The following is a 102,500-nucleotide window of genomic DNA, read 5'->3' as shown; positions in this document are numbered from 1 at the left end:
GAGAAGACAGAGGAGGAAGGGGCAGAGCAACTGAAATGCTGAATCCAAAGCCAACAGAACCCTCTCTTCTCAGCTCATGGCCCCAGCATCCTAGATGCCCCTCCATCCGGGGCCACATTCCATCCTCCAGGGTTTCTCGCTATTGCATCTCTCCATGTGCCTAATCCATCCCAGATCACCACTTTCTGTCACTGCCCTAGTCCAGCCCTGTCACATCTAACCAGACTTGCTGCCAAGCTCCGCAGCCGGCTTTCTGCTCTGTAACTGCCACACTGCTGCACATTTCGGAAGGTGACATTGAACTGAGATCCCACTCTAGTATTTTAATCTGTTTTTTTTTTTTCCCCTGGCCCTATCTGCTACTGATGCTCTGCATTGCCTTCCACAGTCCAGGTCACAGACTTCAGTGTCAGCTACATTTCTCTCTGTCCTTTACATCTGACATCCAGATCCCTTCATCTCCATCACCGCGCCTTTGCATGGTACTTCTTCTCCGTGTTACTTATTTACCTGGCCTCCTGGTACACATGGCCTGTCAGTCTGAGAGGTGCCCCTTCCACGAAACCTTCTTCTGTGACCTTCCTTCACTCAGTAGCTTCTCTGCCCTTTATATTGTATTGCTGATCCCCCCAACCCCATGAATGACAGACCCCTTGCCTCATTCATCACTGTCACCAAGGACTAGGTAAAGGGCCAGCTACATGCAATTCGCTCAAAGTCATGTTTGCTTAATGATTCAATGAAGCCAGGAATTGCTGAGAACTCCAAGGGGGAAAATGGAGGAAAGATAGGGGCTCAGAACTAAAACTTGGGATTTTGCTCAGTTGGTAGAATGCTTGCCTAGTGAGTATGAAGCCAGGAGCCCAAACCCCAGTAGAGAGTCAGAAATCCAAGAGCATTTTCAACCTTGGCTGCAGTGACTCTGTATTAATAAAAGAATCAGAATGAGCTGATCATGGTGGCACATATCTTATAAGAATCTTGGCATCCAAAAGGTATAGACAAGTGGATCTGTGTGAGTTCACGGCCAGCCCAGTCTACAGAGTGGAATACTGTCTCAAAAGGAGGAGGAGGAGGAGGAGACAGAAAATACAAAGGGACTGGCTGGTTGTCAGGAGTATGTCCCCTTAACTCTCTCTTTCAAGTCCTTCCTGAGAAGTTCCTGTCCTCCCCCACACCTAGGCTGTGTGCCCTGCTATCTGACCTTCACTTTCTCTGCAGCTAACTGAGACCTGCAAGCTCACAGGCCAGCCAGAGTCTCTGCCAGGAAACTAGAAGACAGAAGACAAGGAGAGTCCACGTTTTCCCTCAATCCCCATTCATCTTGAGTGGGGGCTGAGAAAACGGGTGAGTCGGCTGTGTGGTTCCCCAGGGACCCTGGCTCCCAGCCTCTGACTGCCCCTGCCCTGTCTGGCCTTCCCACCAGGGGGCAGGAGTGAATTCCTGGTCACAGTTGCCTTTTGTTGGCCTTTGCCATTCTTCTGTCTCCAGTGTGACTTATTCCTCCCTGAAATACTGTTTGAGCTTAGAATGAGTCTGCTTGCATGGCTGCCTCCTGCCAGACGCAGTGCTGTCCATCCCTCCATCATCACCCAGCTCAGTGCCCAGATGACTCGTCCTCATCTGAAGTGGCTTAGGTTCTGCCACTTACTAGAACAAAAACTCCACAAGGGCAGAAGACTGGTCGTTTCCCACTCGGACCCTTGCGTGCTCAGCGCGTCACACTGAGCAGTATGGGAGACAGGAGCTGAGACAAGGGCATTTAACAGGAAGCCAAATTAGCAGGTGTTCACAGAGAGGGGAGGTAGGCTCAACCATCCTGCAGGGAGTTCGTGCAAACGGAAGACACTGGGAAACAGCATACAGGAGAGTTAGGATGATGGGGAAGGCGTTTTGCTGGTTAGTCAGTTTTAGGCTGGGGGCTTGGTTGCATTCATGGGTTGAAAGGAAGATGCTAAAGGGGAAAGATATTTCATGGCAGGTGATGCTGAGGTGCTGGCTGTGGTATGATATGATAATAAGTGACCTCCCATGATGATTAATGCCACCAGAAGAGTCAGGGGTAGTACGGATTTTTTTTTTTTTTTTTTTTTTTTTTTTTTGAGACAGTATCTCATGTTCCTCTGCTGGCCTTGATCTCCACATAGAGTTGAGAATGCCACCTGGAACTTCTGATCTCCTTGCCTCTACTTCCTGAGTGCTGAGATCACAGGCCCTGCCATTATTCCCGACTTATATGGCACTCGTGCTGGGGACTGAGCCCAGCAGTTCACGACCAGTGGGCAAGCACTCTACCAACTGAGTCACACCTTCAGATGCTATGGAAACTGGGGTAGAGAAGTGAGTTAGGAGGTGACAACTAATCGAGAACTGAGAACAGGTGCCAAGCCAGGACGCCCTTCGCTGGCACCAAAGTTGGCAGGGAGGTCTCAGAAAGGTATGCCCAGACCTGATCCTCGTGAAGTCATCTTTGTCCAATGCCCCATTTGGACAGCTCCACCCTTTGCCAAGGCCGGAACCTCTTCTTCCTCTCATCCTGACACTTCTCTCTCTCCTCCCAGTTCTGTAGTTTATGTGGTCCCTTCCATCACCCCGGCAGATCTTATGCGATAAGATGGGCCAGCTGGTAGAGACCGGCAGGAGCAGGCTGCTGTGTGCTGGGAAATATTGAACAATGAGTTTGGATGGGGAGGGTACTCAGGTTTATGCTATTTGCTTAACCCCCATTTAAGCTGCCAAAATGAGGTCATAGTCATCCCTGTATCTATCTGTTTCCTCTGCTGCTTCCCCATCCCCACCTAGATGTCTGGGGCAGGTCCAAACTGGGACCAGCCCTAACACCAGCTCCTGTAGGCCCCTAGTGGGAGGAAGCAAACCGTCTCCTCCAGGAATGTCTGCCCCTAGGCCTAAGTCCTCTCTCACGTCATCCTCACACCAGCCCTCACCTGAACTCAAGATTTCACAGGAATGTGGGCCCAAGATCCATAGGCACTCACATGCTTCAGCCATACCTTCTTACTAGACATGGCCTCATGGGGTAAATGTGCTAAGGCCAGAAGACAATGTTCCTTCTCCAGGGCAAGAAGGAAAGGACAAATGACTTCTAAAACAGCCTTGTCTCACCACTGCACCCAACTCCACACAACTGATAGGGGTCCTTGGCTCCTTGAACCCCAAAGTCTCTGTGGAATCCTGCCTGCAGGGGGTGTGAAGGACTACTTGAATCGTGGGTCTTCTGGTACAGCACAGTGACCCTGGGCGAGTCACTTCTTTTCCAGGCTTCAGTTTGCTCTTCTGTGGGATGAAGACAGTAGTAACGCTGTAGGGGTTCTCAAGTAGGAACAGCTGCTTCTCCTAGGGATGTTCAGCAGTATCCAGAGGCTTTTGTTTTGTTTTCACCGGGGTACGGGAGAATGTTTTCCTAACCATGCAGACAGTCAGGAATACTCTTAAACCTCCCACAATGGCAGGGTTTTTAGCGGAATGTCCAATACAAAATGTCATCCTGAGGTAATTCAAGTGAGGTTACTCACAGGACATACTTAGTGTCTAACTTATGTTCTTTTTGTTTGTTGAGTGATTGAAGAGAGGGTCTTATGTAGGCCAGGCTGGCCTCAAATTCACTGTATAGGTGAAGATGGCATTGAACTCCTGATCTTCCTGCTTCCACTTCTCCAGTGCTGGGTTTACAGACATACGCCAAGGTATCCAGCAGATTTCTGTCCTTAATCTCTTAAAAGCCAGAAGCTGAGGAATGAGAGCAAGGTGTAATGACACACGGGTGTGAAGAGGTTATGATGTAACCTGCTTCTTTGCATGCTGATGTTAAGAATTAATTTTTAATAAGAAAGAAATGTAAACAAACAAGAACAGAGGCTGATCTTGGAACAGTACATGTCTGTAATCCCCAGACTGAAGAAATGATGTCGGGAAGAAGTGCGAGGCCAGTCTGGGCTAAATAGGGAATGATAGGCCACAGAGATCTTACATAGGAAAAAAAATAGGAAATTATAGACCTTACCTAGAAAAAAAAGAATAATAAATCACAATAAATAAGGAAGTATAGGCTACAGAGATTTTACTTAGAAAAGGAAAAAGAAGGAAAGATTGGACTGTAGCCCCATAGTAGATTACTTGCCTAGGAGAGACAAGGCCCTGGGTTTGGATCTTCAGGTCTACAAAACAAACAGACCCTGCTGGTTTTTTGTTTGTTTGCTTGTTTTTCAGATTGGCATAGCCTTATTCTCGTGTATCCAAACCTGAAATAGATGATCTATGAAACCCCCTGAGTACTGAGAGGCCAGCACCGCCCCAGGTATGAGTCACTCTGCAAATGCCAATTATTTTATTTAAAGCTGAGCTGAGGTTGCACAAGTGACTCAAGGGCTCAAAGCCTGCCCAGACTGTCATGACATAGAGCAGGAGGAAGTCAATTCTGCCCCAAAGCTCTCCTGGTAGGTGGGTATTTCGATATTCAGAGACACCCTAGGGCTCCCTCAGAGAGAAAAGAGGGGTGTTTGCCTGTTGCTTCACACTCTGTGGAGAAAAGTAACCGAAATCAAAAAGCGCTGCTTTCCTCTAATGCTTCCCTTGTTAATGAGTCTAGTGGTTTGTATACACACACACACCTGCAAGCTGACCCTCCTGCTGAGCTTTGAGTCAACAAGAGAGTTGACTCTGTTCTAATAACAATAACATCTGATTGAGTGTAGGCTCAAAGAGCAATCAGCTCAATGGACTAGACAACTCGAGAAAGGGACCCAGGACCAGAGGGTATCGGGGAAAGCTAGTAAGCACAGAAATGCTGGTTGTCCTTTAAAAAAAAAAAAAAAAAAAAAAAAAAAAAAAAAAAGGAGGGGTGAGAAGGAGCTGGCAAAAGTGAGCCAGTCCTGCAGGGAGCGTCTGCAGATTCTGGGCCTGTTGCCCACAGCCTTCCTGAGAAGTGCTTTGCCCAGAGGCAAACAGGTGGTGGGAGGGAAAAGACAGACACCCAAGAGACCTGATACCAACCTGTACATCTATCTGGCCCAGCTCTGCCTCTCTCTGAGTCACTGAGACACTAAACTCTAGGGGTGGAATGAACTTTTTCAGCCCCCAGCCCCTTTTTTCCCCCTTGCCTTTCCATCTCAGCCACTAGCAGAGCCAAGATATGTCCCAGAGACTGACATATTGCCTCTGTATATACTGAAGTATAGGCTCAGTGCTAGTCAAAACTAGAAACGCTTCTAGAGACAAGAGGACATGTAGACTAAGGCAACAAGGCTTATGTGCAACTGCAGGCTTTGCTCTAACGTATTTCTCGCCCAGGAGAGTGGGCAAGCCTCTCTCTCGGGTTGTAGTTTATTTGGTTTTTTTTTTTCACACAGAAATCAGGCTATGCAGCTCAGACTGGCCTCAAACTGGTCATTTTCCTGAATGCAGGCCAGGTTGTGGGGTTTCCACATTGCCTAAATGAATGGCCTTTCTTGGTGTCCAACAACAGATGTCTGCTTGACCTTGTCTCCAGAAAGAAGCTAAGTCTGAAAAGTGGTCACAAGCAGACAGTGGCCTGGCCCTGGCTCAAACCTTTCCAGACAGGCCGTTCCTTACTTCTCAACGCAGTCAAGAATTTGGCTGCCACTCCCACCAGACAGCCACAGTCCCTGCATCTGCAGATAGGATTCCTAGCAGAGTCCCTAAGGTCGCAGCGCAGCTTTCATTCTGGAAACATTCAAGAATACATATCAGTAATTTCTTATTACCAGTAAATAGAAGCTGGCAGTAGAGTAGGAGGCCCATTAGCAAAGTTAGAAAAGGGGAAAAAATAAATCCATACATTCTCTACACTCCTTCCCGCCCCCATAAAAAGGGCACTTGTAGACATCACGTTTTCAAAGACTAGGTCTTCCTGTCTCTGTAGTTTAGGATGGATCCTGTGCTCAGCACACACACCACGAAGCTTCTACAGGAGTGGAAGGAGACTGTACACATCTGCACGCAGAGCAGCGTCTCAACACCCAACCTGTCGTAATACGTAGGCCTTTGGCTCCCCACACTTCTCGAGAGCAGGCAGAGCAACCTCATCTTCACACACTTCACAACCCCAGCGTCACACTAAGTGCTCCACAAAAGTGTTTCTAGATCCACCAGGACCCCACGAAGCAGCCACGCCCTCAAGCGGAATGGAGAGAAATCCAAGACTTTGGAGCGAGAGCGCCCCGCCGTCTCCAAGGTAACCAAAGGCGAAGCTGGGAATACCCACGCATGCGTATACTCGCCCTTCCTTCCCGTAACCTCAAAAAGAATGCTACCCGAAAAAAAGATTTGCCAGAAGAGCGCATGTGTAGTTCAAGCAACACCAGGGCCTCCTTCGCCTACGGCCCGCCCATCCACCCAGCCATGGGCTCTAGATACCCTGGCCGGAAACAGTGCCCATTTTGGGGGAGGCCTCGCTAGCCAATCGCTGCTGAGGAGTGAATGGCAGGCCGGCCGGAACAAGGCGTCTTATTGGCTAACTTGTAGGAATGGGTGGGATCAAGGGTCGCGGTGCGGCCAAAGAAAGGAGGCGGGAAGCTAGCAAACTCGCAGCCACGGGGGGAGGCGTGGCCGGGGCGGGGCTAGGCACGGGGGCGTGGTCGGGGAGGGGCAGCTGAGGCCCGGAGCGACCGCTGGCCAGCGAAGCGCCACACTTGCTTGTTTGAGGAGAACGGCGCTCTGCCGGTAGGTGACTGGGCAGAACCCCGAGACCTAAAGCGGGGTGCTGAGGGAGCGGGCAAGGAAGGGGCGCCTCTTAAGCTGAGGCTGGGTTGCAGCCTGGCTGTCCACGAGGGATGGCTGGGATGGGTGGCCGGGTGACCGCAGTCTAACCCGCTCGCACGCTCAGCGCCATCAGCGCCACGCTCGAAACGCCGTGCTCGCCTGGAGCCTCCAGGCCGCGCACCCACGGATCACACGCTTGCCCCGAACGCGCGCGGGTGCTGTCTGCTTCCCTTTCCCCAACATCCGTGCCATCGAGTTCAGCCGCCCTACTGCCAGACCCGGCTCTTGGGTGTCCCCCAGGACAAGGTGATCGCTCCAGTGCACTAGCAAATGACATGGTCAGCCTTTCCCTGTGAACTGCTTGGGATCATTTGTTCTGAGAGGAGCACTGCTCTGGGCACACAGCAGGGCAGTGGTAGTCGCTGATGATATTCTCCTTCCTCGGTGGTCCTTACACTCCTTGTAATTCTGTATTCTACTCGGGACTTTTGGAGTTTGTTTATATGTACTAGTCCCATCTTGGAAACTCATCGCGGCTCTGGCAACTTTCAGCCACCTGTCACCAAGTAAAAAGAAACATTTGTCGGAGGCAGAGATTCCCACCTGCTTTGGAGCTTCATCGTGTTCATTAATTTCAGAAAAGGTCTTTTGCCTCCCCTAAATTGAGATTAAAAGATGGCTGTCAGCCCTAAAGGATGGATAGGGGCGTGCATGGGTTGTTGAGGATGAGTGGAGAGAAGTTTCAGATATCTGTGTCTTAATGACAATTTGTTCTTGTTGTTGTTGTTGTTGTTAATTGGAGACAAGAAACAATGGCGACTGGATTAAGGACGCTAAAAGAATGAAGTGAACGAGGAGTGGCACCATGACCAGTGGACTTTGGAACCCTGGCGTGTATCTAGAAACATAGTCTTTCTGAAAGATTAGAGGATCTTGTCCTAACTTCAGTTTTGCAGGGCTTTGGTTAGTAAGTTTCCTATTTAGTGGTAGGTGTGGTGAGATGCACAGACTGTTGTCCAGTTGGTAAATGAAGTACCTGAACCAGGTGTGGGGAATGACATACCTAATCTGTGGCCTCAGAGCCATGAGTTAGGGTGAGTTCTCCAGATCCCTGAATTAGAACGGTGTGATGTCACTATGGTAGAGAAAAGTGGTCGGGAGGTTTGGGGTAATCTTGCTCTGAATGTGAGAGGATGCTTTGAAGGTTCTTGACCTGCTTATGATGTGTGTCTGGATTTCCTTTCGTATTTAAGGTGATGTCAAAGGCAATTCCTTTGGACGAATGCCAGCTTTCTGAGTTTTTCAAACACCTTTAAGACATCTGGAAAATTAGGCACGGTGGCACACTCTTATATCCATCACTGGGAGGCTGGGACAAGGAGGGTTTGCTGTGACTTTGAAGCCTATCAGGGCTTCATAGCAAGGTCCTATCTCAGAACACCAGAGAGAGAGAGAGAGAGAGAGAGAGAGAGAGAGAGAGAGAGAGAGAGAGAGAGAGAGAGAGAGAGAGAGAGAGAGAAGACATCCTGATTTATTTGGAAGAGTATGATAAATTTCTCAGAACAGCTCATAATAATAGTTAATATGTCTGACTTTAATTTTAGAAATAAGTACCGAGCTACACATACCCAGAAATAGATACCAGCAGTTTGTGAGATCGAACGGTACTGCGTGATCAGGCTTCAGGTCATTTTATGATTGCTTCTGGATGGATAGAGCAGTTCTGAAGGGACTTTGATTTTTAGGTTTGGTTGTTGTTTAGGGTTCTGGGGGTTTTGTTTTTGTTTTATTATTTTTTTAGTTTTTATTGGGTCTCTGCTATAGTCTGTGGGAGTGGCACCACAGACAGAGACCCTGCCACATGAACCTTTGTCTGTTAAACAATGGCTTTGACATTCACCCTTGGCAGATAAAAGTGTGGTTCCTCATTTTGATTCTCCTGATGAACACTGATTCCTTTGTGATCTGCTTGGGGTTGAGAGGACAGGTCTCACCCTGGTTGGTTGTCTAGCCCTAGGCGACCGTGTGAGATTTTTGGTGAGTTCTAGGGTTCATCCTTAGCTAGGGGTTGGTAGGAGATTGGATGGATGTAAAATAGTTTTGTATTATCACTTGCCTGTGAAGTCACTTTTAGTTTCTTTCTTTCTTTCTTTCTTTTCTTTCTTTTTTTTTTTTTTTTTTTTTTTTTTTTGGTCTCCTTGTCTCAATGGACAGCAGATGGGCATCTTACAGGTGCTTCTCCCCTGGGAAGACCTCAGAGACTAATCCTGATTGGCTTGACAGATTTTTTTTGTCCCCTAAGGAGAAAAAGAAAACTGAAAACCAAATTCAGACTCAGTAAAAGGTCAGCGTGCTGCACATGCAGGCTGACGGTTCCTCTGATAGCACCCGTCGACTAGATGCTTTTTTTTTTTCCTGGCAAAAGGTTAAAATGCAACTAAAATTCTGCTTTCGTGATTAATAAGTCACTACCGCAGTTGTGTCTGATGCTTCCTGTTTGTCCCATTTTGGTACTTCAGTTAAACTGGAGGCTTCTGAGCACCCTGGGCACTTTTGATGGCACCAGCATGAAGTAGGTGGGGAGAGGGGTGGTTTGGAGAGTGGATAAGTCAGCCCTCCCTACACACCAGGATCCCGAATAAGGGAAAGGAATGGGCTGAGTGTCTTCATGAGTAGGGTGAGCTGTTCAAGTGTGAATACTGTTCACTTGGTAAGGCAGACTGCAAGGCTGATGGCTGTGGAACAGACAGGGAAGGCCAGGTGGAAGGCCGGCAGTGTAGGAGCGTGTTTCAGCCGCTCTGAGCAGGGTGCTGAGGTAGGGCCTGAGTTCTGAGCTTCTCTCACTGGGACTCACAGTGACAGGACGAAGGAAGCTTTCCTCAGAAGCCTGTATGTTCTTGTACTCATGCTTAAAGCGAGGTCCCCTTCCCCTCTTCTCCCTGCTGTTTCAGTCTTTAATCTTGAGCTCCCTGGTAGAAATCTTTTGGAATTGTGTACGTAGGGATTCGTTTTTGTTGATGGCCTTTCTGTTTTCTTACAGTCTAGAGAGGCAAAGATCTTTAAAATGAGGATTAAATAAAGCGGACAGTAATCCTTAGGAATTCGATGTCATGCCCAGAATCTAAAGTGACTTTTCTTCACATACACATCCTTTTTTTTTTTTTTTACAATACTCACTTGTTGAAGAATCATAAACCTACCTCCACACCCCCCAAAAATTTATTATAATCCTATTAATCCAGAGAAGCAGTTTAAAGTATCTACTTACCAAAACGATTGTTCATTGATACCTCTATGTGGTGATTGCCGATTCTAGTCATTATTAAAAGCCTTCCCTCTGAACAGGTGTGGCGATGATCATGTTCCAGATGTGGAAACTAAGAGAGGGTCAAGTGCTCTGTCCAGTGAGAGCGCCTGTCCATAGGGCCACCACATCCACTGTGGCGGTTTATGTTGTCAGACAGGCCTGTGTCAGGGCCTGTCTGCCTGTGACTGTCCGTGTGCCCTCAAGCAATCGCTTCTGGGAGCACGGAGCGCCTTGTCTGCCAGGGTCAGAAATGTTCCACGGGGCCCCTTCCAGTAGAAGAAAGGACAGGATCTGTATGCTGGGCTGAGCACGGAGGCCGCCACTGTTGTTCATTGTCGTGGTTGTTATGGTAGTAGTAGCCGCCGTCGGTTACTACATTGTGACTAGATCTGTCTTCTGTAAGATAATGTCAAGAAAAATCGAGCGCCTGACAGCTCAGTCATTTCTTCAGCCGCCCTCCGAGGACTGCTTCCCCTGCCCGGGGCAGTTAGCTGTCAAGTTTTCCCAGTCTTAAAAAAAAAAAAAAGTATTGTATTTATTCATTGTGTATGCACATGTGTATATCGTAGCACACGTGTGAAGGTCGGAGGACAGTTTGCAAGAGTCATTTCTTTACTTCCACTTTGTGGGCTCCAGAGAACAAACTCAGGTCTTCGGGCTAGGCCTCAACCATATTTACTCAATGAGCCATCTCCCTAGCCCCTGGTTCCCCCAGGCCTATTCTACATCCTGCTCTCACAATACTTCAGATAAGCCTAGAAAGACCTAGGCTCTGTCTGCTCCGAGTCTGCAGTCCTAAATAGGAGTTACCTGCAAGGCCTCCCAGGACTCTGATCCACACAGACCTGCACCTGCCTGGGAGCTCCCCCATGTCTTCCATGTGGTTAAGTGGGTCCCAGCATTAACCTGGGTGGAGAAAGAGATTGCTCATAGAATATAAGCTGCTGAGGAGTTGTCCTGTTTGGGGGACAAGGATACAACATTTGGTTCTTTGGGGAGGTACGGGCTTTCATCAGCACAGGGCACTCTACTTCTCCATTTCTCCTTCAAAACTGCCTTACCTCTCTGATCAGGTCTGAGATCCCTGGGCTCTACAGTCAAGCACTTGCAGATTCAGCTTCAGTTATCATAGATTGGGGGTGGGGTTGGGGGAGAATATTAAATTCCTTTCTCTCTCTTAATACAAAACAAAAACACTGGCTCCCACCACGCTGACATTCTTTCTAAACAGCATTTGTTTTCTCTTGGGGAAGCTGTCTTGACACACGAAGTCATTTCTAAAGCGAGCCTAGTTTTTAGAAAAAATAAATCACCGGATGTCAAGCCTCGTGTGGCGCTTGCTCAGACGAAAATGAAAGCAGCAGGGCCAGGGTGGCACTCGCCTTCAAAGCTGGAGGTGAAGGTAGAGCAGTGTCTGGACCCTGCTCAGTCACCGGTCGGTCCACAGCCCGCCTGCATTTAATAGGCGCCTTAGTCATTTTTCAAGCAACTTTGTTTAGGTGAGGGGAGTACTTTCTCTGGAAGGTGAGTCACTCGCGCAGGGGTGTAGGTGACAGGCCATTTGTTCCCCAGCCCAGCTGCAGAGGAAGCCCCGAGCAGGCGAGCAGGCTGTGTTGAAAAGTCTTCTGTAAAGATCACCCTCGTTCCAGCCCAAGGGCTGGGATTAGGAGCAGGAAGCTCATGGGAGGCTCCTGGAGCTTGCTGACTGACAGACCCATCCCCTGGTGGGTCATGTGGGCAGGGCACAGAGCCCAGGTCAGCAGTGTCACCAGTCCTGAGTCCAGCCACCTTGAGGGTGGAAAATGGCTCACTTCCAGTGACAATCAGCAGAGCGACAGGAGTGAAGCTTTGGCCCTGGGGAACTGGGAAATCCCTTGGCAGAGTTAGAGACACAAACTGCACTGGGAGATGAGAGATTTGGGGAGAACCCTTTTCACCCTTGCCTTCCTTCTCGACACCTGAGATGGAGGCTCACAGGAGCTCCAGGAGTTGGGAAGAAAATCCTATGGCTACCTGGGTTTCAGGGAGCTTGAGGGACTGCAAACTCATTGCCTTAATTGTCTCTGTTCACCAGGGTCAGCATCTGGACCCAGAAGGAAGCATCAGAGGGAAGGCCTGAGCCATCCTTCCCCCCCATACTCCAGTGGCCGAAACTTCTGCTGATTCTCATTCCAGAGAGTCTATAAGCAGTGTCCACAGACAGAGGGCCTTTCACAGTGTGTCCTTGACTAGTGTACTTAATGCCGATTGTATGGCCAGGACCATCCACAAGGTGGACCTTATTGTTCATCAGCTCAGTAGAACTGATAGTCCCTTGCAAGTGTTCTGATTCCCTGTCACAAAATCCTCCCCAGTACCCACATCCCAGTAAGCTGAGGTAACTAGCCATCCCTTTAACTTGCTTTGGATTGGTATGGCTATAAATAAATAAATAAATAAATAAATAAATAAATAAATAAATAAAATCTTAGGCCTTAACTACTCTGTCAAGAACAAGTTTTTAGAAATATAGAATAGCACTCAGGTGGAAGAGACAGGTGGATCTCTGTGAGTTCAAGGCTAGCCTGGTATACATTAGAGTTTCAGGAGAGCCAGGGCTACATAGTGAGACCCTATCTCAAGGAAACAGAAAAGGGGAGCCGAAGACCTGAGTTCAGAACCCAGCATTGTGTTTCTGTAATCCCAGTGCTGGGGCTGGAGAACAAAGATCCTGGGGGCTCCTGGGAGCTTGCTGGCCAACCAATCTAGCCAATCAGTGAGCTCCAGTTTAAATGAGGGAGGGTGAGGGAGAGAAAAACCATTGAGAAAAACACCTGACAGTCACTGTCTGGTATACACACACACATACACACATACACACACACACACACACACACACAGATGTACCTGGGGGTGGGGTGACATGGGGGGGCAGACATTTGTTAATTAGTATTTCTACCTTTTTCTGCAAAAGATTGAATAAGGCCATCCAGCCATGGGCTGGTGGATCTTGAGCTTTTTGTACTGCATCTGGTTGACACCACACCCACAATGCTGTGGTTCCCATCTGTTTCCCCACACTAAATCCATCACTCTGAGGCTCTCTTCAAGCTCTCTGAGGGCCTGGGAAGGGTGGAACCTGTGTAGCTTCTGTCCTGCGTCTAAGGAAACGTAAACAGAAAGCTGTTTATTTGACTCTCTTCTCCACCATAAGGCTGATGTGGTTGAAAGGAGGCCAAGGTTGATAAGAAAATACAGTCTAGGTATGATTACCCGGAAGTCTCAAAGGTTGTCTCCACCTTGAAGGCACTTTCTTATGCCCCCAAGCAGTGTCTCACCTAATGTAGGTCTTGAGTGACTATTGCTGAATGATCTTTGAGGTTGCAAATCACTGGGCAGCAAGAAGCATTTGCATCTTTCCTCTCTGAAGATGTGGTGTGTTGCCCATGGCTTACAGGTGGCCAGAAGAGCCTGAATAGCCAGTGTGATCCCAGTCAGACCTGCTTGGCTCCTCTCCATGAGAGGCCTTTGAGGGCAAAGCATGATGTCACGTCTGGATAATGGCCCCCTGTACATGCAAAGAGCGGTTAAAGCTGATCCTTCTGGACACTGACTTTTTTGCTTTACTGACCAGAATTATTCGTATGAGGAGTAGCTGGGAGGTGAAGAAGGAAAGTGTAGCCGGCCCCAAATGCGGGTGTGGTTGCCAGTTAATGTAATACCTGGAGTGTCTTCTCTAGGGGCGTTAGTGGGGTGAACAGCTCCCTGAGCCCAGCAGTCTTATGAGTATTATGGTCTGAGAGGCGAGGATGGCCTTATAGCACAGAAATATAAAAGAAAGTGGCCTGTACCGTCCATCTTCTCTGTAGGACAGTCCTGGTGGATATTGTGTGGATCAGAGGGCCAGAGGCTCATCTTCTCCGTCAGTTAGAAATACATGGGTCACCAGGTCAGATGGTTTCAGCATCTAGCTTTCAGACTTTCTTACTGGGATGCAATCATAAATACAGTCACTGATGTGGTCCCTTCGGCAGCCATGGGCCCCTTCCCTTTGAGCTTGCCAAGTGATTGGACAGTGTGAGCACACAGATACCAATCCTGACAAGCCCCCCACGGTCTATGGCCCTTGTCTAGTTAGTTGTTGTTTTTGCTGTTGTTGTTGTTGTTGTTTTGTGTGTGTGTGTGTGTGTGTGTGTGTGTGTGTGTGTATTTGTGTGTATGAGGGGTGGGGGGATGTGCACCACTGTTTACATGTGGCAGTCAGAGGACAAGTTTGTGAATTTGGTTCTGTCTTTCCCCCTGGATTCTAGGCCCAAACTCAAGCAAGTGCCTGTACCTGCTGAACCATCATGCTGGCCCTGTTTGGTTTGGTTTTTTTAGACAAGGTAGCCCTAGCTAGCGTGTAACTCACTGTGTAGTCCAGGCTGTCCTTGAATTTACAGTGATCGCCCTGCCTCTGCCTCTTGAATGCTAGGATTATGGGCATGTGTTACCACACCTGGCTATCCATCCATTCTTTCACTCAAGGGATGCTGGGGAAGAGTGTTAACTGCCGTGCTCTGGTAGCAAGAACATATACACATTCCCCGGTGATGGTCCAACTTACAGTTTCTGACCTTACGATGCAGAAGCAATAGACAGACACTACAAAGTTTTTCAGGTTTTTTTAATCTGATCTCTTCCCGAGCTAGTGATATGTGCTATAAGACCATAGGGATGCTGGGCAGTGGCTAAGGGCCATAGCTCCCTGTCAGTCTCAGTGTCATGAGGGAATATAGCCGAAACTAGAAAGGGCTATGTTGTTCATCTCTAATGCTCAGTAAGCCATGACATTAGACGTAGCCTGTGCGTTTTACTATGTTTTCATCTGGTTATGGTTTCATTGGATCTTATATCATTGAGCATGCACTGAAAAAACATGTGAACTTCGGTCAAAGAACTCACCCTGGAGGGAAAGTGGGTGCACAAGGAGACATGCTCCAGCTTGAGCTAATGCTGCCACACAGAGAGCTTCCTTTCAGGGGGAGCCCCCTCCCCACCTCCAGCCTGCCATGTCTAAGTTGGAATGCCTCAGCATCTCTCTCCCTGGAGCCTTGTTCTGCTCGTCAGCATGGAAAAGGAGCTTGCTAACACTCTGAAGTCTTAAGCATGTTCAAAAGTGAAGGCACCATCAGCTCACAGGTGCTCTAACAGGTCAGAGGTGTACAGTGCTTTGTGCAATGCAGACCTGAAGCATGTGCAGATGTTCAAGTCCTGACCCATGACAAGTCTTTTGACAACGAGGGTCAGTATTCCAGGGTGGCCTTTCAGGGTCAAGAACAAGAAAAGCTCTTGTTTGGCTTGGTTACCATCCTATTCTCCATTGACTAGTCCAACACTTGGAAAACGGTACCCACCGGATAGAGTAGGTATTTGTCGTAAAATAGAAGTTCAAGGTGCAAGTCTAGACTCCCGTTGGGCCCTGTTGGTCTCGCTAAGACAGTAAATAAGCCGTAGGCTTTCCCCGGTTTCCCTCCCTTCGTAGAGGAATCTGTCTGAGGTTTTCTCGAGAACATACCTTTCGTATTCGCCACCTCAGGAGAGAGCAAGATTACTGCCTTTGGTGTAAATAGGCATGTCAGATGCATCCCTGCCACTGTGTCTTCAGCTGATCACTCAGGAAAGCTTGTCAAAGACTATGTAGGCCACAGCTTCTGAAAGTAGGTCATGGTCAGGGCTGCAGAGAATGGACCATGCATCTCTTTCCCCCACCAACCCATCCCCCTACCTTGGAAGTCTTCTGCAGAAAGCCAAGTTGTTTGGGTTTCTTGTTATTCTGAAGTTCCTCAAATTAGTTCCTCAATTTCAGAACCAGTCACCAGTGACTATAATGACCTTAAAACCTCCTCCCTTACTGGGACCCAGCCTGGCTTTCCCTTATCTGTTAAGGCCTGAGGCCAGTCCCACCTGTGTAAATCATATGAGCCCAGAAAAGAAGGCAATGGAGCAGGATTAGCCATGCATAGGGAACAACTCCTCGCTATGAATCATTCCAAAAGGTTAGAGAAAGTTGTTTCACAGTTCACAACAGAATTGTTACTTATAACAGTGACCTCAAGACTTGGCAAGATCCTAAAGTGCCTTTTGATTTATCAAAGAAACTGGTTTTGAGGTGACTCACACTTGACTCCGGAGGCTAAGGCAGGAAGGTTATGAGTTCAAGGCCAGCCTGAGCTTAGCAAGACCTTGTTTCAAAAAAACCAAAACAAAACACAACTAGGAAGGGAGGGAGAGGTTGTGCTATGGCTTAGTGTGAGGCAGTGGGGTAACACAGAAATCTCTGGAAACAGAAATCTCTACTTCAACTCCTATTTCATGAGAATCGCTACTATAGGAAATGTCCCCATATGCATATGTAAAGGACACGGAAAGTGCATTTGCATAACATACATAAAATATTCTTACTGTTTATGGTCTAGAGTGAAACACACATGTAGTTGGTGTTTCCCTTGATACACTCCATGTTGATACACTGCATGTCTCACTGCATTCTGATGCCATGATGGCCGCTGTGGGTCAGAGGTGCCCTCGCTGTGCCATGCTTCCATTTGACATTGGCTTTCTTGATGCAGTTTTTGCAAGTTCCATGTAAAATGCCATCATAACACGCTTCTTTTAAGGCTTATCAAATGCCCAGTGTTGGGTTTCGCAGACTGACTGTGTGTATAGCATGGTGGCCAGTGCTCAAGGCTTTGTTAGAAACCAAATGAACAAACCAAACAGCGGCCTAGACTCCGAAAGCCTAGGACTGGACTCTATAAAGGGAACAGCCATCTTGGACCTGGTTATGGATTCATCCCAGGATGAGATCCTCATTCTCCAGCCCAGGAACACAAGCCTGCCACACCTCTAGCTTCGATTCTTTGCTGTCTGCACCTTTTTCTAAATCATAGGCTGTCTGTTCACCATTAGCCATGGAGATGCTTCCTCCTGGGGTTCTCATTAACAGATCTTTGGAATAGAACAGCTTCAGTATTCAGTGCCACCTTTACTTTTAAAGATGTATTTATTTTATATACGTAAGTACACTGTAGCTGTCTTCAGACACACCAGAAGAGGGCATCGGAACACATCACAGATGGTTGTGAGCCACCATATGGATGCTGGGAATTGAACTGGGAACCTCTGGAAGAGCAGCCAGTGCTCTTAACCACTGAGCCATCTCTCCAGCCCTCAGTGCCACCTTCTAGAGCTCAGGTATTAGAGAGAAGACTCAGTATCATGGCTAAGAGTGAGCTTTGACATAAAAGTCTCCCATGTATATTTTGTTGCTGCCTCTCCCCTGCAGTGTGACACTGCAGGTGACCTACAGACTCTCAGTTTCCTCCTCCACATAAAGGGCATTGCATAGCCAGGCATGGCCACTCTCAAGAAGCAGAGGCGGAAGAATCATATATTCCAGGCCAACTAGGATACATAGCTAGACTGTTTCAAATAAATAGCAAGTAAATAAAAACGAAGGATATAATGTTAGCGTCTTGCTCAGATGATTTGAGAACCAACACGTGCATCCCATAATCCCGAGTGAGCAGTAATAGTTGCCAGCATGAATTTCCATCAACATGGACCAGAACGTAATTCTATGTATGCAAAGGGCAACGGAAGTTGGAAACATCCAAAGATATGACAAGACAACTGAGTTCAGCCCTTCTGCCCAGGTCATCCTGTGTCACCAGGCCATTCCATCAGTCCATTCTGTGCTGAGACCTTGCCAGTAGAGACAAACTAGACAGGGGTTGCAGGGGGCTCTGATGCGGTCCCTTGGATGTGGTCCTCAATTTACTGACAGCTCTGCCTCTCTGTCCTCAGTCTTCCTCCTCCACTGAGAGTGTCTGAGACCTTCAGTCTGATGTTAGTGCTGCTGACTAACTAAGGAGATGGGTACCAGCTCCTCACAGGCAAAGCCTTTGAAACAGCTTGTGTTTCTAGTCAGGGAAAAGGCTGTTCATTTTGTGGCAGTTTTCATCTCTCTCAATTTCCATCTCTCACTAGCAATGTACCTGCTGCATGCCAGACTCTGAGCTGTGTACATTATTGTTTCTTGCAGTTAATCATTCAGTAAAAGACTGTGTGTCTTACTCAGATGTGAAAGGCCAGTGATTTGCACCTGGATCCTCAGTCCTTTCTTTTATGTGAATGGCCCTTCTCCAGCATTAATTAGTAACTAATATGTTGGGCTGCCAAAGGCCATACTGACCTAACACCATTCATGACTCATTTATCATTTAAATAAATATAGAATAAATGAAATATAATCAATCCATCCACTTTCTCTCTGGTTGGATTAGAAATACCTTAAGGACAAAAGGTAATATAGGGCTATTTAGCAAATAACTAATATCTTGAGAACCACCTGACTCCCTGAACCAGGAGATAAAGAGAGAACCCACTGACAGAGGGTCATCGGGAAATTCCAATCCCAGCAATTAGCCACTCAAGAATTATTTCCCAACTGTACAAAAAAAAATGTGAACAAGGATAGGCCTTTTTTGTGGTATGACTTCTAAATAAAAATCTGGCGACAGTTCATCCATAAAAGAATAGGTGAATAGTCTGTAGTATAAGCTCCTCTTTAGGTGTGTGTGTATGTGTGTGCGTGTCTGTCTGTCTATGTGTATTTGTGTGTGATGTGTGTAAATGTCTATGTGTCTGTCTGTCCATCTGTGTGTATGTCTATATGTGTGTTTATGTGTGTTTCTGTGTGTATGTGTGTATGTCTGTGTGTGTGCTTGTGTGCATCTGTGTCTGTGTGTGTGTGTGTGTTATGGCTATCACCTTTTACTTCCTGAGTCACTACTAATAAAACTCACAGTCCCCAGAGAGAATATAGAAGAGGGTGAAATGAAAACCAAAACCAGGAGAGAGGTGCTCTCATCTCCATCCTCCCTACCAAAACCAGGAGAGAGATGCTCTCATCTCCAGCCTCCCTCCTGTCCCTTGAGCAGCCATCGGGTTGGTATGAACCTTTGTATCTCTTTGCATGTTTGGGGTCATGCTAAATGTATCAAGTCCCACTCCCAAACATGAATAATATGCCTCTGCGATTCTTGCAAACTACAAAGAGATTCTTTTTGGCTATAGCTTCTTTTCATTATGAAAGTCATAAACTATAGAGAACTGGAAAATAACTGTGGAGGGATATGGAAGGAACAGATAATGATGATCCCCTCAGAAGAAGGCAGGAAAGATGGGAAGGACTTAAGTTTCTTATGGTAGCTCTCTCCCCCCTCCATGTGTGTGTATGTGCATGTGCGTGTGTGTATGTTGTATTTAACCACTTGAAGTTGTCTTTAAAAACTGAGACTAACTCATTGAAGAAAATGTGAGATTATTAAAATATTTTAAAATTACTGAACATAAGTCTGCCAAGGGAACCTTTGTTATATCTGCCTGTGTCTGTATTTTTTGTGTTTTTGTTTCAAGACAGAGTCTCCATATAAATGTTATAAATGTTAATGTACTATACAAAGAGCTGGAAAAATGGCTCAGTGGTTAAGAATACCAGCTACTGTGGCAGAGGACCTGGGTTAGGTTCCCAGCACCTATCTGTAGTTCAAGTTCCCGGGATCCAGCACCCTCACCTAATGTACATGCGCAAGGTAACTGAGGCACATGCAGACAAAACACCCATACACATAGTGTTTTAAAAAGCACACACATACAAGACAAGTACTATTTGGGATCAGAGTTGACGTATAATTCTTTTTTAAGATTTATCTTTATTTTGCATGCATTGGTGTTTTGCTTGCATTTATGTCTGTGTGAGGATGTTGGATCTTCTGGAACTGGAGTTACAGACAGTCATGAGCTGCCAGGTGGATGGTGGGAAGTGAACCTGAATCCTCTGGAAGAGCAGCAAGTGCTCTTAACTACTTACATCTCTCCTGTACCTATATATAATTCTATATCCCTTTTCTTTAACATTGCCTCTAATAATATTTGTTCATATTAAATTTTTATAAACATTTTAATGGATTGCTGTAATTTCATAACTAATTTCCCCCATAATTAATTTTTCTCGGTTTTTATTACTATAGAAACATTCTGACATCTTAAGTTGTGCATCTCTTTCTATATTTCTGTTTGTTTCATACTAACACTGTAATTCTATGCGATGTCTACATAGAATGCAGCTATTGTATAATGCATTACTGTTCTGGTTTTCAGCTCGTGGTCATTGCATTGGATAAGTAAAAGTGAATGAGGGTCAGAGTAAGGAGAGGAAAGAAACTGAGATGCTGTGGGCTGTCAGAGTGGCTTCCTGGAAGTGGAAGGCCTGAGCTTTGTTTCTATAGGATAAACAGGAAGTGCAGGTGGCCATGCAGGAAGAGAGCCCTCTGGGGGAGACCTGTAGAGTTCAATAGCTAGAAGGTTGTGGAGACATCTGAGCAGCCAGAGCCATTGCCTTCTGTTTAGGGAAACAGTGGTCAAAGAGAGTATAGACCACAGACTTGGGACTGGACCATAAGCACTGCAGAGCCAACAAATTTCTTTCAGCCTGAGGTTGTCTAGAGGACATGGTATTTTATGATGAGCTCAACCCAGAGGGGATGGGCCGAGGTCAGGGAGGGTATGGAAGTGGTTAAGACCTGCTCTAATGGAATGGATGCGGGTGATTACCCTGGAAGGCACCAATCAGTGTTTCCTCCGGCCCTGGGCCAGCCAGGGCTGCCAAGTGTGTGATGGGGACTGGAGGGCTATCATACACTTTATCCCACACACTTTCTTAACCCAGCCATTGACTTTGTGGAGTTGGCTGTAAGGCTGAATAGTTGTGGGCATGTGAGATTTTTTTATAAGATTTTTAATGATTAATGAACCTTCACATTTTATATCCTCGTTAATGGTAAGTGCACAAAAGAAATCTCCCTCCAGGGAGTGGGCCTGCCAGAGCCCTGTAGCATGCACCACCATAGATGTCCAGCAGCTGCTTTCTGCTCCTGCTCCCAAAAATGAGAGGGAATGGAGATTTATCTAATCCTCACTCCCCTGAGAACTGGGCCCTGGGGTATAGGAGGACCAACTTCTCACCCGCTGCATGTGCGTGTTTGTGAAGAGACCTGAGGCCTGAGTTCTGGTATTGTTCCTCAGGAGTCACCCACGTTTATTATTTTTTATTGTATTTTTATTTACTCATTCGCTTTGCATGTGTGTGGGTGTGGAGAGGCCACAGAGTGGGGAGTGGAGGTCAGAGGGCAACTTGGAGTCATTCTCCTTCTACCATCTGGCTTAGCTGCAAGCTCTTTGACCTACTGAGCCATCTCCTTATTTTCTGAGCCTCTCTCGGGAGGACAGGAGGCTCCCTGGCAGGGGTAGGCTGGCTGGTTCACACTCAAGTCCTCCCTCAGGCACATGTGGCAAGTGTCTTATCAGCTGGCACCTCCCCAAGCCCTCACATCTCCTTTCTGTTGAGCAACTTTTGAGACTCAGCCCAGGCATCAGCTGTAGGGAGCTCTCTTAACTGCCACAGATGCACTGGCTTTCTCCATGTGTCCCACCAGGTCCCCTCTGCCTGTCTCTGCCTTTGCTCTCCAATATCGTACACACTTTTCTGACTGCCAGACTGTGTCATCTTCCTCAGTGTCATCCCAGCACCAGGGCAGGGCCTGTACCTGGCAGACTTACTTCATGACTCTACAGGACAGGAAGGACATAGACCTTATTCACCAGAAACCTCCCCTGCGAAGACTCTTTTTTGGGTCCTCCGAGTGACTGCCCTGCGTGTGTGCTCTGAACTCTGCATCTGCTGATATGAAAACCATATTTTGGGATTTTGGTTGATTGGTTGGTTTGGGGTTTGGGGGAGTTTTGTTTTAGGATTGGTGTGTATATGTGTGTATGGGGGGGTTGTATATATTTTAGAGACCAAACATACACATGCACATGGATGCACATGTGCCCACATATGCTGAAGAGATGTAAATGTTTAAAAACAATTTGTCTGTTTTTAAAATGTTTATTATAATTAATTGTAATTAATAAGTTAACACTTTATATTACTTTCTAGTAATACATTAATTTTTTACGTCTGCCATCTTAACTTGCATTATTATTTTATATTTTAATATCCTGGCTTCTTTTTTCCTCCTTTTCCTTACTTTCTGTTACAGTGGCAAAGTTTTTCACCTTTATTACCCTTTGAGTTTGGAAGCTCTGGTGGCCTCTCTCTCTCTCTCTCTCTCTCTCTCTCTCTCTCTCTCTCTCTCTCTCTCCCCCCCCCCCCCCTCACCCCGGTTTTTCAAGACTGGGTTTCTCCGTGTAGTTCTGGGTGCCTTGGAACTCACTCTGTAGACCAGGCTAACCTCAAACTCAGAGATCTGCCTGCCTCTGCCCTCCAAGTGCTGGGATTAAAGAAATTCATCACCACCCGCTGGTGTCTGTTCTCATGGAACAACTTCTTCTTCTTCTCCTTCTTCTCTTTCTTCTTCTCCTCCTTCTCCTTCTTCTTCTTCAGATTCATTTATTTTATGTATGTGAGTATACTGTAGCTGTCTTCAGACACACCAGATGAGGGCATTGGATCCCATTACAGATGGTTGTAAGCCACCATGTGGTTGCTGGGAATTGAACTCAGGACCTCTAGAAGAGCAGCCAGTGCTCTTAACTGCTGGGTCATTTCTCCAACTGGAAATTTTTCTTAAACTTTAATTTTTCAATGAACTTTGTACATTTTCAAATGTAAAATTTTCCCAAAAGACAGGATTTTAATTTTTCTACTTTAGATTTAGTTCTTTTATTTTATGTGTTCGGGTGTTTTGCTTGCATCTGTCTGTGTACTGTGTATGTTCTTAGTGCCTTCGGAGATAAGAACACTGCAGCCCTTGGAACTGAACTTACAGATGCTTGTGAAGCATTGTGTGGGTGCTGGGAACTGAACCCAAGTCCTCTGGAGAAGTCGGTACTCTGAACCCCTGAGTCACCTCTCCAGCCCCTTGGGCTGTTTTCTTCTCCTCCAGCTCCTCCTCCTTCACTTAATTGTTCATTAAGTTGACAAACATTTTACATCAATTCCTACTATTATTTCCTACATTCCATGTCCCCTTTTCTGGTTTAATTTTCCCCCTTCCAAAGCATTTCCTTCAGTGGTTCTTTTGGTAAAGATAGTGTATGTTACCTGAAATTCTTTAGGTACATACATGTTGCATAGTTTTTAAGCATCTTTTAAAGGAGAATGAAGGGCCCTATTAGAACTCATCAGCTTCATAATGTAAAAACCATAGCATCCACCAGCATGTGGCAGTCCTGGATGTGGCAGATTAGACGTCTGACTTGTTTCTTGATGACTCAGCACTTACTGACAGACTGGGGACCCCCTCTCCCCATTCTTAGTTCTTAGGCTTCCTGTCTACAAGGGCTGAGATATGCTACCAAATACAAATAGAAATAGAACCAGTCTTGTAGTTAGTTAATCCCACTCAACTCCAGGATTCAAGAAGACCTGCTGATCCTTGAGTGTCAGGGAACGGGCCACGAGTATCATCGTTTGAGTCCTAGGCGCACATCAGCTTCTCTAGTTGTCTCCGCTGAGCCTCATTTGCTCCAGCAGCTGACTTATCTCTGCCTTTGTTTCTTTATCTGTCAAATGGGAATGAGGACAGCAACCTGAAGTAACTGTCGGGTGCATCCACAATACAGAAAAAGCACCTAGCACTGTGCCCATGTGCAGACGTGTGTGAACAGAATCGACTACTGTATTTCCTTATGCTGACTGGACAGTCGCTGAATGAATGCAGGAGGCAATGTAAATGGCCTCCCCTGAGGAGAAAAGGGGTAGGGCAGATCTGGATAAGTGGTCTGTAAAGAAGAGAGGAGCGGGCTGAGTAAAGGAGGAGAATGAGGCTTGCCCATGGCCACCCAACGCCACGGAGTAAAGGGGCCATTCTGGCTGACTGGGTGCCAGGGCAGGGAGAGGCAAAGAAGGCAGAGAGGGAGCCAGGATAGGGCAGGCTCGGACTGATGTACGGCACAACTGGACTGATGAGCCATTTGCAAGGGCAGCTTGCTCTCTCAGACAGTGGCCCTAGGCTCTCCCTGGCTTTACTGTCCCTCCTTTCTGTTAGGCTGAAGCCTAGCTGGGGTGACCTGAGTCCTAGACCAGCCATAGGAGAAAAGAGGAAGTGTCAGGACGTCATTGGTTTCAACCAGTATCTTATTAAGGAAGTCGAGGCACTCTGCTTCTGCTATTTGTCCTGGGCATTCAGAGAAGGGTGAGTTCTTATTTCCAGAGGACATCCAACGAGAGGGCCTTGCTCTGGCCCTTTGGTGGACATTTTCAAGATGGCCTGAAAGAGGTTTTGTTTTCCCTTTTGAAGAAGGAGTAGGGAATATGAAACGCCTCAGGTGAAATGCCTCAGGCTTCCTATGAAATCAAGGTGTGGACACCTTGTTTACACGAAGCAGAAACACAGAGGGCCCAGTGACTCACAGCCTAGTAAGGTGCAAAGGGATGAAGATGGATTTGGCATCTTTGGTTGGCCAGACCAGCTCTGGCGGGGTGTTCTCCACCTCCTCTACTCAGAGGATCCCTGACAGAGTCTGACTTCCCTCGTCCAGAGGCCAAGTTCACCACACCTCAAGCTGTGTAACCTTTTAGGCATGCTGGGAACTTTTTATTTTTCATAACTGAAAAGAAGCTTAAATAATACTAGGTGCTTAGTAAATACTAACTACTATTGTTCTGAATTGGAGTCGCCCAGCCCTCAATTAATCCTGACCTGGTGTGTTCTGGGAACTAGAAGAACCTCAGAGGCCATTGGTTTCCTAAGTTTTCATGGCGACCTGGGGTTTCTGCAGAGGTTCTGGGCTTGAGGGAAAGAAGGCCAGAGTGGGTGGGCCGCTTGCCCACCTCCATTCCCCAGGGCAGCTGTTTCTAATAGGAGCTCCATGAGGTTGCATGCTTCTAGCTTTCACAGGGTGATGCCGATGATTTGATTTGACAAAAATGGCCCTGCTGCTTTGCTTTTTTTTTTTTTTTTTTTTTTTTTTTTTTTTTTTTTTTAAATCTAGAAGCCATAGCTTCTGTTTCCCAGCCTGGCGTTCTCAGGGTAAGTGTACTTACTAAAAGAGGGAAGTGAAATAGGGTATATTTTAGAAAGTCTATTTTCTCTAAAGGCCAACATTTAAAATGTTACTGTGGTACCTTTTAACGACTCAAAAACTCGTTTAGCCTAGATCTCATTTCTGTCCCAGCATTGTGGAGATGGATGTGCTTCCCATCTGAGCTCTCCAGTGTGTACCAGAGGAACTGAATCTACATCCGATTCCATTGTAATTAAATGTAGATGATGGAAATAAAAACTGGTGGCTACTATTAAAATAGAAAGGTCAAATGGCAAACCTGGCTCCAAAAGCCAGGATGTCAGAGTACAGACTCTAGGAGGCTAGAGATGGTTTCATGACTAAAGAGCATGGGCTGCTCTTCTGGAGAATGCAGATTTGATGCCCCGTTACAGGTGGCTGTTCACAACCATCACCTCTAGTTCCAGGGAACTGGACGCCCTCCTCAGGCCTCCACAGGCACCAGACATGGTGCTCAGACATACATGGAGGCAAAACACCCATACATAAGAAATAAAAATAGGGGCTGGAGAGATGGCTCAGCAGTTAGAGCACTGACTGCTCTTCCAGAGGTCCTGGGTTCAATTCCCAGCACCCACATGGTGGCTCACAACCATCTGTAATGGGATCTGATGCCCTCTTCTGGTGTGTCTGAAGACAACCACAGTGTGCTCACATAAAATAAATGAATAAATCTTAAAAAGGGGGGGGGGAGGGGAGAAAACTAGAAGGAAAAATCCCGGGACAGGAAGATGGCTCAGCCATTGATGTGTGTGCAGGTAAAATGAATGTATTACTTACTTCCTAAAGGTTCAGATTTGTACCCAGACATGAATGGTGCATGGTAGCCGCTGTGCGGGGGGCGAAGGCAGGTAGGAGGACTTCCGAGTCAAGACCCTTGATCGTATATTAAAGTAAAATGATTTCTTTTCACAGCAGACAGTGTTGTGTGTGCGCGCAACATTGTGCAGATGTTGAGGTCAGAGGGTAACTTGTGACAATTGGTTCTCTTTCTCTACTCTGTGGGTTGCAGGGATCAAACTCAAATCTCAGGCTTGGCAGCCCCCCCAAAAAATGTTTTCCTAAAATGGTCTGGGAATGTAACATGCCTCAGAGATAGAGTGCTTTCCTGGCCTGTGTGAAGCCCTGGTTTCAGCCCCCCACACTAAGAGAAGAGCAGATTCTTGGCCTGCAGCCCAGTTACTCTTCAGTAGACCTGGCAGGAGTGCATTTTAAGAAGTCATCCAGGGCTGTAACTCTCACTCAGGTTGCAAACTCCTGCGTGGGAAAGCTCACTGTGGGAGGAATGAAAAGACAGAATAAAGCATGGAGCCCTGGCCCTGCCCTGGCACACTGGAGCAACCTCCTTTGCCATGGTAAACACTTGGGCAACCAGGTGAGCACCACAACCCTTTCCCTGGAAAAATGCAAACTGTGCCATGCTCCTGTAGCTCCTAGACTAACTTGAGCCCAAACTAAGAACCGCTCTTTCGAAAAAGAAATCATAGATACATACACACACTTAATTATTTCCATCCTGAATGCTGCTCCCTTCCAAGTGTCCCTCACAGAGGTTCTCCCCCTTTGCCTCTGAGAGGGCAGTCTCCCCCATGTTCCCCCACTGTGGGGCATCTAGTCACTGCAGGATTAAGCACATCCTCTCCCACTGAGGCCAAATAAGTCAACTCTCTGCTCCATATGTTCCAGGAGCCTTGGACCAGTCCATGTATGCTCCAAGAACTACTCCAAGACAGAGTTTATGGATGATCTGGTAGCACCCAGTCATTTCTGCCCCTAGACTCCTGCAAACTCATCAGGCACAGCAAGAGGGCATCAGGCTAGGTGTATGCATCAGGCCTGAAAGGGTGCTGAGTGAACCCCTGCCTTTTCCTTGTGTGGGCTCTGGGTGTGGCTCTTGCTGTTGCTGTCATCCTTGGCTTCCATACAACGAAGACAGCAGGCAACTGCATGCACTGGAGACTGAGGTGGAGCTGAGGAGGGGGTTGGGTTGGGTAATGAAATACAGTCTTGACCTTATTTTGTACAAACTCCCCACACACTGTAGGAAAGAGAAAAAGGACAAGTTTCAGGCTTGGGAAATAGGGATGAACCAGCACCCAAAGCCCAGGGTGCTGGGAAGAACACCTAGCTACGATCCTAGAAATGGTACTGAACTGAGTTTTGTGGGCCAGACCCACATAGAAGTAGAGAGGGAGAGAGGAAGCAGGCCTGTCTGTATTTGTGGGAGAGCTGCCATTAGGCCAGTGAACCTGGAAGCTGTCAGAGATGGCTGAGTCATGATTATGTGGCACAGGAAAGCCAACTGCAGAAGCTTTGCTGCTGCACGCTGAAACTATCTGCCTTGGGAGAGTGAGGGTCAGCCGTTCGTGGGTCCAGCTGCCATCTGCTGGGTCAGCTTCTCAGTAGGTCATCCTTGTTCTGGCTGCTGGGCTGAGGATGAGTCACTGTGGAGTACACAGGGGGCTTCAACCTCAAGTTCAGAGAGAACAGCTTGTGTTTGTCATGTTGTGTGGTGTGGGGTATGTGTGTGTGTGTGTGTGTGTGTATGTGGTGTGTGGTGTGTGTGTGTGTGTGTGTGAGAGAGAGAGAGAGAGAGAGAGAGAGAGAGTGTGTGTGTGAGTGAGTGTATGTGTGTGTTGTATGTGTATGTGGTGTGTGTTTGTGTGTTTGTGTGTATGGTGTGTGTGTGTGTGTGTGTGTGTGTGTGTGTGTGTGTATGTGCGTGCGCACGTGCGCACGCGCTGCATGGCTAGCCACCTGGAAGGTCCTGGGCTGACAGAGTGCCCCTACAGCCTCTTAAGGGAGCTGAACAGGGTGCAACTCCACCATCTTTGTAATTCATCAGCCCAGTCTCTGATATTCAGGAACATCGGCTGAAGGTCTAGGGGAGTGCCTTTTGTTGTTTAGTGTCCTTGTTTAGCCCATGTTTGACCAACATGAGCTGTCCTGAGTTCGCCTCGCTGTCCTCTATACTAAGATCTAGCCATGCACGGGGTCCCCCTCGGCTCTTAGGAGCCCTCTGACCACAGAAGACCATGAGTTTCCTTTCCGCCCATGACCTGGGAAACTGAGTGTGGGTCCAGCCTGAAGAGCCTGGGCTCTGCTACCTGCCTTTGCTCTGCCACACATAAGCAGGGACCCACTTGTGTAGGATTTGGGTTTTTCACAAGAAAAAATGAGGGGATTGAAGTAGCCCTGAGGTTCCTTAAGCATACATCTACTTCTGTTAGATTTGGGGGATTTTTCTGGTTGCTTTTTAAATTTTATTTTTCCTGATTTAAAAAAAATAAGCTAAGAAAGGTCAGGTTTTTTGTCAGCCTTAAGTCAGCTTTCAGCAGGTTGTGGGATTCAGGGAGGAGTATAGAGAAATGAAAAAGAAAAATTACAATAATAGCCTACCTGGAGGTTTTTGCTTATTTGGAAGTAGGAACTCCCATAGACTTCTTAGAGTGGACAAATGACAGATTGTCAACTCTAGCCTCCAGAATCAGGCATCCCTGCTGGAGGCTAGACCTGTCCTAAGTCCAGAGCTAGCCTGCCCTCAAGAAGTAAAAAGAGAAGAACAAAGAACAGAGCCCAGCCCACGTCTAGGTTGAGCTGACTACACTTCAGTAACCATGGGGATAAAAAAGCAGATTTGGGAAGAAGCTTGAGCCAAGTACTCCTCAGCTCCCCACTATCTCATCAACTTCCAGGCATGGCTGGGCAAAAGGCCAGGGGCCATAGAGGGTTGGCTTCATTCAGTCTGCATTTCTGCCCCAAGAGCAAATAAGTGTGAGCTGAGCGTAATGGCGCACAGCAGGAAGACAGCATCTGTGAGAGACCAGCCTGCCACCCTAGAGCAATTCCTAAAGACTGGTCTCAGGCTTCGTCTGAAGAAGTCATACCCTGCTCTTCAGCAAGTCCCAGAGTGATGGCTTAGTGTTGTTAAGTGCAATTGCCGCTCTCCCAGAAAAACCACACCACATGGTGGCTTCACAACTGTCTATAAATCCAATTCCAAGGACTCAGACATCTTTTTCTGGACTCTGAGGGTACCAGGCACACATATGGTACACAGAGATACATGTAGGCAAAACACCTATTAACATTTTTTAAGTCTTGTTTTGGCTGAGGGTATAATTCAGTGGTAGAACACATATCTAATATGTTGGAGGTCCTGGGCTCAACCCCCAGCATCACACAAGAACAGAAACATTCCTGTCTTTAAAAGTATTTCACAGGCAGGAGGTGGTGGTGCACACTTTTAGTCCCAGCACTTGGGAGGCAGGCAGATCTCTTAATTCAAGGCCAGCCTAGTCTACATAATGAGCTCTAGGACAGCCAAAGCTACACAGAGAAACTATCTCTCCAAAAAGTAATTTTTTAATGAAAGAAAGAAGGAAGGAAAGAAGAGAACAAGAGAGGGAAAAGTATCCCAATGTTAACTGGGCATGGTGACACATGCTTCTAATTCCAGTACTCAGGAGGCAGAAGGAGGCTGATATCTGAGTTTAAGGCTAACCTGGTCTACATAGTGAGCTAGCTCCAGGACAAGCTGGAGAAAGAAACACAGAGAAACTGGTCCTGGAAAAAAAGAAAGAGGAAAAAAAGTCTTCCAGTGTTGAAAAGCAGGGGTTACCCCTGTTCTTTTCATAATGACTCTAACATCTCTGCTGTGAACCTGCTATCCAGAAGCATATGGCTGGGCTCTGTTCAGTTTCCTTGGGAAGGCTCAGCATGGTCCATGTGGAACCCAGAGAAAGATGGGGTTTCATGTTTGAGACAGGATACTAGTTGGTATTAAGGTCTCCAGTATAAATGTTCCTCCTATCATTGCCTGAAAGAAAAATGTCTCCTAGAAGTTTTCAGCAAACAAGTTTTAGACATCTGAGGAGGAAGCCATTTTTCAGAACCTTCCAGAGAGCCACAGACAATTGCATCATGGGAAAGGAGCCAACTGTTCAGCACATCTTTAGGCTGAATAGCAGGCTTTGTGACATTGCCACAAACATATTCATATAAAAACATGCAATTCATGACAGTGTGTCAACCAACAATGGACTGCATGTACCACTGGCCCCAGAAGACTTTCCTCCCCCCAGTGATGTCATAATGTACTCTGTGATTCTCACACAGTCCTAACAACTTCTGGCAGCCCATTTGCAAAATGTATCCCCATCATGACATAACTGTGTATATATATCTATTCCTGCTAAGGACAAAACCAAACCTTGATTTTCTCCATTGGAGAAGAGCCACCACAGACAGAATGGATGTGCTCTCTGTGAAGGCGAGGTGTCCTTGGGGGTCTGTGAGGTGATGGTTCTGGAGGATGAGATTTACCTCCCTATCCCAGGGAAATGAAGTTTTCCACACAACAGGAAAAGTTTGGTCATTGTAGGGATAAGAAAGTCTGGTTCCATATTGCCGCGTATTCAGGGAAAGGAAAGACTGAGTCTTCTTTAAAACATATTTATTTGCTCTTTGATGATTTTGTACAGGCGTATAAGGTATTTTTATAATATCCACTCTCTTATCTTCTTTTTTTTAATTATCTATTTTTAGGCCAGGTGATGGTATCACACACCTTTGATCCCAGTACTCAGGAAGCAGAAACAGGCAGATCTTTGAGTTCGAGGTTAGCCTGGTCTACAGACTGAGATCCAAGACAGCGGGGATATACCTGTATCAAAAAGCCAAAAATGTATAACAATTTAAAATAATTTAAATGTGTACCTAGTGGTTTACCCTTATGTATGATGTACAGCACATATGTGCAGGCATTGAATTCCTGGAACTGGAGTTATAGATGGCTGTGAGCTGCCATGTGGGTACGAGGAACCTAATCCATGTTCTCTGCATAAAGAGCCAGAGCTCTAACTACTGGGCCATCTGTTTCCTCTTATCTCCTTCCCATTCCCCTTCCTATGTGCCTTTCGGTGTATGTGCACATGTGTTGTGTGTGCACATGTGTGCGTGTACAAGTGCATGTATTATATTGCATTTAACCATGGTCATTTGCAAGAGTACAGTTGTGGGGTTAGTTACTGGAGCATGAACAGTTTACCAGTGGCTACACCACTGAAGAAAATGACTCCTGTCTCTCTGAAGGCCCAGCCAAAGAATCCATTTTTAAAAAATGATTATTTTATTTTATGCACACTGATGTTTTGCCTCCATGTATGTGTATAAGGGTGTCAGATCCCCTGGAACTGAATTATAGACAGTTGTGAGCCACCAAGTGGGTGCTGGGAATTTAACCTGGGTCCTCTGGAAAAGTAGCAGTGCTTTTAACTACTGAGCCATCTCTCCAGCCCCAAGAAGAGTCCATTTATACTACAGTGCCAGTTGACCAGGGCTCCCACAAATGAAATGTCTGTAAATGTTTCAAGGTTGGCGTCCTTACTTCTCAGGGTGTCTAGAGGATGAGCACCTTTGACATAAAAAACTAAGAACCTCTCACGTGACCCTCATACGTGTGTGTGTGTGTGTGTGTGTGTGTGTGTTTCTGCTCCAAGCATGCTTAACCTGTGCTGACCACACAGGGTCTGGGATTTGACTGAGTCTGTGTTTGGCCCCGTTAGGGTGAGCACGAACCTAGGAGATGGCCGTGATGGAAGTGGCCTGCCCAGGCACTCCTGGGTCAGCAGTCGGGCAGCAGAAGGAGCTCACCAAAGCCAAGGAGAAGACACAGTCACTAGGGAAGAAGCAGAGCTACGTCTTCAAGCTTGAGGCTGTGGAGAAGAGCCCTGTGTTCTGTGGGAAGTGGGAGATCCTGAACGATGTGATCACCAAAGGCACAGCCAAGGAAGGCTCCGAGGGCGGGCCACCTGCCATCTCCATCATCGCCCAGGCTGAATGTAAGGACCTGGGGTTGCTGTGGACAGTGGCAAGTGGGCTCGAGATGGGTGGCTGGGCACAAGAGGCCAGCCATGGAGTCCCCGTGGGAGAGCAAGGCCAGAGTGACTGCTCTAGAAGCATCCCTCCAGACACAATTGAGGGTCTAGCCCAAACTGTGTAAGTGGGAACTGTAAACATGCTAGGGTGGATCATGGGGGACACAGAGAGACTGTGCCATTGTGACCGGAACAGGGAACAGCCAAGAGTCAAGACTGCTTAAGGATTCTACAGGAACATCAGACTGGCCCTTAACCTTCTGTGGAGAGGCCCAGACAGGAAAGGTCAAGTCTCCTAGAAAGCTCCTTTGTCCTACAGAGACATACCCAGCTCTTAGGCCTGCTGTGCCAGTCTCTGAGCTGCTAGCTTCAGCAGGAGGCCAGGTCTGGCTTTCTCCACTTCTACTCCTGTTGCCTCCAGATGATAGATATTGGTAGCTGCCTAGAAAACAGGAACTCCCAGGGCGCTCGGTAGCACCAGAGCCCCCTTCCCTCCATCAGCACCACCCTCCAGTCCAGATCTGGGCTAGAACCCAGAGAACCTGGCATTTCTCCATGTATACCCATCCTCTGCTTCACTTCCTGAGGCCTCCCTCTTGGCCTCTGAGAAGAAACGAGAAAACAACACTGAAAACGAGCTAAAATGAAATTGATGCACATATAGACACATACGTGTAAGCAGAAATACATGCCAGCTTTTTTTATCAAGGGGCAACTATGTGCCCCGTATTGTGTGGAATGTTCTAGGAAGCTTCACTGTAAGTGAGGCAGGCAGGCTCCCTGTGGTCCCCGTTTTACAATCTTCTTTTTACTGGTAAGCTGGGGTACAGGGTGGCCTCCCCTGAGAGAGAAGACGGTGGCCAGTGGCCGGGAGGTGAGCCACCAGACAGAGGAATATGGCAGGGAAAGAAAGGCGTCTGTAAAAGGCTCTCTCCTAACTCCTGACTTTGACTTTGTTCTCACCCCCACTAATCTGACTTTCCCCTGAATCACAGGCGAGAATAGCCAAGAGTTCAGCCCTACCTTCTCAGAGCGCATTTTCATCGCAGGATCACAGCGGTACAGGTAAGAAAGCAAACTGGCGCTGGGAAGGAGGGGCCCAAGGCCACGCCCACCGGCCAGCTGCCTGCCCAGGCCACGCCCATCGGGCCTCTGGCTCCCAGCTTCAGCACCTGGGTTTCGCTCCTGGCAGCCACCCAGCTTTCCTGACCCAGCCAAGTCAGCGTTTCAGAAGCTGCCCCTAGCTCCCTCAACCTGACATTTTATTTTTACTCTACCCTGAGTCCTTGAGACACCCCTGCTTTCCCCTCAGCAGGGAGGGTTCCGGGAACAGCAGCGACTTTGAACTGCTTTATAGCCATGAACACAGTCTGGAGGGGCTACTTTCACCATCCTATAGGGGAGACACCCCCAGAGGTCAGGTGGGGTGCTTCTGTCCTCCTTAGGGTCTAGGAAATTCCTTATGTAACCTCAGGCACCTTTTGGCCCAGAGAATGGTATTTCTGATGAACGCTTCTTTTGGCTGCGAAAGAGAAGTTTGCAGGCTCCTAGCATCCCAGGAAGAGCTGCAGCTGTGGCCAGAGCCCAGCGCTGTTTGACAGCAGCTCTTTCAAACCCTTGCCTGAAACCATTTCCTTTAATACCTGACATGGGTGGGAGCCTGGCAGATCCTTGGTGGCTACACTAGGGAGAAAAGGAGTCCATTGTCAGCATCTCATGTTCCCATGGCAACTAGATACCTCCAAGGGCTGAGGGTATAAATAACAGAAACTCTGATCTGTCAGAGCTAAGATCCCTGCCTCAAGAGTGCCCCACTCTGTGTCAGTTCACCCAAGGATCAACAAGAGAGCTGGCAACCTGAAGAAGAACTGAGGGTCTGCCCAGCCATGGCAACAAGCAGTTTATGGGGAAACCTGCTGAGGGACCAGGCACTAAGGCTTACAAACTGTTCTCATGTAAACCTCATCACCACCCCAGTGTGGCGGAAACACTTTCATAAATGAGAAAAATTGGTATTCCTTGGGGGTTAGGAACTTGTCCGCACTATATAGGTGCAGAGGTGCCACACAGTGGCATTTCGGTCAACAGTGGACCACGCACACAGTGAGTCCCATAGGCTCACATCATCTTGTGGAATACAGCTGTCCCCATTTACGCTGTCCATGATGCTCAGGCATGCTCACCTGACACCGCGCTTCTCACACGCGTCCCCTGTCATTAAGCATGCGTGACTGCAAGGACAGAGCTGGCTTTGCACTCAGAGTCTGTCTTCTCACTCCCTTGCACTCAGAATGTGGCTGTGCCCCTTTCTTGACAGCCAGTCTGAGAGTCTTGATCAAATCCCCAACAATGTGGCCCATGCAACTGAAGGCAAAATGGCCCGTGTGTGCCGGAAGGGAAAGCGTCACAGCAAAGCCCGAAAAAAACGTAGGAAGAGGAGGTCGAAGTCACTGGCCCAAGCAGGAGTGGCCTTATCCAAGCCTCTGCCCAGAACCCCTGAGCAAGAGAGCTGTACTATCCCAGTGCAGGTGAGACCCTCTGCCTGTTGCCCTGGTCCCAGCTCATGGGCGTTTGGACTGGGACTTGTAACGCCTGTATTTTTCCTGCAGGAAGATGAGTCTCCACTAGGCAACCTCTATGCCAGAAATGTCTCCCAGTTCACCAAGCCTCTGAAGGGACCAGGCCTTAGCCACCTGTGCTTTAAGAAACAAGATGAAGGCCTGCGACCGGTGCTGCCTCGACCAGAACTCCACAAACTGATCAGCCCCTTGCAATGTCTAAACCATGTGTGGAAACTCCACCACCCCCAGGCCAAAGGCCCCCTACCCCACCCCACTCACCCATTCCCCTACAGCGGAATGCCCCATCCTTTCCCATTCTATCCCCTGGAGCCCTGGAGACCCTATACACTGGACTCCATCTTCCTGGACAAACTAGCTGGTGTAAGTGGCCAGCGGCCTCTACCTGGCCCACCACACCTAAGCAAACTGGCCTATGGGGACAGTCAGAAGCTCCTGCCTGGCCCACACCCGGAGTCCAGCTGCCCATCCCGGGTGGCCCTAGAAAAGGTTCCTATGGAGGAATACCTAGTGCATGCGCTACAAGGAAGTGTGAGCTCAGGCCAGGCCCACAGCCTGGCCAGCCTGGCTAAGACGTGGTCATCAGGGAGCTCCAAGCTGCAGAGGTTCGGCCCTGAGACTGAGGACAACGAGGGGGTCCTGCTTACTGAGGTAACTAACCTCCTCAATTATAATCGCTACCTCCCAGATGAGAGGCCACAGAGGAGGGTCCCGGTGGGGCTTTCTATGGAAACAAAGTGTCGGCAGACCCTGAGAGAGGGTTCCTGGATAATAAGAGTCCCTCACACCCATGGTAACAAATCAGTCTGCTCATTGGTAATTGCGGCATTGGGGACTGTGTAATCAGGAGATCCTGTTACCATGACACAGGCCTAGAACAATGAACTTGAACCGTTTGTTTGGGCTGATAGTTCAGAGGTCTGGGGTCCAGCACAATGGCTGAGCACCTGAGGGAGGAGGTGTGAAGGCTGTGGATCCCAACTTGCCCCGGTTTCTTCAACCTGTAGTTACTGAGTTATGTGTTCCATTATTGTTGGTGATTTTGTTTCTCATCACAAGAATTATCTGCCCAGCCTGCCTTCTAGGCAGCTTACAGAGAGCATAGCACCTTTGTCTTTCTCCCCCCACCCACCTTTTTTTTTTAAGATTTAAGTATGCAGCATTCTTCCCGCAGGCCAGAAGAGGGCACCAGATCCCATTACAGATGGTTGTGAGCCACCATGTGGCTGCTGGAAATTGAACTCAGGACTCTGGAAGAACAGCCAGTGCTCTTAACCTCTGAGCCATCTCTCTCCACCCCCACCTTTGTCTTATCCCTCTGAACCCCCTTTGACCTCCTTATCCTCCCACCATAGGGGCTGGTTGTATCTTTGGATGTGGCCATTCAGCCACCAGAGCTCGAGCTGTTGGCTGGAGAGCCTTCCCCACTAGCCTTCTGTCCCCCTGCTGCCCAGGCCATTGAAACTGACCTCCTCCTCTTCAACCCCAGAAACTCAAACCAGTGGATTATGAGTACCGAGAAGAGGTCCACTGGATGACACACCAGCCTCGGGTGGGCAGAGGCTCCTTCGGCGAGGTCCACAGAATGAAGGACAAGCAGACAGGCTTCCAGTGTGCTGTCAAAAAGGTATGCCAAGATGATTCCCCTCTGGGCTCGCACCCAAATTTCCAACACTGGGGAGGCTGAGGCAAAAGGATGGCCATGGATTCTAGGCCAGCACGAACTACACTGTGAGACTCTGACTCGAAAAAAGAAAAATCCATAGTAGATAGAACTCCAGAGAACTGAAAGAGAAGCCACACAGGGGTTGCTGCTTCCACCACCGCTTTCTATCAGCAACAGTCATGGGGTATCCTGGGCTCTTCCTTGATGGTTGGCACCCTAGCTGCTCCTGGATCAGTGGGAGTCGGAAGGGAGCGGTCTGGTCTGTCACATGGCCTGGCCTGACTGCTGCCCTTGGTATGCATGTCTGTGAGAGGCAGTACAGGAGCCCACAGCTCGAGTCTGGAGACAGCCCTGGCCACTGAGGACGCCAGGACCTGTAGGGGCAAGTCCAGACCTGGGAGATGTTTGAGTTCACTGGAACCTCGTGCTGAACAAAACCCCTCATGCCACAGCGCTCGGCATGACTGAGTGATTAGAACAGTAACCACCCCCCTGTCAGGTGTCTCCCCGAGGAGGCTAAACACTGGACGTTAAACCTGCTTCCCAGTGGCCAGGTGCATTGTGGTCCAAGACAGGCAGAACAACAGTGTGGGAAGGTGGCCCAGGCAGACATTAAGGACCTGCACTAGTGGCTAAATCAGGTTCAAACCCAAATTTGTCACAGACCGTAGCTTTGAAGAGAGAAAGGAAAAGGAGAGTCCTTGTCTTAAGGTCTTAATGTGCCCCAGGAAGCTCGAGTCACCTCCCACATGGCTTGCCCACAAGCCACCCAGGTAGCCCTAGAGCCCGAGGCTTCCTCCTGCCTCACTGTTTGCAGCCCAGATGGGAACAGGCAGCTGCAGGTCCACAAGTCTTGGTAGTGTCAGCTCTGCTCCTCAGCATCTGTCTCAGACTCCGCTTTGGAAGTCCCCTCTCCTCTACTGGAAGCCAGCTTGTCCCTAACCAAAAGGACTAAGGACTGGAATTTATGTAGATCATTTGGGGGATTTTGTTTGAGGTGGATTGTAACTTTGTTTTGTTTGGATTTTTTTTTTTTTGTTTGTTTGTTCTTTTTGGGGGGAGGGGCTGCTGCCCACAGGGTAAAATAACTGGCTTATGTCCTTATCTTAAAGGAAAGAGACCCAAGTAATGACATCACCCAGGAGCAGCATGCCCTGGGCACCCACCTTGTAGACCAGACCCTGCCTCTGCTGTCAGGGTCTGCTGGAGTGGAATGACTCCTGCTGGGATGTGATTAAGCCTGATTTGTTGCCTGGGTTTGTACTTGGGCCAGGCTGTGATAGATGTCAAAGCAGAGCCTCAGGTAGAATGTTAAGAGGAGAATCTGTAAGCTTTTCCTCAGATGTCATACAGGCTACATGAAGGGAGCAAGTGCCACCCACCATCCTCACCCCCGGCAGCACAAGCACACACCGAGTTCTTGCCAGCATGGGTCATCTTCCACTCGGATGCCAGGACCATGTGCCTAACCTCCTTAGCCGCAGTTCCCCTCCCCAGTCCACCAGAGAAGGCTCAGCTGTCCCTTGTGAAAGGAGAGGCAGTGGGAGGCGGGTGAGAGAGTGTGAAGTGTCCTAGAGATGTATGCCCAGTGTTGGGGGCTTAGTCACCAGCTTCTCAGCTGTTCCTCGGCTGAGATCCTCCCAGTCCCAGGCAACAGGGTAAACAACCCTAATACATTTTCTTGTCCTGTGTCCAGAGCAGTTGGAGAGGCTCCAGGCATAAGGCCTGGACTTCCCAGGACTCTGACTGTGTACTCTCAGAGCTCCTACCTTCTTCTTCCAGCTAGTGGTGTAGCATCAGCCCATTCTTTCTCTCAGTGGAAGGGTTAGGGCTTTAAGTTTGTACAGTTTTTAGCTCTAAGACAGCATGAGCGCTAATTTGAAAGCATTTGCCTAGTGAGTCTGAGGCCCTGGGTTCTAATTCAGATTCTGTGTATAGAAAAAGTTCCCTGAATGTCCTGGCAAAGGAAAAGCGAGGCAGGACAAGGGACAGTCTGGGAATCAGGGGCCAGGCTGTGCTCTTTAGTGCTCCTGGGAGGGGTCCGGGACATGAGGAGTTACATAATACCAGCAGCCCCCTGGTCTTCCTTCCGGAACATCTGTGGGCTTAGGTCACATGCTTATTGGCCTTAATGTGAGGTTTTGTTTTGTTTTTATGGTTTTAATCTTCTATGTGTTTTTAATTAATTCTTATGACACGTTTCTTTGGCGGGCACACACATCACAATGCAGGTGTGGAGGTCAGAGAAGAACTTGGGGTAGTTGGTTTTCTCCTTCTGCCTTGGGGGTCACCTCTACCTGCAGAGCCATCTCACCAGCCCCTTTTTCAAATGCAAACAAATACTGGCTCACCATAAATGAAGTTAAATGCCACCAAACAAAGGTTTTCCTTGTCCTCAAAAATGTCATCTGTATTGTATCTTTTTAGGCTCTTCATGTTTAAATTTGGCTATATCTTTTGTGAAAATGAGATCCAGTCCTAGAGATTTTTCTGCACTGTGATTCATCCCCCCCCCCCTTATACACACACACCATAAAATACATCCAAGCAGAATTTCTCCTCAGCTTACATAGAATGGTCAGACTTAAAGCAACCAATGCATAAGTTCTCCCTGGAGAATGTACTTATAGGATCCTTACATTCTTGGAACTTGATCCTAAAGTTTATGTGAGTTGCATGCATGGTCATGGACACAGTTAGATGACAAAGAAACCATATCACTAAGCAGATTCTCAAAGGAGAATTGTGGTCTGCCCTCAACCAGGATGGAGAACTGTTTGTTTTAAGCCATCTGGCCCAAGCATAGAATTCTGGGAGGCTCCTTTTGGCTCTATGACTGATCTGGAATAGAGTGTCGCTGACCAAGTCACACCAGCTGTCCTGGAATACCTGCTTTGTGCCAGACACTGTACATGGACCAGGGACAAAGATGTGGGACCCAAAGGAGCTAGTGTTTTGAAGCTTTAATGAGCTTACCTCAGAACGTGTTTGGAAGCCGGGAGATAGCTTCTGGAAGTCAGTTCCCTCCCTTCACTTTGAGGCAGGATGCACTGTGGTACTGTGGCATGTGTGTGTGTGTGTGTGTGTGTGTGTGTGTGTGTGTGTGTGTGTGTATGTGTGGTGTCTCAAAATTGAACCAGGGCCTCACACTTGCTAGACAAGTGTGTTCCAGTGAGAGATATTCCCAGCTCTTGAGCTGCCAGCCAGTCCTCCCTTCACACTGTGGTCATGCTGGCATTACAGATGTGCAGGGCCACACTGGCTTCTTCTGTGGGTTTCAGAGGTCACATTCAGGTCACAGCTTGGCTCTGCTGGTTTTCACCTGCTGAGCCGTCTCCCTGACCCAGAGCTAGCGTTTTAAACAAATCTGGGCTTTTACATGGTGTGCTGGAGAAGCTGCATCAGCCACAAGCTCTTGTTTAAGAGCAGGGGTCAAAGGGGCACTGTATGGAAGAGGATGAGGAAATGAGGGACCCTGGCTTCTTGAGGCATCACTGTGTCCCGTTCTGTTCTCTCCCTCCCATCACTTATATTCCTGCAATCTTCAGAAACTTGTGAAGTTACTTGAACCCCACTTATGGCAGAAAAACAGATTAATAAGCTAAAGAAAATAAGGAGTTCCAAGGAGGGAAAAGTCTCCAGGCTCAGGCGCCCTGGCACTGCAGCCGAGGAAAGAGGCTTCTGCACGTAGCAGTGCATCCACGCTCTCTGCACGGCTCCCTGGAAATGCCGTCAGGAGTCCAAGCTAAGCCTGGGCCAGTCTTCCAGGAGTGCAGCAGCTGGCAGCCCTACGGTCAGACCTCCCCACCCAAAGTCTCGGCTGTGGTACTCTGTTTGCAGTGACTTTGGATGAGTTCTTTGTGCCAGCCTCAGCTTCCCGATCACACACCCACCTCTCACCGTCCACACCACCCCTGAGAGCATCACCGGCTTCTGTACATAGAATACCAAGGGTCCCCCAGCCTGTACCCTTCACCCTGACTCAGGGGCTACTGGGTCTTTCAGGTACGGCTTGAGGTGTTTCGAGCAGAGGAACTGATGGCCTGCGCTGGACTGAGCTCGCCCAGAATCGTCCCTCTCTATGGAGCCGTGAGAGAAGGTCCGTGGGTGAACATCTTCATGGAGCTACTCGAAGGTGAGGAGATGGGTCCTGTCTTTATGTCTCTCAAGATTCAAGGCCAAGAGGTGACCCTTCCCCCTACTCTGTCTTCACTGTACCTCTTACCCTGCTCTCTCACATCACCTGCCCTTCACCCTCAGCATGAGTGGAGGCCTGGGAAAGCCCATATAAATACTGATTGTTCTTTACCTAGGTGGCTCTCTAGGCCAGCTCATAAAACAGAAGGGCTGTCTACCAGAAGACCGAGCCCTTTACTACCTGGGCCAGGCCCTGGAGGGGCTGGAATACCTCCATATCCGCAGGATTCTGCATGGCGATGTCAAAGGTAAGTCACCGTGGTCCTGATCTCAACAGGTTCTTCCTCAGCTTTCCCGCCTGACTTCCCAGCCTGAGCCAGCTGACAGGGCTGTGCCTAGTGGGTGGGGAATGATTACTCCAAGAGCTCCGTTAGTCTCCTGCATTGGTTTGAAGGCTAAACTCCTGTCAACTGATGACCTCTGGGAGAGGGGTGGTGTCTGCAGATGTCACTCCAGATGCTGCCTGCTGTCTGCCTTTAGCCTCAGCTGACAATCACCAAAACACACACACACACATACACACACACTGCTTTCCAGGGAAAGACTAATGAGAAGCTGCAGCTACCATGTAGGACCAGCCAGAAAGTTGTCTGACTAAAGGCCAGGTCAAGCCAGGCCAGGGTGGTCTGGGACCTGAACTGACTGGCCTGTTCCCCCTTTTACCTGTCTGCTGGGTGCTGTCTGCAGCTGACAACGTGCTCCTGTCCAGTGATGGAAGCCGGGCTGCCCTCTGCGACTTTGGCCATGCCTTGTGTCTGCAACCTGACGGCCTAGGAAAATCCTTGCTCACAGGTAAAGCCTCGTTCTATACCTCACGATCACAATACCAGCAGCTATCACTCAGCATTAGCCTCTACCACCCTGCTTTCCATGTTCGGTAGATGCTGTGACCACTTTATGTCCCCAAGTAGAACTCATCCCCACAGCCATCATGGGTTTGTTACAGGGTTCTGACTGTGCATAAACAGAACAGTGCCAGATGCTCCTTGACCATGTGACATTACACAGCAAGGGTCAAAAGGCCAAAGGTCCTGCAGTAAGTCCAAGCTTTGTAATCATGGCTGACCTAGAACTCGATGTATAGACCAGGCTGGCTTCAAATTCCCTGAGATCTGCCTGCCTCTGCCTCCTGGGTACTAGGATTTAAAAGTGTGCTATACCCAGCTAAAATTCTTTTTTTTTTTTACTTCCATTTTTGGTATGCATTTTTTTTGTTTGTTTGTTTTGTTTTGTTTTTTGTTTTTTTTAAGATGTATTATGTACACAGTGGTCCGCTTGCATGTATGCCTGCAGGCCAGAAGAGGGCATCAGGTCTCATTACAGATGGTTGTGATCCACCATGTGGATGCTGGGAATTGAACTCAGGACCTCTGGAAGAGCAGCCAGAGTTCTTAACCACTGAGCCATCTCTCCAGCCCATTTGTTGTTGTTTGTTTGTTTGTTTATTTTTGAGTCATGGTCTCACTGTGCTACAGGTTCAAACACACAATCCTCCTGCTTCAGCTACTGATTGTTGGGATTACAGGCCTGTGCTCTGATTCTTTCTTTATCTTGTGTATTAAACAACTGTGACATTTTGTGTGTGTGTGTGTGTGTGTGTGTGTGTGTGTGTGTGTGATTTTACCTTGCTCTTGATTACACCTCCAATCTTTCGCCATCCTTTCTCCGCTCCTCTCTGGTCCCCCACCTGCCCTGAGTCTCTCTGCTTTCTTTTCTCTTTTTTGACTATACATGAATATTTTGCCTGCATACATATCTATGCAGCACATGTATGCTTGGTGTCTGTGGAGGTCAGAAGAGGGCATCAGATCTCTGGAACTGGAGTTACGGGCAGTGGTGAGCTGTTGTGTGGTGCTGGGAATTGAACCTGGTTATTTTAGAAACTCAACCACTGTGCCATCTCTCCAGCCCCTCCCTCCTTTCATGTCACTTATGCTGTGTAGTTAAATGTAGACCCTGCATAGGGGAAAACGTCATATTGTCTGTTTCCCACTACACTCCATGCCTCCTGCTTCCCTCCCTTTGGGTTTTTTCTCCGCCATTTCTGTTTGTTTTTAAACAGGGTTTCACTATGAGGCTCTGGAGCCATGTACATGAACGGCATGTGCCACCACACCCAGCTCAACTGTACCTTCTACTTTCATGTCACATTTATTTAAATTTGTATCTAGGTTTGAAGGCTGGGGATATAGCATAGCTCATAAAGGGCTTACCAAGCACACAGAAAGTCTTGGCTCTCCAGAATTCTGTAAGCTGGGCATGGAATCACATGCCTGTGGTCCCTAAGAATTCTAAACCCAGGTGGAGGCAGGAATCAAAAATTCCAAGTCAGCAGAGTGGTGGTGTTGCATGCCTTTAATCCCAGCAATCAGAAGGCAAAGGCAAGTGGATCTCTTTGAGTTCGAGTCCAGCCTGGTCTACAAAGTGAGTTCTAGGACAGCCATAGCTGCACAGAGAAACCTTGTCTCAAAAAAAATAATAATCATAAAACGGGGTGAAGAGATGGCTCAGTGATTAAGAGCACTGACTGCTCTTCCAAAGGTCCTGAGTTCAAATCCCAGCAACCACATGGTGGCTCACAACCATCTGTAATGAGATCTGATGCCCTCTTCCGGTGTGTCTGAAGACAGTTACAGTGTACTCATATACATAAAGTAAATAAATATTTTGAAATATTAAAAAATATTTTTAAAAAGAGTTTTTATTTATTTTTTAAAAATAATAATAATCATAAGACAGTGTTAGGCAAGCCTGTAATCTTAAAATGGGGGCCCCAGCCCAGTTAAGAAACAAGGTGGGCCGAGACCGAGCATGTCTTGGGAAGCTGAGGCAGGAGAATTGCAAATTCAAGGCCACCTTAGTGAGATCCTGTCTCAAAATAGAAAGCAAAAGCTGATTCGCTGTAGCTCAGTGGGAAAGTGCCTCCTAACATTCATCAGGCCAGGATTCAATCCCTAACTGTGAAGAAAACAAAAATGTTGATATCCACATAATTGTATATGTTGGCTTTTGCTTACCTGTTTAATAATTATATGCTTCTGTGCATGTGAATTTCCTGGACTTCATTATGGAGGGGTTTGGGATTCTGTTTATTTAACATGTTTATTTTGTTTTTTGTATTTTTGTGTTTGTGTTATTCCTGGGACATCTCCTAAACCATTATTTATAGGAAAAAATGCAAGCGAGGTAGACATAGTGGCTTATGCATGAATCCTAGAACTTGGGAGGCTGAAGTAGGATTGCTGTGAGTTCAAGACTAGCCTGGGCTATAGTGTGAGACTCTGTCTCAAAAAAATAAACATAAAAAACAGCCAGGCATGTGGGAGGCAGAAGCAGACAGATCTCTGTGAGCTCAAGACCATCCTGGTCTACACAGCATGTTCTAGGATAACCAGGACTACGAAAAGACACCCTGTCTCAAAAAACAAAGCAAAACCCACGGTCCAGTGAGGTGGCTTAGCAGGTAAAGACACTTGCTGCAATCTGGTGACCTAAGTTTAGTCCCCTGTGTAGGTAGAAAGAGAGAACCAACTCCACAGTTATTCTCTGACCTCCACAGGTGTGCCATGGCACACATGCACGCTCACACATCCACACAATGATACAACCTCTTATTTAAAATGTTTCACCTGGGGTAACCCAGGAAGTAACTAAAGTGGGCTCTGAATTCATGATGATGATTCTCTCTCTGGCCCGCGCTCTCAGGGGACTACATTCCTGGCACGGAGACACACATGGCACCAGAAGTGGTGATGGGAAAGCCCTGCGATGCCAAGGTGGACATCTGGAGCAGCTGTTGCATGATGCTCCACATGCTTAATGGCTGCCACCCCTGGACTCAGTACTTCCGAGGCCCACTCTGTCTCAAGGTCAGTGATGGCCCCTAACAGCTATGGGAGGAGGCCAGCAGCTATGGGCCCAGGCCACAGGCTAGTGAGGGTTTGTCCTCCATGACAGATGTGAGTAATGGTAGGTTTCTTCTGCCTGTTGCCCGGGCCCACTAGCCTCCTTTAGACTAGGCCTGAAGAACATGGTATCGTGTTGCTTGTCCTATTTGGATCCAGGTTTTCATTTTCTAGGGATACTCTCCACTGGCTATGGTGCAGCCCTCTCCCTCCTTATAGTGGATCTCCAAGCTAATGTGGGGAAAGGAAGGGATTGGTGGAGAGGAAGCATGAGCTGTGAGGTGGGAAGGAGGAGGAAACAGGTCTTGAATGTCGCCTTTTGGCCTCTAGATTGCCAGTGAGCCTCCACCTGTCAGGGAGATTCCGCCTTCCTGTGCACCCCTCACAGCCCAGGCCATCCAGGAGGGGCTGAGGAAAGAGCCAGTCCAACGAGCATCTGCCATGGAGCTTCGGAAGAAAGTGGGCAAGGCATTACAGGAAGGTAAGAGCCCCGTCTGCCTGGGTGGACAGAGAGCGGTGGGCAGAGGGAAGGTTGGAACAGGAGCTGGTGAAGAGTGAGAGAAACAGCCTCAATCCTGCCATCTTCCCTCAGTGCTGGGAAGCCTGAGGCAGTGTGCCTGACCTTGTGCTTGGGATAAATGCCAGGCTTGGGACGTGGAGGAGGAGGGACTGTGACGTGGAAAGGTGACTCAGAGTGCAAATTAAAGCCACACACGCCCCGTAGCCACTCAAGTGTAAAGAGCCAGAAAGTTGTCGGCACCAAGTGCTGGTGGAACAGTGGGCACAGGACTCCCTGGGCACCAGGAGGGCACTGACCAGGCTGCAGCTGTGCCAGGTACCTGCACTCGGGCAGACCCAAGCCCTATACTCCTGGTATACTGCAGCCTTGTTGGCCAGCGGGAGTTGAGAGCGGTTAAGAGCCCCTCAAGGGAGAGTGGAAAAGCAGATGACTGGAGACAAGATATTGCCCAGCACTCACCACCACTCCATACGCACAGAGTGAGCACTCAGTGAGAAGGCCCCCAGGAGGCCTGCACCATAAGAGCTCCATTGCAAGTTAAAAAAATCAATAAAGAAAGCAGCACCCATCTTAGCTGGATGTGCTGATTCAGGCCTGGAATCCCTGCTCCTAAAAGGCAGGGGCAAAGAGGATTGTTGGACTTTAAAGCCCGGGATATAGAATGAGACATTGTCTAAAAAATAAATAAATATAAATAAAACAATAAAAAGGGCTGAATGTGGGAGCACATGCCTTTTCCCCTGCTCTTGAGAGGCAGAGCAGCTTCTGGAAGTTCAAGGCCAGCCAGGACTACACAGTAAAGCCCTGTCTCAAATTTTATATGTATGTGTATATGTATTACACAGACACACACACACACACACACACACACACACACACACACACACGGGCTGAGACATATGGATGCAGCATTTCTGTGATCATAGTACTTAAGAGACAAACACAAGAGGACTTTAAGAGAGAGCACCACTTGAGCTACATAGCAAAGCCTTGTCTCAAATAAGAGAGAGGAAATCAAGAATGGAGCATAATCAAACGTAACTTAGCAGTGGGCAGAAGACCAGCAGTAGTTAAAGGAATAAAAGGTGGGACTAGGAAGATGCTCTTTCCGAAGACCCGAGTTCAGTTCCTAGCACCCATGCCCAGTGGTGAACCACCTGTAACTGAAACTCCAGAGAATCTGATGCCCTGTCTTCCAGCCTTTATGGGAACTGCACTCACATAACCAACACATACACACATAGTTTAATGTTTTAATTAATAAGCCATTCTTCCTGGGCTGGTGTCTGCATGCCTGCATATTTCCTCCTCACCTTCAGTGCCTTTCTCTCTTACAGTTGGAGGTCTGAAAAGCCCTTGGAAAGGAGAATATAAAGAACCAAGACCTCCACCCAAAGACCAAGCCACCTGCCACCAGACCCTAGATACCCTACCCAGAGAGAACCCACCAGCCAAGAACAACATAGACAGAGCCCCTGAGCCTCAGCCTCCTCTACCGCCTGAACCACCAGAACCGAACAAAGCCCCAGCCCTGAACCTGAGCAAGGAGGAGTCTGGCACATGGGAACCCCTGCCTCTGTCCTCCCTGGACCCAGCCCCGGTCAAAGGCCCCAGCTTCCCAGACCGGAGGGCAACCTTCCCAGAGCTGGAGCTGCAACAGCTAGAGATAGGTAGACACTCAGCTGTGGCCACGCCTCCTGCTCCTGCCCTGCACCCCCAGGCCAGCTCCTGCAGGCTTGGGGGGGGGAGGGGGTATACCTTAGGAACCTAGTAACTCCTCCCGCCCTTCATGCTGTCTTCCTCTGCTCACTTCCTCCTGCAGAACTGTTTCTCAACAGCCTGTCCCAGCCATTTTCTCTGGAGGAACAGGAACAGATTCTCTCATGCCTCAGCATTGACAGCCTGTCACTGTCAGACGACAGTGAAAAGGTGAGCTGCCAAGCCACTCGCTCCCTTGGACAAGGGCGTTGTTTGAGCCATAGACAGAGCAAGGGCAACGAGGTCACCCTGGGGTGGGAACTTGAGGGGTTCTTTGGAAAGTCAGTTGCATTGCATAGTGTCTTGCTGGGGCAAACATGTGAAGGAGTGTTTTCCTGAAGTGGACACAGGTGAAAGACTAAGGCAGACTTGTGAAAGTTTGGCTGAAGCAGACACAGGTGAGAGGATGTTCTACTAAAACACATAAAAGGACCCATGATTAAAAGATTTTTTAACTGGGCTGGAGAGATGGCTCAGCGGTTAAGAGCACCGATTGCTCTTCCCAAGGTCCTGAGTTCAAATCCCAGCAACCACATGGTGGCTCAAAACCATCTGTAATGAGATCTGATGCCCTCTTGTGGTGTGTCTGAGAGACAGCTACAGTGTATTTATATATAATAAATAATTTTAAAAAAAGATTTTTAACTACACACATATAGTGGTCTGCCTTATATTACATAGTTGAGCTACATTTGTTAGGACTCTAGAAAGAGAAACACACCATCACCCTCCTCGCTTGTGCCCCAGACTGAGACAGGATGCCTTCGACACACCTAGGAATCAGAAAAGGCTTTAGGTATTATGGAGAGTGGGAGGTAGCTTTGGTCCCACATAAAAATGTACCTTCCCAGTCTATCTAAGAAAGGTTCAGATCTTTTTGCCCCGAAGGAAACCAAGGCCAGAGACAGTCTCCTGAGTCTGTGCCTGCCCTTGTGTTCAGAACCCATCTAAGGCCTCTCAGAGCTCACGTGACACCCTGAGTTCCGGCGTGCACTCTTGGAGCAGCCAAGCAGAGGCCAGAAGCTCCAGCTGCAGCATGGTGCTGGCCCGGGGGCGGCCTACTGACATCCCGAGCTACTTCAATGGTGAGGTCTGCTTCCCTCCTCCAGCCCGTTCCTGCCAGGAACCAGGGAGGGGCCGAGAAACAGTTCATGGCCTCTCCTCAGCACAGAAGGGTGGGGGAGGAATGTGCCTGCCACACAGAACCTCACACTCCTGGAAAGCTGGGTTTAGACAGAGAGCCCTGACCACTCACAAGGGTTCCCAGACTAGAGAACCGTTGTTCCACCGCTGGCTGCCTATAGAATCACAGAAAGGCCAACAATGTGGGGAGGAAAATGGCCAATCCTATGCTAGGGCCAGAAACTGAATACTAAATGCCTGTTGATGGGGAATATAGGAACACACTCAGAAGCAGTTTAATCAAGAAACCAGCAACAAGAGCTGGAGAGATGGCTCAATGGTTAAGAGCACTGACTGCTTTTCCAGAGGTCCTGAGTTCAAATCTCAGCAACCACATGGTGGCTCACAACCATCTGTAATAAGATCTGATGCCCTTTTCTGGTATGTCGGAAGACAGTTACAGTGTACTTATATATATATAATAAATACCAGTAACAAGTCTGTTGGCATCATCTGCTGGGAACTGAAGTCAGAGGATGAGAGGGCATTTAAACGTCTGCTTTCAAGCTTAGCACCACAGTCAAGTTAGGATTTTACCAGGAAAGCTTTATCAGCTCATAGGTACCAGCTGTCCCCAGACCTGTCAGACCCCAAGGCCATGACAAAGGCCACTTCAGTTCAGAGACACTCTTAAGTTGCCTACAGTCTAAATTAAGAATGTTGGAGAGAGCGGAAGCATGCTGAGCTTGCTTCCTGTCTGGACTAAAATTGGGATGTTATGACTCAAAGCAACAAATGCTCAAAACTCAACAGAAATGGCATGGGATAAGGCTGGGGTGGTATTATTTAAGAAAAATGCTTACTGAGTCAGGATGGGTAGCCTAACTTATCTGTTACATCTTTAGATTTTTCTCTCTAATATATTTAAAAAAGAAATAGTCTCTGCTGGATCTTGAGTTTTCTGGAATTGGCTTGTTACTTTAAAATATTTGATTGTGCACAAAGTTATTATGAAGGGACTCGCAAGAGCTTAGAGGATACTCAGGGATGGAACGGCTGTCTGACATCCTTGACATTCTGCCAGAGAAAAAGTGGGGATTGGAAGTCTTTCATTCCAGGCCGTGGTGGCACACACCCTTAATCTCAACACTCAAGAGGCAGAGGCAGGTGGATCTCTGTCAGTTCAAGCCAACCTGGTCTGCAGAGTTTCAGGACAGCCAGGGCTACACAGAGAAACCCTTGAGGAAGTGGGAGCAAAGGAAGTTTTTCATCTCTATGAATAGAGGAGACACTGTATCCCTTTATGAGTAGATGAGACACCGCATCTCTCTCTTTAGAGGCTTTTTAATGGAATCTGAGGAACTAGCATTGCACACAATTCATTATATTGTTTATCCATTTTACCACAAAAACGTGGAGTAGTCGGGACATTAAGCAAGCCTGAAATGAAGTTTGAAATGACAGTTACTTGTTGCCCCTCCCCCCCATAAAACAGAGGGCTTTACAGAGAGGTTCAGTTGCTGCCATTTTTAGGACAATTTATATTGATGCATTGTTTCTTTTGGTTGTGATGCTGAGCAGGAGGGCTGTTGCTCATGCTGGGCAAGTGTCCACCACTGAGGGACACCCCTGCCCTGAATGTGTCATACTAAAAGAGGAAGTTAAGTCTGTGTCATTTAGGTTTGTAGAAGACTTTAAAATAGCTACATGTCACCACATGTGACTCAGTTGACTGAACCAAACAAGAAAGACAGCCAAGCAGTGGTGGGTGGCACACACCTTTGATCCCAGCACTCAGGAGGCAGAGGCAGGCAGAGCTCATAGGATTACATAAAGAAACTCTGTCTCCCCCAAAAAGGAAGAAGAAATCAAGGTAGATGGAGAGGTTGTAAAGAATAAGAAGACAGACAGGAGGTGATAAACAGTAACTCAGCAAGGCCATCCTCTGTCCCCACTGCCTTCTTGCTTGCTACACATCAGAGTAGAATATTACACCCCCCCTGGGAGCCAGCCTCTTAGCAAGGATGCAGGCCAAATTGCAGGTATTGCTAGCCAGGAAGAGCTGTGTAAGATCCAGGCCCCTCTAACCTGAATTTGCTCTCTGCTGCTTCGCCTCAGCCAGACCTGCTCCACTCTGTGAGTGCCTTCACAGAGGCTGCCCTTGGCCCTGCCTGCTCCCCGCTCTCTGGGTAACCAGCCTCTCCCCTGCCCTTACTCTCAGCCTTTGCTTTCTAGGTGTCAAGGTCCAGATACAGTCTCTCAATGGCGAACATCTGCACATCCGGGAATTCCACCGGGTCAAGGTGGGAGACATTGCAACCCGCATCAGCAGCCAGGTAAGGAAGCAGGGCACACTTAGAAATGGTACCCTGGGGAATAGTGGCCTGTGGCTTAGCTGGTCTCCAGGTCTCAGGGCAGGACAGGCAAGGGGCATAGAGGATCTGTAGACCCACAGTTGGGCCTGAAGGACTCTCTGAGTCCTCTAGAATGACGCTCAGTAAGTGTTCTCCCCATAACTGTTTGACTGAAAGAGGTGTCTCCCAGCATGTTCAGGGACCATCAGCTTTACACTCTAGCTGCCTTCTTGCTGCATGCTACGCTCTCAACCCTGCTGGTTTGCTCTGCCCACAGATCCCAGCCCCGGCTTTCAGCTTGGTGACCAAAGATGGGCAGCCTGTTGGCTATGACATGGAGGTGCCAGACTCGGGCATTGACCTGCAGTGCACCCTAGCCCCTGATGGCAGTTTTGCTTGGACCTGGAGGGTCAAGCATGGCCAGCTGGAGAACCAGCCCTAGCCCTGTCTGCCACCACCAGCTCCTCTCTGGACACAGCAGGCTTCCTTTGAATCTTGGTACTCGGTGGTGCTACTCTGAGATGCTGGATGAGTCTGCTCAGGGGCCTGCCAGCCCCTGGTTCAGCACTAAGACCCAGGCTTGCGAGCCATGAAAGGAGCAGGGTAAAACACCTCCCAGGACTTCCTCCTGAGTGCTGCTGGCTCCTGGCGGAAGAAACCCTTCCCTCGTGAAGAGACAAGGAAGAAGACGGGTCTCGTGCCCCAGAAAGAGAGCCAGTGCTCTTTGTGATGCTCCAAACAAGGTAGCCAGCCCCTCGAGGACCAGTCAGCACTTGCCAGCAGTTGGGGAGCAGCTTCCCGCTTGGATCGAGTGTCTTAGGAGAGTGTCTAGGGGTTCCCGCCCAGCTCATACAGGGCAAGGCAGTAGGTGTGCCTGCCCGGGGACTTGTGGGGTCCTGGCCTTGACTAGTGCGAGACTGAAGGAGCAGGAAGGACAGGAGAGCGCACAGAGCCTTCATACTATTGCAACCCAGGTCCTGAGTTGAGCTCCTGGATCAACCAAGGGCCATAGAAGATGCTGAAGAGAAGCGGCTTCAGGTGTGTGGCTGCTGAACAGGACAGCACTCCTCAGAGCATCAGCCCCACTGGCTCCCTGGCACTCTAAGCCCTCATCTGTGGAAATGAAGGACGATATGAGACCCACCTGACAGGAATGGTCTGCAAATGGCAGATGCTCAGGAAAGCCACAGAATCAGGGCCCGCCACCTTCTGGGGTACAGTCAGAATCCAGCATGGCAGCTTCATGGTGGCCAGACACTGCCAGCAGCACTTTGCACTCTGATGACCTCAAAGCACTTTCCTGGCTGCCTTCCGGCAGAGCATAGTCACAAGCAGGCCAGGGGATGGGGTGGGGACTGTCTTGACCCATCATCCACACAGGCTTGACCCCCCTCAAGCTTTCAGATTTAAGATGAGCACCCCCAACCCCATTGCCCTCGCTGGGGCTTCTCCTGGCAGGACTTAGAAATGGCTGCTTAGGACTCATTGTAGCATTAAGTTAACTGTGAATCGTTGTAGGGAAGGGCACAGAGACGTCTGTGGAGACGCTCATCCCCCGACCTCAACCAACCAGGATAGCTTCTGTCCAGCTATTTGCATGGATCTAGGCTGCTCCTGGCCCCAGCACATGAACCGCAGCCACAGTGCTGCATTTGAGATGTGTTGAGCTCTGTACACAATAAAGTTTGGAATGAAGATGGGTGTTTATAGGCTGTGATGTCTCCTCTTTTGCCTACCTGCAGTACTCCACAACCCTGACAGCTGCTGGGGTGGGTTCCTTCGAGTCTTCCCGTTGTTGGAGCAAGGACTGGCATCAGCCTGTCTGAGGGCTGCTTGTCCCCCGGCTCTGCTATGCCCATCTCCTGTAGCATCTGGGATATCCCTGGCCCAAATCTTGGGCTGAGGGGAGAAGGCCAAGAGGCCAGGCAGCCCAGTAGCACCAGAAGGGGAGGGGCTTGCATGACTCACTCACCCTTGCCTGTCCTGAGGCCTGGCGGCCAGAGGACCTACCTGGTACCAGTTTGAACATCAGCAAGGTGTGGTTTCTCTATCACGGAGCAGAGGGTGGTGAGGACACAGGAGCACTGTCTGTGACATGCTCCAGCCCCCAGAAGGAGCTGACTATGATAGTGTGCACCTGTAATCCAGCCTGGGCTACATGAAGAATTTGAAGCCAGCCCAGGCTACATGAAACTTTGTCTCAGAGGAAAAAATTTTGGGGGTGGGGGATGGGGATTTGAGACAAGGTCTATGTAGCCCTGACTGTTTGGAACTCATTATGTAGACAGGCTGGCCTCAAACTCACAGAAATCCTTCTGCCTCTGCCTCTGCCTCTCCACTGCCAGAATTAAATAAGGGTTTTTGCTACCATGTCCAGCTTTTCGGGGGAGGGGGGTGTGATTAAAGCCTGCTGAAATGGAGCCTAACACTAGACAACCTGAATTTGGTCCCAGGCATCACACCGTGGAAGTTGACTATTCCCAAAAGTTGTCCTCTGACCTCCACACACTGCATGTGGTATAAAAGTGTTCACACACAGTAAATGTGATTGTAAAAAAATTGTAAGGTCACCCTGGAAAGCATTGCACAGGTGTGTGTGTGTGTGTGTGTGTGTGCTGCACATATGTACAGCTTGGACTGAATCTCCACATACCTGGCCTCCTGCAGAGCCGCCAGCTGCCCCAAGTCTTGGTCCGTGGTGAGGGAGGGGGGTTGGCCACTCGACCTCCAAGATTCAAAAGATTCTCACCTGCTCCCACCCTCATCTTTAGCGTGAACCTTCAGGTTTCCTGCATGCTATATCCCCTGGCCGGAACGTCACAGAAGCCGCAACATCACAGGCGCCAGAGCCCCCATCATTTTCAGTGCCCCTCCTCCCAGCTAGCCAAAGAGCGCACTGGAGGCGGAGGGGCAGCAGCCATCAGACGGCTCCCCGCCTCCCTGACAGAGCCTCCGTCAGCATGGGGGTGACAGGTGCGAGCAGGCGGCCTAGTGGTGGGAGGCTCCAGGATGGCTGGGCGGAGGCGGAGGAAGGGAAAGCTAACTGATGTTGGCCTGGGGCGTGGAAAGGAAAGCTGACCCCAGCCAAGCCCTCTAGGTGCCTTTGATTACTGCAGTAGCCCTCGCTGTGCAAAAATTGGGGCTGGGTCTTAATGAACTTTCCAACGGGAGCGCAAACGCGGGTGCGCGGGTGCACGTTTGGCAGAGTGACGGGTTTGGGATTTTATGTCTTTGCAAAGGCGGTCGCCGAATCCACCTATATGAGACACTGCTGAGGATCAGAAACCCAAAGTTAGTAAACCCATAACGTTCTGAGGGTCTGGGGGCCGGGGAGGGGGCGGGGAATCAGCCTGAAACGTGCTTACTTGGGCGGGCCTGGGGCTTCCAGAAGAGTGTGAGGCCTTGAGCCATCACCGAGAAGTCAAAAGTGCAGCGTGGTGCGGTGTGTAGTGTTTTAAAGGTCGTGAAATTTAAGGTCCCTTCCAAGAAAACCGTATGGTTACAAGCTCAAGAGCACCATGGTCCAAAGACATGATCCCCCTCTGTCCTAGCCCTTAAATACAGTGGCTAACAGCTGAAATTCAACATTCATTTCCTTTTCACCTTTATCAAAGCAATAAATACTCCTGACTCAAGAGTATTGATGAGTTTATTTGCTGATGAGAAAAAAAAAAATTAAGGGTCCCCACCCAGGCATACCTCAGAACAGCTGCAGGCCTGATGTTTTAACTTTTCTCAAAAAAAAAAAAACAAAAACAAAAAAAAAAAACCAAAAACAGGTTGTACAGGCCTTTAATCCCAAGCACTAGAGAGGCAGAGGCAGGAGGATCTCTGTAAATTCAAGGCCAGCCTGGCCCAGTTCCAGAACAGCCAGGGCTACACAAAGAAACCCCGTCTTGAAATACTGAAAATAAACAAATCAACAAACAAATTCTAGATTAAAAACTAATCAGAATTTTAAAGCCAACCATTATGAGTTTTTCCCACTTATAAACTACTAGGGTTTCCCTTTTAAAAGTATCTGTGAGGTCTGGAGAGACAGCTAATCGGTTAAGAGCACTGACTGATCTTCCAGAGTCCTGAGTTCAGTTCCCAGAAACCACATGGTGGCTCACAACTGTTTGTAATGGGATCTGATGCCCTCTGCTGGTGTGTCTGAAGACAGCTGCGGTGTACTCTTTTTTTTTTTTTTTTAATATTTGTGGGTCATGAAGGTAACAAGCTAAAACACTTGCCATGTTAAGTGTGAGGACCAGAGTTCTGATCGCAGAACCCACATAAATGCCAAGTGGGTAAGATGGGCGGGCCTGTATCCCCAGTCTCCGAAGGTGGAGACAGGAGAGAGCCCCAGAGCAACGCATTGTATCTGTGAGCGCTGGGTTTCATAGAGAGACCCTGCCTCTAAGAATGAGGAAGTTAGAAGCAAGGATGACTCCTAAAGTTCCACATGCACACACACGTATGCACAAAAATGAAAAACACGCTTGTGAACCTGCTGTTCCTGGTGTGAGCTGTGTCCACAACAGCAGGATCGCCCCAGCATTCCATGAGTCTTCCCAAGCCACTGAGACCCTTCTCAGGGACATTCTTACTTTTTTCTTCTCGAACCTTTGTTCTTTCTAGATCTCCATTCTAGACTACATAGGCCCATCTCCTGGGTTGAGAAAATGGTTGTCTCACAAGCATGAGAACCAGAGTTCAAACCCCAGAATCCATGTAAGACAGACATGGCAGCGGTGCCTAGAATCTAAATGCTAAGAAGGCAGACAGGAGGATCCCTGAGACTCCTGGCTGGCCTGATCAGCCAGTGAGAGACCCTGCCTCAAAGGACAACATGGAAGGCTCCTGGGGAGGAACATGCAGGCTGTCTTCAGGCCTACACATCAATGTATTCGGGAAAAGCAGAAGAGATTCCTCACTCCAATGATAGCTCCATATTTGGGGTCTGTTTTCCAGAAAACTCTTTCTTGTTCTCCAGAAAGAATACTCTTTATTTATTTGCCAAAAGGTGTTCTGTAGTTCTTCTTCATAACATCTTGGTTTTCTTTGTTTTGGTTTTGATGTGATACATTTTAGCATCATCTTTGTGTCCTTGAAAATGATTAGCTTCTCTTTGAAGTACCCTCCTGCTGTCCTGTTTCCCGAGCTACCTTTGCTGTTCCGGAATCAACTTTTCATCCGCATACTGACAGTTCTGTCAAGTCTTTGGTGGCCCTCAGTTGCTCCTATTCAAGAATGGAATCGTTAAAGCAGCTCATTGGGATTCTTTCAACTGTAGGTCTTACTGCCTGGCCAGTTTCACTTAAGGGTCATCACACAGGGACCAGGCACACCTTGGGAATGTCAGCATCTTCCGATGCCTTGCCTGGTGGGGAAAGAGCACCCCTGACCCCTGACCCTTTTCCTCATACCTCAAATCTCCAAGCTACTCCCAGGACTCACCTGGACAGATTGGTTCAGCATCCTGTGTGGTCTTTGACCTTTCTCAGTTCCTGCCTCCATCAGATACTGCATTCCTCTAGTCTTCTGCCTTCTGCATTCTAGAAGCAGAAAAAACTCTCTGGTGTGCTGTTCTCCTTGTTTAGTTAATTATTACAAACCCATATTCATATTTATTCTCTCTTTCTCTTTCTCTATCTCTCCCTCTCTCTCTTTCTCTCTCTCTTCCCCTCATGCCCTCTGGATTAAACATGGAGGCTCCCAAATGCTTGGCAGATGCTGTACCATTGAGCAATATCTCAGCCCTCTCTTATCTCTAAACTCCATTTCAGATACCTGGTCACGAGGAGGAAATGATGTCACTGTTAAGGGTTCCCTTGTTACAGGAAGATTGCCATGTTATCCTGTTACCATTTGAAGGTAGCCAGAGATAAGTTAAAGTCTCATAGCCAATGCCTAATGCAGTGGCTCTCAACCTTCCTAATGCTGCAACCCTTCAATACAGCTCCTTGTGTTGTGGTGACCCCAACCATAAAATCATTTTCATTGCTTCTTCATAACTGTAACTTTGCTACTGTTATGAATTGTAATGTAAATATCTGTGTTTTCCAATGTTCTTAGGCCACCCCTGTGAACGGGTCATTCGACCCTTACAGGTTCTCAACTGAAATAAGTTTGGTTAAAACAACTAAAATAACAAGTCAGTCATAGCTATAATAAAAATCCAGCTGAATCCTGCAAATAATCTAGAGGAGGGCATAAAAAAAGAGCAATCTGACACATGGAAGCAAATAACAGAACAATCCATTTAAACCCAAAAGGCAGAGATCTCAGCTCCCTTCTAAAGCAAGCGCTTAGCATGGACAAGGCACTGTGCTGGGCTCAGTCTCCAGAGCCGCCACCCACACATACACACACACATACACATATACACACACATACACACATACATACACACATACACACACATACATACACCCACACATACACACACAAACATGCACATACACACATACATACACACACATACACATATACACATACACATATACACACACATATACACACATACACATGCACACATACATACACATACACACACACATACACACACACACACACACACACACACAGAGAGAGTCAGTTCTAAACAACAGAGATTACCTAAGAAGACAGAAAAAGCGATGCCGGGGCTGGAAATAGATCTGTGTTGATGGACTGCTTGCCTGGCATGCAAGGCTCTGAATACTGGGGGGGAAATAATTGAGAAAAGCAACACTTGCCTATAGACTGCCCTTTAAAAATCAACTTTAAATATAAAAACACAAAGATTAAAAGACTGGGGGCTGGAGAGAAGCCTCAGTGGTTAAGAGCACTACCTGCTTTTCTAGAGGTCCTGAATTCAATTCCGAGCAACCACATGGTGGCTCACAACCATCTGTAATGGAATATAATCTGATGCTCTCTTCTGGTGTCTCTGAAGACAGCAACAGTGTACTCATATACATAAAATAAATAAATCTTTTTTTAAAGAATTGTATAAAAGACTATGCTAGCACTAATCCCCAGTACCACAAGGGAGACTACAAACAAACAAACAAAAAAAGCTAAATAGCTATATTAATATCAAAGCAAGTTTCAAACCAAATAATAACAGAGTTAAAAGGAGATTGTTTCCTAGTGTTAAAGAAGATACTTCATCAAGAGTTGGAAAAAGAAGTCAATAGTACAGGGTTACAACCGAGCCTGATGACCTAAATTCAACCTCAAAGGCCACATGGTACAAGAAAATAACTGACTCCCACAAATTGTCCTATGATCTCACACAGAGAGAAGGGGAAACAGACAGAAACAGAGAGATGGAGAAACAGAGAGAAAAATAACGCATGAATGTTAGTTTTTTTTAATAATAAAGGAAAATACCTTTTTTACAGTTAGGAAAAGTAAAGCCAGACATGGTTGTGTCTGATCTGTAATTCCTGCATTCAAAAGACAGAGACAGGAGAATTACACGTTTGAGGCCAGCCTGAGTAACACAGTAACTTTCCAGGGTATCCTAGGCTATATAGTAAGACTTTGCCTCAGGAAACCATATTAATGGGGTTGGGGTTGTAGCTTCCTTGCTTGGGTGCTTGCCTCAAATTCACAAAAGCTTAGATCTGAGTCCCAGTACCACCTAAACCAGGTTAGGATTACACCTGCCTGTAATCCCAGCAACCTGGTAAACAGACAGGATCAGAAATGTCAGGTCATCTTTAAATATCAAAGCCAGCCACAGAAACATTAGACTCTGTCTCAAAATTAACTAAATAAAACTAAAATAACTGTTAACCTATTATTTACTTAATTACTTTACATCCTGACCACAGCCTCCCCTCCTTCCACTCTTGAGTCTTGACAAGGCTGCCCAGTAGAGGAGATAAGGGTCCCAAAGGCAGGCTTGAAATAAAGTTTTTGCCTTGTATATGCAAGGCTCTGAATTCCACCCTTAGGGCTGCAAAACAAAAGAATGTGTAACTATCCTAAAGGACTGTGTTCCTAACACCAGAGCTTCAAAGAACATGAAGAATAGCTAGTGTAATGGCTAAGTATGACCTACGTTCCCAGCACTTAGGGACAGAGACAAGAGGATCAGGAGTTCAAACACAGCCTAGACCACATAGGGAGTTTGAACACAGCCTGGGCTACATTAGAGGCTGCCAGAGAATCAGGAAAGGAAAGGAGGGAGGATGGGCTAGAGAGGTAGCCCAGCTATTAAGGTCATGTGCTTCTCTTGTAGAACCAAATTTCACATCCCAGCACCCAGATCAGGAAGTTCACAACCACCTACAACTCCAGGGAATCCAGTGCGCCCCCTACTGGCCTCCAGTGGTATGTGCACTCATGTGCACATAACCTGTACACAGCCATGCGTGCATACACAAAATTAAAATATGATTTAAAAATAAATGTTTAAAGAGAGGAAGAAAAGTAGAAGTGATTCAGTGAGAGGGTAAGAGTGTGATGGAGGTAAATATAATCAAAATACATTAGATACATGGATGATGTCATTGACATTTTACTTAAGAAAACTGATGTAACCTCCCAGGAGAAACAGGGGGATCTGCCATCATAGTTAAAGACTTCAGCACTCCTCTTGGGAGCTAAAAGAACAAGTAGGCACAGAGTCAGTAAGGATTCAGAGGAGCTAAGTGGTTCTCCCTGATAAATGACATTAGCAGAACGTCCCACTCCATAGCAGAATGTACTCCCTTTCAAAAATAATCTCTGCGAGTGGTGCACACAAACCTTTCATCCCAGCACTTAGAGAGCAGAGGCAGGCAGATCTCTGCATGTTTGAGACCACCCTGGTCTACATAGAAAGTTCCCAGCCAGCCAAGGTTATGTAGAGAGATCTCTTGTAGAAGACCTGAGTTAGATCCTCAATACTTTGGGACACTCACAACTTTATATATAAACTCCAGTTCCTTTTTTTAAAAGATTTACATATTTATTATAAACACAGTGTTCTGCCTGTATATATGCTTACATGTCAAAAGAGGGCATCAGATCTTATTACAGATGGTTGTGAGCCACCATGTGGTTGCTGAGAATTGAACTCAGGACCTCTGGAAGAGCAGTCAGTGCTCTTAACCTCTGATCCATCTCTCCAGCCCTAAATTCCAGTTCCAAGTGGAGAGATAGCTCAGTGGTTGAGTGCTCACCACCCTTGCATAGGACGTCTGATTCCCGGCACCCACATCTGTTGGCTTACAACCTCTTAGATATAACTACAGCTTCCAGAATCACACATCCTATGACCTCCAAGTGCATCCATATATATATATGGCACACACACATAATTATTAAAATGATAATATCTTTAAAGAATTTTAATAATAATGATCAGGTATGGTGGGACATACCTTTAATTTCAAAACCCAGGAGGCAGATAGATCTTTATGAGCTTGAGGCTACCCTGGTCTATATATTGAGTTTTTGAGGACAGGCTGGGTCTACATGGTGAGACCCTGTCTCAAAATGATGATGATGATGATGATGATGATGATAAATATTTTTTTAATTAACTGAGCAAAGTTAAAAAGGAAACTTCAACCTGATAAACCTGATAAACAGCATCTGTTAAAAAAAAAAAAAAAACAAAAAACTACCACCAGAATCATAAAGACCGGGTGCTGGATGTTTCAGAGAACACAGGAAGGAAGCAAAGCTATGATGGTTCCCAGTGCAAAAAAAAAAAAAGGAAGAAACAAAAGATGCCAGAAGTAGAAAGAAGAAACAAAGTTGTCTTGATTCACACACATTCTTTTCTACATACAAAACCAATGGGTTCTCCAAGCCAACGCTATCAGGACTGATGGGTTTTTTAGCACACCTGCAGAATGTGCGATGGTATTTCTAGAATATTAGCAAAAACTAGGCACTGAAAAATACCTCAAACATCACAGGTCAAAGCACAGAAGCCCCAAGATAAGTCGACACCGGACTTTGTCTTCCAGACCCCAGAACTGCTATGAGGTTTACAAAATTGTAACTCGCTTTTCATTCCACTCCCAGTAACATCTTCAGGAAGGGTGGAAGTTGTGTGATGACCAGAGATGTCCAGGAAAACTGCAAAGTGTCCAAGGAAGGCTTTATGGTTAGGCAGGGCCAACAAGTCCTTTTCAGGGTTGATTGGAGCTAAAGCTGGCTGGGAGTGGGGAGGGGAAGAGATGGATGAAGAAAACCAAGAGTATGTGGGTCAAGGAGGCAGAGTTTGCCTTTGAGGTCCTGTTCGTGGTTCTCTCAGAGCCTCAGCAGACAGCTGACCTAAGATCCACATCTCAGTACAGATGAGCCAGAGTCCTCGTGCCTAGGACCAGTCATGCAAAGACCACCACTTTCATCCCTGAAAGAAGCCACCGTGTTTTCTCATACTGCTGATTCAATCCCGGTAGCAATTCTCAGCCAAAAATCAAGGTTAACACTTCCTGCTCTTCCCTAGGCTCAAAAACCCACTTTGTGTAATTCATGGAAGCCATGATCCTTTACAATCAATGATTATGGCTCCCTGAGGAGGAGAGCCTGAGACAGCCTGGGGCCCTACCTCTATTGGACAAAGGGCAGCTTCTGTATTAGATGATTAAAAAAAGATTCCAGGCTATCTCCTGCCCCCAGAGACTCAACCTCCTAGGACTTCAAAGACTGGTTCAAGGTCACCACCCAGCAGTTAGGCTCTGGCATGACCTCAGATCAAACACCCTGAGTGTAGAGCTTGGTCCTGGGTCAGAGATGGGTGACCAAAAAGAGCTCAGCAAGCAGCAAAGGTGAGAAACAGTGGGGCACGGAAGTTCTTCAGGGGTGCAGTGGGCTCCTGCAGAGGTTGGCAGAGCAGAAGGTGGAAGTAACTCTTAAACCTGCATTCAAGTCCTTGACTCAGCAGCCGCCAGCTATGGAAAGCCAGGGCCGTGAGCCCCCTCGAAGGGTTTGTGTGGAGTGCTGAGGGCATGCCTGTGGAGGAGACCATAGGTCCAAGAGCTGGGACAAGGCCAGACGACAAATGGAGGATAGCAGACATAGAGGACAGGACTGGTGACCCTGGCAAGGGGGTGATGAGGGCAAGAGTGAGATGGGGAGACAATGGCTGGAGGCAGGGAAACAGGGAGGGAGGAGAGGCAGGAAAAATTGGCACCAGCTCAGGGGCTCTCTGCACACTGAAGCTCCCTGCTCTTTCCTTTTCTCCCCCAACAGGTATCAGTGCATTTCCCTGCTGTGGCAAGGATTCAGTGGATGTTGTGGAAAGAAAGTAAGGGCCCTCCCCCCCCCCAACCCTAGGCTCTCAGCCCTTCCCCCAACATCAAGCACTCCCACCCAAGTAGGGCCTCCCCCTCTTTAGCTCCTTTCCTGTATCTCTGGACCAGTGTCCAGGCGAAAGGCTGAGGTTGCCTGCAGTCCCACCTCTGCCTTTAGTGGAGGGTTTTGGTGAAGCACACAGGCATGGCTACCTTGCTGGGGGCTGGTAGAGCTGTCCAAAGTAGGGAAGTCAGGTGCCTGAGGAGCAACTGGGAGTAGGGAATGAGAAGAAAGGGAGCCTGCGTTATGCAGTCTTCTTGCACTGGGCAGGTGAGAAGCAGGTCTCTCTCTGGGCTTTGTCTGAATAGGGAGTCATTTTCTGGGCCTCATGGCTAATCTGTAGCACTTGATAAGAATAAAGATTCTTAGGCCCTTTCTCCAACCAAATGGAGTTGAAGAGTTGGTGGGTAAGCTCTTCAGAAACTTCTGACACGTGGGGAAATCTTAAGAATACTACCACCTTAAGAGTAAAGTGTCCAGTGCACAAGTACGCAGGCCTAACCAGATGTGGGACAGCTGTGTGAAAAATTGGCATGACAACCCTGGAGTTGGGAGGTGGAAGCAGGAAATGGTGGGGTTCACTGGCCCCAGGCACTCTAATGAATCAGTGAGCTCTACCATCAGAGAGAGATTATGTCACACACACACACAGTCCCACTCTGAGACAGTGGGGAGTAGAGATGATGTTTTGCCGGCCTCTGTACAAGGCCAGAGCTTTGAGGAACCTAGAGATCCCTGCTCCCAACAATCCTTCCCACGGATCTCTGTCACCCATTGTGATTTCTTCTGCCTCAGGAATGACCACCACCAGCAGCAGCACCACTCCTATAAAGAAAAGGAGGATGAAGAAAGAGAGGTGAGAACCATCAGGCTTTATGCAGAGGTAGCAGACAAGAGGGCGGCGTCTTTATGCTTGGTGACTTGGGGACTATAGTACCAGGCCACACACCCAGCGTCACCGCCTGCCTGCACTTCCCTGACTGCCCCAGGCAGGTCTCCAAGAAGAAGAAGCAAGGGGAGATAAGGGGTGGGTAATGTGCCACACAGGAGCGGGTGGGACAGGAGCTCGGTGTCAGGGGAGTCCTGGGGGGGAGGGGTGTCCAGTTCCTGTTGCCTTAGCGTTCAGTTGAAACCTTTCAGCTGGAAGCAGAGTTATCAAGGATGGAGCCCCCACCCAAAGTGAAATGGGACCCAGACCCAGTACCACAGCTGGAGGAGATGGCATCAGAGTTACCCTCTAAACCCACTCCTGAGACCGAAGAAGACAACCTTGCCGAAAGCCCGGAACAGCCCAACTACAGGATCGAATCCCTCAAGCCCTATGAAGAAGAGCCGGGAACCACAAACAACTTCTGGCCCTGGGGCTCCAATGTGAACTCAACCAACAGGGAGGAGGAGCAGGTGTCCGGCCAGTTCCACTCAGTCCCTGTGCAGACCTCCCAGCACCTTTTCTGGTCAAACAAACTCATCCAGGCATCTGAGCACAGCCTACAGAAGGCCCTAGAAAAACATCACAGGAGCCCCCAGGAGAAAAAGTCTGTCTCCATATCCCAGGTTTACACGGAATGTACCAAACTGCCGACTAGCCCCCGAGTGTCTTGCACCACCACGTCCGCAGACATTGGCCTTGCAGATCTGATCAATTTCGCGTCATCTGTGGCTATTGCTTCCTCCAGCAACATGGCCATGCCTAGCTTAGAGAATATAATCAAAGGGACAGCTGAGACGTCCCAGAATACCTCTATAGATTTTTCCCAGCCTGTCCAGTCCATCAAGTTTGCCCAGGCTACCCAGATCACCCAGATATCCTCAGAGAAGCAAGATGAGTCCCCTGAAGACATGGCCCCCAAATCTTGGGCTCAGGAAACCAGGAACGTAGCTTGCTCTTACCTGGGTATTAACCAGGCAGGGCTCAAGAAAGCCACCATCCAAGGGAAAGTGAAGTTTGTCCAGGCACCAGCCACATCCCCTCAGCTTCAGGAAGCCAAAGATGAGTGAGTGATTTTGCCCTTCAGCCCTCCCACAGGTGGCTTCACTAGCATATGGGGGGGAGTGGTGGGCTCAGTTCTCACAGACAGTGAGGTGTCAAACAGTGGAATGCAGGGGGAGGGGCTGGGCAGGAGACAAGCTTAGTTGAGGGCCCAACCCCAGTGACCTCATAAAGGCTGCTACAAGCAAGATTCCGGTGGCCTGCAATGCAGTAGAAAGCCAGGGCCAGAGGAGGCCTGGGGACCATGGAGGGTGAGTTCCCCAGGGCTGGGAGAGAAACCTGGGTTCAGACATGTTTCCCTGTCTGAACCTGAGAGCGTGGCAGTGACACTTCTAGGGCACAGGACACTTCTATGAAGACACATAAGGGTAATGGGCTTCAGGGCTCTCGGGCTCTGACGATATGACAGAAGAGACTGCCAGCTGCCCACAGGTGCAGTGGGAGACCCCAGCCCCCCCCATACCCTAGTGACACCGTCTCTTTTGTGTTGCAGCTCGGTGCCGGGAACCAAGAAAGGGAGTCCATTATTGCTGAAAATCCATTTTAAGCTGTCATCCCCCTCAGCCCCAGAGAAATGACTAGACAAAAACATTAAAGCCTCCAGTGCTGGCCCTAGTGAAGAGTTCTTTTTAAGGTGCTGGGCCCTGGGCATATTTAGGCCGGTGTTTTACTGCTGAGCTGTTATCCTCGGGCCTTGTATCTTTGATACAGTGCCTCGATACGTAGCCCAGACTGGCCTCAAACCTTTGACATGCCTGCCTCAGCCTCCCGAGTGCTGATGTTAAAGTATGCACCACCCAGCTTGGGCTCTGGCTCAGGTTTGGCGGGGGATCAATGCCTCTTAACCACTGAGCTCATCTGGATGCTATTTTCTGGAAGCAATTTTTTTAGGGGTGACACCACCATTTTGTTTGTTTGTTTCTCCGAGAGTTCTGGAGTCATTCCTGGGCAGCTGTCCTTAATTATTCCCTAGAGCGGTTCTCTCCAACCTATCAGACCACTAGGCCACCTTGAAAGACTCCATATGAGCCTAAAGGAAGCCTCAAAACTTCATCCTGTGCTTCAGTTTCTTAGGCCTAAAGCCAGGGACATCCGGGCACCATGTAAGGATGTGGTCTCCCTGGAGGTGGAGCTGGGCAGATGAGAAAGCAGACCCCAAAGGACAGTCTTCTTATAGCCAGTGGGGAGACCTGAGAAAGATGTTGTTTGAAGGCTTGAAGGAGGGAGAAGCTGAGGCTAACAGAATGATCTTTTAAGAGGCCACAACCTCAAGCCAAAATGTAGGGAGACTCCTCCTATGTTGAGGTACCCAACATGGCAACCCAGAGAGCACCAGCCTGGCACTCACCTAACACACCATGCCCATAGACAGGAAACACAATCCACAAGTGCAGGGCACGTGCACACCCAGGACTAACACAGGGGTAAAATATTCACACAGAGGCAGACCTCCACTTTGTCTGGGGTCAGGCTTAGGAGACCCAGAAGAGAGGCTATCAGAGAGAGCGACCTTCTGGTTTTGGCAGAAGCCAGTAGGCTGAGAAAGAGGGAGGGGATTTGTATCTAGAGAAAGCCAGCCTGGTCCACAGTTAGCTGTGTGTTATAGAGAGAGGTGGGCGTGAGGGACATACAGCCATGTATAACACAAGCTAGCTCACCCTGGTGACAGTCGCTCTACCTTAACTTCCTGCATGCTGGGATTACAGATACTCACAACTGATTTGGTTTTATAAGAGTTTATGTTGCCTTCGCTGCTCTACCTCATGTTCAGGATGATCCTCCTGTCTTGCCTATGCCTCCTGAGCACCAGATTACGGGTGTAGGCTTACGGCCCTGCATCAGCTTTGTTGTTGAGACAAGGTCTCACTATGTAGCCCTGCCTCTTGCCTTTGCCTACTGAGTACATGCACCACCAACGGCTTCTTTTTTCTTTTCTAAAGAATTATTTTAGGTATATGAGTACACTGCCGCTGTCTTCAGACACACCAGAAGAGCGCATCAGATCCCATTCCAGATGGTTGTGAGCCACCATGTGGTTGCTGGGAATCAAACTCAGGACCTCTGGAAGAGCAGCTAGTGTTCTTAACCACTGAACCATCTCTTTTCTTTTCAGACTGGGTACAGCCTGTGTAGCTTGGGCTGGCCTTGGACTCTCAAAACTCTTGTCTTAGTCTGCAGAGTGCTGGGGCTAGAGGTAAGGGGAGCATACCACCATGTGCAACCCTGGCCAGCCTCTTGACCCCGGTCACAGCTCCCTGTAAGGGCAAAGCCCATCAAGATACCAGGCTGAGGAAGAGAACACCAAGGGACAAGGACACGGGATTAGGACACAGAAAAGTGGGCTTGGGGGTAGGGTGGGGGTACGGAAGAGTGGAAATCCAGAATGGAAACAAAGAGAAGATGCTGGGGTGGGTGTCTGGCTGGAGTGTCATTCAGCTCTCAGGATTTATCTTTTTAGAGTTTATCGTTTTGGTGGAATTTTTTTTTAATTCTATTTTTAACCAGAGGTGTTGTCACATGCCTGTCACCCCACACTCAGGATGTGAGGGCAGAAGAATCAGAAGCTAAAAGACATCCTTGCACTAGGCTTAGTGGTCATGCTTTTAACCCCAGCACTTGGGAGGCAGAAGCAGGAGGAGCTCTTTGAGTTCAAAGCCAGCCTGGTCTGCATAACAAGTTCTAGACCAACCAGGGATATATCATAAAAGTCAATCTCAGCTAAATAACAAGTTCAAGGCTAGCCTGGGCTATGCTACATAAGATCCTATCTCAATTTTTTTTTTTTTAATTCTTGAAAGGGGCTTTAGGTGCTCTCAACTAGTGACAGACACAGACATTTCCCATGTATTCCTTCCTGCCTGGAACTCATAGAGATCTGACGGCCTCTGCCTCTGGAGTGCTGGGATTAAAGATGTAAGCCATCATGCTCAGGGAGAGTAGGATTTTATTTAAATATTTTATTGCATTTATCTTGTGTGTGGTAATGTACCATTCTTTTTATATACTTTTGGGTTCTACTTGTTAATGTTTTGTGAAAGGTTTTTTTCTCATCTGTGCTAGAGAGATTGCTCAGTGGTTAACGCTTGCTACTCTCCCAGAGGACCTGAATTCAGTTCCCAGCATCCACATTGGACAGTTCACAACCAACTATATCTCTAGCTCCAGCAGATCAGATGTCCTCTTCTGCTCTCCAAAAGTACTTGCACTCATTTGCAAGCAAGCGTACATACACACACACACACACACACATACACAAACTTTTTTTGAGATGGGGTTTCACTATGTACCCCTGCTGGTCTGGAACTCTCAGTGATCTGCCTGACTCTGCCTCCCAAATGTTGGGATTAAAATCATGTGTCATGCCAGAGAGAATGGCACACGCCTTTAATCCCAGCACTCAGGAGGCAGAGTCAGGCAGATCTCTGTGAGTTCAAACCAGCCTGATTTACAGAGCAAGTTACAGGACAGCCAGGGCTACACAGAGAAACCCTGTCTTGACAAAAATTTTTTTAAAAGAACAAAAATAAACAAAACATGCATGTGTCATCACATCTGGCCTAAATATTTTTTCTAGTAATGTTTAGTGACTTTTATTTTGAAGTCCTTATGTGTTTACAAGAAATTGCAAGAACAGTGCAGAGAAATCTCTTTCACTTTTCACATAGTTTTTCTCAATGTTTAAGTTACCCAGAATTATTGTACAATATCAAAATTACAAAACTAACACTTAAACGAAACATGTAGATAACTGTGACATTTTCCCACACGGCTGCAATTAGGACACAGGTCTAGCCCGCCACTGCTAACATCTTCCATGTAGTCGCAAAGATTCTCACTGCACTGGATCCTGGATTCCTGGCTCTGTTCTCCAATTCTCTCAATTTTGACAGTTTAAGATTAAAAACAAAAACAAAACAAAACAAAACAGGTCTCATTTGTTCTGGCTGTCCTGGAACTCACTATGTAGACCAGGGTGGCCTTGAACTCACTGAGACTGATCTGCTTCTGTTCCTCCCGGGCTGGGATTAAATTCATGCGCCATCATGCCAGGCAAAGAATATTTTAAAAGTGGAAACAGAGTACGTGACTTCAATTTTCTGAATAATTTTTAGAAACAAGATCAACAAGATTTGTGTATGTGTGTTCTTGAGGACTATTGTGGTTTTTCTGGGAAAGTCTCTCTGTGTTTGGGATACAGGGTAATGGCCTCCCAGGGTGAGTTGAGGTATTTATTATGGAGAAGTGATAGTTCTTCGATAGAAGTTCCGTCTGTGGGCCTCTCTCGGCTTTGGAAGGTTGTTAACTACCGGTTTGATTTCTTTTGCAGATACAGGTCTATTCAGATTGTTTCTTCACATCAGTTTTGGCAGAAGCTGCTTTTCAAGAAAGTGGTCTGCTGTATTAAGGTTATCATACTCACAGGCATAGGCATCTATGATACTCCTTTATTATGCTTTGTCTCTCCGAGAGATCTGGTGATGTTCCTTTCACAATGCTACAATCTTCCCTTTCCACCCATTTTTAGTTATGTGCTGCCATGTGTAACACACACCTGTGCACACATACTGGGCATGTGTGTGGATGTCAGTCCGTTCTCTTCTCCCAAGTGGGTCCAAGGGACCTTTGAACATGGGTCACCAAACGCGTCAGCAGGCAGGCACCTTTCCTAACGAAGCCATCTCGCCAGCCCTAGCCATTCCACGGCTCTTTAGAAGAACAAGGTTTTGGCGTTTACAATTTTCACTATTGATTTCCTGCTTTCCAATCTTAATCTTTGCCCTTTTTTTATTATCTTAATTCTGCTTACTGGAGATGTAATTTGCGCTTCTTTTTCCTAGTTTCTTGGAGTAGAAACTCTTCAGGTATCTCCTTTTCGAAAACATGTGCCTCATGCTACAAATGTCTCCGAGAGGAGACATCTTACAGTCTCCCAATTTCCAATAAGTTGTATTTTTATTTTTGTTTTGTTTGAGACATGCTTGTTTTCAGACGGGTTCTCATACAGCCCACACTGGTTTCAAATCACTATAGAATTGAGGATGACTTTGAACTCTTGGTCTTCCTGCTTTACTTTCCAAGTGCTTGAATGAGTTATTGACATGTACCGCCATGCCTGGCACTGTCTCATTTTAATAATGCACTTTTCCTCCTACCCCCCTCCCCACATCCTCTCCTCCTAACAAGGTCTTATTATGTATGTAGCTCAAGATGGCCTTGAACTCAGAATCCTCTCACCCCAGCCTCCAGAGTTCTGGAATTATGAATGAACATCGCTATACCTGACCCCACGTGTTGTTTAGACGTGTGTTATTTAATAAGAAAAATCTTTAATGTGTTCCAGCTCTCTGTTACAGGTTTCTAGTTTCATTCACCCGTTATCTCTGAGAGTATACATTGTATGGTTTGTATTACGTCGAAGTTTTGAGGTTTCACTGAATGTTTTAAAACTGTGGTTAGTGGGTTTATATTGGACATGACCCCGTGTCCCACAACCCTAGCTTTGGGATTCTGTGGCCTGTCTTTTCTTGTGGGCCTCTGCCATCCTGACTCAGCATCCAGAGAGTAATCACAAATTCAGATGCCTGAAGGGAGTTAGAGATTTGGGAAGAATCATCGGGGTGCCTATCCCCGGCAGGAAGCCAGCAGCCTCTGAGGGAGGGCTTGCAGCCAAAAGATAAATCCCAGCAGTAAGGCAGCCTGAGGACAGCCTCAGAGCCTGTGACTCTGCCTTTCAGGCAGCAGAGGCCAGAAGACCAAGAGACCCCCATCGACACTGAGAAGGTACGGACCACTAGGCTGGAGGAGGGTCCTATTTGTCTCCTGAGTTGAGGGTTCATACCCTGTGCCTGCTACAGAAGCCCTTTCCTATAGGGCTGTGGATTCAGCCTGGCCCTGAGGATCCTGGGAGGAGGAGGTGGGCCTGAACATCCACAGTCCTTATCCCCTAGATCCCCTGGAGTCTATGCCCTTCAACTGACCAGGCTGTCTTGCCCTCTCCCTGCCTCTAAGGCCTCCACAGAAGCCTCGAAATATCCTCACACAAGATGCCTGCGAGGAGCAGGCCAGCAGCGTGCAAAAGGGACGGATGCAGCGGCAGACGGGCCAGCTGTCCCAGTCAGAGCTAAGAGCAGCCATGAGCACTAGAGAGGAAACCATCCTGAGGTCAAGAGAGTTCAAGAATCCTTCTGAGGCTACTCATCCATACTGGTCAGGGCCAGATGACAGGTCTCAAAGGTAAAAACAGGAACAGGTCTGGGGTGTGCTGGTTTGGGGGTGGGGGGGCAAGGCTTGTCTGGCCCTGGAATATCTTTGCAACAGGTATTAATGTCCAACTTCTTTCTCTGGAGCAGTTCAATCGATAATAACTTGCTACCCCTGACACCACGGCAGCTGGCAGGTAAGGAGCCGAGGTCCAGGAGTAGAAAATAGAAGGATGCTCAGGGCAGAAGTACTGTTACCTGCCCTGAGGTTAACATATTTAACATATACTCCCTCTAAGCCAGTCTAATCTTCTCTATAGCCCAAGGGCTCCCAGAAGTGTGGGGGAGGGGAGGAGTGTGTCTGTATCTCTGCGTCTCTGTGTCTGTCTCTATTTGTCGGTGTGTTTCTGTCTGTGAAAGGAATAAGAAAAATAAAACCAAACCAATATTGGTGGGTGGCTGGATAGAGATATCTGGATGAATGGGACAGGATTAAAAAAAAGAGAGAGAATAGACAGAAAAGAAAAAATATAACATTTCCCAGAGTCTGGCCTGAGGGGTTGGAGGTAGGCTAGAGTCTTTGTCTGTCCCTGAGCGCCTCAAATATCACACCCTGATGGTGACAGGCACCCATCAAAGAAGAATCATTTTCTACATCAATAATCTGAGTGCCTATTTATACCTCACATACCAGTGGGGCTCCCAAGCACCACAGGATTTATTTATTTATTATATGTGAGTACACTATAGCTGTCCTTTAGACAGAAAAGAGCATCAGATCCCATTACAGATAATTGTGAGCCACCATGCGGTTGCTGGGATTTGAACTCAGGACCTCTGGAAGAGCAGTCAGTGCTCTTAACCACTGAGCCATCTCTCCGGCCCGTGATTTTTTTCAAAGATTTTTTCATTTTAGTTTTGTGTGTGTGAAGGATAGGAGACGTGCAGTGCCCACAGAAGCCAGGGGTTCCAGAACCCTCTAGGCAGGCTGGATTTACAGGCATTTGTAAGCCACTCAACATGTAACTCGGGTTCTCTGAAAGAGCAATAAGCACTGGAGAGATGGCTCAGTGGTTAAGAGCACTGACTGCTCTCCCAGAGGTCCTGAGTTCGAATCCCAGCAACCACATGGTGCCTCACAACCATCTGTAATGGGATCTGATGCCCTCTTCTGGCATGTCTGAAGACAGCTACAATGTACTTATGTATAATAAATAAATAGATCTTAAAAAAAAATAAAGTAAGCACTCTGAACCACTAAGCCAAATCTCCAGTCCCATACATGAGATTTTAAAATATTTTTGTACGTGTGTGTGTGTGTGTGTGTGAGCATACAATCTGGCACTCACGTGAAGGGCAGAGCACAACTCATAGGAATCAGTTCTCTTTATCGAGTGGGTCCTGTGGATCGAACTCAGGTCCTCAGGTTTGGCAGCAAGCACCCTTACACGTTGAACCAGCTCTTCGGCCTCTAGACAGGAACTGTAAACCCTTCTTGCATAATAATGTCCAAATCTCGGACATAAGGATGGAATAACTTAGGAGCCAACACACAGCAGTCACGGTGTCACTGTCACCGGTTATATTGAAGGTTAAAATGGGTAAGTCCAAACCACCAGTGGAGAAGTCAAGTCTTTAAACATGTTTTCACCTTGCTGACTGGCCCTCTCTCCACCCTCAGCCTTCCAGGATATCTTCAGACTGTTCAGCTGCAGCCCCACAGGCACTGTGGACATGCACAGCATGAAGGTTGCCCTGCGCAACGTGGGTATCCAGCTGGGCCCGCAGGAGATGTGCGAGGCTCTTCGGCTGGCCGACTTAGATGGTAGGTGCCCCATTTCTGCCTTCTTGTGTTCTCCCGTCTCTAGGTGGTCTCCTAATGAATGCTATCACTATTTACAAAATCCTTGGCCGGGTTCTGTTTTGTGGTTGTTGTTTGTTTGTTTTGTTTTGTTTTTCTTTTGGGGGTTCTCTATTTTAAAGTTCCCTTTTCCGGAAAGCCCATCTACAACCAGCATCCCAATCTCCAGGCCTTCATACTGAGTCAATTCTCATCTCCCCAGGGCAAGAACTGTTTCTCTCCACACTCACACTAGAACCCTTTGGCTGTTAATAAATGACCTTAGTTAGTACTTTATGGAAAAAATCTATTTTAAAGAGAATAATGGTTTAGGGGAGGGTTTTGATGATGGGAAAATCCCGAATAATTCTCAATGTGTCTTTAAACCCCTAAAGTATCTACAAGGCAAACTTTCCAAATAGGGCAAGTACTCACTGTCTCTCCTTCCTTCCCAGGTGATGGAATTGTAAGTTTCAAGGACTTTCTAGGTGTCCTCACAGACAACCACCGTCTGGCTCAATGCATGAGTGAGGAGTTTAAGCTTATGGAAGGGATGGGGCAGGGATGGTGGGGGAGGGTCTTGAATGAGGACACTCCTCCTCACCCCTGGCCTGTGTTTGCTATACTCAGACCAAACGAAGAGCAATCGGGTCTGTGAGCCCCCGGGCCTGCAGACCCTGTTCCTTGAGGTGCTGTTCAAACTATTGAGTCAAGGTTTGGTGCCCGCCAAGTCAAGGCAGGAGGTGACAAGGTGGGTCAGCCATCCTCCGGCCCACAGACCTGGGATTCAGAGAACACAACTGGGCAGGGTGGGGGTCGTCTGCCCCCAGAGAACACCCTGACCTCCGGGTCCATTTCCTGGACCCCCCCCCCCCAGGTCATCCATTAGCCAAAAAAAGACAAGGAGACTCAGGTCCTGCTTAGGTTTCCCCACCTGTAAGATGCTGGAGAGAAAGAAGAGGTGTCTGAGCCCGCTTGTCCCACTTTTCTCCGGTTAGCTACTATTTCAAGAAGCAGCGGGCCCTGCGGCTGGGCGCGTGCGCTCGGAGTCGGGCGCGCGGCCAGGGCCGGCCTGCGCGTGCGCACACGGGCCTCACCTTCTTCTGCCAGGCTGCGCGCCTCAATGGCCTCTCCAGCTCTCAGCTGGCACGCTCCCTGCACACACTGTGCAAAGCAGGTGCTCCCCAAACCAGTCCATGGGCTGGGGGTGGGCCAGGCACGAGGCGGGACCCCGCGGGAGGGGGATGCTCCGGGTCATCAGTAGCCCAGGCCACCGCCACCTCCTGCTCCCGAGGGGCACCTGCCAGTACAGTACCCGCCTTTTCTCCTCTGGGATTCTGTCCTAGGTGGGCGCAGCCCCTACACTCAGATTCCCAACCTCGCGGGGCGCTCGAGGCCAGAACGCAAGAACACGACTCGAGCTCCAGGGCCCGACTTCCGTCTCCCCAGACCCCAACAGCCGGGCCGCCCCAAGCTCCCTCCCAACCTTGGGCCACTCAGCAAAGGTGAGAATCCGCAGATACCCTTAAGGACAGGGCAGATGGGGCGTGATTGGCAGGCAGTAGAGGCTGGGGTTAGCGTGAGACCTGAGCCAAAAGAAATGAGTGCAGGAGCACCCAGGTGTCGCCGTTAGCGAACCGCGTCCCTAACGAATAGCCCCTCTCAATCTTCCAAAGGTCCCCTCCGCCCTCCCGCCAGGCTAATGAGCCAGCCACCGGAGCAAATGCGCCCCTCGAAGCTGGCTTCCTCCCCGCCAACTCTAGTGCAGAAGCACCCCTCCTCCCCTTCGCCAGCCTGTTTTCAGAGATGTGCTATGAAGAGCTTGTACAAGTAAACGGTTTGCTGAGCGAAAGTTGGCTGCGCTTGGTGGGATCGGGCACCGAGCGGACGCGCGTCTTTTGCAAACATCTTTATTAATCTTGTATAAAAATAAGGTCCAAGGAGAGTCCGAGCTAGGGCGGCAGCGAGGTGCGCTTTATAAGTTACAGGCCAACAGGCCAGGCTCCCCCTCAGGCTAATTATGGCTATTGGAGGGAGAGGGTGCTTCGACCAGCTTTATGGGGGTAGGGGGGTGTTCTTAGTAGTCGGCAGAAGGAGCAGATGCCCGACCCAGCCGAGCTAAGGACCACCACCGTTGAGCTCCAGCCTGACTACGGCCCTATAGAACCCAACAGCAGAAACAGTGGCTACAGCGAGAGGTCAGCAGTGACCGGCACTGGGGGTCCGGGGGGGCGCCGGCGAGCACTTCGGCGTCCTGTGTCTGCACGAATGTAGGGCTGGTTCCGAAGATCTGGCAGCCAAAGGAGACACATTAGCCCTGGCTTCGGGGCACAGGCTCATCTTTCTAAGGACTTGATTTTGTACACATGGAAGGGGACACTGATTTACCAGAGCCGGAAACATCACCCTCTAAAACCATCCCAGCATGCAGTGGCCCAGGATGGGGAGGCATGTCTGCTCCCCCAAATTCCCAGAGTTTCACCAGCACTGGAACCACAGGCCAGGTTATCTAGGTACCTGGGAGCTAGAGGGTCATCTCCTCCCCCAGGCTGGCCTCACAGAGGAGCCGGGATGTCCGCTTGCCGGTGCGGGCAGTGAAGGGCACTGTCTTGAGCACTAAGGTTTTGGGGATAGAAGGTAGAGAGAGAGAAAAGAAAAAGAAAAACAGAAAAGATAGCAAGAGATGCAGGTGGCCCAGGCCTTTGATCCCAGCTCTGCAGGGGGCAGAGGCAAGAGGATCTCTGAGTTTGAGGCCAGCCTGATCTACACAGTAAGTTCCAGGCAAGCCTGGGCTGCACAATGCGACTGGGAATGGGAGGAGGCAGCAGAGCCCTCGGGGTGGAGAGAAGGACAGGAAGAGGACATAGCAGAGCCTGGGGACAGAACCGAGAGCTAAGTTCTCACCTGTGATGATGTCTTCAATGGCCCCATCTCGGTCACTTTCATAGATTAGTGGCTCTTTCTGCTGCTTCCGTTTTAGCTCAGAGATGAGGTCCATCTGTTGTCGCTTGGCCTTGGGTGGAGACTGAGGAGATGAACAACTCTAACTTTAGGATCCTTCTCACCCCACCCACTCGGGAACATCTGTGTAGTTCTTCACAGCAAGGACAGAAGGAACCTACACCTGCTTCCTCCCCTAGTTCCCGGGACACTGTCCTTGTCCTTGGGCAGAATCTGTCTCAACACTCAAGGGGTAGGAGTGAGACAAGAGGGTGAAAAGGATGCTACAAGTTCCAGAACCCCAGTCCCGGGCCTGGGGACAGTTACTTACCTTGGGTGCTGGAGGCTCTTCCCTGCCTGAGGTATCTGCACTCGCTTCCTTCTTCCACTGTTCCACCTCCTGTTCTGCTTTCTAAGGGCCCAAGGCAGGTCTTGGTGAGAAAAACCCTCCTCCTTCCCTGTCTTACCAGGGACAGAAGCTGTCCTCGGGGAGAGGCTGCAGAGCCCCGCACCCCACCCATCAGACACTTGTACCTTGTAGGCCTTGGTGAAGCGACTGAAGAGGGAAAAAAACATGGAGGGGGATGTGGTCTTGGGATTCTCTCCAAAGTACTCCACCACAGACTCGTAGGCCTCCTGCAAGCACAATCCATCAGCCCCGCTAGCTTGGGCCCCTTGGAGCCTGAGCATGCTGTGCCCCTTGGGAAACCACATCTCTGTTCTTCCACACAGGATGGTCCCTTACTGTTTTTTCATCCCAGGGTTCTGCCTGTTGGCCACACCCCTCCAGGTCTTTGCTCCAACCACCATTACCCTAAGTCTTCAGTGCCTGGTTCTGTGTTCTCCCGGCTTACCTGAGCTGTCTTGCTGTCTGCCAGCAGCTTGTCCATGGTGGGAGAGTTGGCCCTCAGGAACTCCTTGAGCACCAGACAGTCATCCTGCCGCACAAACTCTCTCTGTGTCAACTCCAGGCCTCGCTGCAAGGAGCGTACGTCTCCCAGCACACTGTCCAGGGACACTGGGGTGGACGGCACGGAGTTGGGATAAGGCAGAATGCAGTTATATCCTAGAGTTCCCCTTGCTTCCTCCTAACCACATCAATGGCCCAACAACTAAGCTCCCTGCTCCCACTCAAGACCCCAGCACCTCATACCTGAGCCTGCCTTGTCCAAGAAGTGCAGGTCGCTGTGAAAGCCCGTGAGCTGTGGGTACTTCTCAGCTATGACCTTCACCAAGTAATGCAGCAATGTCTGTTTCCGGTCAGTCGACTTCATCTCCAACAACTGGACAAGGATCTGTTATAAGCCACAGGCCACCAACCAGACCCCCAGACGGCCCTAAACCAGGAGCTGCCCCCATCTCACCGCATCCAGACTCTGAAGTCGGAAACCATAAGCTGCCCCACGCTTGCTACTGTTCATGTAGTTGCCAAAAGCCAGGACAATCTGGGAGAGGCAGAGAAAGACTCAATGAGATCCAGGATGGGAGGAAGAAAAAAAAAAAAACCTGGAAGAATATATACTTCCCAGGAAGGAAGGAAGGTGACCAGAAGCCAGCCTTCACACTTAGCCCCTCACGAATGCACAAGCCCTTCAGTTCCAGGGCACATGCAAACCTGTAAACATACACCTCGTGTGCACACCATTAACACCAGTCGGATGTTAGTCCACCCCAAACTGGCTTGCCACATCCCTTCCTCAGTCCCCTGACAGCCGGGTATTATTGTCTGCAGACATTCCACTGAACAGGTTTCCCAAGTCACTCTCATGAAGAAATGCCCAGAGGGACTGAGCCCTGGAGAAGGAGCTCGGTCACAGACGTGGCTGCTGTTGCCTTTGTCCATCCCCGCCTCCCACCTTGGCTTGTCTATCAGAGCATGGTGTGAGAAATGGGAATATTACCTTTGCATTATCCCAGGTGGGCAGGGCCCGAGTCTCAGTTTTACGCTGCCTAAACTAGGCAAGGGGAGGCCTGCCTCCCGACCCTCTGCCCTGCAATCTCACCTCTAGGATCTGGCGAAGCTTGTCAGAAGACCTGATAGACATAGAGGCTGCGATGATGGCGTTCAGTTGCTAAGGGTGGGATGAAAATGAGGTAAGCTGGAGCCTCCTTGGAAGCTGAGCTCAAAGATGCCCTTCTCCCTACCCACCAGCCCAGACTCCACCACACCACCCTGCCCGCCCGTCCTGCCCGTACCGGCATGAGCAGCTGGGCCGTGTCCGGAAAGTTGCCCAGGAAGGTGAGTGTGTTCATGCGCTCTGGAAGTCTCTGGATGCGACTGAAACGCAGCATGAAGCGGTCCTCCTCTGACAGCTCCTCCACCGGCCGCTGTTCTTTCTCAAAGCGGGCTATGAGGCTGCGCTCGTAGTCTGTGGGCAGGAAGCGGGTCAACAGCTCCAAGAAATCCAGGCTGAGAGTCTGTAGGTCATAGCTGTGTGAGGAAACGGGAGAGTGGGGGTCATTCCACACTTACAGACTGAATAAACAACCTTTGATAGCTAGTATCTGTAATAGCTAGTATTTGTAGACAGCTTCAGAGAACAAGAGATGGGAATCGGGGACACCAGAAGCCCCAGTCCTGTCACACAACACTGGCAGATGCACTGCTATGAATCCTTCGGCTCGGGTGCCCGTGCTGGGCAGAAGCGGGAAGAGAGGAGGTCTCTCAATCGGGGCATGGACTCAAAGCACAGTCTCGGTTTTCTAGGTCTGAGACTGAGACAATGCTCTCTCTGACCAGGACTGATATGAGGTTTGGTGGGTTTTGTCCCACTGCTGGGGTCCTTATACTCTGCCTGACAATCGTAACCTAGTGAGGAGACTGGACCACACCCGGCATAGGTACTCACGTCTCAATGGCCTGGCAGATTCTGTCAGCTCCTAGGTTGCCCTTGCGCAGGGTGATAGCCAGATTCTTGGCCCGGTTGGCTTCAATGAGTGTTGCCTTAGTGGGGGCTTTGTGGGCTGCCTTCCCCTTCAGAGCGCTGATGTCCAGGCTGGGGCCTTGGGATTTTGTCTTAAACTGCTCCTCAAAGTCATTCATGTCTAGCTCCTAAGGGTACCAGGAGAGAAAGCCAGTCTGAGTGGAGCCGAGATCTGCCTACACTCCTGGGATGTTAGTATCGCCGTCCCAGAAACTGGACAGAAAACCCAGTGAGCTTGCTGGACCACAAACCTTGACAGGAAATTACAGGAGAGACACAGAAAGATGGGACAGAGATAATGACATCGAGGACCCACATTTCTGGCTATTAAAGCCAACAGAACTGCTGGGTATCCAACAAAGCAGTAAGAGAAAACAGCTCCAGCAATGGCCCAGAGGACAGGGAACCCATTCCACAGTGAAACTGGAAACAGAAGCCCCAGGGCCTTAGTTGTCTGTGGGAAATAGGCAGAAAGGAGAGGTCACATTTCGGGGGCAGAGGAAAGCCTGCAGGAATCACGATACTGCCTTCTCCTGTCATGGCTTCGAGTCAAGCTAGCTCACTGTTTTTTTCGGTCCAGTGGAAGTCTGTCTTAAAGCCCACACACTCCCTGGGTTTCCTCATCCCCATCTATAGACCAAAGGAAGTAGATGACCATCCCTATGTCCAGCATTACCCTGGAGCCCTCTGGTGCCCACTCACCTGCAGCACCTTCTCATCATTAAGCTCAGTGAAGACAGTGCCTGTGATCTGGTTGGGTTTCAGCGCCACCCAGTTAAGCAATGGCATCCGGAACTTGGTCTGGATGGGTTTCTTGGCTTTCACCCCTGGGAACAAGAAGGAGTAGTCCGGAGTGCAGACACTGAAGGGAACTAACCCAACCAGGCCTAACAAGACAGGCAACGGGTGGAGAGGGTCCTGAAGGAGTACACAGAGCGGGAGGAGCCCTGTTCTGCTTCCCTCCCCGCCCCCCCCGCCACCCCCCCACCAGCCCGAAAGGACTGACTGAGAGTCCACTCCACTTACCTGGGCCTATCTCTGGGCCTTGTCCTCCAAGGATATCAGGGGGCCCTCCTGGAGGTGGTGGGGGTGGCGGTGGCACTGGCCCATCAGTACCAAGTGGGGGTGGGGGAGGTGGGGGAGGCAGGTCTCCAGGCAACGGCGGTGCAGGTGGCAGCTCAGCGCAGCCTGGGAGGGGCGGGGCTGGCGGGGGTGCAGAGGGAAGGGCTTCCAGCTGGGACTGGAGATTAGGTAGTGGAGGCGGCGGAGGTGGCGGAGGCGGTGATGATGCTGCTTCAGGAACTGACTCTCCTGCAGGTGGGAGGTGCCCGTTACTTCTTGCCCGGAGTGGGGGTGAGGGATCCTTGCCTCCTCCCTCTCCTATGCATGCATCCAGAACCCATTTTAACCCACCTGCGTGTACCTGTGCCACGTCTACAACCTAACCTCCTTATCTTTCACAGCCAGGTATTTCTCCAGGATACCCTTCCCTGCCCTGGTCTCTCTCCCCCAGCACGAAGCTCCTGCGCACCTGTGCTAGGGGAATCAGTGGACACCCTCGGAGCTGTTGCGTCGTCGCCGCTTGGTGTCGCTGCAGCGCCAGGGAGGATCTCGATGGAGACCACATCCCCCGGCCCCCGCAAGATACGGATTAACCCCTTTTCCTCAAGCTCCTCCACCTTCAGCTCTAGAGCTGAGGGTCGCACCACAGTAGGGGCAGGCACTTTCTCAGGTTCAGGGATTCGTCTGGAAGTGCCCATGGGAGTCGACTCGCTGAAGCGCTCCTGTGAACCCCGGGAAAAGGATTAGTGCCCACTTACAAGCTTTCTTATATACAGCAACCCCCGCCCAAATCTTTTCCTGGGATGGACTGGGATGTAAACCGGAGAAGACTTCTTGGGATGCCTGGCCTGGCACACGGTCCCAACCTGCCTCAGCCCACACCAAAGCTTACCCTCAGGGTCTCCAATTCCTTGCGAGCCTGGCTTAACTGCTTCTCCAGTTCAGCGATCTTGGCCATGGAGTCGTTCTCTGTGTCCCGAAGCCGTTCTGTCAGCTGTGGCACCAGCACATGGTGAGCTACCACCCGCGGCCAGGCACTGGCACCGCCGGTGAGGGGGCGGCATCAGGCAAGCCTGCCTGAAGGGCTGGGGGAGGCTCCCACATCCGCTTGGCCTAGCGTGCCAAGGGTGGGCCGAGCCTAACACCTGAACCCATATAAATTAGGAGGGGAAATCAAGGCACTAGTGTGAAGAGAGGTGGTAGAGGAGAAGATTGTGCCGAGAGGCACCCCAGGACCCAACTCACAGGAGTCGGGATTTAGAATCTGTTCAGGGAGAAGGTGCCTGTATTGCGCACAAGTCCCACACAGCGTGGGCGCTCCCTAAAGACTCATTGAGAAAGATACCAACAGGACACTGGATTTGGATTGAGGGCGAACTCAGGCAGACTGCCACTCCCAGTCCACACCCAGAACTCTGCCTTCCATTCAGTATTTGCTGAACAAGAGGAGCCCACCCCAGGACAGCCTTCCTGTGGGCCTACTGTGTGACAGACTAGGTTGTGAACAGCTCTCACCATTGCCACCTGCTCCTGCAGCTCCTCCATGTGTTCCAGCACAGCATTCTTAGTCTCTGTCTCCTCCAGCAGTGTCCCCACATCAAAAACGTTGTCCAGGTACGCCTGGATCTGCACCTGCAGCTTGTCACTCTCTGTGAGCCGGAGCCTCTGTCCCCAGACAGCAGGAGTATGTGAGGTCTGAGGTACCCGAACGAAGGTACTTGAGCTCTCTTCTGATTTTTATGTTGACTGATATAATTGACACACCACACAATTCACTGTGTTAAGGTGTGTTGCCTCTTTCCTAGACACTCAGTACCCATAAAGGAAACCCTAGACCAGTTAGGTTCCCCCAGCTCCTGGCCGCTATGAATCTTACTTCCTACTGCTATGGATTTAGTCATTCTGGCCATTTCTTTCCTTATTCTCCCTCCCTCCCCTCCACCCCCCCCCCCCCGTGTGTGTGTGTTTCCAGTCAAGAGTCTCACTATGTACTTCTGGCTGTCCTGAAACTCACTCTGTAGACCAAGCTGGCCTCAAACTCACAGAGATCCACCTGCCTCTGCTTCTGTGGTGCTGGGATTAAAGATGTTTACCGCTACCACCTGGCAACATTTCTCACTTGTAAAAGTCATATACTTTTCAGCTTTTTAATGCATGTGTGTGTGGCCCTGTATGAGTTTATGGGCACCACTGAGTTCAGAAGAGGACATCTGGTCCCCTGGAACTGGAGTTACAGGAGATTGTGAGTCACCAGATATGGATGATGGGAACGGAAGAGGGTCCTAGGTCCTCTCTAGGAATAGATGCTCTTAATTGCTACACAGTCTCTCCAGCTCTATCCTCAGCCAGTATATATACCCTTGCATCTGGCTTCTCTCTCCTTCCAAGGATCAGTTGTCAGACTGCACATTCTTCATCCAGCCTTGCCCCCTGTTAGCCACCCCTAACTCAGAAACCCAGCCCCCAAAGGCCTCACCCCTCTAGAAAGCCTCCCAGAAGAACGAGACCAGCCGCTGTGATTTCTCTGCTCACAGGTTCCTCTGTTCCCTGTTCCCAAGACCCAGCCCTCCAGCCTTAGCCAGCTCCCCACTCCGTCTAGCATCTCTGAGTTCCCTATCCTCTGCTGACGTCATAGCATCTGGCTGGACTGATGCTCCTGGGTCAGACACAGAGCCACCTGAGTCTGTTCCAGGATCTTGATGACAGATGTTACAGTATCCATCATGTATCAGGGGCTCCTCTACACATTTGGAGTCATTGTCACCTCTGTGATTGACAGGCAAATAGACTCAGAAGGATGAACAGATGCATACAAGGTCACACAGCTAGCAAGTGACAGAGGTAGGATTCTGTTTATTTGTAGGGTTTTATCGTTTGGGGTGGAGGGACAGTGAACCTAAACATGAGCTCTTCCTGCCGTAACTTCCCAAGTGATAAATGATTACTGGTATGTTCACTAAGCCCGGCTCTCAGAGCCAGGGCTTAAACTCAAGACCTGCTAACTACATACTAAATATCCCACAGTGTGTAGGTTGTTCAGTTGGGGGGGGGGGACAGGGGTGGGCTATTGGGCTCACCTCCAAGTACAGGTCCAGACCCAGGTGAGTGAACTCATATTGTAAGAAGACACGGAAGTTCATGTTCTCTACCGAGTGTACCACAATGTTGATGAACTGCATGCAAGCCACCTGGGGGCCAGGAACACAGGCAAATCTAAGGAATTCTATGTCAGGATATCTGCCTTTCTTGTTTGAGCCTCCCTCCCTTTCTACAGTTCGAATTCCACTAACTCAGTCTTGTAATACCCAGGTCCTCTTGGTCCCCACTCCTTTGACATCCACCCTTTCCCACTGACAATCAGTAGTCGGTTGTCATTTTGCTGAGCCAAGCTACCCAGAGTCCTACTCTGCTCCCAGCATGCAATAGGGGCCCAGCTGATCCTTAGCCCCCAGGACTCCAAGCTCACCATGAAGTCAATGTTGCTGTCTTCATTCCGGAAATACTCCATTAGCTTTTCAAAGCGGTGCTGCTCCCCGCACACCTGGAGGGGAAGAATGGCGAGCACTGAGAAAGGTCACATACCTCCTGTGCCGGCTTCCCTATGCAGTCCAGTGCCCTCCCTACAGGTTCCTCTCCAACTGAATCCATACCTGGCCACTTGTCTGCCTCCAACACCACTCCCTCTTAATTTCACATACCCTACTCTGGCTGTATTGGCGTTTGGGTGAATTCACAGTGTTCTAACCACCTGATATGCTAGCACAGAGAACCACCATACCCAATCTCCCAGCTTCTTCACAGCTTTGCCAGGGCAAGTTTCATCTTCTCAGTGAGGCCTTCCGCTACAACCAGTTCCCTCTCCTGTGGCAACCCTGTTCCCTCCCCCCATAACATTTAGCTTTGTTCGTTTTTCTTTTTCAAGATTGGGTTTCTCTGTGTATCCCTGGCTGTCCTGAAATTTCCTCTGTAGACCAGGCTGGCTTCATACTAACGGAGATACTCCTGCCTCTGCCTCCAGAGTGCTGGGACTAATGGTGTGCACCACCAATGCCCGGCCATTTAACATTTTCTAATACTACCTAAGTTGCTCATTTATTAGCTATTTTCTGCCTTTTCATTATGAGCACATGCATGTGAGTATACACGTGTGCATATGTGTGTCTATGTATGCAGCATGTATGTGCATGTGTATGGAAGCTAAAAATCAATCTCAGCACTTGGGAGTCAAAGGCAGGAGGATCTCTGTGAGTTCGAGGCCAGCCTGGTCTACAGAACAAGTTTTAGGACAGCCAGAGCTATACAGAGAAGTCCTGTCTCAAAAACAAACAAACAAACAAGTACATGTGGGCACTCTCTAAAGCCAAGAGCACCAATGGATCCCCTGGAACTGATGCTACAGGCGGTTGTGAGCCACCTGGTATAGGTGCCAGAGTCCAAAGCAGGTCCACAGAACCTCATCTCCAGCTTCACACCTTGTTTTCAGAGATGGCCTCTCGGTGGCCTGGAGCCCACAGAGTAGGCTAGGCTGGCTGTCACCAAGCTCCAGAGAACTGCCTGCCACTGCCTCTAGAATTAAAACCACGTGCCACTAAACCTGGATCATTTTACTTTAGGCATCTGTGTTTTTGCTTGCATGCATGTATATATGCAAGTGACCTGTACCTGCGGAGGTCATAAAAGTGTATCAGATCCTCCGGAAAAGGAGTTATGGACCATTGTGAGTTGTCTTGTGGGCACTGGAAACAAACCAGGGTCCTCTGCAAGGTCAAGTGCACTTAATCACAGAGCCATCTCTCCAGTCCCTTGGTTTTCACCACTATGTAGCCATGCCTACGTGGTATTCATAAGGATCCACCTGCCTCTGCCACTAGAGTGCTGGGATTAAAGGTATGTGCCACCATGCCTGGCAAACCTGGCTCTTTTATGTGGGCTCATGGGCTCAGGCCCTCATGCTTGCAAAGCAAATATTTTACTGCATGAGTGTTACTGTCCCAGCCCTCCAGTGGTTTGTCATTTATTTTGCTCACTAATGTATCCTCATGGCCCTGCTTCTGTACCTGGTACATAATCAGCCCTCGGTGAACATTAATAAAAGAATGAATGAATGAACATATCCAGCTCCCTGCCCCCAGCTTCGAGACAGACTGTGCTGGGTTGGTTTTTTGCTTTGGCAAAGTTTTTTTTTTCTTCTGTTGTTTGTTTTGTAGCTTAGGCTGAGCTTGAATTCACTCTGTAGCCAGTGATGACCTTGAAGTTCCAGTCCTCCTGGCTCTACCTCCCTAAAGCCTGTACCAAGCTGCATGACTCAGCTCCAGCTTTGAAGATCATTTGATTGACTGGACATGGTGGTGCACATCTTTCATACCAGCACTCACGAGGCAGAGGCAGGTAGGTCTCTTTTGAGTTCATGGCCAGCATAGTCCACATGTATACTGAGTTCCAGGCCAGCCAGTGCTGCAAAGTGAGACCCTTGCCTTAAAACATTTGTTTTTTTTTTTTGGATGAAGAAGGCATGGGTGTCCCTCTCTATCACTCTGCCTATTTCTATGAGGCAGCGTCTCTCCTTGGACCTGGGGGCCATATTTCCTCAGCTAGGCTGGAAATCAGCAAACATCAGCGAACCCCCAATTTCCTCTGCCTGCAGACTTGGGCTAGAGACCTTGGCTTATAACACAGGTGCTTGGATCTGAACTCATCCTCACCGTCAGCCAGGGAGCACATTTAACTGCTGAGCCATATTTCCAGGCCTCATAGCCAGCTTATTTACAGTGTTACCATGCATGAACCTCTTGTAAGCTTGTAACATCTCAATCCACAACAGTAGCAAAATTACAGTTGTGAAGTAGCAACAAAATAACTTTATGTTTGGGAGTTACCCCAACATAAGGAACTATACTAAAGGGTTACAGCCTTAGGAAGGCTGGAGCCACTGGGTTGAACTATGCCCCTGCCTGACTAAACCTTCCCTTCTGAATTTTCTCATCCCAGCATCCTCTGTATTTCCCAAACTCCCACCCTGTATCTCCAGATGCCCTATCAGAGGCCACAGTTTCTGGCAGCCAGACTCCAAGCAGTCCTACATAGACAGTAGGTTTGGGGGAAGGGGGAGTCAAGTACCTCCTTGAAGTTGTCAAAGGCCGCAAGAATGATATCATGTCCTCCCCGTACAAGACACACGGCCGCCAGCAGCTCCAGTACCAGAGCCTTGGTTCTGAGAAGAAGAGAAGGAGAAGGACAGGGGAACTGGGGTGAGGTGAGTCTGGGCAGCAGGCCTGAGGATAGGGGGCAGAATTTTTGCAAGGACAGAAGCAGAAAACCAATTCGGAATATAGACCCTACCTGGGGTTCTTGTTGTTAAGGCTCAGAGCAATCTCGTTGACACAGGCTGGGTGGTTCATAACAAGGCTGAAGCCAGACTGGGGAGAGAGGAGAGGTTAGCACCTCCACAGGTCCCCAAAACTGCCAGCACCTCCTGCACTATGGTCTGTGCTATGCTGTTCTAGCCTCTAGCGCTCAAAGCTTAGGAAGCTTCTCCCGTACAGACACTACCTCTTCTTAAGAAACCAAGGCCCAAGCCTATCCCCTTTTCAAGTTCATTTCAAAAACCAGCATCAAACACCCTGGACATAGCAAGACTGGGCAGGCATGTCCAACCTTTTGACATATGGACACATGCAAAGTTGTAATCTAGGATGCTGGACAGCCATGAAATAGAGTTACTTAAAAAAAATGAAAACCGCATGCATCAAAACCCCATGACAGTCTAAGAGAGTTTCCAGAGGCGGTTAAGCACAGAAGTGGAGCCTTAGCACCTGTCACTCCCGATGCACAGCCTGTTCTTTCAGGGACGTCACTACCCAGCCCTCCTTGATCCCGTCTGAGGCCCTTGCTTCCCTCTCCCCTGACCACACCCAAGGCCATTTCTGCAGACCTGGCATGAAGGTAATAAAACACTGGACTTTCCCTCAAAATTCCCCAGGCTTGTGACCCCCCACCAAAGCCCAGACCCCAGGCTAGTAGGGTTCCAGGTGAAAGTGACACATGGTCTTAGGATATCAGCAGCTACTACAGATCTCATGATGCCAAGCTTTCTCCTGAGGCCCCAGTCCCGCCCTGCCAGCTGACCTGGTAGTTCATGATGGCTCTCAGACACATGATGCATACGTGGACATCGTCCTTTTGGCTGACAATTCGGGAATTCCTCAGTGTCTTCCTACTGTGGGCCGGGGTCAGCCTGGGGAATGTGGAAGAGGCAGCAGGGTCAGACCCCCCCAGTTCCCAGCTTCCTGCTCTCCATTCCAGTAAGATGCCTTTTGGAGTGAGGGGGATAGATCTGGAACTCTAAGCCGCTGTCTCCTGTCCAGGGGCGGGCATGCTGGAGGAGGTGGTGAGGGTGGGTCAAGGATGTAAAGCCCCTTACTTGGTTTTTCAAAGGGCTTCTGTGAGCCAGGCACGCTAGCATATGCCTGTTAATTCCAGTATTTGGGAAGTAAGGGCAAGAGGACTGGAGCTCAAAACCAGCCTTGGCTACATAGTAGGGAGTTTGAGACCTAAGTTACATGAGAGTTTTTTTCTCAAAAAAGAAAGGAAGAAGGGAAGGAGACAGAAAGTAGAGAAGGAGAGAGGGAGGGAGGAGAACTCGTGAGTGGAAAGACCACCAAGGATAAAGATGAACAAAGCCGGTGATTGGAGAGATGACTCAGAGGTTAAGAGCACTGACTGCTCTTCCAGAGGTCCTGAGTTCAAATCCCAGCAACCACATGGTGGCTCACAACCATCTATAATGAGATATGATGCCCTCTTCTGGTGTGTTTGAAGACAGATACAGTGTACTTATATATAATAAGTAAATCTTAAAATGAACAAAGCTTGGAACTAGCCAGACAACAGTAAGATGGCCACAAGGTGGCGCTCACAATCACTTGGACTCATCTTCCATCTTGAGAGGCCCACTAAACTCAAAGTGCCTACATTTGAAACATTCCTGCTTGTTACTTTAGTAAAGTGAATAGCAACATCAATTCCATACTGGGGGGAGTCAGGGAGAATGAGGCAACATCTCATGTAGCGAGGCTGGCCTCTTTTACAGGCAAATATCACCATACCCAGCATTAATAAGTAACATCTTTGTATGTTTACATGTGTACATCTCATGTGTGTGCAGGGGTGTGGCTGTGTATGCATGTGTCATTCTTCAGAAGCTTTTTACCTTATTTGTTGTTTGTGTGTGTGGTGTGTGCATTCGTGTGTGCATATGAGTGTGCATGTGTGCATGTACCTTCCTTTATCCGTCTTCACTTGTTTTCGAAACAGGGTCTCATGAAAGCCAGAACTTGCTTTTCCCACTAGACTGACGGTTCTCCTATCTCCCAGCACTGAGCAGCCAGGTGCGTGCAGCTTTGCCAGATTTCTACAGGGCTGCAGGGATGCTTGCAAAGGTAAACACAGTCTGACTGGGCCATTTCCTCAGCTTCAGGAACACCTTCATCACAGGCTAGTTGGGATTACGTAATAAACTCCAGCCCGGCACCTAGTAAGGAGCCCACTGAGTATTCTATTATTCTTGCTCCCCCCCCCCGCGCCACACCCAAAAAAATTACTTGAGGCTTTCATTTTTGGAGAGCTGCCAACCATCTCTTCCACATGTCAACCCTCTGGACAGTTCTGTAACTCGCCCCGCCACACTGGCCAGCACCACTTCTCCCACTGAGCCCTCCCAGCCAATTGCCACATCAGCCTTTTCTAGATTGCTCAAATATGTCTCAGTCTTTGTTCATGCTGCTCCTCCTTGTCCCCATTGCTTGCCTATCACAAGCTTGTCACTTGTCAGACGTAGTTTCAGTGTCACCTCCTCTGGGAAGTCTTCCTAGTGGCCACTCCCTCTCCCCCCCCCACCCCGCCGCCTCAAGAAGTGGGCACCTCCCTTCTCAGAGATCCAGGTCACAACTCTGTGATTATCTATCACACTAAATTATCTTCCCACTAGACTGAGGCCCCAAAGAACCGGATTTTTATCTGTCTTGTGGGCACTTGCCACTAATATATGCTATTTAATTGTCTAAAAAACTGTTTGCTACATAAATGAATGAAGAAGGAAAGAGACATATTGTGAGGTCTTGGGGCTTAATATACAGTTGTTCCAGGCTAGAGGACATAGCTCAGTGGAAGAGTACTTGCCTAGAATGCCTGAAGCCCTAGACTCAAGTCCCAGTACCACACACACAAACATATACACATATACATATATGTGTGTATGTGTGTGTGTAAATATATATATTTACATGTATACTTGTGTGTGTGTGTGTGAGGCTGTGGAGATGGCCAGTTCTTAAGATCGTTTTCTGTGTAAGCATGAAGACCTGAGTTCAAATCCTCAGCACCCAAGTAAAAGCTATGCTTTTCTGGGTCAGCTATTCACATACATACACACACACACACACACACACACACACACACACACACACACATGCCTATACACTATACTACACATTTACACAAACAAATAAATAAACATGTATTTGGTCCCTCAGACCCAACAGAGGAAACTGATGCTCCAAGGTTCTCTCCTTCTCCTTCCCTGCATCCCAACAAGATCCAAGATATGTCAGGGTGAGGAGACCGATCCACAAAGCTGAACCCACCACCCAGAGTGGACCCAGCATGCATCTGCCCCCAGCATGCACCTGCCCCCAGGTTACTATGTACGTACCGGGGAGAAGGGGGGCACCTGGAGGCCGCACGGGGAGAAACAAGGGGTTAGAGAGGTACAAAAGGGATCCTACCAACCCCCCCAACCCCCTCCTTATTCCAGTCCCCCTTGGATTCTAGCCTCTGGTCTCTCCACCTGAAAAACTTAACACATCTGATTCCCCTATGCTGAACTACACCTCCCACCAACCCTCAGGGCCCTGTTTAGATGTGGCAATGGGGGGGTCTCTGTTCTTCATTCCCCGTCACCCCCTCCTGGGGCCCTGCATACTTGATGGTCAGGCGACTTTTGGGCACAGATGAGGGTGGCGCCTTGCTGAGGTCTTCCACAGACTGTTCCAGGGGCTTGCTCTTCTCCGCACCAGAGGCCACGGCTTCTGTGTTCTCCATGTCATACCTGGAGATGCGACGCAAGGAGTGTGGACGGACCCACTACAAGGGACACTTAAAGAGGAGACAGAGGGACAGGCAGAGCGAGACAGATCTGCAGGAGAAACCATCCCCTGTAGGAGGGGGAGTTTTTGGTTATCCTTGGCTCTCATTTCTGGTTTGTTTGTTTCTTGAGATTGGCTCTCACTATGTAGATCGGGCTGACCAGAACTCACAGAGCCTCCCAAATTCTGAGATCAGAGATCTGTACCACGCCCAACTCATCCACAGCTCTATGGTGAGCACAGTGAAGGAGGAAGGTCCCACTTCTGGGCAAAGCTGGCCTTCAGAAGCACCATTGCCCAGGGCTAAATCCGGATGTCCTGGGACGGGGGAAGAGATCAGTTCTAGCGGAGGCCCAGGAATGTGTGATCAGGACCCTGAGAGGAAGCATGAGGGCTGGGGCGAGCTTACGCAACAGAGCACTGGGCAAAGGCCAGGTACTCGAGCAGGACATCCAGACCCCGGTTCTCTTCATTGAGGAACTCCTGCACCCACCTGCAGAGCAAGGTTCTCTGAGTTACATCTAGAAAGGATCCTGCCCAAGTGAGCAATGAGCAGGCAAAGCAAAAGCCTTTGAGTGTCCTTGCCCTAGAGCACAGCACCATCCCCCACCCTCGAGAGACCCAGGGATATCACGGATGCTGAGGGCCCAAGCAGGATCCACAGCCGGGCTGTGTGTGGAAATCTAGCCCAGGCAACACCTGGACCACAGCATCAGCCTGTGATGGAGGGGCTGGAAAGCCCCAGAGGCTGCCAAAGTCAGAGTTTTCCTAAGCTTACCCAATGTGGTTTGTCCTCAGGGAAGTCTCCAGCTCCCGCAGCACCTGTGTGGACTCCTGAACTCTCCTCTTAAACTGGGGGCCAAAAAAAAAAAAAAAAAAAACAAGGAGTCTGTGGGTGGAGCCCAGACTCCCACTGTCCTGAGGCATCAGCCAGAAGTATCCACCCCCAGCATGCATTCAAGGCCTTTCACGTTTAGCCTCCCCCACCACCTCCACACACCTGTGCGACAGAATGAATACTACAGGCCTTCCCCGAACACAGAGGGTAAACCCACCACACGTTTGAAGATACAGGAGGCACAGACATACCTCTATACAGAGATCCATGCACACAAGCACATCTCTACACAGACATACTGGGCAAGCACACATTGAACACAAGCATGTATATCCACACAGGAGACCCCAAATATGTACACATGGGATGCCTACCTACATGCCCATTTGTTTAGATGTGGGATACACACACATATATCCATTTTTTTCTTCCTCCCTTTCTCCTATGTATGGACTCAGGGATACACAAGAACAAATATACCTACGAATCCCATGGCATACAAACCTACCGTACACATGTCTATGCATGAATACACAGAGTGCACATATGTATACACACAATACAAATACACACAGGAATGCCCGTGTATGCACATGTAAGATGGTGTGTGTGTCTGTGTTATATGGAAGACACAAAGGGGGAGAATAGGAAAGGAGATATATACCCCAAGGTTGGACATCCAATCAGTTGCTACCTTTCGGCTGACCCCACCGGTATCTAGGTAGCTCTTCAGCTTCTGGATGTAGGCTGCAGGGGGATTCTTGACTTGAAACCGCTCCTGGGAAGATGAACGGAGTATAGAGAGAACCCATCACAGCTGCCCAAAGACCACTTTTCTCCCAACACCCCTTCTCAGCTCTGACTTGAGGTTTCTTGAACAGGTTCAGGCCATCGCAAACTGCTTCTGAAATACCAAAGGCACACACTTGGGACCTTAGCCCCGTGCCTGCTGTGTGTCTTTCCTGGGGTCAGGGGAATGGAGACCAGTCCAGCCACAGGCCAGGCCTTGGGTTATTCATTCAGGCCTGTTTTGCCCTTCCTGGACTGAAGTGGAAAGTCCAGGCAGGGGGCAGCTCTCTGGCAGGTAGACAGTCCTGTCCCTCTGCTTAGCTAGGTACCTGTGTGTGCTTTTTCCCTAGATTTCACGGTCCCAGGTCCTCATACAGAATTATGGACCACAGCAGAGGCACATCCCACCACAGGGCTCCGACCCTTTCCAGCCCAGGACCCTCTGATGTGCTCAGACACCCTCTTCTACCCCCTACTCGCCAGTCTTTCCGACCCTCTGAGGAGCCAGGCAGAAGAACCCTTCAGGAGAGACACAAAGTGCAGCTCCAGAGCTTTTAGAGTGCTCCCAGCTCTGCCATCACCCAGCATTACCAAGACGGAGACCCAGCTGGTACATCCCAGTCCATTAGTGGAAGGGTTTGCTGGTTCTGAGAGAGGCCAAGGGGCTCCTCTCTCCAACTCCCTACCTCCCAGCCTCCAGGCCTCAGCTTGAAAGCAGCTCCTACCCTTCCTCCTCATGATCTTGCCTGCCCACCACCCTACTGCACCTCTGCCCTGGGAGCGAGTAACCTGGGCCTCCAGCAGCTGGAGGGATGAGATACTCAGTGAACCCAGGGCTTGGGCCCGAGTGCTGACACAGCATCCGACTTGACTACTCTTGGCGATGGCTGCCTGACTGTGTCTCCTCTGACCTCAGAAGAAAAACACAGGGTACCTGCTCCTTCCTCTTCCTCTAGTTGGCTAAATGCAGGGATATTTCCTCTTTTTCTCAGCCCAGGGTAGGAGAGACAAGCCACTGGGCAGGGAGACCCGAAACTCTGAATAATGGTAATGTCTCTGAAGGCTAGGGCTTCTAGAAGGATCGTGAGTTTGAGGCCAGCCTGAGCTGCATAGGAAGACTGTGTTTCAAAAACAAAAACCCAAATGTTATGGATGTAGCTCAGTGGTAAAGTGCTTGCTTAGCATGCATGAGGCCCTAGGTTTGGTCCCCAGCAATGCAGAGCATCAAAGGCAGTCACTGCCACAGCAATGTAGAATATCAAAGGCAGTCACTGCCAGCGGCCGAGGACACACCTTAATGACCCCTACAGTTTCTGATCAGGCTTGTCAAGGGAATATAGAGTCCTGTGTGGTTCCCCAACCACCTAGGTAAATATCAGCCCCTGGGCAGCAGGCAGGCCCCTCTCCTGACAGCTCCTGCATCCTCAGAAAAGGCTCCCCCAAAGCAGAAGCAAGGGTGGTTGAGCCTTCCAGGCACCCACCTGGTCACAGATGAGCTCCCATTTCTTCTCATTGTTGTATTGACTCAGTAGCTGGACCTTGTCTGGAGGCAAGTTCATACAGTTCTGGGGAGATGGAAGACAAAGACCCCTGAGCCCAGGGTTCAAACACAACCAAGAAGGAGAGAACGGCCATCTTCAGGGAATCCGTAGTGCTCCCTCAAAGATGCGTTGTCTTCTCACCCTGGCAGATATCAGTGTTATCCAGAGAGAAAAATCGAAGGCCAGAGAGATAGGGCCATCTTCCCCAACATCCCAGGGTCCCAGGGTCCCAGAGCTGGAAAGGAACCTAAGGTCTGAATCCAAGTCTGACTGGGCCCTGCCACCATACACATCTCCTCCTGGCACATCTGGTATGAGGCAAGTATGTGTGTTCCTCAGGGATCTCCAAAGCCTTTAGGCTCCACTGAAGCTGAGGAGAGAGACATGGTCTCTACCCCCATCCAATTGAGAAGCCAGCAGGGAAGTCATCTCCAGGCAGGCCCAGCTGGAATCTGCTGCTGGGTCTTATTCCCACCAAGCACCTTGTATGCACCGACTAGGCCCAGGTCACTAGGAGGCTAAGGGGCTTAGAGCCCTGTGTCATCCAGCAGGGGGTCCCAGATAGGTATGTCACAGCTGCAGGGTGGGGAGATTTGAACGATGGAAGTCATTCCGTCACAGAATGGACACACTGGGCCTGTGGTACTGGTGGCCCAGGCTGGGACTCTCCCTCACACACCTGAGAGAAATCAGCAGTACTCCCCACAAGGCCTTTCCCCCAACCACATATTCTTGTCATAAGTCAGATGTACAGCTCAGTCAGGGCTGTGGATTCAAGGGGATATTGTTGGAAGGAAGGGTTCTAGTGTCCCAGGGGCCTAGCAAGTCTGCCTGACAGACCTAGAGAACAAGGCCAGTTTACCTGAATCAAGGAAACCTCAAGTCTAATGAAGACCTAACTAAATATCAGTCCCCCAATGCCAGTTCCTGCCTCCATGGAGTTCGGTTTAGCCTGGGTCTCCACCATGGATATGGGAGCCCCCCAGGGAGCCCAGCCCAAGGCCTGGGAATTGTCTGCCACCCACTCTGGTAGATCAGGCTAGACACTCTCTGACTCTGGCTCTGAAAAGAGGCCATGGCTGGAGCAGAGAGGGAGCCACACCCACTCAAGACTCTTCAGCTAGCTTCCTCTCTTGGGTGGCAGGGTTAGGTCTGGGGCTCTGGCCAGACCTCGCCCCAAAATCACTGCCTTGACTCATCCTCGGAGAACAGGAAGCTGGGTATTATCAGCCCCCATTGCCTAAGCTTTCTGTCTGGGGCCCTACTTGTGAGGTGAAACTGCCCACCCACCACACTCCAAGGCCAGCCGGGCCGGAGGTACGTCATTCCTGTCCTCGTTTCAAAAGTGAGCCTGGACTGAAGAAACTATACCAGGCCTGCTCCTGCTTCCTGACAGTCTTTCCAATAGGGGTCTGGAGACTATGGGTGGGGCCTACTCTGCTTCAGGGGGCCTAGGAACCTACTTTTCCTCTCTGTCTATCTGGGAGTGGGGAGGGGGGCTGAGGTGCAGCAAGGCCAGGGGAAAAAGGAAGTAGTAGCTGGGCCTAGCAGGACCCTGGGGCTGGGGAGGATGCTGAGCTCCCATATCTGAGCCTTAGAGGGGACAGCATCTCTGTCCAGAAATGTCTGAGCCCCAACTAACCTAGGAAACCTGCTCTGGAGTTTCCTGATTTCAATACGTCCCCAACGCTCATATTAAACAAGCAGCCTCACCTACATGCATTTCATGTCAGGCACTGACCTCCTGTCCTGACCACCATCACTGACTCTGTTACTACGCCTATCTCAGGCACAACTTAACTCAGTGACCTGCCCACGGTTACCTTATGAAGACAGTAAGAGGAAGGGGGGCGCTGACTGGTTCATATCCCTCCAGGCCACGCCAGAGTTAGTGCTAGGGACAGACAACCTCTACATGAGACTGTCTGATGGACTGACCTACCTGTCTCATTAATGATAGAAGGCAGGGTGTCCCTTGTCCCTTAAGCTACCTGGGACTTTTCAGGCCCCGGGCCCACGTGCCAGCCTGCCAGACAAGCTAAATTTAGGCTCAGAAATCAGAAATAGCTCTGAACACTCATTAGCAGCTGCTCCCCGGCTGTGGTTGTGCCCACCACGGAGCTGGGTATCCAGGGAGCGGGAGTCAGGCTAGCAAATGCCACTCATTCAGGGTGAGGTACGGCCACCCTCAAGGCAGGAGCCAAACCCCTTACAGGGGCATTCAGCAAAATGGTAGCCCGGTGAGCAGGGACTGGGTTAAAAGAAAAGATGGCTGACATTGTCCAAATAGGACAGGAAGGGATAGGTAGTCTACATGCCTGACTGGTACATCTGCCTCCTGATTGGATGGAGGAGAAACGGCAGGCCCACCTAATCTGACAGCTTCTTGGCCTGTCAGCCTCAGCTTCTTCCTCCATAAAATGGGCACAGGACAACCCAGCCTCACATTTCCAGAGTGCCTGGGAAGATTAGAAAGCAACATTTTGATATACTATTCTCTGGTGTCCTATCACTAGGAAGAAGCATCTCATAACTGTAGGGCACAGGAAACTGGAGGGGTCCATAGAAGACCTCAAGGTCTGGGGGATGTTTGGCCAAACCGGTGCATTCCCTTTCCTCACTGTTCCATTGCTTCAGGCCAGGTGAGGAAGCAGATGGACTTAATTAGATGGGGTGTGGCCAAGACATACAGGAGCTGACACTGGATGTCAGGCACTGTGGAGGCAGAGACAGGAAGATCCAAGCTTGAGTAAGACCAGACAGGACACACCGTAACACAATGTACACAAATAAATAAAAGCAGGAAGGAGGTGGCACAGGCCTTTAATCCCAGCACCCGGGAGGCAGAGGCAGTCAAATCTCTGAGTTCAAGTCCAGCCTGGTCTACAGAGTAAGTCCCAGGACAGCCAGGGCTACAAAGAGAAACCCTGTCTGGAAACCCTCAAAAATAAATGAGTAAATGGAATTGATTTCATTTATATTCCTACTAGGCTGTGCGGGGACAACCTTTTCTCCTGGCCCTGACCTCCGGGGACTGCAGAGACAGACCCCAGCTGTGGTTCCTCCACCCACCCCCACCCCTGCTGCAGACATACTATGAGACTGCAACTCCTGGCACCGTGGGCCTTGTTGATTTCTGAGACTCTGTCCCAGGAGACCCAGGGCTCTGGCCACATCTGGACCCTGCCACACCCTGCAGTTTCGCTTTCAGCTTTCACAGAATCTGGGCCACAGCCTACCATTCTACCCCTTCTCCACGGCCCTGCCCCTTGAGGTCCAGGAAGCTCCTGAACATGGACCCCAATTTCACTATCCAGCAACCCCAGAGCTTAGCATGACAGGGCCAGATCCCGAGGCTCATCTGTCCTTCCCCCACCTCTGTGAGGTATCAACCTTGACATTCAAGCTGTCTGCACATATGCAGAAACAATTAAACGCACCCACCACTTAAAATCCCGGATACAGCCTTCCAGGAGCCCTGACAAGCAGCCTCAGGCTTAGAGGAAGCTAGGCTGTGACCCAGCCTGCATCAGGGACTGAGAACCCCAAAAGTGACCAGTTTCTCGTATCTAAGCTCCAGGTTCCCCAGAGGAGGACCAAGGTCAAAGAGTGGAACCAGAACACCACACCTTACCGTTCATATAATCCAGCAAGAGAGTGCCACCACCAACAATAATAGTAATAAATATCCCTAACTCTTCTCTGGTCTCCTTTCCCTCTAAGTATTATACACCTATTACCAACTCATTTACACATCAACAACCAGCACACCCATAACTATTACAACCCCACAGTCCAGATGGGAAACTGAGGCAGAGATATTAAGTCACTTGCCCAACAAGACCTAGCTAACAATGTGGTTTTAAAACACAGGGTTTTGTTGTGTTTTTTTTTTTCTTCTTTCTCTCCAAAGTAAGGGCACTGGGGTCCTGGCTGCAGACAGCCCTAGCCCCAATCCCCCATCTGAGAAACCAGGAACAGCCAGAGTAGCTTCCTGCCACCCAGTACCCTACACTTCCTGTTGTTGCCCACACTGAGTTCTTACTCACTAGGGGAACCCCCCCCCTTCAGCACTCTATGCATGTAGGGAAGTAGAGGCCTCCCACCCCCTCCTCGTGTGCACACCGAGGCTGCTACCACGGTTAGCACCAGGCTACTCCACCCTGCAGGGGAGCTGGGCCCTCCCTCTCGTGGTTTCCGGCCGCCAGGCAGCTTTCAGTCTGGGCCTCATTGCTTCTAACCTGTGTAATGGCAAGGAGGGCCGCCTGGCCTATGCTAGCCCCAGACCTGGAGGTGACTCAGTAATACATGGAAACCTGGGATGTCCCTGGTGGGGGAGGGGCTCAGGGCTCCAGGACAGCTCCCCTCACTGTAGGGAGTGTTGAGTGTTTACTGATACTTGCTCCTTGGTAGGCTCTGTGCTGAGCCCTCTACCTCGGCAATCTGGCAATCTTAGGAAGCCGACACGTACCTGTTATTCTTTTTTTTAACCCATAAGAAAAACTGGAACTCAATGATGTGAAGTTGCCCAAGGTCTCACACACACACACACACACACACACACACACACACACACGAATCAAACACCAAGGATGAAAGTCATCTGCCAAGCTGCCATGGTTCCCAACTCCACCTCCTTCAAAGGCAGGGACAACCAAGCCACCTTTCAGAATCTTGAACTCTCAAGAAAAATGCAGAGGTGGCCCCAAGGGCAAACACCTGCTCCTGCTCCTCTCCTCCAGCCCTTTGCCAACTGACCCCAGATGCCATTGTGAATCATGCCCACTGCCCTGCCTTTCGGGTCAGCATGGGCTAGCTGTGCCTGCTGGGAATGTCAGCCATGGCCTCTGCCCAACCCGACCTCTAACCACAGGGCCACACCCCAGTGAGATCCACTATAGGGACAGTCCACGGGGACTGAGTAACACCCCAAACACTAAGGGACTTTAGTGTTTAGACCTTTGTCACTGCCTAGCAAAGCAGAGATGTCCAACCTGCATCTCATCACCAGTCTTCATCACCTATAATTCTGCAGGGAGCTGTCCCGACTGCCCCGAGCTACCTGATAAAGTGCCCACATCCTAGACATAAGTAAGAGCCTCCTTCCCCCAGCGAGCTGGACCCTCACCCAGCCCTACCTGAATACAGTATTGCTCAGCAGAGACATCCTTAGGTGCTCTCCCTTATTCCTTAGCATGGGCCCTGTGGCCAGCCTCATACAATAGCACTCCTGCCAGTCCTGGACAGGGTGGCTTGCCATCTCAAACCTTTGCTCTGCATGCCTCTTAGAGGAGACAGGGAAGTGTTGGAAGACACCCAGCCTTGGGCATGGGCGTAGGAGAGGCGAGAGCTGGGAGCCTGGCTGGCTGCTGTGTTTCTACCACCACAGCAGGCCTGTGTAATGGGGCAGCCATCGCTCCTCCACGGTTGCTAAGGCAGCAGTCACAACCCTGGCTCAACCTGCTCTTTCTTCCCAACCCCATTTTAAGCAGGGTGCTCCCCCCACCCCGCTTTCTCATAGCTTCCTTGGAAAGGTAGCATCTCATCATCTACCCTTCGTGGGGAAAACGTCTCTTTGCTCCCCTTGCCTGGCTGGTGGAAGCACCCCAAATCATAAGAAGAGCACCAGAGATAAGAAGAGGAAGTTTGGGGAGTTGGGAATCCTACTCCCTACCCCAAGATGAAGAGGTTAAGCTCGAAATGACAGGTTCCCAGGGCCATGTGACTGGAGACCTGTGTTCCCCTATTAACACTGGGAAATCCACAGGGTGGGGCCGCCACAACAACTTCAGGTTCATTTCATGTTAGACAGTCCCTAAAGACTGAGCATGACCCCAGGAGTCGAGTCAGATGGAGCCACACCCACTATTAAGACTCCTGATTTCACCAAATCTTTAGGCCTGGGTAGCCTCTGGGCCCTTAATCCAGGTGGGGCTCATGACCCTAATGGTGACAGAACAAGAAAAGCCAGTTCTCAACCACCTGACCTGAAGATGGGTTTGGGTTAAGGGCAGCATTGAGTTCTAGGGGACCTGAAAGGGATGGGTGGGTAACCCTGTGGGTACCGCTACCCTAGACTTCCATTAAGCCACCAAGACATTCTGGAAGGTGCACTCTGGCCTTTCCCACATGGCCTGGCCCTCAGGGGTTCCAGCAGCATGTCCTAGCCAACTTATCACTATAGCCTCAAGGCCACCCAGAGCAATCAAGCCCTCCACTTGACTTTTGGAATTTCCACTGGTCTGAATTATTCACACGGCTCCTTCCCATTAGTGTACAGGACCAAACTGACTGGCCCAGAACTATCCCTAACCCATACTCAGACATGAAGGGAAAGACGGATACATGGCCCCCCTGACAGGCTGAACCCGCCATTCACCCAGGCTCCTTATATGACCCCCTTCCCCACTTGCTCAGCTCAACTGAGCTTGGCCAAGGTCTGGAGTTGGTGGAAGAGGGAGTTAGGGGCAGGATGAGAGGCAGGGAAGTCCAAGGCTAGCCTAGTGTCAAATGTCCCTCAGAGTCCCTATTCATCCTGGAGTTGAGCACCTGTGCCTTCACAAGGAGAGACCCCACCCCATCTCAGAGGTTCCCCAAGCTCCTCCTGTCCTTCTGGAGCCAGAATTCTCAGGAACTGTTGCCCCTTTGGGACCATGCAGAGGATCTAGCAAGTCAGGCCTAATGACTCCTTAGTCAGAAAAGAGAAATGCCATCTAGGAGGTGTTGTGGACAGAGTGAGCCTTCCCTGTGTTCTCATCTTCAGAGCTGCAACACCAGCCTGCTGAGACAGAAAGACCTCTAGGAAACAGCCCAGCCTTCCCCACTGCCGCCCAGTGTCCAGCCAGGGATAGCTAACAGCACACAGGCCACAGGGCAACCATCTACAGAAACAGTGCTGGCAGAGAGAGGGAAGTGAAAAACACTGGCCTTTCCCCTTCCCTACTTCTGCCTCCCACCCTTCTTAGGGACTGCACAGCCCACCCTGTCAGAACACTTGAACTGCTCCATGCTAACCCTGAGTTGATGGCTCCCTCCCCAGAGGCCTAGACTTCAGCTTTTCCCCATCCTATCCCACCCTTGCCTGCCCCAGTTTCCCTAGCAAGTGACAGCCAAGAGGGAAGGGAGCCTTCCAGATTTTTGTTCCACTCCAAGCCAGAATGACCAACCCACCCTGACCCCACCCTGACCCCACCCTTCCTAAGCTTACTCCTCTCTGTGGTTGGGGGTGGTCCATTGATGAGGGACTGCATTCTGGGGCCATGGTGGGGACGATAAATAGGAGCGGAGGGTCTAAGAGTCCAACTCCTACGCCAGACCCTAGAACAACTCCAGGACTAAAGATTCCACGAGTTCTACGGTTTCCAGAAGGTTAAATTATAACCCCTTTCCTCTTTGACCCTGAGACACAGAAGGGCAGACACTCCAGACCTGCACCCAGCCGCTGGGCCTGTGCAGTGGAAAAGTGGGTGCCAGCCCCCTCCCACCCCGGGCACGTTTTGAACCCAACCTCATGAGAGGTTTTTGACACCTTTAGACCTAGGAGGTAGGAAGGGGGTGGGGGTGGGGGAAGTCTCTTAAGAAAGATTGCTGGATGGGGGCTGAAGAAAGTTTCTTGAGGGGGGAGTGCTAAGTCACTCTGAAAGATGACAGTCACTCCCACCCCCTGTAGAGACAGCAGGTGGACTGGAGATCTCCAAGCGGCACCTGAGTCCCAAGAGGCGGGGACAGGGACGCATGCGGAGCCGCTGTCATTCCTGGCTCCTGGTGCGCACCAGGTCACACTCACCAAGACCCGCGTGAACCTCTCCTCCAGCTCCCCGGCCGCCGGCATCGGTTGCTTGGGGACCGCTGGCTGCTTCGGGGGCGACGCGGTGGGGCCCGCCGGCTGCTCGGCGCTGCCAGCCGCGTTGCCCATGGTGGTCCCCACCCAGCCGGCCAGGCGCCTCCAGCCTCTGAGATCCAGTTTTCCCTGGGGGTCGCGGACCAGGTTCGGGAGCCGGGGAGTAAAGGGCAGCACTGGATGGCAGGGCTGGGCTTGGCGGCTCTGGGCTCAGCAGCGTGCAGGGGCCGGGGCGCGGCGTCCCATCGCGGCGGCCCGGTCCGAGGGAGCGGGCGGCGAGCGAGGCTCGGGGAGGAAGTCGGGCTGCAGGCTGCCGGGGCCAGAGGGCTGGGCCGGGGGCAGGAAGCTGCGGCGCGGGCTCCCCCCTCGGCGATTTTCGAACTTCTGCTGCCGCTCCCGGTGCGCGCAAACCGCAGTTCTCCGCCGCGCACCCGGCCCCAGGGGGGCGGGCTGCAGGGAGGGGGCGGGCGCGGGCGCCGGCCGGGGGTCCTCCACAGCCATGACGCGCCGGCCGGGGGCTGCCCGGCAGTGCACCTGCGGCGGAGGGACCAGCGGCCGATGCACCTGCCAGAGCCCGGGAGCCGACCCAGGCGAGGCCGAGAACACGGCGGCAAGCTCGCCCGGCGCCTCCGGGTCCTAGAACCGCAGTTCTCCTCCCTGAATCCGGCAGTTAGGGGGTCTCTAGGCCCGAGCCTGGAGGAGGCAGACCCCCGGGTGGAAGATTGTCCAACCAGTGCGCGCGCGCCTTGGAAACCTAAGGCGGCGCTGAGGTGCGGTAGTGGGGTGTAATTACTGTTGGGGGTCCCCCTCTGGGGTCCCCAACTAAAAAGGTGGAAGCCCCCTTCCAGGCCCCCCACCTCTGTGTCTCTCCTCCGTTGGGCCCAGAGATGATCTGAGGACCAGAGGGAACCATCTGCAAACAGGTTGGAGGACACAGACCTAGGTCAATTGAGACATGACCAGCTGTGGCTGTACCAGCATCTTCAGTAGCTTTCGACTCCGGGCACACATGGGAAAATGAGGCTGGAGAACCTGGGGACCACTGTGGTGGTGCCAAGGAGAAGTAGGGCACTAAGAAGGATTAAAGGCAGCTGCTAGGCTGGGGGAGGAACAGGCACCTCAGAGGAGAGGAAAATCTTGACGCTGTCACCATGTGGGACTTAGGCTGGCCTCTCTCACTGAAGAATGACAGTCTTGGCTATCTGATAGTTACAGAAAGATTTCTATGACAGTGACCAGCAAAGGTAGGTATTTCAGTAATGGGGAAACGAGGGATGGAGTAGCAAGGGGACTTGTCCAAGGCCACGCACCTAATTAGGGCAGAAACGTGCCTCCTCAGTTCACGTCCAAAATCTACATAACCTCGCCCCCCCCCCCCATTCTTCTTATTTAGGGCGGGAGAGTGGAAAAGGAGTAGGCCTTCAGGACCGGGACTTAAACTCCATCCTGAAATAATACCTCTAGTTCCCCACGTGATTTGTGGGGCTCTCGAGTTGGCCCCTCCCTGTACTGTCAGGCCATAGGGTGAGGTGCCCTACATTGAGGGAGCGTTGAACTTCCTCTGTGCCAGTCCAGGGGCTCCTAATGGTTACTCTAGACCATTCCCAGCTCTCTCCTTCATACTCAGAGCCACTGACAAAGGGTTCAGCAGGAACTGGGAAATTAATTATCTAATTATGAGGAAAAACAGACACAGACTAGCACCGCCACCAGCTTGACCTGATTTAAGTCTTCCTCCTGCCAAGGTCACCATCATCCCTGCCACCACGGGACAGATGCAGTCCCCATTTCATGTTCTGAGCAGGGACTTCCAGGGGGTGAAAATGGGGTCTCCCTGAGCCTGCTGGGGTGGGGAGATCAGTCCTATACCTACTGCTACCGCCGTCTTCCTCAGCCTTGCCCTTGGGCCTTGCCTGTGATAAGTAGATGAGAGATTTTGTTTATTTATTAAAGACTGTACTTCCTGATTCTTCCATAGCTGTCTCTTTCAATTCATCAACAAATGTTTCCCTTCCAGCCCCAGCTGTGTGTCCAGCTGTCTGCTTAGTGATTGGGTTTCTGGGACTCTTAAGGTGTCCCTAACCTTGGACTGCTCCAGCCTAGCCAGGAACAGATTCAGAACATCTAGGAGGGAGGGTATCTCTAGAGCTCATGCTTCCTCTTGCCCATCACTGCTGCTTTTGGGGACACTGAGAAGCCAGAAATTGGGCTCTACTGCAGTAATTGCCAGCCCGTATCTTCATTGCCAACCACCTCCCACCCAAAACCTGGCTGGAAATAAACCTAAGCTGAGAAGGGCTTACTGTGTTGAAAATGATCATATTAACAACCCAACATCATCCCTCCTGTTGACCAGGAACAGGAATTACCAAAGAGATGTGATCAGTTACTACCTATTCGATTTGGTTGGCTTCATAGGTAGCATCTTCCCAAATCATGGACCACAATAGAGAAAATTCTACCAGCAAAGGTTGGTTGTCCAATTTGGGAACAAGGTTTCTGTGAATCTGTGCTGCCCCCTTCTGTGAGCAAGGTGGTATGACAGGCAGGGCAGAATGGCGCTGTGGTGATGGATGGAGTCACAGCCAGGGTGACGTTTCCAGACCATTGTCACTCTGTCATCTCTAATGGAAGGAATGTGCAGCCACTGGGGACACACCTAACTCAGGTGACTGAGCATATATCAGTGGTCAGTGGATATCTCTTTAAGGTAAAGGGCAGGCTACGCACGTGGCTGCACGGTCATGTGCAAAGTGCACACACAGAGCCCCGGGTTCAAGCTTCGCTACTGCAAGAGAAGAAAGAAAAAGATTAGGCTGGTGAGCAGGCATGCACGTGACCTCTGCACACTGGATACTGAGTCAGGAGAATAGTGAGTTCTATTAAGAAAATCTGGGGCTGGAGAGATGGCTCAGTGGTTAAGAGCACTCACTGACTGCTCTTCCAGAGTCCTAAGTTCAATTTCCCAGGCAATGCAGCATGGTCGGCCTCACAACCATCTGT

At 49.5% G+C, this 102,500-nt stretch overlaps 4 protein-coding genes across 7 annotated transcripts; 3 read left to right on the top strand and 1 right to left on the bottom strand.

Annotated features, from left to right (window-relative positions):
- The first annotated feature begins 6,634 nt into the window (after positions 1–6,634).
- On the top strand, positions 6,635–51,750 carry MAP3K14 (mitogen-activated protein kinase kinase kinase 14). Its single transcript, XM_080924225.1, has 16 exons — positions 6,635–6,699; positions 31,708–31,983; positions 33,015–33,084; positions 34,337–34,547; positions 34,629–35,249; positions 36,088–36,225; positions 40,270–40,399; positions 40,578–40,709; positions 41,149–41,253; positions 44,167–44,330; positions 44,697–44,847; positions 46,224–46,556; positions 46,709–46,815; positions 47,585–47,729; positions 50,002–50,102; positions 50,398–51,750. Exons 2-16 carry the CDS (start codon positions 31,728–31,730, stop codon positions 50,560–50,562), a joined length of 2,829 nt encoding a protein of 942 aa, XP_080780351.1. The 5' UTR covers positions 6,635–6,699; positions 31,708–31,727; the 3' UTR covers positions 50,563–51,750.
- A 10,802-nt stretch (positions 51,751–62,552) lies between these two features.
- SPATA32 (spermatogenesis associated 32) lies at positions 62,553–63,959 on the top strand (the record flags this gene model as incomplete). Its single annotated transcript, XM_080922460.1, has 2 exons — positions 62,553–63,385; positions 63,875–63,959. 2 exons carry the CDS (start codon positions 62,553–62,555, stop codon positions 63,957–63,959), a joined length of 918 nt encoding a protein of 305 aa, XP_080778586.1.
- Positions 63,960–67,583: 3,624 nt separating this feature from the next.
- On the top strand, positions 67,584–73,255 carry LOC308425238 (EF-hand calcium-binding domain-containing protein 3-like; the record flags this gene model as incomplete). The annotated part of the gene is made up of 10 exons (XM_080922459.1): positions 67,584–67,596; positions 69,117–69,162; positions 69,391–69,615; positions 69,732–69,778; positions 71,263–71,406; positions 71,877–71,948; positions 72,052–72,172; positions 72,420–72,598; positions 72,768–72,926; positions 73,098–73,255. The coding sequence occupies 10 exons, from the start codon at positions 67,584–67,586 to the stop codon at positions 73,253–73,255; spliced, it is 1,164 nt and encodes a 387-aa protein (XP_080778585.1).
- Positions 73,256–73,362: 107 nt separating this feature from the next.
- On the bottom strand, positions 73,363–99,729 carry FMNL1 (formin like 1). 4 transcript variants are annotated; one of them, XM_080923305.1, is made up of 28 exons: positions 99,444–99,729; positions 91,598–91,681; positions 89,992–90,105; positions 89,268–89,341; positions 88,899–88,982; positions 88,327–88,452; positions 88,057–88,074; positions 85,473–85,581; positions 84,687–84,763; positions 84,465–84,558; positions 81,814–81,888; positions 81,425–81,535; positions 79,863–80,012; positions 79,240–79,341; positions 78,817–79,069; positions 78,312–78,596; positions 77,988–78,112; positions 77,211–77,413; positions 76,558–76,792; positions 76,365–76,433; positions 75,726–75,806; positions 75,515–75,644; positions 75,216–75,379; positions 74,896–74,997; positions 74,693–74,773; positions 74,326–74,446; positions 73,939–74,037; positions 73,596–73,711 (listed from the first exon to the last, which is right to left on the bottom strand). In XM_080923305.1, exons 1-27 carry the CDS (start codon positions 99,570–99,572, stop codon positions 73,946–73,948), a joined length of 3,288 nt encoding a protein of 1,095 aa, XP_080779431.1. In that variant the 5' UTR covers positions 99,573–99,729; the 3' UTR covers positions 73,596–73,711; positions 73,939–73,945. The 4 variants fall into 4 exon arrangements, with proteins under 4 accessions (XP_080779430.1, XP_080779432.1, XP_080779431.1 ...); XM_080923304.1 differs by lacking the exon at positions 73,939–74,037 and having other exon boundaries at positions 73,363–73,711; XM_080923307.1 differs by lacking the exon at positions 88,057–88,074.
- Between the last annotated feature and the right edge of the window lie 2,771 nt (positions 99,730–102,500).

The sequence above is a fragment of the Micromys minutus genome (genome assembly GCF_963924665.1).
Source record: "Micromys minutus genome assembly, chromosome: 10".
Lineage (NCBI taxonomy): Eukaryota > Metazoa > Chordata > Mammalia > Rodentia > Muridae > Micromys > Micromys minutus.
The sequence above is the reverse complement of the archived record's forward strand: the minus strand, read 5'-3'. Positions and strand labels throughout refer to the sequence as shown.

Bases quoted from the DNA above. Each gene is read 5' to 3' on its own strand.
- MAP3K14 (XM_080924225.1), top strand. From the start codon at position 31,728: ATGGCCGTGATGGAAGTGGCCTGCCCAGGCACTCCTGGGTCAGCAGTC. The intron at 44,848-46,223 runs GTAAGAGCCCCG...TCTCTCTTACAG, and splicing joins GGGCAAGGCATTACAGGAAG to TTGGAGGTCTGAAAAGCCCT. The intron at 47,730-50,001 runs GTGAGGTCTGCT...TTTGCTTTCTAG, and splicing joins CATCCCGAGCTACTTCAATG to GTGTCAAGGTCCAGATACAG.
- FMNL1 (XM_080923304.1), bottom strand. From the start codon at position 99,572: ATGGGCAACGCGGCTGGCAGCGCCGAGCAGCCGGCGGGCCCCACCGCG. The intron at 80,013-81,424 runs GTGAGCCCAATA...GTCTGGGGACAG, and splicing joins GTCTGGACCTGTACTTGGAG to AGGCTCCGGCTCACAGAGAG. The intron at 74,998-75,215 runs GTAAGCCGGGAG...TTGTGCTTGCAG, and splicing joins CAGACAGCAAGACAGCTCAG to GAGGCCTACGAGTCTGTGGT.